The 144,179-nt window shown below is 46.6% G+C and overlaps 2 protein-coding genes, 1 long non-coding RNA gene and 1 pseudogene across 6 annotated transcripts; 3 read left to right on the forward strand and 1 right to left on the reverse strand.

Moving 5' to 3' along the window:
• Positions 1-8,712: 8,712 nt before the first annotated feature.
• On the reverse strand, positions 8,713-57,099 carry Med (Smad/Smad4 homolog Medea). Of its 4 annotated transcripts, XM_077627217.1 has the most exons (13): positions 56,686-57,099; positions 56,426-56,600; positions 56,028-56,057; positions 53,897-54,076; positions 50,182-50,460; positions 36,618-36,686; positions 32,911-33,006; positions 31,852-32,001; positions 30,971-31,033; positions 30,328-30,511; positions 28,871-29,039; positions 27,580-27,718; positions 8,713-8,981 (listed from the first exon to the last, which is right to left on the reverse strand). In XM_077627217.1, exons 1-13 carry the CDS (start codon positions 56,929-56,931, stop codon positions 8,770-8,772), a joined length of 1,992 nt encoding a protein of 663 aa, XP_077483343.1. In that variant the 5' UTR covers positions 56,932-57,099; the 3' UTR covers positions 8,713-8,769. The 4 variants fall into 4 exon arrangements, with proteins under 4 accessions (XP_077483343.1, XP_077483345.1, XP_077483344.1 ...); XM_077627219.1 differs by lacking the exon at positions 31,852-32,001; XM_077627218.1 differs by lacking the exon at positions 36,618-36,686 and having other exon boundaries at positions 56,686-57,096.
• On the forward strand, positions 32,574-41,260 carry LOC144093637 (uncharacterized). Its single transcript, XR_013306304.1, has 3 exons — positions 32,574-32,652; positions 38,668-38,760; positions 41,158-41,260. It is a non-coding gene; the product is annotated as an uncharacterized LOC144093637 (long non-coding RNA).
• An 85-nt stretch (positions 57,100-57,184) lies between the features above and the next one.
• Adar (Adenosine deaminase acting on RNA) lies at positions 57,185-88,480 on the forward strand. Its single transcript, XM_077627221.1, has 5 exons — positions 57,185-57,579; positions 58,881-60,078; positions 60,478-60,645; positions 62,376-62,676; positions 84,541-88,480. The coding sequence occupies exons 1-5, from the start codon at positions 57,504-57,506 to the stop codon at positions 84,871-84,873; spliced, it is 2,076 nt and encodes a 691-aa protein (XP_077483347.1). The 5' UTR covers positions 57,185-57,503; the 3' UTR covers positions 84,874-88,480.
• LOC144094371 (uncharacterized) lies at positions 67,180-68,570 on the forward strand (annotated as a pseudogene).
• Positions 88,481-144,179: the final 55,699 nt, after the last annotated feature.

Here is a 144,179-nt window from a genome sequence, read left to right on the forward strand (position 1 = left end):
GGCCGCCGCGGCCGGATTCGAACCCGGGAAGACCGACTCAGTAGACGAGCCCCTTAACCACTGAGCCACCGCGGCGGGTTACCTCTTTGAGAGCGAAAGAAATCTGACGTGAGATCAACTTGCCGATCCACCGAGCTCTTCAATCTCTTCGGACAGGGGTGTCATGCTGCTTCAGAGGCCCACCCAAGGTGCTGAATAAAAATGTCTGCGGGGCTATGAAGGTACCGCTCTCCCACCACCCACTCAGAAGATCAGCTGAGGACTTGTGAGTGGCAGTGGAGGCAAAATGGAAGCGGCTGTGCACTAGCGACCTCGTACCCAAGCCCAGGAATCTTTGTTGCCCAGTTTGGTGGCGCACAGGCCCCTCTTGATATATCTATGTGGACTGATTGTTAAGAAGAGATTTACCGGAAATTCCTGCACCAGCATTGTACCCGCAATATAAAGCTGAGGCTCCAATTGGATATGTTAACTCGCAGTTAAAAAAAAGCCAGAAATTCGCATTAGTCGTACTTATAAACACCGAAAACATTATTTAGAAGAATAGGTAACCTCCTATACCAACAATGCCAATTTTTAACGGCAGGCAAAAAGTGAGAGATAATAATGACCTTTTAAGACAATAAGCAGCTCTCAGAGATGCTACATTTTACAACTCAGTGCGAGCAGTGAATGCATAATTAGAGCGATATCAACATTCACATGTGTCGGGAATATATAGGATATATTGCGCGTGCTCGACTGCGAATTCGTTTTGAATGAAAGCGGCCGTGCGTGCAAACAGCCAGCAAATTTCCTGACGTCGTCGATTACGTTTTTGTTAGCCCCAAGGCGGCATGAGCGTTTGGGTACATGTTTCGAATTTTCAGCGTACAGTCATGGTGCTGCGATTTTATCCCAGCTCTTTGCGTTACCTCCGCCCTCAACACGATACTCGAGAAAAGTCACTTGCAGTAAAGGCACCTAATAAGTTGCTCAGCTAAATTTGCCAGTTTTTAAAAATTACAACATGAAAATACTGCCGCGAATCTTTGCAGTGTTTGTTCATGCTTCAAATCTGCCGCCACGCCGCTCCATCGCTTTGTTTGCGACGCAAGACGCGACTAGATTTATCTCGGTTGATCGCAGCCAGGCAGAGCTGGTTCTACGTTGTTCCGGAACGTTCTAGTAACTTTGCACGCTTTATCTCGAAAGTTCGCTATCAGTTTTAAATTGAGCACGGCCGACAGCGGCGGGCATTCTGTTCGACGACCGCCGAGCACGCTTGTCGGTTCGCCGCCGCCGAGTGATTTAGTCAATTTTGGGTGCAAGTCAGCCCAATAAACAGTTTTGTTTTACAAGACCTTTTGTCCGTCTTCATCGCTCCTTCGACTGCCGTCACCACTACGTGACAATATTAACGAACATTGAAGTGAAGGCATTAAGCGCTTGCAAACAACAACGCATTTACAATCGGGGCTGGGGTTGTGTACTAAGTTGATTCGCCTCTGCTCGCGCGCCATGGCATGCCTGCATAAAGGCCGTCAACTCATGTCTCTTGGGCTCAAATCGTTTACCGAATATGCACTCTAAACAAAGGGAGTAAAACTGTCCTCTAGCGCACACCCTTTTATAAAAGGGTGTGCGCTAGAGGACAGTTTTACTCCCTTTTTACTCCCATATAGGTGTATTTGTGTTTAGAGTCTGCCCTTCGCGGTGCCTCAGTGGCTTTGGCCATCGGCCGCCGATCCCAACGTCGTGGGTTCGATCTAGCCGGTGGCGTCTGTATTTCAATAGGGGCGAAATACAAATACACCCGCGTTCTGTGCGATGTCAGCGCACGTTAAAGAATGCCAAGTGGTCTAAATTAAACAGCGCCCTCCACTACGGCATCCATCATAGCTCATGCATCACTACAAAACGTTACACTCGCCAATTTTCATTTTTTGACCCGAACCTTCGACGTCACGCCGAAGCATCCGCCGCTCGCACGTTCATTACCGAGATCATTTTGGAGTCGAAGCTCAGTCATCGCACAGAGGGATAACGCGATTGTCGGAAGGAGGCAGAACCACAACGCCATCCCCCTCGCCCACACCGTGGGCATGGCGAGCGTCGGTATAAAGGCAATGCGGGTAGCGCCATGGGGATTGCCAAACCGCTGCAAGTCGAGCGAAGGCTGCATATAGCGCGGCTGGAGAAGAAGCCGCAAACTCAGTACACACGTCAGCAGCTTATCGCAGACGCTGCTACACTGCCTACACACGGCACGCGCTGTACCAAAATTAACCAGAAGCCACGCGATCCCGTGCTCGCGTTTCATTCCAGCCCGATAGTGTACACTCTGCTTCGACTGTAACCCAGAAATTGTTAGTGAACAAAGTGTTGCAGCACCTTGTTCACTAACAACTAACAATTGATGCCGTGGCACCAATGGCTGGCCGGCAGCGCATCTATATCAGCAGAAGTCAGGAACAATCAGTTATTTTTTTCGTTAGGCCTTTAGTTGCTATGACTACACACTTACCTCATTTTTTATCGATGTTGAATGCTTCAATTTCTGCAGTACAGTACGTGATTTTTCCTACAGCTGGTCGAGGCTATAGTCTGCCAACAGTGACGGCGTTGCGAGAGGCGAAGACGCTGCTCGGTGTCACGTCGGTAATGAACGTGACTGTCACACGGGAATTAACCTTCGGGCAAAGCAATCTAAATTCACGCAATCTTTGCCATGCCGCCTCGTCTCAATAAGGATACTGCGAGCGTTCCGCAACAAAGTGGAAACAACCTGTTCCCGGCGCTCTTTGTGTCGCTGGTAGCAGACGAAACTTTGGAGCTCTTGTATGTGGTTGGCGTGCAGACATCCATGAAGTGTGCTTCTGAAATTTATTATTGCCACGAAATTCCGACAAGAACGCGTAATAATGCGCCTGGAAACAACTCGTGCAACGGAACAGACAGTGCTGTTCTGTGCGCCCCGATCCTACATGGACTAGTTCGTGGCACTGCTGCAGTGCGGTGTAGACATCGATCGCTAATGCTCTAGAAATAGCATGCACGGTGTTGGATAAAAGTTCCCAGGCCACATAGCTTGCTTGTAAGCCGCATAACGCAGCACGTTCGCAATATCAGAAGGCCAAAATGTTTTGAAAAGGGAGGACAGGATTTCTCACCTTGCAGAGACTCAGAACTTCAGTGGCTCCACAATTGCTCCGCTGGACTCCTCAGAAGGAAACCTGAATACTTCAGGCGTGACCCCACTGGCGAGTCGCGAAGGCGACGCGACCTGCTCTGGCCGACTCGCGATTGGCGCCGAGCGACCGAAGTGTTCACAGGCGAACGAGAATTGGCGAGAGAAGAGAGGCGTCAATAGCGTGCCCTCTCCCCCTTCAGCGACGGTGTAAGCGAAAAAAGCAGTGACCATGCTCAAGCGTAATTATTAGGCTTTGAAGGCCTAGAAAGCTGTAGCGCACCAATGACGAAGCCATCGGTGCCTGCGTATGCGCCCGTGATTGCGGTGGCGGCAAGTAGCCAGCCGCGCATCTCCAGACCGGGCGGCGTGCGCATGACGCTACCGATTTCCTCTTTCTAGCTGCCATGAAGTGTTGGGTTCACCATGTTACACACTGTACTATCGGGCCGGAATGAAACGCGAACACAGGAACGCGTGGCCTTTGGTTAATTTTGGTACAGTGCGCGCCGTCTAGCAGCGTCCGCGATAAGCTGCTGACGTGTGCACTGGGTTTGTGGCTCTGTCCCTAGCCGCCCTGTGAGGAGTCATCGCTCGATTTGACGCTGTTAGGGTGTACCCTTGTATGGCAATCCCCGTCTAGCTCCTGCATTGAGCTAGCCGCGTCGCTTTGATACCGACGCTCACCATGTCCACAGTCAGGGGCGAGCGGGATGGCGTTGCGGTTTCTGTCAATTCGATGACCGCGCTATCTCGCTGTGCGATGACAAAGCTTCGACTGCCGAATGCACTCGGTTATCGGCGTGCAAGGGACGACCGCTTAGGCGTGATGTCTGTCGCTAATTTTGTGCATTACAGATGTCAGGCGGAAAATCGAGCGATGACTCCTCACAGGGCGGCTAGGGACAGAGTCACAAACCCAGTGCACACGTCAGCAGCTTATCGCGGACGCTGCTAGACGGCGCGCACTGTACCAAAATTAACCAGAGGCCACGCGTTCCCGTGTTCGCGTTTCTTTGCGGCCCGATAGTACCTCTACTACCACATGTGGAGAAAAGGCCAGGGACACATACGCGTCACCTAGCGACGCGTAGTGAAAGTAACCTAGTCAAGAAAAAGCATATCGTTAATCGTCAATCAGGGAAAATGCACGCGTGACTTGATGTCTGTATAAATGTTCCAAGACGATTCCGATATCTCTTTCCACGTTTCAGCTTTTTATTTTTTTAGCAGCACATGAAATTGAGGTGCTGCTTAAACGTAAGGATGAAAAAAAAATTTGACGACTCCGTTGACTGCCTCCGCGGAAAATGTCATGACAGAGACACTAACATCTCGTCAAATATGGAAAAGAACGGCATCTGCAGCAGAAGGCGCAATGCGGCATTGAAGCGTGTATGCTTGAACACGGACGCCTAGCTAGAACGAGCGAGCTCGTGGGTGTCTACCAAGAACCCGGATATTAACGTCACGTGACGTGGTGTCGTACCTGCGACGCCGCAAATTGGTTTAGGAGTTCTGCGACTTGATGTCGCATCGGCTCATTAGAAGGTTGCTTATTGGAGCAGTGTCAATGATGATGCTCCTTCCTGTGGACAGTCCTCGGTGGCCCTGATGTTTTCGTGCCTTCCGGCAGCCCACTCCACCGCACGTAGCTGGACCTCTGGGTCCGAGCTGGTTACCGCAGTCTCCCACTGCTTTCGGGTGTTTGGCTGTGCGTGAGCCTGGTCTGCCTTTCTTTCTTTACGCATTGGGCACGAGGGATCGTAGAGACTAGGATACTTAAGAGGCTACGTCTTTGTCTGTACCTGTCTCCAGACGACCTGCTGGTTTTTATCTAAGTTCTTGTGCGGGGCCGGATACTTGAGCCTCCTGTCCCTATAGTGGCTAGTAATCTCCTTGTACTTAACCATGCGCTCGCTCGCTTCCCCTCGGGCCGACGAGGAGCCCACGGCCCGGCTGACGACTAAACCTCGGGTCATTTCGTGAGCCGCCTCGTTTCCCCGGTGGGAGGAGTGCGCGGGAGTCCAGATTAACTCAATCTTTCTGCGTTGCTCATTTGTACCGATTGCTCCGCCGGCGACTGCCGCCGTTAGTATATACGGTGTGCCGGCTCGTGTATTCTAGCCTCGCGCAGTTTCGTACGGAATCCTTGGAGTCGCTCGTTATGAACCCGCACTGGGTATTAGTGACTGCCAGAGCTATGGCTGCCTCCTCCGCGCGACTTGCTCGGAGGATCGTGGAAGCGGATGAGAGCTTGAAGTTTCGGTCCAGGGCCACGCCCGCGAAGACGCTCTCGTTCCGTCGACGCCGTCCTCCTCCGCACTCCGCCGCATTGCATACACTACGTCCTCTCCGTCGCCGTAAAGCGCCTGGAGGGCTTACCCTCGCCAGCCTTCTTGCCTCGTGTCGCTCCAGGTGCATGTTTTTCGGTAGCGGTTTTATCACGAGTTGCGCGTATCTGTGTCTCTGTATCTGCTTCGTCTCCGTTTTCACGAAGGCGTCGCCTATGCCCAACATCCCGAGGAGTGTTCTGCCCGTGTCCATTGTTGTACCAGATTTATACCACATATCATGGGGCTGCCAAAAGAATGAGCCTCCAACTATCCATAGAATGAAAAACCAGAGTGCGGAACAGCGGGATAGTACGCTTTCCAGCGTAAGCTTGAAAGGCCAAAGGGCGAGCTCGCGAGATGGCCATACTCAGTGGAGCCTTGGACTAGGGCACCAACCCAGTGAATGAAGACGGAAGACGCGAATATCTTTCTAGAGCTCAATAAATGTTTTTTCCAGTCCGATCCGATCCCGTTTTGGTTCCCGACAATCTCTCTAGTTGGGCCGTCCTGTGGACCTCGACTAGCTCTTCAAGAGTGTGTAGCGAGTTGTGTAGGACCAAGCCTAGGAGTCTGTCCGTGGGCAAGTGCAGCAAAGTCTTGTACGCCTGACTAATTTCAGGTAGGGCGCCATATACACTATGCGGCTCAAGACGAAGGCATGCATCAACCTCGTCGTGTCCGCGTCCTTCATCCCCTTCTGTTATTGGCTGTCCTTTTGATCAGCCTGCTTCCTCTCGCCCGTGCAAGCGAACATCCTGTGAATGGCCACATTGTTTTGGACGTGTTGCGAGAAATCGGTCAGCGAGCGACTGCCATGAAAGGGTCGCTGGCGGCTTGTTCCGGACTCTCTCCTCCGTGATGAATTAGCTCATGTCCCGCAACCTCCACGACTCCCGCTTTTGTGACCAAGGGTGCACAAGCGATTACCTTAATTGCGACTCGCCTGCTGCCCCAGGCTCACTCGTGTGATACTGTCAAGATTTAAGGAAACCCGTTGCGCAAAAGGCATGGTCAATTTGTATATTTGATGTTTCATGCACCCTCATCACGAAGAATATTAAATCAGATATTCTGCACTGCACTGTGCCGATTCAAGATTCAAAATTAAGCTCAGTTGTCCACATATTCCCTAAGAGTTCAAGAAGGCTGCATCCAAATGTAAAGGACGCTAATGAAACGGTGGTAATAGTTAATGAGACGTCAGGAGCTGCACTGAAAAAAAAAAAAGCTGGTCGCTGGACTTAAAGCAACGAACACCATGTGCTACAGCTGGTGCATCAGAGAAATAAGCATACTCACCGCGCGAAGCGATCGTTTTTTGGCAACTCTGCGCCGCACAGTATCTCGGTTACCATTAGGGCTCAAACAGCCATCACCAATTTAAGCAACGCACAGGTTCTGCCACAACGCGCAACGTCGACGAAATGCGCGCTCACAAAAGTAGCTGCTGTCACTCATATAAGCCTTACGAACAGGCAACTTATAAACAGTGGTCGCGCTGCCTTTTTCTAAACTACTTTCTTTTGTGTACTCTGATGCAGCAGCAAGTGACGTCAGATGACAATGAACGCAACAAAAACACAGGCAATAAGGTCCGTTATTTCGCCTTTATCGTACCGTGACAAAGCATTCTAGCTCGTCTCCCCGTCCGTCAGGGAAACGAAGTTCGTTACTTCGAACTAAAGGTTTGTTTTAGTTTATGGGGGTTTAACGTCCCAAAGCGACTCAGGCTATGAGAGACGCCGTAGTGAAGGGCTCAGGAAATTTCGACCACCGGGGGTTCTTTAACGTGCACTGACATCGCACAGTACACGGGCCTCTAGAATTTCGCCTCCATCAAATTGCGACCGCCGCTGCCATCCCGGGATCGAACCCGCGTATTTCGGGTCAGCAGCCGTGCGCCAAACCAATGAGAAACCGCGGCGGCTTAAAAGTAAGGACGAAGGGCGATTTGAACTCCGGGCTCGCGTTGGCGCAGGCAAGGCCTGTCGCCTCCGCACCCCCCTCATTCAACGCACTAAGAAAACTTTTCTGTCATTTCATGGCGCCCGTACCAACGGATACAATAAAGGCACGCTGCAAGCATGCTGGCTACTCCACGCACGGGCAGCTGTCCTGTCGTTCGCGCATGCCGCATCAGGGACAGAACCACCCCCCCCCCCCCCCCCCCCACCCCAAGCGAGAAATTTATCCTAGGAAAACAATGCTGAGCATAATCTATTTTTTTCAACAAAAGAAATCCAGGAAACACAGGGTTCAAATGGGACCGCCCCTCTTCCAAAATGCTCTACAGCGATCGTCAGGACGTCCAACTTCGGCTAATCCGGCGAGCACAGCTGGCAGCGGCATCCAGCGGAGCCCTGCACTAGGGGCAGACGACCATTGCTGAGAACATGGAAGACACCATCTGACTCCGCCAAATTCCTCACCTACTCTCTAGAGCTCAATAAATGTTTTCCCTCCTTCCAATAGTGACCACAAATCCGTCGCCGAGCGGTACCTGAACGAATACGCCCAAAATCGGCTAACCAGCCCCGGCTGTAACGGGAGAACGATTCGCCCCACAAGAACAACATGCGACCACAATTTGCAATGCATTTCGGTAGAGCCAAATCGTTCGAACATTATCCATTATCAAGCGCGAATAGAGGTGACCATCCCAAACTATTTCAAGAGGAAAACAGCTTCGCAGGAAAGCTTCGAAGGTACCCTTTAGCCCTTTCCAATAAAGGCTCTTTAGACGCCGGCAAATTGCTCGCTGGGCTGTTCGTGATGCGGAACAGGTCTGCAACAGCCCAGAGAGGGGACGTTTCGACATCCTTCTCGCCCGATGGAAAGGTCTATAATTCCAACTAATTTAGCACCTCATGGCTTTAATAAATTAAAGTTTCACTAAATGGCTTGTGGGGGTTTAACGTCCCAAAGCGACTCAGGCTATGAGAGACGCCGTAGTGAGGGGCTCCGGAAATTTCGACCACCTAAATAACAAGGTGGCAGTGCTTCTCTATAAAATAGTTGAAAACTAAACTGACTTCGTTTTTTTTTTTCCTGCGCCCCAAAATAACGGCACGTGGCGCTTCGACCTCACTAAATAGCGTATGCAAACCAAACCAAACAAACCAGCCGAACCAGTGAACCCGTGAGAAGCCGCAGCCGTGAAGCGGCCTCTCCGCGGCGGACGTCCCCTTCGAAGCAGCGGGCCAGCCCTGTTCTGAGGGTCGTTTTTATTTTGATTGAAAACGGACACAACGGAAGGGAGGGGGGCTAGTCGTGCGGTCGCGGGTCGTGGATGGGCATGGAGTGCAGCACTTCGTCCAGCAGCTGCAGCGAGCGGTGCAGGTGCACCTCGATCCAACAGGGGGTCTCCTTGATGCTCTGCCGAGGGTAGTCGGGGCCCCAGCCCTTGACGAAGCTCAGCCGCAGAATGCACAGCCGCCGCAAGTCGTCCACGCCAATGCCCGCCGCCGCCGAGAGACCTGCACGCAAACGGCACCACAAGGAAAGGTGAATGAGCAGCTCGGCAGCTAGCACGGCGGAGCCGCATGGCTTGCGTGACTGCTGCTGCCTTTAAAGGGACACTGAGGAGAAATTGAAGTTGGCTTGTATCCATAGAATAGCAGCTCCTGATCACAAAAAGCCACTCGTACTGAAAACAAAGCCCTTGTAATGTAGAAAATAGCAAGAACCAAAATACAGGTATCACCGCCACAGGCCAATCTCGCAAGTACAAGCGTGATGACTTCCTTGGACAAGAGGCGCCACCTTGGAGGAATTTTCCTTACTTCATGGACGTCACGAATCGCTGAGGCTTGCAAAGGAAGATTGTGCACCGCACCGCTAGCGTTTACGTCACGATTCACGTCACTCCGTTCTGTGACGTCATAAGTGTTGCCGTGGCGTCATAAGAGTTTCCCGAGTTTGAATCAGAGCGGCGGGAAAAACTTTTTCAACTTCGAATCCAAATTTCTTCGAAATAAATGCATCTTTCACGCCCGGACAAGCGGCAACAAAGCCATGAAATGCCGAACTATCAGATTTTTGCTAACAAAAAAAATTGATAGAGTTCTGCTCAGTGTCCCTTTAAGACACTGCAGCGATCACGACATAGCGCGTGCCTGTGCCGGCCTGCGCGCCATCATATTATGCATTCACCGACTATAATGCGTCGTCCAGCCGAGTTTCCAGTTAAAACTCAAGTTATCCCTAAACCCTCTTTTAGATCATCTCAGGAGTCTACCTACATTCGGGTTAAATTCAGAATGCGAGCATTATTCAACCATAACCGTGTACCGCCTATACTGTTCCGGGTCGATCAGTCATTCGTCTTTGCCATGCCGAAAACTCACGGCAATAAGTCATATCGCGGACCGTTCTCGGCCGCCAAACGCAGGCATAAAAGCAGCCCTTCCGCCATTGCGACGGCACAGACCTCGAGGGACGTTCGAGCAGGTAGAAAGCTTTCAGAGGCAACTCCGCGAGATTGCTCGCGGAGTATCGCAGGACGTATTGTTCAGACACGGGCATTTCTTTATTGAGCTATAGCGCACTGCTTACGCTCCCGCGGCGTTACGGATTTAGGAACATCCAATATCAGGTTGTTCTCTACGGCCGTAACCACGGACGCATGCAGCCCACGCTGTCGGGGAATGAAAAAAAAAGCTACTTTCGAAGACCGCGTGTAATCGACATCAAAACAAATGAGCAGAAATGACAAAATGGGGCTGATGTTCAGTGACGGGTTGCAGTGCGAAATATTTACAGAGACATCAATCTACGCTGCACAAAATGAACAGGAGATATTACCAGGCGAAAGGAGAAGCTGAATCGCAATGAGATTGGAGAAGCTGAATCGCAGATGAGATTAGTCTCCGCGGGCCTTTTGCTTTCCCGCATACACACTCTAACGTTACACCGTCGAACACCGGTAGAAACCAAACAAAAATGCATAACTGCGAAGCGCACAACGAATGAAACGATATACAGTCCCGAATATCAAACAATAAGGCTACGTGAAAGCGCTTTTTTAACGGTCGAACTGTTAGGCTCAGTTACTGGCATACGAAGCAGCTTGGAGCTCCGATAGGCCTCGAGGAGCACAGTTTCAAACGGTTTGTCTGAGTTGCTGCAAGCACCACAGCCTTCTGCCGATGTCGCCGCGGGTGAAATGCGTGCAGTACCTTTTTTTTTTTTGTGTGCACTAGCCCTTACAGTGGCCATTCCCCGCGTGTGGGCGTTGTGTGTTTGTCTGTCTATCTGTTCGTCGAAGCCGGTTTTGTGGCAGGTTGCCCACCACCCGGTGGGTTGCCCACAGTGTCAGGCGGCAGCCCACTTAATCGTGAGAGGCTGCTCGGGAAGCGCAACATGGGTCGCAAGCCAACCCAAGTCCCACCGATGGCAACACCTGCCACAGCACCTGCCTTGTGCCACTGCTCACCCGCCCACCGGGTGGCTTACTTGCCAAGAAGTAGCCGGTGGTAACCAGCAGAGAACCTGGGCCGCTAATTAGGCGGCACCGCACCTAAGCGCACAGAACTAAGCGGAATGATCAGCAGTGGTTAGGGTGAGAACGTGATTCGAATGATGCTTTCACAGTAGCTAAACGGAAGAAGAAATTGGGGTGGTAATTAGGTGGTAGCCTGGTACTACCGAGTAGGTCGTGGCTCCAACCGACAATTGACGTCATGCTAGCGCACATATCTGCATTTTCCCCAATTACCCAAATCAACTGAGATTTTTTTCTCGTTAAGTTCTCCATACATATATATGGCATTTTCTTTCAATGCCCGGCAACAAAACGCAGTTTCGTTCCGAGCAAATACAGTACGAGCAAGCACGAGCGCAATTAGTACAGTAGACTGCTGCGCCTTGTATATGAGTGGTCTCAATTGCTTATATCGCTAAGCGGGCCGTACTGCCCAGCTTTGACTGTCATGGGCCAGCAGCCGGATAAAGGTGAAGGACGGAGGGGTTGATGGCAAAAAAAGAAAAAAAAAGTCACGTGATTAAAGTAGGTAAAAACAAATTCTTGCATTTAAATGTCGAAACGAATAAGTCAGAAGCTCTGGCGAACAGAGCAACTCGCAGTAAACATTTTTGCACTGCGACAGCATTTTAGTTGGTTGCTTTTTTTTTGGGGGGGGGGGAGGGGAGGAAATGGCGCAATATCTATCTCACATCTCGGCGGACACCTGAACGGCGCCATAAGGGAAGGGATAAAGGAGGAAGTGAAAGAAGAAAGCGGTGGCCGTAGTGGAGGTCTCCGAAACAATTTAGACCACCTGGAGATCCTTAACGCATGCACTGACATCGCACAGCACACGGGCGCTTTTGCGTGTCGCCTCCATTGAAACGCGGCCGCCGGGGTCGGGTTCTAAACCGGGCACTCCGGTTCAGTAGCTGAGCGCCATAACCACTGAGCCACCGCGACAGCAGTTAACGGCACGCTTCTCCAGAATTTCATCCTCATTTATTGTCCCTTAAAGGCCCCTACGTGGGGCACCGTCGGCAAGTTTTTAGTGCGAAAGAATGCTTCACTAGCAAAGCTGAAAAGCCTGAGGTGTGAGTGAAGCCTCAACATTTGCCCTCTGACGGAGCGCCAGCGGCGGCCTTGCGCAGCTGCTCCGTCAACTTGCGGAACCGGTGTCATAAAAAACTTTTTTGTTATTAAAACTTTCACGTCGTGTGCGCTACCATCCTCGAGCACAGACGCGAGCAGACTTGTCTACAGAGCTGGTGTGGCGTGCTGTGCAGAACGCCGAATAAAGTGACATCTATGCGCATCAGTTAAGTTAGGGGCCCGGCGCTCGCAGCCTTGTCGTTCTCATAGGTACGCGGAAGCAGTTTTTTCTCCCTGAAAGTCATTGCCCGCTTTACAAATTCGCAACCTTTCCTATGCAGAGCACCACGAGAGCGCTATCTACAAGCCTGCTCACGTCGGTACAACACTTGCGCGCCTTTGCTATACTTGCCTGCCTTTCAACATTGCGAACACGTTCAACATCACAGCGGGAATTTGAAACGGCCAACAGCCTTGGATCAGGGCGTCGTTAGTGTTGAGTAGAGCTTGCCGTGAAACGTCCTGTTAGTGCCTGTATTCTGGCTTCTCGCTTCTAACACGTATTTTGCGAACTTGACACAAGATTTTCTAGGTATTGGGTTTAAAAAAAAAAATGGGTTTAACTCGATTACAAAGAGATCTGCTAGGGGTGTAAGAATCGATTGAAACCGGGTTTCAGTCGAAAACAAACGTCCCAAAATATAATACAACATTACAACCCTTCCTAAAAAAAAAAAACGAGAAGGCCAGCTGAGTCCGCAGGCAACCGAGAAGGCGAGAGCGATTCAGGCGCAATCACTGAAAAATAATCGTTGACGCAGTGGGCGATTGATTACAGGAGGGTCGCAGTAACTCCACCCTGGCGCACAAATTTCGGCGGGGAAAAGAACAAGAACAGCAAAAAATATCACGTGCACACACAGACAATTCAGGTGACGATGTCCGGAAATGCAGCACGTGGCCATTCGCGGCCAGTCGCACGTCGTGCTTCCAACGAACCGCACGGCGGCACAGCGCCTCGCGCGCCATAAATCCCGTCCGAAAAACGCTGCACTCGTTAAAGAGGGGCCCTCAATCATGGCACACAGCGAGCCGGTGCTCCACGGCTCGTTTATCAGTGCAAACATCGTTAACAGTAAACCCTAGCCGGCACGCTACGGAAGCAGGCTTCCATCGCGGACGGCGTGACGCGCGCACAGGCGCCAAGTGCCTGCGCAAAGCCGTCGCTCGGATGGCGCCCAGGCACGGAATAACGCCTGCCTGCCTCGAGTCAACATGAGCCCGTAGGCGGCGCGTGGTTACAGCAAACCGAAGCTCGCTAAAGTACAGCCGTTTCCGCGTCACAGGCAAACCAACAGAACTGCACACAACGCCAGTAAATGACGATAGGCGAAAAGGAAGGCTGCCTCGCGGCTAAGCCTAACGAGTTTGCCGGTTACGTAGCTCAGAGTTGCGTGCAACGTCTGCCCAAGCCAACAAAATCAGAGTTCATGTCGACAAAGCCTAGGCGATAACTTCCGCTGTGATAAACAAGAGGCTTCTGTAGTCATCGTTTCGGTATAGTGCGTTTTACTAATCTTCGTGCGTCTCAAGAATACGGCACCTCTACTTGTCTCCGTCACCAACCCAAAACCATGACGCCTTAACATCACCTGACATCATTTCAACCTACATACAACAGGTACCTTCCCAACCAGCCCTTGTTCTGCCCTTGTAATTATATCAGCGTATGACCACCACCAAGCTGTGCTTCTCTAGAAATGCATGGCAACTGAGGGCATGAGTTTCGAAAAAAGGCTCAGGAAAATGTGCATATGCATGAAACGCGCGTGTTCACACAAATGGATATATGAAGCCGAAAGTAGCAGACATCAACCTACCCCTTCCATGTGCTCATCAGAAACTGCCGGTAAGACACCACATACTTCAGCGCCGATGGAAACAACACAGGAAAAACAAGCTTAGCAGCTTACGCCTGCACAGCTCATAACCCACAACACCACAACTAAATGCAACTCATCTTGTTTGCAGCATTTGTGAACTTTCATCAACACTCAGCTCCCGGAGGCATTGCAGTTCCTGGTGTTACAACACCGTCAACAATCGAGAAATTTGTTGAAAAATTGTTTAGGTGCATGCAAATAGTCACGTCCAAGGCAGCCGCATATAGACGTTTGTGAATATACTTCTACTCACACAAGGGAGCTGCCAGCAGCAGATAAGTGTTATGTTCAAAAAATTCCCCCTTTTTTTTTACTGAGCTGATTCAGGCTATGGAAGTCACCCTACACATCCTGGGCGTATGAAGAGAACATGCATATTAACGCGATAGCGTTAAAGGCCTCATTGTCCAGACAATCCGGCGTCTGCGTTGAGCGAAAAATCCCGAGCATGACTCTGGCAGGTGGTGCCCAGAGAGCAACCTAGGAGGCAGGTAGGCCACCTAGGTCGCATGACCTTGCGAACTCATCACAACCTGCCCTTCGGATAGTGAGCAAACTGCTCACCGTAGCAGGCGGCAGTTAAATTAATGATTGGTCATTCAGGAAGAGCAACCTCGGCCACACAAGGCCCACCGCTGGGAACACCTGCCATTGGCCCATCGCAGAACAGTGGCGTATCACTTAACCGCAGCACCACCGCACCAGGATGGGTATGAGGACTCCCAGGTACCTATGAATGTGAAGTAGAGAATAACATTCTGCTTAATGGGAATTAACCCACTATGCTATCGCGTCATGCCCTTAAGACGAAGGTAAAGTGTTCCCTCCAATTTTTGTCCTTTAAAAAAAAAACAAATGACAACTGTGGTGCTGTCAGATGAAGTAACAGGTGAAACTGCAGCCAAAGAAGTTAAAAAATTTTCTTACAGGCTCTCGTTATAAAGAATTCTCAGGTAAGAACAAAGTTGGAAAAATTGGTTTCTCGTAAACTTAAACTGATAAAGATAGCACAAACCCTTAGGACGAACTGTTTCACATGTCCCTCGGTTAAGACAGACCTTCACAACGACGGCGAATCAGGGCGACTCCTGTACTGTACTGCGAGTACTGTAAACAGTACTCACAGAGTGCCTAATCCTCGAACAAGCAAGAAAAAAAAATAAAAACGCGTTCGCGCAAGCAAGTTCCCCACATTCGGTCAAAATTAAATACACGGGACGCTCTTGTGGGGAGCGTCCTTGTGGATGCAGGAAAGGCAGGACCCCATCACGCTTGCCTGAGCATGACACGGGGATCTGACACGCCAGATCTATGTGTCGCGCGCTTCAAGAACCGCGCGTGCTCAGTTTCTCAATTGACACAGAACAGCACACGTATTTTCGCAGTGCAGAAATGTGACATGGATAAATATCTGCACCGCCTGCTCATGCAGTTGGTAACAGCTGCGTTATAGCGGCCATCAATGCAATAGATGCGGAAATGTATTAGCGCAGTGGTTAAAGGGTCAGTAATAGTGAAGTACACCTATTACTAACTATAACTATTACTATCACTGCCACTATTGAAAACTATCACTATTACTATTACCATCTATTACAACTACTAATTACTCACTACTACTACTACTAACCACTAATTATCATTAGTATTACCATACTACTACTACTTCTCTTGGCATGACTACTACTACTATTACTACTGCTACTACTATTACTGCTACAGCTATGATATTTATCTCTCAGACAACTGTGCTCGATCGAGGCTTCAGACGGACAGATGGTTCTGACATGGGTGTTCTAATGATTACGCAATAAAAAACATCGTGCGATTTCGGAGCCTGTGCTGCTCGTTTAGGTAGCTGGACACATTCGAAACACTCGAAGCCGAAGGGAGGGAAAAAATGAAAATAAAAGAGGTTGCGGCCGCAAAGAAAAAAGAAACAGCAAAAGAAAAAAAGGCAGACCAATGCTGCTTTCAACTGGGATGACCTGAGCTTATTTCATGCAAAGTTTATGGACACAGCTTGCATGCTCACACAGCCTTTTTGGGGGCACTTCTGATATGATGAACAAATTCTTGTGGTCCCTTCAAGCACAGCTTAAAAAGGGTCTGCCATATAAGCATCTATAGTGGCTAATGGAGAAGGCAAAATCATAACCCTAATCCGAGATTTTATGCAACTTCTTATTTCTAGTGTGAATGCTTGCATGTCTATTAGTAAGCTTTTAAATTAGAAATTTCAGTCAGTTAGATATTGACATTTAGAGTAATAAACATCACACACATGCACAAAAAAATAAACAGCATCAAAAGAACAAGGAAGCATAATAAAAATGAGCATAAATCATCAAGACAACTTGGCTTCACAGATGGGCATCCACCCCACTGAAAACAACTACGAGTTCCAGGTGTGGAATGTGTCTGGAACGAGAGTTGTATAGTCAAGGGAAGGAGAGTTTTGCCACTGCAGGCTGGAAAACTGACACGGTGAGCGAAGCCCTTCACAAAATCAACACTGAGTAAAGAGAGAAAAAAAAACAAACAGGCTGACAGTTACCAAGCCTGCGTAACGCGACATTCCGCGACAACTGTTTGCAAGATCCTCTCCGCTGCGAATTAGCTATCGCAGGACGGAAGCGGGATCTTCTCAATTTCTCCATTTTGCTGCAACATTTTACGTGCTACTGCGCACAGATGGTTTGCACCGTCCACCTATGCTTCTGTCAGTCCTTGTCCGCTGCCAGAACCAACAATGCCTTTTCTGAACAAATGGTGTGACAAGATAAACAATGTAGGGCGAGAAAGCGGGTGAAGGCTCTTAAATCTCTGCACTCAGCTAATTCGGCGGTGCACCGCCACTCACATTTTCCTTCGCTCCTTTCTCGCACTCCTTCATTTTTCTACACCAACGCTGCAGAACCAGGAAATGTGCTCTTAAGTGTTGTCCCACTGAAACGCACTCCGGCTGAAAATCTGAAAGCAGTAGTGTTCAAAATCCAGCACTGCATTCTAGAGGCTCGTCTTGTGGGAGGCTGGAACTGCTAGGCTGCTGTGAAACAATAACCAAGCATGTTAGAAATGAAAGCACTGCAGATAACACCTTTTGATGTGGTGTGTGGACACTGATACCGTCTAGCTAGCCCGATGAGAGAAGACGCATTCTCAACAACATAAACAAGCAGCGTTGCTTTAGAACCTTGAAAGGAAACCTCCTATGATAAACAACACTGAACAGGAATAGATCATGCAAGAAAGCAGTACTCAAAAAACTTGCCTCAACAAGACAGAGGCACACGACACACAGTAAGCCAAGAAGGGTGAGGTAACATAGCCCGCTTGAATGTCTATGCGGATGCAAGAACGTGAAGGCCCCTGAAGAGGCAGAATGTCAATGGCTTCATTATCGGATGGGTCATCAAGCTCTGTCTGGTGGACAGCCACCTGTGAATATTTCTAGCTGCAAACCTTCTGAAGGTGCCCCACACAGCTACAAAATGAACAATGCTCCCTTCTGCTGAGTAACATGGTGTAGTGTTGACGAAAACAACAAAAGAAGCGAAGAGGTGAAGGCGACAGATTTAGTGAAGGCAAAGAGTGACTCAAGAGCCAAAAGGCCGTTCTCGTGCAATGCTTGTAATGCAGTTCTATTGAACGGAACACATACTTTCAAATGTGGTACTTAAAAAGGTGTGAGCTCAGCAGCTGCGCAGGTGTGCCGAAGTGTGTGCCAGGATGCAAACTGAACCTGGAGTGTGCAACAAAACCGTAGTAGAAAATAAAAAAGAGGACTTAACCACCAGGAGAAGTTCTTGAATGCAGTGCAGAGAAATGGCAGTAACGAACTGAACTCGCAGGTTCCGTTGCAACACGAAAGTGCTAAGCATCACGAGCTTTTGCAGAACGGAACCAATATCCCGGAACAACTTGCTTAAACTTTGCAAACATTAGTAGAAGGAATGCTGCATGACACACTGCGCAATTATGGCTGCATATCACTGCTGAAAGAAGTTTCAAGAACTCTCTCATTGTAGTGTTGAGGCATGAATCAACAGGCACTGGGGCAGCCGATGAAGAGAACCCCCATCACAAGACGTGGAATTAGAGTGTGCTAAAAGCTAGATTATCGGGTAGTGTACTCCCCGCATATCTTTGACAGAGTTCAGCTTGAGCTCACTGACGCTGATGATGAAGTTGGAGGTCGCTAAGGTCACTGCTAACAAATTTCTTTTGAAGAAAAGCTAATACAGTAAAATCACGTTGCTACGAACATCAGATTAACAAAATTTTAAGATTTACGAATTTTTTAAAATCCTCGCCAAAATGCCTATATTTTTAATATAAAAAACTTTCAGTACCATGAATTTCAGATTACCGAATATTTCAGAATAATGTATGTAATTTAATCTCGCAATCGTCGCAAGACGCTTCGTTATTACGAAGTTCCGTCGAAGTTTCGTACCTAATCCCTGAAGCTGATGCCTATCATCATCATCCGAAGCAGCAGCTATGTGCTGGGGAACCCGTTGCAATGGATACAGCCCCAGCAGCATCGGCATCAACGCGAGTGTCGCCTTGAATGAATATAGGCTAGGCGGCGCAAGCTGCCGCCCGATACAAAGGGTAAGGCAATTATCATCCATCCATCATCCAGCGTGTGGTCGCATACTGCGCCGTAGTCGTAAGCCTATTCAGCGCAGTGTCACCACGTTGACAGCGAACGGTAGTATCTGCAACATTATCGGCGCTGTGATTGTGTTGTACATTAGCTTTGCTGACAATGAGTTCTCCTGGCCCCCGCGTTGAAAAGAAGCGACGCCAGTTTTCGTTTAAAGAAAAAGTAGACATTCTGTCGCAGCTGAATGCTGGAAAAAAACAAGTGGACTTGCGCAGGGAGCTTGACATCACACAGTCAACAATGGCAACGATGCTCAAAGATCGGGACAAGATCATAAAACTACATCGAGAGTCGCAGCTGGCTCCCTCAAGAAAACGTCTGCGGCTGGGCAACTACCGTGTACAGCGACTTATGTGGACAGCAACTTTCGAATTATGTGGACAGCGACAGCGCGGCGGCTACATCCGCGGAGCTCACCACCGAAGACATCGTGAATCAAGTGCATGAGCAAGAAGAATGTAGTAGTGACAAATACGATGCCGACACTGGATCAGCGCACGAAGAGGAAGAGATTGTTTCCGGCTCGGATGTCCTAGTCTTTCTACAGAAGACCCGATCATTCCTTGGGCGCTGCAAAGATGTCCCCGATGACGTGCACAGGAAGGTCGAGAACGTGGAGGCGTTCGTCCTGCAGCGCTTGTCGTCTACTCGCCAGAAGAAGATAACAGACTTCTTCAAGCAATAAATTGTAGTTGAACTGTGCCGAGCGTTATCGTTTATTATTTACTTACCAACACGTAAATCTGCTGCAAAGGTATGCAATTTTAGTTCTTGTGATGCATTACTGACATTAAAATAATGGTTTTTCAGTACTAAGATATTTCAAAATAACGAATTAAATTCGGCAGTCCCGTGAAGTTCGTTGTAACGAGATTCTACTGTAGGAAAGAAAAAAAAAGTTGCAGGCAACATGAAACATACGGCTCTGAACGGATGCAATAAATATGAAGCGATTACCAAGCTCTGGAAAGGCATAGTAGGGTAGGCTCGATGTTTGAAAACGCTATTGTGAGCTTGGGATCTAGCAGAACTGTACACTTGAAATAAAGCTGATGGCAGTTGGCAGGCTTGCTTCAGGCCTCCATGGTAGCGTGGCCAATAAAGCAATCCAAGAAGATAGAGACTGGCCATTGCTTGAAGCATGGGGCGCCAAAAGCAATGTTCGAAATGAACAGTAGAAGCAAACAGGGATAAGCCATAGGCAGTGAAGGCTTTCATGTAGTTATATTGGCAATCACATATCCTAGAAGGCTCATATAACTGCATAATATAAGCCTACCACCGCCGGAATCTGCCGCTGTAATCATAATTGAACAGTACTTCCTCTTAACGTGAACACCAAACATGCACTGGCACTGATTCTTGTAGTGTGCACTGCAAGAGATAGTTCACTTTTGCCCATCATAGTAAAAAGCCACATCCTCCTTGGCTCCTTGGAATGTGCAAAGCATCAGTGCAGGACACCCGCGTGCTATGATAAAGAGGAAAATTTAAAAGGAAGATTTCCTCATTGCACTGCCTTTTGGCAATGACATGAAGGCCCTCATATGGAGAGTCACCTGTACAGTACTGTAGCACTGCCTTGCTGCCAAATCACGCGATACTGATACTAGAAGATAAAGTGTGTGTGCCCTTTGTAGTTGCAAAGCATTTCAGGTGAATGGCTTGCAGGATGGTGTTGAAATAAATTGTTTTTTTTTGTACATCGTTATCCCATAAACTTTTGCTCTGGACTGCACATACTGAAAATATGGTTGCAAACATGGTGCAAGGTAAGACGTAGCAACACTAAAAAGTTCTGTTGTCAGCAGGAACAAAATTTAACCGATGCGCAATGCCTTATGAATTGAAGATCTATCAAGCAGAGCTTTAAACTTTGTGCTCTATAATTTCAGGTAAGACACTTAAAATGAAATACATCACATAGTGTTTACTTCAACAGCATATATGTATTTTATGTATATTCACACAGTGGCTAAAATGTGTTTGTATGGCTCTGCAACTATTTTTACATGTGCCAAAAATTTTATTAAAACTTCTCCAGTACCGCATTTATGTCAGCCAGTTGCCACATTTCCTAGATTTCTGTTCGTCTCAGTCAGCGGCTGCTCAACACTTAGCAGCCTACATATCCTTGTGAGCCAGACTAACCTTCAACATTCCTGGGGCTGGCTGAAGCATCGTCTTTGATGATTCCTCCTCAGATTCGCACGCCTGCGCTAACCCTGCATGACGTATAGTGTTTTTACCTTTTTGTCAACGAATGGTGTAGCACTGGGGCTGCCATGCCACACCACCAAAAAAATAGCAAAGTGCAAACACAGACACTCCAGATGTGTCTGCTTATAATAAACACTTGCCTAGTATGGATAAAGGCTCACTTCTTAAGGCCACAGTGTTCAGCTGCTGTGAAATGAATGTTCCTAGAATGCTCCATGTAGTGGATCATACAAAACACAAGTCAAGCAGGAAGCTTCTAGCATTTTCTTGTGTTATTCTGCTAGCATTTACTTGTGTTCTGTTGTGTTTTTGCTTGTGTTCTACTAGCATTTTCAAAGTTATTCGGTCTTTAATAATGCCATAATGGCTCTGTTAAGCCTGTGGCCTTAAGACTTTTGATCAAGACTGCAAATTACAGCTATGGCACTGAGTTCCGAATAGAACGAACTGCCACAAACAACGTACCCGGATGCACCTAAGATGCAAGAGCCAAAATCCCGAGGTTGGTAATGCGCGCTAAGCAACTGCAGACTTAACCAGAGATGCAACAAGAATGAAAAATTTCCCATACATAAGATGTGAAAAAAATTGGCTTTAGAAGAATGCAACAGAAAGCAGAAAAAAAATCATCCATGCGAGCTCAGCATCACCATGTCTAGCGAATTCATTGAGCTCACTACGAGGCTAGCCAGCTTAGGCAGTACCAAACGTTTCCAGGATATGTGAGCTGCAGCTGAAGCTAATATCTTATTAACAGTGGCTTGAGACCGTACTTGAGGAGGTGAAAGTCACACTCACGTGCTGTAAAGTGTAAAGGCGACCTATGCGCCAAGATTATTCCTTTTATTTCCTGGTTACTCCAGTCCCTGAAAATATGTATGGTCTCGTGGGACAGATAAAGAGAGGAGTAAGACAAATGCTTTGTCAATTGGTCTTGTCTTTCCTTTCCACTTCACCAGAACTATGCGTTCTCTTTTACAATGAGTCATGAAAGAAAGGATCTCATCATGCAGCAACCAAATCATAAGAAGTGACGCAATCTCGTCCTGCGCTGGAGACTGTTCATCAGTCGATGTGCTCATCGCCCGAGCACCACCTATCGATCACCAATTCTTTCACAGCCAGATGAAAGCATACACTGTGATTAGACAACACATGCTGCACGATAACCCTAACTCCTCGTTCTCTTAATTTAATCACGTGCCTGGCATCGATCGTTGCATGCGTCCCATCCTGCGAGGTACTGCATCATGGACTGGCCATGTACCCTGTCACACCTTTCAATGTTTGGGTTGGCCGGTTGATTGGATTCGTGCATAGGCAGCATAGCTGCAGAGACCTTTTTTCCCATTCCATCAAGCAAAACTGGTCTTGCCCCACAGAAGAAGGCGTATTTTTGTAAAACTACAGGTAGTGGTATCAACAGCATTGTTAAGCTGGCTTTGCTGAATATGGACGCAGCTTCTCAGAAATGCCGACTCGCATCTGAGTTCACCTTCGCACTGCCAATGATTGCGCAGATCATCATCTGCGCGTGGTCAGTTCAATCCTACACCATTCAAACTGTCCTGCAAAGTGGCCTTTGTTCCGTACGCTAAAGGTGTTGTAGGCAGTGGCAGTGTGTCGGGCAAAGCCCCCGCACATGTTTTGATTACGGAGCTTTAGTCGCCACTAATTTGTTATGAAGACACCTACTGAAATTGGAAAAATTCTTAATCATTAATCGAGGGAACAAGTGAACCTTATTAACGAGGTGACTGTCACAGGCGTAAATGTTGTGGGCAGCAATGATAGTGCTGACCAACAAAAACCTGCGCACTCAGTGCAGCATTAGGAGGCCTCGGAAATGATACATACATTAGCAACTACCTCCAGCTCTGCTATCTGGTTAACTGATTACAGATTGTTTAGCATTAAAAAAAAATTAGTGTAAACCACCTTCTAGTACATCATTAAATGCAATGACATTCTTCAAGTTTCTTTACTTCTGCACTACCCTGCTATACCGTACTTACTCGCGTAATCCTCGCACTTTTTTTCCCTGAAAATCAACGCGAAGTTTGGGGGTGCGATAATTATGCGGGGAAAATTTTCAAGCAAATGTTTCGGAGTGTTAAATGCAAAGATGAATGGGTGCAAGATCAGGATTGTCAGGTCCGCAATTGTAAATATAACAAAAAGATTACTTTCAAGCGTAACTTACCTTCATTATGAAAGTACAGGCTGAACGTAAGCTCAAGCTGCTAAAGCACTTTATTTGCCGCGCGCAACCTCCCCGTCACTACTCGCGTTGCGTACGTCCTGCAGGCAATTCTACTCTTCATCAGAGCCTGTGTCGACACTGGAATCGATGGTTTCTTCATCTTCCGAGCAAGAAGTTTTTCTCCTGCCGGATCCTGATAACAAATCGATGGAAGTCCACTATTTTCTCTTCATAGGCTGCGGGCAGGCGCTGGCAAAGCGTCGTTTGCCTCTTGAGCGAGAATCCATTGCGCCGCATAAATCGTGTGGCCCACCCGTTAATAGCGCGGAAGTCTTGCACCGGTATGCTTTCCTCTCTTGCGATTAGGAGCGCCTGGTTCTGGAGCACACCCATCCGCTCGTCGAGCCTTGATATATTCCAGTAAAGAGGATTCGACGGCAGGAAATTTCCCAGTCTTCGGTCCACGGAAGGCCCGGCGCATCTTACCAGTCGTCTTGAGTTCGTCGTGTTGCCGTCTCCAATACCGGACGCAAAACTCGTTGACGCCGAACTGTCTGCTGGCGGCGCGGTTGCCATGTTCCAACGCATACTCAATAGCTTTTAGCTTAAAAGCAGCTGTGTAGCTTGCGTAGCGTCCCATGGCGAAGCGGCACAAAGAGCACGGTGCAACACGCAAACAAGGCAAACGAGGCCTACGAGACACCGGAGAGCTGGAGACACCTTTGCAAAATGGCGTAGCGGTGGTGAGTGGATGAGCGGTAGCGGCGGTGGCAGCAGATGATAGCACAGTACCGCCGCCTAGTAGCACGCGCGCCCAACCATGGCAGTTAGTTGTGGCCGCAGTCAATAGATGGCGATCGCTACGACAAGCAGACGGCTCGCGGCAGTAATTTTGGGGGTGCGATGATTATGTGGGGGAAAAAAAATTTTCCAATTTTTGATAGCCAATGTGAGGGGTGCGAGCATTATGCGAGTAAATACGGTATTACAATCATCGATCACATAAACAATAACACCCTCTATTGGCACTTCAATATTATTTAAAGGGGGCTCAACTGCACAGCATTATCTTTACAGGAAGCGTGTTTATTGCTGAAAGCTTGCAGTCAGCATACGCAGGAAAAAAAAAAAACAGGCACTTGGCAGCAGTTAGGTTCTTGGGCCTAACAAACTAGAGATGCATTTCCTCTATTATCCAGGCCTGACCCAGAAGACAGATGGTTATGTAAAGACAGTGCACTGCTCACCTACATCAGGAGTCTCGCTGGCCTCAGACACACAAGAGACTGAAATTAATCTAGTGTTACCTGCGGTATAAATTGTTAGACTGGAATGTCTACAAAATAACTGTGGTCTAAAATAGTCCAGCCTAACAATACTGACATTTCTAACGTAGAGCAAGAAACCTCATGCGAATTATGCACATCAGTCACTCCTCCCGCCTTCTTCAGCCCCACTCATGAAGTAAAATTACACAGTAACATAGTGCACGGACACAAAATGGAGCACCTTTCCTTCAGCTCGTCCCTGAATGAAAATCTGTTCATCTTATCAGAAGTTAACCTTAACACAAGTGTCCCAATATACGAAAGATATGCAAGCATGCTATGTGTGCCAAAATATATGTTACATGAAAACAATGACCAACACAGCCTTTCAGCGAGAGGAGTATGGCAAACAATGTTCATCGCACTATCCATGAAGTGAGCTGAAGACTAAGGGAATAAATCCTACCTATCCTGCCTGAAAACGGCGCTGGTCTAGTTTTCTGTTTTAACCACCTTTTTCTTCCTCTTCCACAGTGACTGCTATTTGCGCTCGTTTCCTGATTTTTTGCTTTCCCTCTGGCTCCGAGCACTCCCAAGGTGCCCAGTTAGGTAGCCATCATTCCTTTTACAGTGTGGCTGTTGCCAATTCTTTGACCAGATGCACCACGTGCCTTTCCGTCAATGCACACATGGCGCCAATATCTGGCTACCTTTGCGTCCCAATAATGTGTGATGTGATGTCGTGTCAGTTGAAAATGCAGTTTCCGCCCCGAGTCAACCAGCGGGTGCAATCTGCACTCAAGTGCCTTTCAGTCTGCCAAAGGCGATAGTACATGAAGCACGTGATGCTCAAATCTGGCAGCATTAGATCTTGTAGGTAGCCGCTAAAGTGCCCTGCCTTTCTGCACTAACAAGAAAGCAGAAAGCATCCCCACAAAATGTGCGACTCACAAGACAGCTTCCCTACAATTTTGAGCGCAGGTGCTTCTTATTCTTTTATTTTTTCCGTGATAGAACTATATGGGACTCCGCGAGTACCGTTGTGCGGTGCCATCAGTGTTCGCGGTCAGTGTGCAAGTTTGGTTTGGTTCATGGGGTAACATCCCTAAGCGAGCCAGGCTACGAGGGACGCCGCGGTGGAGCCCTGTGGATAATTTCAACAACCTGGTATTTTTGTAACGTGCACTGACACTGCACAGCTAGACTAGAGTGCACCTTAGCCAGCATTACACTTCTTGCAACGACGTGCTGCTCACCGGCATGCCAGGTGAGAGTGGATAGTTGCTTGCTTGGTGTTGCTAGGCCTAATGTGCTCCCGCAATGGAGCCTCAGAGGAAGCACTTTAGAACAAGCCACTGCTTATCATAAAACGTTCAACGTTCTTACCAGTTTCTGTCAAAACGATAGCTTCACACTGAAATGAACGCAGACTAATTTCCGTTTTGCCTTCATCAGAGAAGAGAGCGAAAAAGCCGAAAGTGGCCAACTTGCACCAACGACCGCAATTCACAAGCGCGGAGTCCGAGCCATCGGCAACACCGCCACAGGCAGTCGAGCGCTGCATCATATCTTTATGTCTGCACATTAATTCCGATTCCGCATAGAATGTCACCTGCGATATTGAAAGTGCAAACTGTTTTCGGCAGCCGTTTTTTGTGAAACCTAGAAGATACAGGCATACCCGGATGTGCAAGAAAAGAAAAATCGCCCATTTACTCGGAAAAATTTCGTTGAAGCAGAACCTTGCTTCGAAAATTGTTCGTTGTGGGGGGAAATAATTGCATTGCCTTGTATAGTTTACCAACGGGGAATCGGAAACACTTCGCAGTGGCAGAAATTTCGCTGTCACGGCATTCATGTAGCGGGGGTTCGACTAATTGTTTCCAGTATCGGTGAGACCGAGGAGCCGCCACCAAATGATGTCTCATGTTGAAAATGTGATTCTGCAAAAATCGCAATCTTCTGCAAATGGGTGTACATTTCTCGCCAATAAATCAATAAATTATTCATGCAAAAGCATTACTAGTCTCATCACAAGAAAAGCCGGTGCATGTGCATGCGTCCGTGTACCCACAGATGGTACAGAAAATCCCAGCGATGGCAAGAAAAATAAGGCGACGTCACCAAGCAGCCGTATGATGCAAATGGCAAGTCGAGCAACGCCACTTCGAAAAATTTTATACATGTTGTTAGTCTGTATATGCTTGCCACTGGCCAACCTCCATGTGGAAGTAACACGGTGGTTTGGGCTAGTTGGTTGCTATTCATAATGGAGACAAGTTTTGCAGCATGAATAAAACGCACACAACGCACAGTCCTGTCTTGCTTGTTCCTTGTCTTCTGTGCGAGTTTTATTCATGCTGCGAAACTTGTCTCCATGTGGAGCCAGTTTTCCCAATGACATTCATACCAACGCTATGGCAACTGTTTGTCATGCAGCATTCCGGGTGGTGTCGTACCATTTACCACTGCATATAGCTTACACGTGCCAGTTGGAGGCTAGCTTGCAACAAGAGTTTGAACTGACGAATAAGCACCTTCCATTATATGCCTTCCCATACTTTCGTATTAGAATTTTGATGCAAACATTCATCGTACAGCATTCCGGGTTGTGTCATACACGCATGTGACACTACCGGTATTGTATGAAGCAAAATGTAAGGTGTAGAGAATTTGTAGAAAGTATGCAGAGTCATGCATCGCAGTCACAGTCATGAATTTTGCAACACAGCATTGAATACTCCGCACTTTAATGCTTTCACGTTCTTATATGTAAGCAGAATTAAGTGTATCTGCTGAATTTTTTCTGGACTAGATTATTCATGGTGAGTGGCATCGTTTTCCTTCCATCAGCGCATTTTCGCTCCACTGTTCACACCCTCATGTAAAACGAATTTGGTACTGAAGTTTATTGAAGTTCAATATATGTAATAATTCGATATACCTGAACCCACTTATATCAAACAAACCACGTTGAACCACACAGTTCGTTACTGCTAAGTTTGACTGTGCTCACACTAAAGAAAGAGAAAAAATTACTATAAATAAATACGAAAAGCCTGCGGTTGCCACTGTGATTGGTTGGTGGAAAGATCATGCCATTTCTATCGGCGTAGTGCTATCAGAGCTCAAGTGCATTTGCCAAGGTGCACCCTACCACAGCGAGACGACAAATACTGCCGACATAAACGACCGGCTGGCAGACTCACTTATGGCTGGAGCGATCCCACCCACTGATGCAGGTCCAGGGATGTGGCCAGCCACAGCTGCAGCCTGGGCTGCCGCTGCTGCCTGTGCCGTTTGTGCCTGCTGCTGCATCTGGCCATGGCACTGCCGCAGGTCGAAAACCTGCGCACAGGATTGTATCCCAGTGGTCAACCCCAGCAAGGACGTATTCCATGCCTCGTGAACCACACATTAACGTTTTGACACGCTATGTACACAATTGTGTACAAAGTGAACTCACAACTTTCTCCAAGAATGGGCTGCACCTAGCAGCGATGCCTTTGTTTCAGTTGAATTTTGCATCCTTCATCATGCAAATAAGCTGTTTTTTATCCTTTGTAGCGAACCCAGTAAATAATATTTCTCTAAACACTGCGTGGCTTTGCACGTCAACCCGCCATTCTGTGCAGACATTTTACCATCAGTAGTAAACCACTTCTTTTGTTTCCTAAAATTTAAAGCATAATGGTTTCCTAAAATTTAAAGCATAATGTACAGCTTCAAAAAAGAAGTTATCTCTACGATCCTTTGGGTGTTTACTTGATAACTTGCGGCACTTTGATGTTACTATTTTCATCAACTACGATATTTTGTACAAAATTTTGCACATTTCTGCAAAAAATCAACTACTAGCATTTTGTGCTAGAAAACTAGAAAATATACTACCTACTTAGGCAGAAAAATATTTAATTTCAAAGAAAACAAAACAGTAGCGTGTCAAAAGGTTAATGTGTGCAAAAAACATCTACACCCATCTACATTTCTATACACATCATGTTATGAGCAACTGACATCAAAAGACAAGTTACCTGAAAGGTCGCCCCAAATGAATTTTAATACCACAAGTTTCGGCATGGTATGTGGGGTTCAATGTCCCCAAGTTGCACATGAACTATGAGAGCCACCAGAGTGGAGGGCACTGGCCCAGGGTTCTTTAACATGCACTGACATCGCACAGTGTACAGGCGTGGCATGGATTTCGCCTCAATCAAAATGCGATCATCGTGGCTGGGATTGGATCCTGCAACATAGGGCTCAGTAGCCTAACATGACCACCAAGCTGCAGTGGCAAGTGCCGATAATAGCATTAGTTTCGTGGGTCTTCCCAAAATGTTTCGGGAGTTCTGGCGTATTGGAGACTTCTGCAGGCTTCACTGAATGGGTGGTGTCCTCTCTGTTGCGAGTTATTTAGTACATCCACAAATGGTATGCACTCTCCTATGGTTTACGGTTTATGGGGGGTTTAAGGGCAAGCGACCAGAATGAGCAACACACCTTGATGTAGGCACTTGGGTAGATCTTGTGCACAGCATCCCCAGGGGCCCTGCCAGCCTCCCGGTCCAGGTAGTAGCTTTGCACGAAGACACTGTGGTCACTCAGGCAGCGCAGCCACACGTCACCTTCACCACGAAGGTCCAGCTGCACCCCTTTGCCTATGTGGAGCCTGGGTGGGGAGCAGAGAGGAAATAACACTGTTAAGACAAAGTGAGCCAGTGCAGCACACCTCTTGAACAGTACATAAAGTGCTAACCACATGAGGCAACCATTCACGACGATGCGATGTGTGTGGCTCGCGAGACCATCCAAAATTAAAGCGGACAAAGGACAGGGTTAATTGGAGATACATGGGAGAGGCCTTTGTCCTGCAGTGGGCGTAGTCAGGCTGCTGCTGCTGCTGCTGCTGCTGCTGACGGTGACGACGATAGCGTAATGGGTTAATTCCCATGTATGCAGAAGGTCATTCCCCACGAGGTCTTTAACCCTACCATGTTAATAACAGAAGGCATTGCGGGTACAACACTTCTAATCTGTCTTGCAAGTGGAGTTTGTTTCTAGCATGGTTTCAGTGAAGAAGCTGCTGACTCAATTCACCATCTCCAATGCATCGAAACAGTTCAGTGAAAGCTTGTTAGGAGTTGTTGATAATGCCAACTGAAGTGGCCGCAGCTCAGCAATACTGTTGAAACAAGCCACTCTCACCAAGTCACGTCACTTTGTGCAGGTGTACCTGCGGGAGTAATCTAGCGTGTACAGTGAAAGCACAACTTTGGCGCAAATACAGGCGCAAATCTTCGCCAGCAAGAGAAATTTTCCGCAAGGTAAAATCAGTGGTTTTTTTAAAGCCGATTTCATCTCAATAAAGTGATTTTTTTTTGTACTTCAAAAGTTTTTCGGACTATTCGATTATTCGAACCATTTTTCGAGTCTCTTCGTGTCCGAAAAATCGGTCGGAAACTGTATTGAAGTCAAGTTTAAAAGCTCTGCGTGGACCGTACAATTTACAAATTAATTTTGCAAATCACTGCTCGCAGTAGATCAACAGATTAGGGTGACACATCACTGCACATCCCCTACCTCGATGACGTCAGCGCGCAGTCTGGGTGAGGTTTCTCATTAACGTGCCCAGGTAGCATAGGTGTGATGGGGCCAGACGGGGTGAGGAGGGGTGCAGTCACGACCTGCTTTATTTTTTTTCTGGCGTGTCAGCATGTGAGTTGAGGGGGGCGGGGGGCAATATCTCTGGTGTTAATGAATCCAGCTTAAAAATTTTTGTAGTGTGGTTAGGAGTGATGGAATACCGCTTGCTGGTGTGTTTTTCCTGACCTCGGTATATACCAATTCATGGTCTCTTTAAAGCCAGAATAGACACTTCCACAAACAAAAAAGCAAATATTAAACACATGACAACACAACTACAAAGAAGGTGCTGGAAGCCTTGCACTAGAGGGTACCTTGCTTTCTCGCTCTTTTCTGTTCGATGAACATTGGAGAGGGCACCAAGGCAGAAGCGGTTTCCACCCGATGGGTCAACATAGCCATCAATGATGACTCCCGAGAACGACGATGGCACCTTGAATGTTTCGCCAACTTGCTGGTCGAGCTCAAAGTAGGCGATTGAGCACCAATACTCGGGGGCTGCAGCAAAGCAAATGCAACAAAGAAAATGGGAGAACAAGCCGGCTAGATACTTGCACTTCAGTCCAGTCAATATGCGGCTATATTTCCAGCTTTCCTCGAATATTAGTCGCATGCACCAACAAACATATCGTCAAGCCTCTCCTGTTGGATGATTCCACGCAACCCAGGCCTTAAGAGAGCAGTCTCCCAAGATTCAATTGACCGGAGAGAAAAATAGGTCAAATAGAAAACTACACACTAATGAAATATCACTGAGGCTATTTTTTTTCTTTTCTCTTTTCGGCAAAATGGGAGTGCAAACGGATTGATTCTGTTGCACACATTAAAGCAGCTGTCCTCCAAATATTCTGGTGCAGAGCATGCAGAAAGCAGCACTGCAAGAGCCATTAATTCTGTGCACTCCACTAAAACGCATGGACAAAGATGGAACTTTTGGGGTGTACAAGAGGTTCTCACCAGGCTGGTTTGAAAGTGTGCCCTGCACAGGCAAGTCCTGCTGCATCATGGTGTGATGTTGCCCTAAATAAAAAATGGAGAAAATGACGGGATGAAAATTATTTTAAAAAAAAACATTTGTGCAAGTAAACTAGCTGGTCTCATTATAGTCATTATATACCAGCTTCCATTACCTCCCTCCCACATTAAAAAAAGGCAGCTTTTTGCACTATGAGGTTCATATTATAACACAAGTTTTTGTAGCTGAAAAACACAATCATGTAAAAGTCGGCTTCGAATTGTAAATGTTGAGGAACACTGACTTGCGTTCTCGGCAATGTCTAGTGAACTTTGATAGCAGAAATAATGTTATAAGAAGCAATTTGACGCAGGGTTATACGATGCAGTTTTCGCACAAATAATTTTTCCCAGCAGCTCTGCTAGGCTTTTTTTCAGCATCAAAAGAAGAACGGCTTACTTGCATTATTCTCCAGCTAAGGAAAAAAAAAAAAAAACCAGCAACTGTTTAAACGCGGACAATAATAATGCTTCGAGAGGATTACGACTAGAGCAAGCTAAAAATAAAAGGTAGCGCCTCCACATATTCACACTCCAAGTTTTTTTCCTCAGATTGCAAAGATCAAGAACGACGCACAACAAGAAAAAACAACAACAAATAAGCTGCCAAAGCAACCTCCGAACACCTGCCCCATCAAGAACAAGAGGGCAGGTGCATGCGTGTTTGGTATGTGTGTGTGTGTGTGTGTGTGTGGGGGGGGGGGGGGGGGAGAAAAACCAGTCAGGCAAGATTTCCACCGTTTGCATGATGGATCAATCAATTAGGCAGCCAATACAGCCTAAAACAAAAGCGAGAAAATGAGACCACAGGGGTTGCAACGTACAGAAAGCCGGATGCTGCTGCTGCTGCTGTTGTTGCTGCTGTTGCTGCTGCTGCTGCTGCTGTTGCCGTAACGAGCTGCTGTCTGCGCCTGCAGGGGGAACCATCGTCTGCGTGTACGACAGTGTGCTGTGCCCCGTCCACGTGCCTCCACCTGGCAAAGTGAGAATAGTGTCTACAACTGTGCCTGGCAGAGGCCAGACGCGCTATCAACTCCCTCCCCCTCAACCTAACTAGTACAGCTAGGAAGCAGAATGCACCAGACAGACGTGACGCATCATCGAGAGCGCGGTCAGACAGGCATTGTTGTCTGGCCGATCCAGAGCAATGCATCAAATCCGAAGACAGACAGACACAATATGCCACCTCCCTTCTTCCCCCTACACCGCCACGTATGGCTTGTTAAGGTTACAGTTATACACCATAAGCCCAAAGCAGACACGGTCAGTCACCTTGTATTTCCACTCAGATATTTACTTGCAAAAACATTACTTTGATGATACTAGACGACCCGATTATTGATAAAACCGCACAAAAAAAAAACAAGAAATAGAGAAAGAAAAGCCAAATCTACATGATGTCAAGGTTGCCAAGATATGTTTCTGGGCGCTGCAAAAAAAAAAGAAAGGCTTCCCAAACCACCCGAGAGCATGTTCATATCAACATATTGCTGCTTACGTTTCTAAAAAAGTTGAAACAACGTGACTACCGATTTGTTACCCAAGGCGCATGCAGGCTAGCAGCAGAACAATTGTTTTCTGTCCGCACTGCTTTCTTGCGCACTAGACCAATGGCTGCCCGTTCGGTAAGCGCAGTTTGCTTCTTTCTCACACATGTTCTTACGCGACTCATATCCCAGTCAGCTTCAAGACTCACGCCACAAGAATAGCTTCAAAGGAAAATGTTTTGTGCTGAAGGTGAAGCGAAACCGCACATTTTTTTTTTTGTGCCTGAAGGGCTCCGGCATGAATTTGTAAGTGTGAGCAGATTGCGATTAGGAACTGCCATGCATTCACAGACACGACGTCAGAGGACAAGTAAAAAGAGAACATAAGTTGTCAACCTGTGCTTGAGAATGGCTGCAGTGACTGCTGCTGGTTCATTCCATTCATTCCATTTTGAGGTATGTGTGGGGAAAGAGGAGGAACAGTTGTGTCCACTGAAAAAAATAAAAATAAAAAATCAGCCGGCTGCCACAGACTCGAGCACATGCAACTATCAATGATGACCACAATGAGATTGAAGACGCAAAAGACAAAGGATGCAAAAGATCCCTGCTTCTTTAGTTGCACACAAAATCTAGACTAAGCTCAGATACAGCCTGCTCTCACAATCCATTATAATTGTGTATTAATTATCAGTATAAAAAGCTGTCACAGAATCAAAAGTGGCAGAAAAAAAGGCTGGCAAGCTTTTGCCCATCCACTAGACAAAATTAGTTAAAACTGAGACAAAAATTAATGTACCACTCCAACTGACATTAGTCCTGACTGAACAAAGAGGTCACAGATCTATATTCATGACATCAACGACTCCAGTGAGAATATTATACAAATGTATAATGCTTACCACACAGCTCCAGCTAAATGTTAGAAACGTAATGCAACTAAAATTATCCAGAAAGATGCAATAACACCAATAAAAATAAATGCTGCACAATGAAAATGCAGTACTGTTTGTAGAAAAAAAATAATGCTGCTCCGAATTCAAACTTCATTTCACAATTCATGCTCATGCCTACATAACGAAACAAAATCAAGTGTATACAACAATAGCAGCCTAAAATATTCAAGGACTAGGAAACGCAAATTCAAAAACACAGCGGTATTTTGTGGTGGTATGCTTCTTGGAACTTGCAGTGTAGCATATTTTGGTAGGCTTTTCCTTTTTTTTCCATCCTCATCAGCAAATGCTAAAAAACTCTTTTTGCCCCACCCTGGAGTGAAGCAACAATGGTAACAAACCATAATACCCCCAATGCACCACAGTGGCTCTCGCTCCTTGGCAGGTGCCATTATGTTTCATTTTAAACAGCTCTAGGCTTGCCATTGGTACGGTACAAGCGACAGTATCCCATATGACGTAAATTGCAAACATCCTATACACAAATTGCAGACGTGGTAATTACAGCCCAGTGCGCCTGAATTCTAAAAGATGCAACAGCAGTACAGTGGCAACTGGGGTAGGCAGGGCTATAAAAGAATGAAACAGCCTTACTCGCACAGAAAGAAGATTTCGCTACTGAAAGTTACAGTGAATAATAAACTGGTCGCAATATGGCACGGTAAATGTGACAGGTGCTTGGCCAAGCTTTGGACACCTCCACACAAACACAACGTGAAGCAACAAAATGGTGCTGCTTTTCATCTATTTGTTGGAGAATAGTAAGCATTTTGGTTTCGTTTATGGGGATTTAACATCCCAAAGCGACTCAGGCTATGAGGGACGCCGTAGTGAAGGGCTCCGGAATTTCGACCACCTGGTGTTCTTTAACGTGCAATGACATCGCACAGTACACTGGCTTCTTGAATTTCGCCTCCATCAAAATATGACAGCCACGGCTAGGATCGAGCCCGCATCTTTCGGGTCAGCAGCCAAGCGCCATAACCATACAGCCACTGCAGTGGCTTCGGAGTACTTTGGTGCTGCATTACAACTCCATACTTGAAAACTATTCAAAGGAATGGGAATGCTGCTATGTGAATACCTGAAATCTTGAATTAAGTGTTCAATTTGATCCACCACCAAACCGTATTTACTTGAATCTAGGCCAGCCTCGATTCTAGTCTGGCCCCCGAAATTCATAAAGTCAGAAAATAGAAAAAAGTTTACTCGAATGCAAGCTGAATGAAAAAAGGCAGTGACTAGGACTAGAGCATGCATTTTATTAAGCTTGCGATGCTTGTCATAGCACGTCGAATGCTCACTCGTCGTCTTCGTCAACATCGCTGTCCTCTTTGTCGCTGGTTTCCTCCCACAGCGCACTGTCTTCGCTTCCGTCCAGCGCGTTCGAGATGCTCACTTGCGGAAGGCCCGCACAATCAGTTCGGCTGGAATTTCCTCCCATGCCGCGGCACTTGGCTAAGCAAAGCACGCTTGATGCGCCCAGTCGGTGTGAGCTGGTGGTCCTGAAGCATCAGCCAGCCGTCATAGTGCTTCCGCAGCCTATCCTTAAAGGGCTTGTTGATCGCAACGTCGAGCGGTTGTAGCTGGCTCATCATTCCTGCAGGTATCACTGCAATGTCCGTACCGCCTTTTCGAAAGCACCGACTTTACGGCATCTGTCAAGCGGCCGCGGTAGGAGTTGAGAACCAGGAGTGACTCTTTGAGCAACAGGGCCTCGGCACGACGTTGCCATAGAGTCTTCACCCACTCTTCGAATAGGCCACCACTCATCTATCCATTCTTTTGTGCGCACACAACAAAGTTTTTAGGGAAAACCTCTCCGGATGAAAGCGTTTTCCACTTAAAAATGAGGTAGGGCAGCAGTTTTCGCCCATCGGCCATGCAAGATAACATCACGGTAAGATGTTGCTTCTCGTACATAGCAGTTCTTACTTTCACCTGTTTTGCACCCTTCTCATTGACTGTGTACGCCACAGGCATGTCAAAATACACTGGGGTCTGATCAGCGTTACGTATTTAGCCCAAACTGTACTGCTTCTCCAGCCGCTTCTTGATGCAAAGCGCTGAAATGCCACCAGCTTCTCAAAATCAGGTGGTAGGTTTTGGCATACGTAAGTCCACCGTCGCAAGCTGAACCCGAAACGCTTCATGAAATGCGTGACCCAGCCCTTGCTGGCTTTAAATTGGGTTCATGGGATGCCTCAAACTTTAGCAACCTCCCTCGCCTTTGCTAGTATTATCTCCGTCATCACGGGCATCGCACCTTCTCTTTGCTTCTTGATAAAGTTGGCAACATCCTTTTCCACCTTGTGGTGTCACCCGCTCTTGGGTCTAGTGAAGGCCATTCACTTTGCAGCGCAGTTGAAGAGCACGTTCCGCTGCTTCCGCCACCAGCGCACGTTCTTCTTGTCCACGCCAAAGTTGCGCTGGGCTTGTAGGTTTGAAGTGCTTTTCATCGCCAAAACTACTTTAAGTTTAAAAGTTGCGATGTAATGACATCGCTTGGTGGGCCGCAAACACGGGCGTTTCTCGAAGTCACGTGGCGACGAACACAAGCAAGTACGGGGCAGCGAGACCTTTGTTCACAACGTTCGAACAAGCGAGCACCAAAATGCAAAATGGAGCCTGCAAACCTGCAAGCTGCAAGCAGTGGCCGCGAGATGGCACTACTAGTCTAGCAGTTGCGGGCAAACCGCATCCTCAAATCTAAGCCCCAACCCCGACTTTCGTAAACGATTAAAAAAAAAGCAGCAGCCTAGATTTGAGTAAATAAAGTAGGCTGCCATTTGCTATTCAAAATTTTCAAATTCATATACTTCTACTTACTGCACATTACACTGACAACAGATAGTTACCTGTCCACAAAACAAGGAAAGCGACACGAGATACCAACAATTCTAATACAAATATGACATTTCTAATACGAATGTTTTATGTAAGCAAATATTAACACCAATAATGAAGTAATGAGAAAGCAAATCTTGGAATGCTGGAACAGCATGAACCACTTGCAGCAGATTATGGAAAACTAAAAGCACACTGAACGCAGGAAAAAGAAAAAAGCATGCAAAAAAATGCAACAGTGACCATGCTGCACGAGACAGAGGGACAATGACAACAACACACTACACCGTGCAGACGTACCTGAGGACGTGGACGGTGCATCACGAGAACTAAACGTATCTATGCTCGTGGAGCTCGCAGGTGCTTGGACTGTCAGGGAAGAGAAGAGACACAAAGACACACATACACACTATGCTGCTGACCACACAGACACAAACACACAGTACATCACACACGACTAAAGCACAACAAATGCACGTAGACAAAACATTGTTGTTGCTGCTCCTTCCACCAGACCTTGCAACAAGAGCAAAAAAACATGCTCTCTTTATATTTTCTTTTAAAGAGGTCAGCCAATGGTAGGATTTATTTTCAGTGCCCAAAGAATGGCAAGCGACGCACTAATACCAATGTCATATGACACGGTGCAGACAGAGCCCTATTTTTCTTATTTATTTTATAGTTTGTCCTAAATAACGTCATATGCAAGCCAGCGATGTAGGCAGGGGCTTATTTTTCAATCTTTTCAGGCAGCCCCAAACTATCAAATGTCATACGAGCAGTTTCCCGATCAACTCAATCAGGTCAATTAAGGTCAAACTCAATGTAGATTCGGCCCAGCTGCATGGTTACTCTCAAAATGTGATCAAGCTCAATCGTGCTCAACACTAAGCCGCTTCCCGAAACACAATCAAAATTTTCAGTCTAGATAAAAGCGCTGTTGCTGCTACTGCCCCTCATGCTCAGGAAGCATTCAAATGCGAAATAATAAATGGTCAAACTACTTGTCTGAGCGCAATACAAAAATAAGACTGCAATATATTGAACACCAGGGTTTTTGTTCACTTCTGCCTCAATACAAGCTCATTTGTCGGCTCTAACCCCACTGCAATTTTTATTACTATAACTGCACACGGCACCATTTGGTATAGAGCAGGTTAATCGATGTATCAGGATACGGAGGAACAGGATACAGGGGGAAACGAGCAGCGGCACTGCATGTTCAGCATGCTGAAAGCTTCAATCAAAATCAGAGTCAATCACGATTGGAAGCGCTCATGAGACAGCAGTACAAGGAGACGGAAGCAGAGGCCAATAAAAATGTTTCAGGGACTCTCAAAGCTTTTAAGGCAACACAAAATGACACAGCTCCCAACAGTCAGGCAGAACCTAAGGCATGAAATAAAGAGAATGTGAGGGTGGACCCCTGTCCCATTAGTGGTTTAGGAATGCTAGGAAGCCACACATTCCATCCTGTCCAGCTGTATGCAAGAGCTTGAAAAAGGATCAAATGGGGTGAAATGGCTTGCCCAGACCACAAGTAGTTTCAAAACACACCATTTAACACATGGCAAGGCAGCACCAGCAACAAATAAGATTGGAGAAATTGGTGAAGCAAATTTATTATGCAAATTTATTAGAGCTGAACCATAAAGGACACGTTGCCCTTGACAGCTGTTACCCAGCAGCGCCAGGTACCTGTATGCATTTGTGAATGCTCCTCATCAACCAAAGCCCAGCAGCACCACTAGTCCATAAACCACAGCAGGTGAGACACAGGGACAGAGCGTGAAGTTGGGCATGTTGGTACAGGTTCATCTTGATTTACAGCACAGAAAGAGACGAAGACACCTGAGACACTAAGCACTCGTCGTGTGTTCCTTCAAGTGTCTCGTATTTTTCTGCGCTGTCAATCAAGATGACACAGGGACCCCAAGTGGCATTGTTAAAAAGATCGAAGACTAGGACAAGCATTATGAGAGCGCTGATTTTTCAAGACAATGCCATACACAGCTCAGATACACATGAAGAGAAGGTGTTGCACAACTCATAAGTGCACGTGCATCCTTGTTCAGTAAACTGTGTGTTAATTCCATCACTTCACATTCTGTAAGCAGACATGCTGCATCATCAATTTTTCGCATAAAAACCGCTTCTAGTCGCTATTGAATTGAAGCACTGTATGTTTAACAAGCACAGTTTACGTCTATAGTTCATTCTTTTCTCAAGTTCGTCTTTTTTTTTTTCAAGTGTACTGCCCTGGCTCAATTTGAGATTGGTTGGCACAAGTGCACTTCTACAAGGATGACACACCACACACACCAAGTGCTAGATCACCTTTCTCTTTCAGCTGCAGATGGGGTGTTTCAACATTACCATTAAGAGAGCCAGCCGAAGCACTGCACTGAACGACACTGGTGGAAAGTACGAATCAACAGCTCATGTGAGAGATGCTTGCATTTCATGTGCAGATTGTTTTGCATGGGCCTTTCATTTTCATTTATAAAATTTTAGATGGGAATTCGCTGGCAATAAGCAATCACCATATTTTTTAGCTCAAAACTGGGTGCAAGTTGTGCATTTCAAGAAATTCACGATTTGGGTATTTTCAGGCTATTAAAATAAACATTTACATCAATTTTGTTCCAGCAGATAACAGGCTGAATATTTAAAATTATTTTCACAAACACATAAAAAGCAGGCTGCAGCAAAAATTCATTATCAAATCAGATATTTTTTTCTACTTTATTACAGCATTATGCACAATTACTTGATCAGTAGAGTACCATCACCATCTACTACATTTCTGCATCTGCGCTAGACCTGCTTGACATTGCTCGTATGAGAGCATTCTTTCGACTACCAACTGCAATGTAAAACAGCATTTCAGTGGAGTGCTATTAGCATGTGTAATGAGTGACAAGTTTTCCGCCAGCTTTCAAACTTGCCCTGAGGTAGAAAGCCACATCATGGACACAACACGCATAGGTTTGTAAGCTATAATTTATAGCTAATGCCCCTTTAAATTTCTTCAATATACTTGCTAGTTTTTATAAGGCATCGCCAACATTTTTCACCTGCAAGCTCCACATCTTTAGAAGTGCTCTCTTGTGTACAAGCTAGGTTTAACCTGATATTTAAAAAATATGCGCAAAGTTCAAAACTCAAGTAAAATCGGGCTTTGCTCGAACATAAATAACACTATTTATGCATTGCTAATAAGAAGACCATTTCACCGTGCTGTGACTTCAATAACTTCAAACATTTCAGAGCATTGCCTTTTACGGCAGTACGCAGCCTTTTACAGCAGTACGCAGACTTGCAATAATGGCTTTGTAAAGCTTGCTTAAGCTCAAATACAGAGGAACCCCACTATTATGTTTCCGTGTACTTCATTTACTCGGCTGCTATGTTTTCGTGACACAGTCCTGCTCTAGCTCTCATATAGACTCATGCAATACAAACTCAGCGCTTACATCTCAACTGTGCCAGCTTTCCTGCATGGTATGTCGGACTGTCACTTCACAATAGTGTGTTAGACCATGCCGACATTTTGAGAGGCTATGTTGATCGCTCGCGGCACGGTGACAGCGACAGCATTTCGGCCAAAGCGGGACTCAACACTATCCGTGCCTGACCAACATTATGTTCAGTAGATTCCAACGCAGTGTATCCACTACCAACGCCCCAGACACTTATAGGCGGTACGAATTTTGTCACAGGTGTTGTGCAGTTCCATCACTGCTGTGATGCCAGCGCAAACATGTGAAGACGCAAAAATAAAATTATACTGGCAGATCTGTACGAGATGTCCAAGGCTTATGTTTCTGTTATCCACCTTTTTTCATGTCACCTGCAGCTTAAAACGAGATTAAAACAGAAGAGTTGTGTAGGAGTAAAGTGGCCACCACGTAAACGCACACGTGCCACAACTTTGTCAGCTCTGCATGCTCCTTCTTTGTTGCTGCCTCTATTGCACTGAGAGCTGCCCAGGCTGGTGGACAGCTATCGCAGGACATTTCGGATGTTTGGCGCATGCAGAGTGGTCAGCACAAAAGCCTTGCAAATTCCACAGAAGCAAGTTACACTTAGAAGAAATGTAAAAAAAAAAAAAAGCGACAGCTGACTATGGACAATATTTTCGTGTGCTGTGTTTGGCCATAACACTTCGTCCAACACTATTTTTTTCCGTGGTCCCATGAAAAACGCAACAGGCTTTTACTACATTCAGTAAACAGCAATCTGAGCCCCATGCATTGCATGTGTTGAACTAGCTCTAGGTATATTGTTACGATTCACCACGAAAGAGAGCAAGAACCTTTGCGGCAGCTTGACATGCAATGGCATATAACTTCACCTGGGTTAGACGCACAGAATGGGATTCCAAAAAATCATTGTGCTGTAACTTGCAACTTTCTCACATGGTTGTATTTTTTCTATTTTTTTCCAAATCACTGCAAACTTTGCCCATCAGTTATATTAAAACCTCGTTGATACGTTTTTCTTTAACTGCAGGGAAAACGTATTAACCGGGAAAACGTGATTTGGAGAAATGTAACTGTTGAATGAGGTAAAAAGACATTTATTGACAATTTCACTCTATAAAAATGTCGATCGGCATTTCTTAGAATAAGAGCTAAACAGATCGTATTCCAGTGCTCACTGAATTCAGTCCGCGTTCGCGCTGTCTTTAGCGCGGAAGGAAATTCGTAACGCATCCGGTCTGTCGATGGCAGTGACGAAAGTAACCAAAATCTCTTCCTTGTCATTTTCGAATGCTTCGCCCCTTTGAACGCATCACTGTGGGAAAGCCACTGTCACAGTGTTTCTTCTTTTTCAGGTGCGTTTCCCAGACCCAGCCCGTTCGTATATACGCGCATCGCTGTGGTTCGTAGAAGCTTCACCTCATTTCCCTTATGCACCGTGAAAAAATCTCAGCGTTTCTCCTCTTCATATCGCGCCCTCGCAGAAACGGGCGTTGCGAATGCTAGCGCGCAGTTTTTATTTTTTTGTTCTTGATAGTGCTTCGCCTCGTTGCATCGAGGCACTGCAGAGAGATCACTATGGCGGGTGACTGCCGCAAAAAGCATGTCGCGTGCCCATTCGTTCGGCCCACTTGTAGGTTTGCACATGTGCGGTTGGTCAATAAACGTATTATAGAACCACAATTTGTCGAAAATTTAAACGTAGTGGTCGGGAAATCGTGTTTTCCGGGAACGCATTAACCGGGAAAAATAGTGTAACTCTATAGGGCATTTTTGTGATTTTGAGCGTATGAACATGGAAATGGTATGAACCAGGAACACATCAACGAGGTTTTACTGTAATTGCCTATTATCACCATAGATAGGAATTGGAGATTTATACAACTGGAGCCCCTGTTTAATGGTGCAAGCGACTTGAAAACATTCCTGTAGCTGAGGCGCTCATGTACATTAAAGTGCACACTGCTGTGTGGTGCGCAGACTTTAATCGCTGGAGCAGTAAAACACCAAAGAAAAGTCATAGATCTCGGACCTGTCATATTTTGAGAAAGCAGGCCTAAAAGCCAATCAAAAGATGTTGTGACACAATAACAAATGGTCATATGTGTCCCTTGTTTTTAAAGAAGAAAAAGATATAAAAGAACGAAAGGTGTGCCAACTGTCAAGTGAAGCGCAAACGGTGCTCTCAAGCTCGGTTGCACTAGCACTGCAAACAAGGAGGAGCTTATTAGAAGAGCAAGGACTCAGTATCTATTAACATGGCAGCATTAAGGGTCCCGTTCAGTGCCCTCAGCATCGCCGGTGTGCCCAGAAAAGCAGGTGGTCCATGCCACCTTGGTCACGTGACCTTGTGACGTCATCACAGCCTGCCCGCTGCACTGTGGACAAACTGCCCACCATGGCAGGTGGCAGTTAAAGTAATGAATGGTCCCGGAACGTTGCTCGCTCTTATAACCTGTGTCTCACAAACCCCACCAGTGGCTATGTTTGAAACAGCCACCTGCAGGAGCAGTGGCGCATCTCTTAACCGCTGCGCCACTATGTCAGAAGTGGTACGAGGACTCCCCGTGATCTATAAATGCAAAGTAGAGGATGACCAATTCCGTGACAATATATGGGCATGTAGGCAGAACCCAGGTGACAGATAAGCAGCACTTGCACGGGAGGGATGTCTAATATTTGCATTGTACTCTAAGGGCAGGTTAAGCGTTATGTGATGGTGAAAAGACCCATTAATGCAATCACATCGTATCCTGAACTCAGAACTTAGAATTTATACCAGGGTAAGGGCACCCGCCGCAGTGGCTCAGTGGTTAGGGCGCTCGGCTACTGATCCGGAGTACCCGGGTTCGAACCTGACCGCGGCGGCTGCGTTTTTATGGAGGAAAAACGCTAAGGTGCCAGTGTGCTTTGCGATGTCAGTGCAGGTTAAAGATCCCGAAGTGGTCGAAATTATTCCGGAGCCCTCCACTACGGCACCTCATTCTTCCTTTCTTCTTTCACTCCCTCCTTTATCCCTTCCCTTACAGCGCAGTTCTTAGCCTAAAATATGACCTGTTGTTTTCATGATGCAGTGAGCCCCCAAACGGCAGCAAAGGGTCGCAGTCAAAGAGTAAGTCGAAGGTAGAACAAGGAAACATTTCATACTGAGTTCAGGTGTCCAATGATATATGAGACAGATACTGCGCCATTTCCTTTTCCCCAAAACCGATTATTATTATTAAGAACCCCGCTATAGTAAACTCGGTTATAGTAAAAACAGTAAACAGTTATAGCAAAAACAGTACAGTAAAGTGAAGCTGCGGTCCCATTTAATCTTTAATAGATGACTACAATTTTTTTCTTTTGCAGTAAAGTTTTTTTTTTCGAACAAACAGTTATAGTGACGAGCGCCTGGCCGCGGAATTATGACATCGCGAGGCATAAATACACAGAATACGATAAACGGCGCTCTTTGAGGTGGCTTTACCACCAAGCTGGAAGGCAACGAGGAGAAGCCAACTTTTCGAAGCCCATGAGGCCGTGCGGCAAAGCGCGCGGAGAAAGTAAAGCTGGCTTTGAAAGTTGAAAGAAGGCGGCGGGAGTCACTGAGAAAGGAAAGCCAGTAAAAGTGCAGTGAGGACTAGAAAAGGGAAGAAAGGGGCGTGCGTTCGTAGCACGGCAGCGCGAAGCACAGGGAACCGGCGGCAAGAAGCGGAGGCACTGCATAGGCGGTTCTGCCGCGCTAGACTTTGTCGCGCATGTTTCATTATTACCTCTAAAATGACGCTCTAAATGACACCGTGATCATGCAAAGCTTCAGTTTTCACAAAGAGTCAAACTTGCTTTATATTTGTAGCCGTGTTGTATCTGTGTAAATGCAGTACTTCCGCAAGACGTAAATAAAATCGAAAAAGTGATAACATGTGACAACTGAAAATAAATAATTATTGCACAAAGGGACATTAAGAGCAGGAGATAAGAGTATTTCTAAGTGTTTCTTTTGTAAAGCAACACTTCGTGCTTTGTAAGCCGCCAGAGAGCATAGTCAAGAGCCATGCCATCACCAACAACTGATATAGTAAAGCCCCTGATATAGTAAATATTTTTACTGGTCCAAGCTACTTTACTATAGAGGGGGGTTCTACTTACTGTGGTCAGCCCTTTACCCCGCCAATCCCTCAGTCACATGAAGATACAGTCGAACCCAGATATATTAAATTCTAAGGGGATCCGAAAATAGTTCGATATAGCGAAAATTCAATATACAGATAGTGGCTTAATCCGCACTCGAGATCATGAAAAATTGTGGCTTACCGGTCGCAAGAGTCATGAACCACAATGTCCGGGCACGCAACATGAAAGCACTTTATTTCATGGGAAAAAAATCACTAATTTTCGACTGCTTTTTGGTGTGATTTATGAAGTTGAAAACACTAGTCTCGATCTTCTCAAGAATGTCCAGGTGCGACAGCCCGGTACCTTCCATTTCACCAAAACAACGCCGAAAGAGGCTGAACGCTGATGCCAGTTCAACGGCTGTGAACGGGCGCATCTCTTAAGGAACACAGTTGTCCATGTCACCGTTGGAATCGCCTTCTTGGGCGCCACCTACTCCGGTCACAACGTCCTCATCAGCGAGGTCAGCTACAGCCTGAACTTTGCTGTCAGCATTGATGAAGTCCTCAATGGTAAGGTCAGACGGGACGACACTGGGAAAATGGGACAAGTCACGAAACTCGTCCTCTATGTATTCATCATCGTCATCCAAAGCTTCAGGAAATTCATCTCCAGCCACTTCAAGGCCTGCCTTACCGAAACAGTTAGCTACCGTGGCCTGTTTTACGTCATTCCAAGCGCCGGTAATCATCTGGATGGCGCCGAGCAGGTCAATCTTGAGATCAGTTCCCACGCGGAGGTTTATAAAGAGCCGCTGAACAAGTCGCCTTCTGTAGCCTACCTCGAAAGCCTTTGTGATACCCTGGTCCATGGGCCGCAGTCTCGCTGTGGTGTTCGGCGGCAGAAACTTGAGTTCAATGTTCTGCAGCTTGCAAGTTGTTTGATGGGCCGAGGAGTTGTCCAACAGAAGGCATACTCGGCAGCCCTACCTGCTACCTGCAGCGATCTTCGGCCACTCCTCTGAAAGCCACTGCTGCGTCTCCTGGCTGCTGACAGCCCCATTTTCACCTGAAAAGACTTTTCCCACAATGCCGTGGAGGTTTTTAAAACCGTTGCAGCCACCCAGTGCCATATCTTCGCCAAGAGCTGTGGCAAACCATTTGGCCTTCTCCATTAACATGGGGCCATCCACAGGGATGTTTATAGGTCGGACTTCAAAAAACGACGCATACAGCACCTTCTAAACTTTGTCGAAAGCAGCAGGGCACTCACGACATGCTCCCGAGCGACTTTGCTCAGCTGCTTTGAGCGTGATGTCCTGCTTGTTTTTTAACAGCGTACTTACAGTGCTCTGCGGAATGCCAAATGCATGTGCCACAGAGAACTACTTTTCGGCATTCTCGACGCGCCGCATCACCTCAAGCTTTGTTGCAAAGTAAGTCCACATTCTTTCTCTTTTTTACGTCCGTAGGTGTCATAGCTCACTATGTGACCGCAGTCAAGCACGGTACAATTGGCGCGTTGAAACAGAGACACAAGAAAAATGTGACAGGCCCCGCACTGCCCGATGGAGTTGACTGGCGTCGGTCGAGGAGGCACAAAAGAAAATGAAGGAAAGAGAGAAAGAAAACTCAGCGGAAATGCGCCGTTGGTTCTAGTTGTGCCCGTCGTGGGGTGCTGCGGGCGCAACCACCACCTGGCTCTTTCCAGTTCTCTCTTCTCCCTCACCAGTGAGGAGGCGCGGCTTGTAAACGTCGCCGCTCGCCTCCGTGTCGCGCATTGTGCGATTGGAGACATGAGTGTCTTTGGGGAAAGCACGCCTCCCAGGAGCCCAGCGCGGCATTTGAAATATCGAACGGCCGGCGAACCTGGAGTTCGATACACTACGCAACTGTCCTATAATTTTACATGGTATTTTCAAGGGAATAATCTTTGCGTTTGATATAGCCAATAATTCGAAATATGCGGGTTCGATATATCCGGGTCTGACTATAGCAACCTAAATTTGTTGTGTGATTTGTGGTGTTAAGCATCCCAAAGCAACTCAGGCCATGAGGGAGGCCGTAGTGAAGGGCTCCGGATAATTTCAACCACTTGGGGTTTTTTAATGCGCACTGATGTCGCACATTACACGGGCCTCTAGCATTTCACCTCCATTGAAACGCGACCACCACGGCCGCAATCAAACCCACATATAACTTAAGTTGCTAGCGGTCATGCTCACATTCCCGTACACGAATTGTGTTCAATGCGAACAGTAGCAGGCTCAGCGCATGGATGCCGAAGACGAACCTCTGGTGATTTAAAGCATGTATTTTGCCTGGACAACCTTCAGTGTGCAGCTAGCCAATCTTGTTAAATCTTGCACATCACTACACCATCCAGTGAAATCAAAAAATCTACATGCTGATGCATAAAACTCATCACTGGTGGCAGCGCACGTAAAAGACAGCAAGAAACGACACTCCAACAGAAAAATCTGCGTGTAAATCTTTAACCAGCAGCAATGCATGTCAGATACCTGCAGTTTCGGTCTGGAAGAGGGAAAATTTGAGTCGTGAAGCCCAGCACACACCCACGAACATTGGGTGACGGAGTGCATCAATGATGGAAGCAAAAAACACATCCACATAAACACACGTTCTACACGCGGCATCTGTACGACCCGCAGTCCACTAGGCCGCACGCGCTGACAGATGGCGCCTGGTGTCGTAGGAGCGCGCCCAGAGCCTGTGAGGGAGGGTAAAAAAATCTGGTCTGTACGTTGTTTGAACTTGATTTTGACCCATATAATCCTGGCATCCAACATACATTAGGACGCCAGGAACATGTAGGACACCGCTTTTTGCACAGTAACAACTTGTTGTGTAAAAGCTTGCGCCTGCTACTGTAGGTTCAAGAGGATCTAAGCTTTCCCTGTGCAAGGGTTGTGTAGTGCGCGTTCAGTTTGTGTTGTGTGCGTTCAGGAAGATCAGTCAGTATTCAATGGATGCCATTTTTTAAATTTGACCTCATCGATTATATACATTGTAATTCTGCAAGAAAAACAAATAATGTTTTTGTACTGTCATGAGGAAATGATTTTAAAGTCGATTTTATAGTGCGAATGTGATCTTAGAGTCGATGTTAAATGCCCGAATGTTTACCAACGTAACAGGTAGCGAATTAAGCGAAGTTTGAATTATCGAATGGGCGCTAGAATGAGCCATCATAGCACCCCGCCTCACAGGCAGAACCCAAAGCAGTCATGCCTAGATTCGTTATCGCGAGCTAGGCGCTACTGCACGTTTGTGGCGGGCATATTCTGAGAATTTAATTCATCCGGTCCTAATGGCAAATGAACTAAATTGATCGGTCAGTTATGCGCCAGAAACAAGTACTGGAATGCATTCGCGTGAGCAGCGAACTTTAGTGCTGAAATATACGACGCTATTTATGCTCCAAAACATGTTTACTTACGAGGAAGGGTTGTCAAAATAAATGTAATCGGTGAAGTGCATTTGCTTGCGTTTCTTCTGCCGAGACTTCATCAGCATCATCTGCAGCTTGCCCAAAGCTCCTGCGCAACGCCAGAGTTCTCAGTGACAGAGAAGTGGCGTGCTGCAACATCGTGGGCCGACGCTACTCCATGTGCACTTGGCGATGGCATAGTGTTATCGCTGCCGTCAGACTCATCACTGTAGGCTGTGTTCACCGCACGTGAACACCGCACGTGAGTCATGCGACGTCTGCAGGGAGCATGCAGCCTCAATTATATTGGCGTCACTCAAGGGCTCCAGTGTCTCCATGCTGCTGTCCACGTAGCTCGCACTCGCGGCACCAACTAAAGCCATCATCGCCCGAGCCGCCGTACTACGTTTTTACACCATGTGATCGCGACCCAGCGGCCATGGCACAACGAAAACCTGGAACGGCTCGCGCCAAACCATCAGCGGCGTGGGTGAGTGCTCCGGCAGCGAAAACCTGCTACGGCATGCACCGGAACGTGGGCTCCATGAGCCTCGTGCACTCGGCTTTTTTTTCTTTTCTATTGTTTTACATCTCTGGTATATTTGGAGCATGTTTTACTCATTATGGGTCAACTTCTATCTACAAGGAGCGGTGACAGCCAGTTGCTCCTAGTTCAAATTAACCATAGCGGATGCCGACTTGTTCGAATTATCGAGAGTTTTCACCCATTGAAATATGCAGGGCTGTGCAAGGACCCGGGCGTCAGTTAGAATTAACCGTAAGTTCAAATTAACCGAGTTCGAATTAACAAGCTTATACTATTATGTAAGTAAAAATAAATAAATAACGACCTAGTGCTTACAATGAGCAAATTCATTAAATTTGTAAATTCTTCCATTGCCCCTATGTAAATATACATCATATATAACGATGAAATTATCGGCGAAATAACGGATACAATGACAGGATCTGGCCGCCTGGAAGGTGTTTACCCCCAAAAATTGCCTGGAAGTTTGATAAAAATAAAATACTTTGAAGCGAATGTTGAGTTAAGTCCGCAAACAGAATGGAGTGGCGAAATCCGTGTTGGGGCGTTGCATACGGCCTTTCGCAATCACTGGAGAAAGGAGGGAAGAGCTTGCTTGGCCCAACTTGGCCACCCCCTCGCAACCCTTTCTCATACAAACAGTTTTCACCATTTCCGCCCATTGGTGCATCTGTGAACTGGGTAAAACTGATGACGAATAAGCGCAAGACGATATCTTTGAACCTCCCCCCACCCCCTTTAGTTGCTGAGAATCTACTTTTTTTTCTAAGGGTGAGCTTTTCTTAGCACATTCCTCTGTTTCCCACTGTCCTCAGCATAGACTTTGGCAGCACGTCAAGATGCTGTGCACCGATAACAGCACAACACATTTTATCTTTACGGGAGCTACAGCAGGGGTGGCTCGTCCGACGAACTTGGCAGAGCGCCGAAACGCTCTGTGCCCTTGACATGACCGCCGGTGGCAGCGGCTACATGCATGGGAGAATACATGGGTATGTTCTTTTTGCTTTTTGCTGGTCCAAATATAACTATGATCAGTTATAATGATCACATTTTCCGGTTCACTCAATATTGTTATAAGTGGACTGCATTGTATGAGTTAAAGTGCTTGCCACATGCCTTTTACAAAGCAATCCATTCTTTATTCATGAGTTTATTAGGTTCTTAAATTAGTGTATAAACACACCAGCAGCTTCGGTTACCCATCAAATTGGTAACAATCAATGACAGTATCTAGTGGCTTTCACTTCAAGCCAGTGTGCTTCAGCTACCTTGATGACGGGGACATGTATAATGGCTGCAATTTCACACAACATGACTGGCTGCGAAGACAGTGTGGCTTCAGAACAGTTCAAAACAGCGCCTGTCACTATGACCCCTGGCAGCCGGCGCAAGACAGCTCCTGCCAGGCCTGCTTGTTCGCTGTTGAAGGTGTTGGAGGAGTCCTCTGCACTTTCCTTTTAATGCACTCAAAACACTGCCTACCGAAGCTTCAGTATGAACCAAGCCATGCTGAGGAACACCCTGCAAGTGACACACTACCAGTCTGCCTCCGCCCAGCATGCCAACAGACAATACAACAAAGCAGGAAGAGCTCTGCTAGCCTGTGTGTAATCAATTACGCTCTCATGCACCAGGCAAGCATGTGATGATGTCTGTGTAGTCTTTCCTGCCCTTTCCAGTCAAAGACGGTTTGGCTACCAGCTAAGAATGGTCCCTGTACAGGCAACCTACTGCGACCGGTGTGAGGCAACTCTCACCTGGTGAAGCTTCTATGCACAGTGGCTCTAGCAGAGCCTGGCCAGAATAACTTGTTATTAGCAGGGTCACACCATCAGTCATAAAATGTCTGATGCCTCGGAGAAGCCATATTTCTGGTGCATTGCCCAAAAACTGATGGTTTCAATGTCCACGTGCCCACTGCTGAATTTACAACTCAAGTCAATGCCGAATGCTTCCTGGTGAATGCTCACAGGACAATGGAGCTGTATTCATTACGAGACAGGAAAAAAAAAAGTGTTCTGACAACCATAATAATGGGTACTTCAATGACACTTCTGTTGGGCCTAGTTGGTGCATGGTGATACAGATGAACGATTTGCCCAAAACATTCGACGAAACACATACACGGGAGATACACAATGACTGGCGCAACTAATGGGTGCCATCATTCTGCGAGTGCATCTATAATACCTAGTATGGTAGATGCTGCAACAAATATCAATACCCAAACACACTGTGGAAGAGAGTTCCATCAGTAAGGGGTGCAAATCGAAATGCTTACTCAGAGACTGGCTGCTGTCCAAAACAGAGCCAAAGTAGCCGGCCTGGCTGGTGGCAGCCCCCTGTGCTGTACTGGACGGTGGCTGTGCAACAGTATTGGGGGCTCCACCGGCCTGCGGAGGTGGCTGCTGCTGGGAAGGTGAGGCTGCCACCACCCCTGGAACCGGCTGCTGCGGAAGCACGGCCGAAGGTGTGGCTTGCGGCACAGGCCCGGCTGGATTGACTGAGGACTGGCTTGACTGGCTAGCAAGACTGCCATTGGGGGACGCGACTCCAGGTCCTGCATGAAGCAGGCACAGATAGACAATCAGTGTGCGAGCTCAATATCTCTATTTTCCCTTAAACCGCCTGGGTACATTGTACACAGATAGCTGCAGGTTTGGTTGCTTTTACAGAGAGGACAAACAACTTTAACGATGTCCATTCCTTGACCTTCACCTGGCAAACTCAACCAGATTCAGCCTTGCATCTTTTGTATTAATGAAAATAATCCATGTAAAGCAAGCTATAGAAGAGCTGCTGAGAGTGGCAAATGATTAAAAAATTTTAATCCAACATGTATTTTAAAACAAAAATGGCTGTGGTTTAGCCCTAATTAAACCTGGAGTGACGCGATAGCTACATCTGGCTGAGTGGAACTCGCTCAGTCGAATTGCAAAGTCGGTCTTCCGCCGCTCCATTTCACTGGGACCGCAGTCGTGGCCTAGTGGTCTGGGCGTCCGCTTCGGCTGCCGGAGGTGGTTGGTTCGAAACCCACCGCCGGACACCCCCAGTAAAAATGGGTACAAGCCACCCCCAGCCCGGCGCCCGGCTTCTTCAGTATGGTGCAACTGTGCGGTATTTTTCCGGGATTTTCAAAGGGGATAATCTGTGTGTTCGATATAGCCAATAATTTGAAATATATGGGTTCAATATATCTGGGCTCGGCCGTAATGTTTAAATATGTAGGTGTTTTTCAACACCAGCAATGACAAACATGGCTCATGAAAGCGAAGGCACAGCAACAAAGAAGACAGAACTGATGCAAAGTAAATATGCAGCTTTGGCTTCAGACTATTACTTACTCATTTGGTACTTAATGCAATTCTCAATGAAGTTGACAATGTACACCACAAACGTACATCTTGCAAAGTTTGCCCAGTGGCAAACGTACAACCCTGGCAATTCTTGCCGTGTTGCAAGGGTGCAATAAAACCTCATCTTCTCATCGCCAATGCAAAGTACACAAAAGGAACAATTTCAATATCCACAAAGTAATAGGCAACCACAGAATACGAGATATTCTGATATGCACAATTAGGTACAAAGCACCCAGCAGAAGGATTGAAAAGCATGAAAACATGAGCCTTTGGATTTGAATTACCTTCCCGATTTCTAGGCTGATCCTTGCTCACCCTAAGGATATCCAAGAACAAGCAGGAAGGTTTTTAGAGTGCATGGAGGATGATATGTCGAACATCCACAAAAACAATCAAAAAGATGTCACTTTCATCACCACCTCCACATTAGCCTCGCATTATTGCATCTTCGCTCCTTTTTTGTTAAAACAGCCAGGAACTGGAGTGATCTATTAAAAGTGGAGAGTTATTCCAGTGATATTCTTCTGGCCTAAGAGAATGTACATCTGTGCTGCCAATAAACAGTTGAAAGTGGTGCCTGTGATCCCCTTTTCGCCTCATGTCTTGCCTCTATTGTGCACTAGTCTAATGATGCAGTGCCGGCTAGCCGGCGGCATTGTAAAATACTATGTAGAATGCGTAAGTTTTACATGTGACAACTCCTGTCCTTTGTCCTCGTCTTTCTGGAAAGCTGAAATATCAACCCATTTAAAATCAATCCATTAAGCATAAGTTTTGCCAGAAATTTAGGTACTTCACTGATCTTAGAAATCCACTTGCCTTGAAATGTTTTTACCGTTTTAACACTTACAACAGTTTACCACACTCAATGTGAGAGTTGCAAGCGGCACAAGACAGACAGATGATAGCACACAATTGCGCAAAATGTTACGAGCAGTGTGTTCAACCATACAGCAGTAAGATTCTCACAACTTATAAGAATCACTGCTGCAGTGAACTGCCTCCAGCCTGGAGTACCTTTTTTCTTTTGATCACACTGTCATCTCACAAGTTCTGTACAGCGATGCAGACACTACGAGCCTGCACCAGCAGCTTCCGTAAGTCCAGTCTCCTGACAGGCAAACGAGTCCACAACGCAGATTTGGAAGCATAAATGCATAACCTTCTACCATTCGAATGGAAAAGTATGAGTTGCCATTACAAGTTATTGTAATTGAAAAACAATGCAAAAGCAAATGACTATGGCTAAAGACTAATACAATTTGAGGCTGTGGCATGGGCAGTGTTAGCACCTGATTTCTCAGAAAAACAACTCACTTGCAGAACCTCCTTCAGAAAGAGGCAAACTTTCTGAACGTCATGCAAGAAATGAAATTTTCTTAACCTTTCACCTAATAATCCATTGAATGACACAGATCTTCCTATTTTGCCCAGTATTCACATGAGTAATGGCAGTAGACTGTACGCTTTAGCAGACCACCCAAAAGTCCCCAATAGCCCCCAACAAAATTCAAACTTTTGCGTTTCAGCTTCAGTTCAGTGCTCACAAGAGCAGGGAGCTGTGTTAGCAAGTCATAGATACATTATTCACAAGTGCACAGCAGTGGAGTAAGTCAAGTAGGCCAGTGATGCTCACAGACCAGTGAGCATACTCTGTCACCTCTTAGCTCCATGTATGGCAAGGGTGAGATCACACTAAAGCGTGCACTATTTCACACTCATGAATGACATAACAATATCAAATCTAAAACTCTGGCAGGCTCAGATGGCTTTTTCCAGAACAATAGACAATGAATATGGATTAACTTCTAGTTAATATACGAGCTTGAAACAATGCTCGAAAGGTAATGGAATAGTATGCGAGGTCCAAAATATCAAAACAGCACATGAGGCTATGAGAGACAGTAAAGTGGAGGGCTCCAGTTAATTTCAATCACCCAGGGTTCTTTGACGTGCAACGACATGGCCTAGTACAAATACTGTTGCATTTAGCCTCTACTAAAATGTGGAGATACGAAGATTAGGGATTCCACTCCCTAAAACGGAGAGAGGCACCCAATTTTTTGTTCCGTGTTTTCTTCCTTGTAATGATATTGAAGACATAAGCATACAAGGATCATCACATGCTACTCGCCTGCGACTGCTAAATATTTTTTTTCTCACTTGTTTAGGTTTCAGTTTCAACAGCCGAGCAATGGCTATGATGTCGTCAAAGGTTTGTAGAGGTCACAAGAAGCATGAGAAAAACTGATATAATCGATGTTTCTTCATTCGTTGTGTTCCGGCTCTTCGGGCAGGCTGACTTCAGCATTGTAGTGAATTAAAATGACAAAGCAAATTTAATATCACAGTTTTCTCATGCTTCATGCCAACGTATACGGACCTTTAATATCATAGCCATAGCTCAGCTGTTTAAAATAAACAGGTCAGAGAAGAAATTCGATTTAGTGGTTGTGAGCGAATACCACACATCAATCCATGTATAGTAATGTCTTACGCATCACTACAAAGAAGAAAATATGTGCGAGAAATTCGGTGTCTATACTGCTTCAACAGTGTAAAAGAGAAGTGAACACTGACAAGTTACGGCAATGAACATGACATGGCACATAAGGTGTGAATTTCCCATTTTTCTACCTGTGCTTGAGGGAGACAGCAGCATTTGCCGGCCATAGGGGTCCGCTGATGATGCCTGTGACGACGTCTGTGCGGGATGATGCTGAATGGTCTGAGACACATGCTGCAAGCCACTTGGACCACATTCGAGCTCACCATACTCATTTTTGACATAGTGGCCATCACCACCCCCGAAAACATCTGTAAATAAAAAAAAAAGAATGATTGCATAAAAAAGGGCATTCAGAGTTCCCTAACACTGAACATCTACACCACAAGTCTCAAGGTTTCTGTTGTCACCTATCCCAAAAGCAGTTGTAGAGTAAATGACCCGAATCAATGATGGTTCTCCAGGTGCCTCACAAAAATTTTCAATAACCATTAAACCCAATGGGCATCAAATGAATAGTAGTTCCCGGATGACCACTAGAATCTCAGCAGTCACTGGCTGTAGGCAGCTTCATGGCCAATTAACAAGGTCGTGAAAATAGAAGTTTTGATGTCAGAATGAAGAGCTATCAAGGATAAGATGGCTGTGATGACAATTCTCCCAAGAAGATTACGATACTCGACATAAAACTGCAAACAGCAACTTCAGATCGTGTTTACGCCTTGTGGAGGTATTCACTGAGGCCACGCTACCAGACGGCATAAGAGTAGTCGCGGCAAGCGCACCATGTTGGTGATCATTTCATGCCAGCTCGTGCAGTGTGACAGTACGTCGTGAGGTACCTGGGCTAAACTGTTAGTGATCCGTGACATCTTTGCACATTGTTAAATATGTCAACATCCACTTTTCTTTGTGGAACGCTTATTGTGCATGAAGTTTGCAGCATAATTCTTCTGTGCCATGATATGACCAAGCTGCCTGTTGCAACTCAGCAGCAAAACTGGCCGGCTGCACCGTACACAAGAATGTACAGGACTTGCAGTTTTTAATATCAGTTGATAACTGACAGCTACCCACGCAGCACACATCGTGGATAAACAGCACACGATTAATAACCCGAATTCCAAAACTCATTTCCATCAGCTGTGGTCCATGAACTGCTGAAGCTGCACAGACAGTGTTCCAGCAGAAAAGCAAAGCATCATAACTTCCTTATTTACGCGACAGAACAGTCGAGCAAATACTGTCATGTGCTTGCCACACGAAAGGCAATCCTAGCAAGAATGTTTTGAAGTTTTGATCGTAGCAACGTAGCACTGCTTCGAATGCACAAGACATGGAATCTAGGCCAGTTCGCAACAACACGATGTGCAGCTATTCCGCTACATTCACTAGTAACACGCAACTTTCAGCAGATAGGGATGACAAGTTATGCTAGCTAAACGAACAGACACATTTAATTATTCACCTCTAAAAAAACAGCACTTCGGCTGTCGGCACCCTCAGCACGACTCTCGGGCTTGCCCGCTTGTCAAGCAATTGCCCCCTCATAGATTTGTATGCTTTAATTCTTTGGCCTGTCGGCAAACTTAAGCCGTGCACAAAACGGGCCTCGGTATCGGTGAGTTCAATGCGCGGCAGCAGTCCTGTCTGTATGTCGCACACCAATACCGTGCCAGCGCCTCCACATTCCTACAGGTCTAGCGTACCCTCAGCAATCCTATAGGTGTAGCGTACCCGCTCTTTTCTGTTTTGTGCAGTTCATGGCGTATCCACTCAGTCACATGGTGTTACGGGTCAAACAAATTATCTGCGACAGGACGCGAAATACAGTCACCTTTCACACATCTCCAGCAATTTAAAGGCTGTGACAGCCGTGCATGCGACCACCAAAAACACGGTGAATGCCGCGCCGGCCACTAGTGCCCCTTGCAGATGACGTCATGTGAATACCTCCCATACCCGGCTATATAGGCAAATGGTCACCTATATGTAAGGTCAGCCATTAAGTTGCGCACCTCTTTTACAAAACAGTTTGCAGCAGGTACTTTTACTTTACAAGCCTGACTCCTATGAACACATTTCAAATTCAGCATGATCATACTGTCGTTTCAATGCCAATGTTCCAACAATATCACAGAAAAATAAAAGTTTTTTGCATGCCCACAAGTTGGCTCGAAGCATGCATGCATATGTTAAGTTGCAAACAGAGGAAGGATAAGTGCACAATTGCATAGGTAGAATATCCAAAGCATCTCTTACCTGAATGTTGGAGAGTCAGACCAGAGAGATCTGGAATTGTGAAAGATGACAAATTGTTAAAGATAAGGATCCAAACACTTAGTAATGGCACGACCATTTGAACGCGGCTACCAAAAACAAAAGATATTTTAAAAGTGTTTTGGGGAGAGAAGATATCCCCCAAAAGAAGGGATCCTGCTTTGAGTCGCACTGCTCTAAAGTTCACTAAAGAAGCAGTGGACAAACGACATCTGAGACAATATGAGCCTCATGACATGAGCGACGCATATGTCACGGCACAACTGAGACTACCGTTACATCTACGGACATGCTCAGCGAGCTGACAAACACAGCGGCTCGCACTCAGTTTGTCATTCTTCTTTCAGTGAGTCACAAAGTGAGCAGAAAGTCAGCCATACCGATGCCAGGAGATACCACCCGCTCGTAATGGTAGGGGTTGACGCAAACACTGTCACACTTCAAGTCGAATGCGTACTGACAGTATTTCACATGCTTCAGCTCGTTCTTGTGGAGGTCCGGCCACCTCCAAATGCGAGCATAAATAACGTGCGGAAATCCTTTCCTTCCTGCGACCTGCGTGGAATACGTGACAACTCATTCACGATGCGCGCAATAGTTCGAGGATGGGAAGAGCACGCTGGATGCCCGAGTACCTTACCTGAAGCCTACCATCTAAAGTTCGCTGTATGGTCACACACTTGCTCGGATGAGCACCATTAGTAGTGATTGCTGTGATGAGGCTGTCAAGTTCGTCTCTTTTCTCCTTTAGCTTTTTAACCAAGCTTTCGATGGCGCGTTTGGCGAAGCTTTCAGATTCACCACCCTGCCTGTGACACATTAAGCTGTGCACGATGCTCAGGCAGGCGTCCGCAGACGTCGGTGCGGCCGTGGGTATCGTTGCCATCGCCGTGAAGCGCACAAGCTGGGTCTGTCGGGTGTCTAGCGAGGGCCCTTAGTCCTGGCTAACACATGAATAAAACACACAAGCAATGCATTGGGTCTAATGCCATTGATGAACAATAACACCGTAGCGACCGCTTCCCTCAGCTTAGCGACACCACGACACTCTGGCCCTCTGGCGGCGAGATCCCCCGAGACTGATGGCGACGGAAGAGCGCACTTCTGCCGATCAAGGGGGTGAGAGGTGTTCATCTGTCAACTTGATGGTAGCGAATGCCACTGAACCCAAAGCGAGATTGTTTTTCACACTAAGCTTTTACACACAACTTGCTCCACATTTGTAACAAATTATTAAGTTCTTGTTTTTTTTAAATATACTAAACTGCAGTTTATTCGAATAACACAATTGATTGCCTTTGGCGTGTAAATTAGGCAAGTCTGGCAACGCTGTTAGATGCTTTGCCAGCTTCAGTTTTCCTTGGCATTTACCCTGCTGATTTTAAGTATCGAGTAATTTGGGATACCGTGTCGAGATCAGGACCTAGCGACGCAGTTTACTTCGCGTATTTGCTCTAAATGTCGACGGTAACAGCAAGCTCAAGAGAAGACGTAACAATGGTTCAGACGCCTCAGAAGACAAAAGATGGGCACGGTACGGTGGCTATGCGCTTTTGAATTTTCGCACTTCTTTGAATTACTGATCAGTTGAAGTTGAACTAAGAAATTACTAAATTACTACATGAAGCACGCTCGGTTATTTCACTTTAATCATGAACTTTAACCCTTCGAAAGATAGCCTAACCAGTACCTTACCGGCTTTAGGCCTAGCGTCTTGATGCTCTTAGGAAATTGCCAGCGTGCGTCCCCTTTCGTGCAGCTGTAAACAAATCATTTATGCCCGCGCTCGTTCGGCACACGGTTGTTCTCGAGCAGCTGCGAATGTGTGCACTTAATGAAAACGCATCCGGGTTAGCTTTTCTGCGGATTGCATAGTGCAGGACGACTTATCAGATGTGAACGGAGTTAAAGAGCATGGGGCAGTGTGTACTGCAGTTTTCTTCTCTGCTGCTTGGAAATATAAGATACCAGGAAAATATGCGTGTAACATGCATGAAATATTTAGTTCAATGACCGGCAGGGTCATTGTGTCAGAGCTGATTCAATGAACTGGGATCGTAGCTTCTTGAAAAGTTGTACGAGTAGCGGTGTCGGCTGCGGAGGCGCAACCGCGTTGCGGTTCGTGAATGTGCAGGACGGCAACCAGGAAAATCGGGGTTTCGTAAAATCTTGCGCTTTGTTTGCAGTTGAAAGGATTTTTTTGGTTTACTAGTTCTGCCGTTTCTGCGTCAATGCGCCGCATTAAATGGCAAGAGAAACCTGTTTCACCCAGAGTTCTTTTCATCGTTCCATTTGTGGACCAGCGTCTTCATTCCGTAATTACTTAATTTGATGATCCCAGCAACAGCTGTAGTATATTTGTTATTGTGGAACTAGTGCTTTTGAAGTTTAGGCTTTTCCCAATTATCTTACTGCATCGGTGTCTGCTTTATGTGCGTTATGCCGGGGAGTTCTCTTTCGACTCGTTATGCGTCTTTTATGCGTCGTTGTGCGGCTTTTTGGCCTTTTAATGAAAAGCAGCATGAGCAGCTAGTCATCAACACGCTTGGAGGTTGGTCGTACCAACTAGGCACAGGTTTATGATGAGACTGCTGATCACTCAGCAACTGCAGCCAAATGCCGTGGTATCTGTAAATAATTGTGTGAGGAATCTGTTTGCATTCTTCAAATTTCTCACAGCCTATGTGCATGTGTATTTTTGTCTGTTGCAAATATTTCTGTTCAAATGTTGAAAATGCATTGCTACACTGAAGTTAAAGCAAGTGCTCCATGCATGACGGACCATCTTACAGTTTGTGGTTATTGTCTGAGAACTTGCAGCTTTTATGCTTTCAGGGCAAGAAGCCAATGGCAAAGTTGAAGAAGCGGATGAAGGTGTCACAACTCCCGGAACAAAGCGCAAGTCCGGGAGCTCCCAGGGCAGCGCTCGCAAAAAGCAAAAAAAGAATAGCATTTCGCCGAAGATGGTGCAACCAAAGAATGCACTTATGCAGCTGAACGAGCTGAAGCCCGGCCTGAAGTATTCTGTCGAATCTCAGGAAGGGCCAGCCCACCAACCTAGCTTCGTCGTCTCCGTGGAAGTCGATGGGCAGCGCTTCACAGGTCGCGGCCAGTCCAAGCAGTTGGCAAAGCACGCCGCCGCGCAGGCCGCTCTGAAGTCGTTCGTCCAGTTTCGCAATGTGCCTGAAGCTTTTTGGGCTATGAGCCGCACAATTGTACGGAGTGGGGACTTCACCAGTGACGAAGTTGAACAGGACGAAGGCATTGGTATTTTCAGCGGGTTCTCTTCAGATGGCAACACCATTGAGGAATTCCACAGGGATCAGCTGAAGCGGTTCTCGGGCGGCAAGGATGGGGACGCAGAGAAAAAGGCAACAAAAGCTGCAGAGGAGGCAGACAAGAAGAACCCCGTGATGCTGCTGAACGAGCTTCAGCCAGGCCTGGAGTACACACTTGTGTCTGAGAATGCGGCAGTGCCTACACAGCGCTTCACCATGGCAGTGACAACAAGCAACGGTGATGTGTATGAAGGGTGCGGCTCCAACAAGAGGTTGGCCAAGGCAGCGGCAGCACGAGCGGCGCTGCTCAAGCTGTACAACATCATGGCCAACCCATCTGGAGTTGTTCAGTGTGGCGAAACTGGTGCTAAGGTGGGCACCCTTCCGCAAGCATTGGCTGATCGACTGGGCAACACTGTCAACGAGACTTTGCAGAAGGTGATGGCTGACCGTGCAGAGAGTGCCAAGTGGAAGGTACTGGCAGGCATCATCATGACCATGCCTGCGTCTGAGGAGGACAAAGAGGAGGACATCAAGGTCCTAACCGTGGCCACAGGCACAAAGTGCATCAATGGCGAGTACATCAGCATGAACGGCGCTGTGCTGCAGGACTGCCATGCTGAGGTTGTGTCCCGGCGTTGTTTCAAAGACTTCCTTTTTGGGCAACTTGAGCTCTGGAAGAACGGCAAGGGAGAGGAATCCATCCTCGAACAAAGGCCAGACAAGCAAGGATTTCGAGTCAAGCCAGACATCAAGTAAGTCAACAACAGGCTGTTCTTTATTGTAGATACGCAGCGGAAGCATGAGCTGTTGTGTTCATGATGATGTGTTTACACGATTACCTTTACACTACATTTACATGTTTGATGCACCTGTCACAGCAGCTTTGCTACATACAGCTTTCATTCCCTTTTATTTATTTTTTTTACTGGCGTTCCAAATGTACTCTTAGGATAATAAGCGTTTCATTTGGCAGAACATTCAAAGATTGCTGAGAGCATTTTCAGTGCTTCATAAAACTTTTAGGATAATAAGCGTTTCATTTGGCAGAACATTCAAAGATTGCTGAGAGCATTTTCAGTGCTTCATAAAACTTTGTTAACGTAGGTCATACAGATGTGAACTTAATTCACTTCTCTGACTCTTTCCTCCAGGTTCCACTTGTACATTAGTACGTCTCCGTGTGGAGATGGTCGCATTTTCTCTCCACATGAGCTGCTGGGCACCTCCGAGCCTCTTCCTGCTGACAGACACCCTAACCGCCGTGTGCGAGGGCTGCTCAGAACAAAGATTGAAGCTGGGGAAGGCACCATTCCGCTCAGGTTTGTCACTTGCTTCTAACTCCTAGCGAGAAGTTTTTGTCTTACTTGTGTGTATGAAAAATTTGATTTTTTTTTTCTTGGCTATCGAAATTGTCACTACAGCAGGCATAGATGGGTTAAAAGTAGGAGAACTTAAATTCGTTCTTCTCGCTTGCCTGTTCAGCGGGAAAAACATTGCTAATTATGCAAAACCCTGTAGTTGTAAAAAATGTTTGTGGCTGTATTAACATGTTGCTTCTACTGAGCAGTTTTGCTTCAACTGCTACAACTCCAGTGTGGAAGTAGTGCTGAAGCGGGGAGTTGAACAGTGCATGTGAAAATGTTTTTATACTAATGTCATATTCCTTCAAGACAAAGCTCACTGGTATTGCTTGGTATGCGTGCGCTTTCGTTGTGCTGCTGCTTTGTTCAATGCGAAGGCTCTGAAATCATCTCCGAGGGAGAGCAAGTTATAAAAAATGTGGAGGGAACTTGAGACTAAATACATACTTGATTGCGAAAACATTATCTGTAATATTTTTATTTTTTAGTTGAACCTTTTTTTTTACTTCCTCTCTAATGACACACCTACTCATTAGCATAAAGTCATAATTCAACACATGTACTAGGTTCACCTTTATTCTCCCAGAAACAATGCGGTTTTGCAGCCTGTCAATTGCGTGCTCACCTCGCAGTCAAAGTCCTGGGTTCAATTCTGTGCACCTTCAGAAGAAATTTTATTTTTCTTTGCCGGGTCAGGAGGTTTGGGATGCCACATTTTCTGGACACCGTGTTTCATTGCCAATGGACCATATCATGCTATCGCATTAATGAAAAGTTTCAAAACAGCTGATTTGCATGTATGTGATTTTGGTCATGTGTGAAGACTTGTTTAATGCAGTGTTTGGCATTTCTGATTCAGAAAGTAGTACCCCTTTTTACTGGTAGGCGTTGCTTTGGATTCAGTCGCCATGAGATTTCACCACTCATAATTTCACCGTGCACTGTAGTCAATTTTTCATTCGTCTTCTATGCATTTAGGTGCCAGTTGCCATTTCTAGTCACAAAAAATTCTTTTTCTGCCTAAATTAGTCCATGTGGGCTTAAAGAAATGCATGTAGTGCTTTGAAATGTAAAGCACCGCCAAGTTTCTACAGGTTTTTAACATACTTTGCCAAGTAAATGAAATAGGAACTTGAGAGACTATTTCATAGCAGCAGATGACAGAAAGACAAAATATAATGATAAGTCAACCTGCATTGCTATGTTTAAAAAATCTGCCAAGCTAACTGCTTTGAGAAATATTTACTGTTTGCTAGCTAACAGCAAAACACGATTTACAATATTAATGTAATACTGATTTCGTCTGAAACAAGGAAGTCACCACTAGGCATGGCATGCCTTTGTGGGAAGTCTCTAGTTCATGTACAACCTTTGCCAAAAGCCTGTGCCATACTGTGGGGCTAGTTATGGATTGCCAGCATTTCATATCTCTTGAAGGTGAGAGGAATGCTCATCATCAACCCTATGGAATTTGGGACGTCTATCGCCACTGCAAGACTTGAAAGCAAACCCTCCCTTGGGTGTCTTTCCTTTTGGCAATAACTGTACAGAGTTGTGTATACAGGCATCTGAAAGGGTACAGAGCCCTATGTAAAGTGCGGTGTTGTGACCTGCCCAGCATTGGGCTTTGCCAGACTTATGCTGCACGCTTTCTGTTTTGCTGAAAGGTGAGGGGATGCTGCGTGCAGAATGGGCCCCGTGCTGCAGACGTGGGATGGAGTGCTGCATGGCCAGCAGCGGCTGCTGACCATGTCGTGCTCAGACAAGCTAGCCCGATGGAATGTGCTGGGCCTACAAGGCTCACTCCTCTCGCTCTTCATTGAGCCCGTGTACCTGGAGAGCGTGGTGCTTGGCTCCTTGTACCACCCAGGACACATGCAGCGCGCCATGTGGGGGCGTCTCGAGGCCCAGCTCTGCCTGGAATCGCAGAGCCCCTTCCAGCTGCACCGGCCACTGCTGGGCGCCATATCGAGCCCCGAGTCTCGACAGGTGTGTGTCGTCAGTTGTGCTATCAGCGAGTTAGCCCTGCTGGGCTGTCGTTGCTTGAAGCGCACTCTAGGGAACCTTGCATGCGTCTCCGGTGCCAGATCAATTCGCTTGTGGGCTAGTGCTTGCAGCAGGCGAGCGTTATCAGGTTTGTGAATGTGCCACTGCTCAATTTCTGCGTGTCTTCAGTTTTCCGGCTGCTGCTCGGCTAGGTGTCTGCAAAAGTCATTCTTCTCATCATTGTCTGAAGAAAAGTGTATATATTTACAAAGGTCGACAGTAATGATGATTGACATGCCCCGGCTGTTTGATGAAATCAGGTCTTCTTCTCCTTTGCCTCTTTCTGCGTAGTTCTGCTAGTACTGCAGACGTTTAATTCGTTGCGGTCTTGTGAAGATGTTCTTGCATTTAGGATCATCATGCTGCTCTAGCTGCAGAGAGATCAAGGTGTAGCCTAAGAACCTGTGTTTACATTGTATGTTTGGCTGATGAGCAAAAAAGTATCTCACTTTATGCCATCATGAACCAAAGTAATCATTGCATCAGTCAATTTAATTGATCAGTGCTTTCCAACCTTTCGATATTCTACTTGACATGAGCTGAAAGCTCCCCTGCACACCTTGTTGTCAGTGGCAACACTGAGGCAGGCTAGAAACGTTTTTTTCGACATGTATTGAATTTCGCTTTTTTATGAGTGTGGTGGTGTCACAAGATAGCACGGCTTATTGAAAAGCGTTGCACGTACATCCACTGTCGTAAGTGTATGGAATGCCACTTTAGCAAATCATCCACGGTGTACAGCTTGAGCTTTGTTTTTATGGTGTAGTTTTTTACATGCGCGCTCAGTTACTCTCGTTGTATATATTCCATGCTGCATGCTAAGACAGATGAAAAAGAAGATGAAAGTTCTTTTGCTAATGCAGTACAGCCGAACCTCGATATAACAAAGTCATACTTGCAGCCAAAAAATTTGTCACGGATTTTGTTAAGATTCCTATGCTGCAGCAGTCCTAATAAAGTTATATTCTTGAATACTCCTGGTAGATGGCACGTTGTGATACAATTACGATTTATGATAATTTTGCAGTACAAATTTTAAAAATGTCCCGGCCAGAGAGTGGTTATGGTTCGGGATGATGCAAACAGTTGCTCAGCACGCAGCACATGGCACGAACATGCGAACCGCCAGGCACCTGCCAGCAGCCGCCCAGCAGTGATGATGCTGTTCAAACAGGACTTTTTGGCGACATATCGAGAGAAAAAAAAAGGTTCAAACGAGCGTTTTGTTTTTTTCCGGCCGGAAATAATTGAGCGAAAAGCGGAGGGGTGGTATATTGAGTCCCCAGTACCAAGTGGTGCCCACGCCGATGACAGGTGGCACGCTTCGCCGCACTACAGAAATGGCCCACCACACGTTTCACAGTGGTAGTATGTGCTGCTCTACTGGCTGAAGCCCACTGGCAACATTTGTGCATAAAAGGGTGCCTGCAAATCGTGGTCTGCCTCGGCTAAACTTTTTGTTTTCGTCTTTTAGTAAATGAGGCTCCTGGTACATGCATGCATTGCGCGAGAACTTTGTTAAATCAAAAGTGGGGTAATAAATTACTTTGTTAAATCACGGAAAAAAAATGCATGGCTTTCAATAGAGCAAAGACTGGGGAATTAAAAAAATGCATTACTTTGAAAGTTTTTTTTAAATTGAGGTTTGTTATATCGAGGTTCTACTGTATGGAGTTCCAGGAACTTTTGGCTGCAAGTGTACAGGCATCTAGCTGGATCTGCATTATAGCATAATAGAAAGAACCATGTTTATGGGATTTTTCATATTCTTCAACAGGTAGTGACTTAGGGCAGGCAACTAAGATGTTCAAGTTGAGAGCTTTGTCATGTGATTAGTTTGTCAAGTTGAGCTCCAGCAGTGCCAAGTATCGCTCTTGGGGATAGACATTTTGGAAGCACGAAGCCATGCAGATATTTCTGATGTGCTTTTAGTGCTGCCAACAGCGTCTAACTGTTAAACTACATGAATGGATATTGGTCTTTACAGGGCAATTATGCTCGTTACAGGGTAAGTACAAATACCCAACGATGAATGCATCATTGTCGTAACCTTTATTTTTGCACTCGTGTGTTGTGGGTGACATATTTTGCTTTCGGGTGGGCCAGCGTTGTGTGTTCCAAAAAGAGGGAAAAAGTGCTTGCTTCATCACTCAAAAACTATAGCCATGCAATTGGCAATGACTACTTTTTTTTTTTTGTGCCAAGCAAAAGCAAAGAAAGTGCATGCTGCTGTAAAACAGTGTAGACAGCGTAGACAGTTAGAATTGGGTGACATAAGCCTTACAACACATCACCAGTGGACATTGCATTTGCACTGATCTTCCTGCAGACCTAATGCTCTTTATTCCGTTAGTAAAGAGCACCAGATTTTTCTCGTGGTGCAGTGCTTTGAAGGGGCTATGGAACGCTATTTACCAAGACTAAGTCATGCAGATGAGTGATAGGTGTTTTATCTCTCATCACCCCACTAAAAATTTTTGGGCTAGCTTCATAAACACCGAAGATATTGGTGATTAAAAAGGACACTCCTCTCCCCTCTATACTCGTACACACCCAGACACCAGCTAAGAAAACTGGCGACTGCGTAGTGGCCGTAAATACATCGGTTGACATTTATTTGGTTTGCAGACTTCCGGTTGTCGCACATACGTCAGTCACCGCCTTATTCTTCCTTCTCGTCTGTCGTTGTCGACGATAATGAGCTGGTTGGCGTTACCAATCCAGAACTACCGATATAAAGGTGTGGAAGTGGCAAATCAGGACCATATGCATAAAGGCATTCACCTAGCCCACACACGCCTGAGGGGCTTGCACAGCAAAACAACCAGATGGTTCTCGTGGCTACTGCAAGTGTGCCTATGATGTCATGGATGTCATGGCTACAGCCAATGGCAGCATCTGGTGGCCTATCACTCACCATGACATCACCGTAGTTGTGATGCATATAGTTTAGAAAAATAGTTTGAAACACTAAGTACGTAGGGATCAACCGGCCCACAGACTTAAAGAGACGCCGGTTTTAAAAATTTTAAATAACCATCTCCATTTCAATGATTTGAACTTAGTGTGATCTAAAGCATTCATTCTACATACTGAACAGCAATTTTCAAAACCATATTCCTAGTCTCTTTAGGGGGGACGCTGCAATTAAAACTATTTTCGTTACTTAGGCATGAAATGTGACCATATTTGACACATAGATAACTTTCTATGCTTATTTTAAAGCTGTACTTTACTTTAAGCTATTGAGGTTGGACTTCTTGGGGTTTATTTTTTGAATATTCGCCACTTTTTTTTTTCATTTATTTATTTTTTTTTTTGTGATGTAACCTGGCATTCCTATGTGCTCAGAATTCATTTAAGGGGGACACGGCTCTTTCGGGCCGAAAATACGCGAAAAAAATCGGTTTTTCAGTTTTGCCATATTCGGATTCACGAGGTCATTTTGCATCTGTCATCGAATTTTTAGAAAGGAAGAATCAGTATTTGCTTCGTAATATCCGAAGGCGCACACGTGGCCCTTTAAATTGAGGTCAAATCGTGCCCCACCGTTCTCGGCTTCTATGCGCTCCCGCGACACTGTTTTGGTCTCGTTTCAAAGCTCGCGCCTTCAGCTTTTTTTTTTTAATTGGTAAGCAACATGGTGGTTCTTCCGTTCGAGGACAAAACAGCCACAAAAAAACGTGCGCGCCGCGTTGTAATTGGTTAGAGAATCCATGTGATCAAAATGGCGCTCTGCGATTGGGTAGGCGTCGGGTTAGGCCTGTCTGTTCCCGAAACGCGGCGTCATTTTGAGAGTCTTAGCCGCGCGACGTTTACGATGCTGGAAGGCTGGACAAAGCAGCACTCGCTCAATCGGTTCGGCGCCCGAAAACGGAGGAAAAAGAAAAGCCACAATGGCCCTGGACCAGCACAACCTCCACCGGGCGGTGGTGAAAGTGCGGTTGCCGCGTTGCCACCACCAGACACCCGCACCGTCAATGACTGCGCATCGCCGGAGCCGTTGCCAGCTTCGCTCCCTGGCGGCGGGAGCGACGACGCATCGCCGGGGCCGTCGTCAGCTACGCTCTTGATCAAGAACGACGAAAGGTCAGTTCGAGTTGACACCAACCGCATACGCATCGACACTCGAACTGTCACCGTTAGTGATGTTGTCGTAGCTAATGCCTGTGAAGAGCGACACTTCATCGTCTTGAATTGATGCCAGCGACAACGCGGAAGACGGAGCCTTTCGTTGAGTCTGTTTCCGTGGCGTCGTCAGCGGATCCAACGGCACCAGCACACGGGTCGGCAGCGGATCCTGCGGCGGCGTACATGATTGCACACCTCCATGCACTGAACTCACTGTGCAGTGCAAGATTTGTTGTGGCCCCGTGCATTTGCGCCGTGGTGATCGCAGTTATGGGCTCTCAACAAAGTTGACCATCGTGTGCAATACGTGGAGATATGTGGAGCTCGCGGAGATTGAATGGCTACAAGAAATGCAACCCGTTCGAAATCAACATATTAGCATGTCACGCGATGCTCTCGACCGGCAACGGTCAGACTGCATTCAATGACATATTTGCGGGAATGGGACTTTCACATCGAGGAATGCATAACAAAACATTTCAACGCCACCTGAAGAATACAGTGAAGCCTGCAGCTTCACGGGCGGCCGAAGCTGCCTTGAGCCAGTGTGCGCAAAAAGTGGAGGATCTGTATGATGACTTGTGCTTCAGGCACAAGGGCAACATTGCTGTTTGCTATGACGGCTCATGGATGACTAGAGGTCATTCCTCCCACATAGGCATTGGGGCTGTCGTGGAGCTTTTTACAGGCTATGTGCTTGATTATGTTGTACTGTCAAACTTCTGTTTGGGCTGTAAAACTGGCCCAAAGCCTGACAGTGCAGGTTATGCTGAATGGAAAAAAAGCCATCAGTGCCAGAAAAACACTGAGAGTAAAGCCGGGCAGATGGAGGTTGAAGCCGGTCTAATTCTTTCTGAAAGGTCGCTTCAAAAGCACAACATGCGCTACACAACGATGCTGTGTGATGGAGACAGCAGGACATTCCATGCTATACAGGATGCAAAAGTGTATGGCCTTGTTGAAGTCGTGAAAGAGGACTGCATTAACCACATTCAGAAAAGAATGGGGACTGCACTCCGCAACTTGCTACAAAAGCACAAAGCAGACGGCAAACAAAGCCTTGGCGGAAAAGGCAAGTTAACTGCAGAACTCATCACCAGACTCAGCATATACTATGGCCGCGCCCTGAAGTCACACAGTGGTGATGTAGACTCTATGCAGCGGGCAGTTATGGCGACTTACTACCATATCACCTCAACTGATGGCTGCCCAAACCACAGCCTCTGCCCGACTGGTGAGGGCTCTTGGTGCCGCCGCAATGCTGCTGAGGCAAAAGGTGAATCTCAGCCCAAGCATCAATACAACTTACCAAGGCATGTTGCAGAAGCTCTTTTGCGTGTGTACAAACAGACGCCTGGCTGAGAAGAGCCTACTTGAGAGGTGCCAACGGTGCAAGACACAAAACTCGAATGAGAGCAAAAACATTCATCACTGTTCGCAGCAAACAGCCATTGCTGAAGCAGTACTCCGCTTCAACACTGGCAGTGAATATACCACAACTGCAATCTTGAACGAGCTGGACATGAACGCCAGCAGCACCGCCTCCAGGAGAGCAAAAGAGAAAGACTTGTGCCGCAGCTCCACCAAGAAGCAGGAGTCAGCTATGGGCATCAGGAAGATGGCAGAAAGGCGACACAGAGATGTCATGCATCCAGATTATGCCCCTGGTGCATTTGTATGAATTTTAACTTATTACTTTTACATAAACATAGTTGGAAACGTTTTTTCCTCATTTTCTCAAAACTACAATTTTGACACATTTCCAATAGTGCAGGGATGATATTTCTGGTTCTAGGCGGGCTAGCTTCATAATTCTTTTTTTTTTTTTGTTGGAAAGATAAACTCATAGAGAGTGAAATAAGACTAAAACCAGACCAAATGCCAATTAGTATAATATTAAAACAATACAATTTGTCTGAGCCACCATATTGAATTTTCCCAGGGTAGTTTAATATGCCATATCTTTTGTCCAAATGGGTCTCAAACATTCATATTACCTTATTTCACTCGGTGGACATTCTAGAGCATGCCTGTATGCTAAACTTCATTGTGGCCTTTACTGTTACACAATTAAATTACCTGCAAGTTTGTAACAAAGATTACATAATGTTTTTGAACAACTTGTTTCACAGGAAAACTGGGTGCATATTTGAAATCAGCATACTGAAATACATAAACTAGGCAAGTTTTATGAATATCCAACTAGAAATAAGAAAAATAGTTTTAAGAGGGGTGCCCCCCCTTAAAGTCTTGTCTCAGCATGAGCAGTTTATTTGCCAGTATAATCAACTTCCAGATCGGAGCTATGCGTGTTTAAGGAATTGATGATGATGGATTTTTATGGCGCAAGGGCATCTATGGCCAAAGAGCGCCATGGCACAAGGTATTTTTTCAAATTCTCAAGGTGGGGTCGAAGACCCATTTCCCAAGCATTTCACCCTAAATAAGCCGAGCACCAGACCAGGGGAAAGCTTGTACCCATTGTATCACCGGTGGGTACCCGGCGGCACTGGGGATCGAACCCCGCACCTCCCGCATGCGAGGCGGATGCTCAACCACTTGGCCACCGCTGCGGTTTTAAGGAATTGCTGTCTCCATTAAAAAAGTAAGGCAAGCCAAATGAGATAGCCAGCAGACAAAAACGCAAGTGGAAGTTTACTTTTAAGAACTAGGTTGACATGTTATCATTGGGCTCTTGTACTCGGTAGAGTGAGAGGACGGGGCATCACCTACTCTGCGTGCTGATGGCAGCAATGGAACTGCTGTTCATTTGTCGCAGTAGCCAGGACATACTTTTTCACGATGCCCATGCATGGTTTCGTGTCTCTGTCCTACATGCAGTTAAATTTACTTAACCAATTAGCTGCTCTTAGTGGGGGATGATAGGGAACAAACAATGCTTGACTAGCAAGCGACGAGGAAGCTGTGCTTCCCTCTCTGCAGAAGCCTGTAAGCTAGTGGAGCAACACCTTAAATCACACAACTGCAGCGCTGCTTATCCGGCAATGTCATTGTCGCACCATGCCCCTGACTTCCCTACTTAATCTTCAACTTTGACGGAGTGTAACGCATACTCAACAGCCATGCCTTGCTCAACAGCTATGCCTTGCATGCCAAGAATACTGACCTTATTGTGTTAGAAGTGAATTTTGAAAACGTAGTTTAACCTACTTTTATTGGCTTTTTTTTTTCTTTTAAATTGGAAAGTTCAGCCCCTAGTTGTATAGTTGCTGAGTAATAGCAATTAGCACCCTCGTAAAGTCATCCCCACGGCGTTTAATAATTAAGGGAGGACACAGGGATCAAATCGCAAAACTCTCAAAAAAGATTGGATCTTAGAGAACATCAGATTTTGTACAGTCAAGCCCGCATACATCAAACCCGGATATTTTGAATTATTGGCTGTATTGAACACAAAGGTTAGGTATGGTATAAAGTATGGTATATGGGGGTTTAACGTTCTGAAGCAACTCAGACTATGAGGGACGCCGTAGTGAAAGGCTCCGAAAATTTCGACCTCCTGGGGTTCTTTAACGTGGACTGACATCGCACAGTACACAGGCCCCTAGCATTTTGCCTCCATCGAAATGCGACCAGCACAGATTATCTCCTTGAAAATCCTCTTTAAAAGCATAGGAAGGGCATGCAGTTTACTGAACTCAAATTTCGCCTGTCGTTCGGTATATCTAGCTGCACACCGCGTCGCTACAAGTGGCGTTTCTCCTAACGGCGCTCTTGGATCACTTTTCGCGCATGGAGACTGGTCGGCTGCGCGTCCTTGGACACTAGTTGGCAGGGCTAGCACTGTGACACCATGTTACACGGTAAACATGGGGTGTGCTTGAGGGTGCTCATCGATCTCTTGTAGTACTCATTTTCCATGCCATGTCACTGTCGTGCAGTAAGGCCAACCTAACTGAAGCCTTGGCCGGGGCCACTCACCTGGTGTGCTTAGTTGCCAAAGGTGTTGTAGGAAACTAGCTGTCCCTTAATCCCAATGAGTGATTATTTTATATCTAGTGTACTGGTAACAGTATTAGACATTCTGTAATAGGCAGTGGCTAGTTGCAAAGGTCCGTCCACTGCCGCTGTGATGCGAAGCCAGTTATACGTAACTCCTAGCGATTTGTGCACTGCCAGCATGCCAGTGGGTGGCACGTCCTTGCGAGAACAGCGGCACTAGCTTGGGTTCTATGTATTCTTGCTTCTAATTTACAGATAAGCTTATGTACTGCCATTTTTTGTACATCGAGTTATCAATCCCTTTCGAGTTTGATGTATCCGTGTTGGACTATATTTATAATCATATCCCAAAAATTTTCCCAGGAAACAGCCCAGAAGTTACTTTTCAAAATGCTTTTGTGACAGTAGGCACTAGAGAACTGGCTGAAATCTCTGCGAAAGTGGCAGATTTTTCAAGCACGATAGCTCCGATTCTGCACTGCAGCTCACGGCAAGAGTGGTATCACCCAGCAGTTTCGTTGCAATTGTAGTCACTTGTCTACTATCAAAAAAAAACTCTTGAAAAGTAAAAATGCGATGGCCTCCGGAAAGCCGCTGCTTAGCTTTTATTGATCTGGCCTGCCACGTGACACTCGGCGCACTTTGTGTGTGGCTGCTGATAGACACTATTTCTTGTGTAGTCCGCTTCTGCAACATGCGTACATGCTTTTGCTGACTTATCGGAAACTCGCAAGTCTGCTGCTGCTATTGTGTGTGTTAGCACTCCTTTGTTGTGCGAGGTTCTTCTGTGCACCAGTGATGGATCGTCGCACATTTGAGACAAAGCATGCATGCGGAAAATGGAGGCACAAGCCTGTCATCCCAAGAAGGAGGAAACTATCGTTGGCAAATTGGTGGGACGAAGCTAGGATCGGGCCGCCATCAGCGATGAAATGGATCAGATTGCTGTGCAATTCATCGCAAACACAAAGAAATCAGACTGGCAGTGAAAGTGACATGGATCCCGTGCATTATTTTGGGCCTGTGAATTGGCTATAGCACAGGGCACTTTACGCCAACTAATGCGATCACGCAGCAGCATGGACACATAGGTTCATCCAGCGGTGGTCACGCCGATGTGCCGCCGGTGGCCCAGAGTCGGCACTCGGTAGCAAACGCAAAGACCTTGGCGACACACTAACAACTAGCCAAGGTGCTCCAGCACAGTCCTGCTGTGGGCTAAGTTCTGTTTTCACGGGAGCGTGGGGTGCACTGCCGTCTTATCAGGATGAGTTTCGAACATTTGTTCAGCTGGCACTGCACTATACAGGGACACTTGTAACTATTGCTTTGTCACCTTAGAAATCATTTAGAACGAAGCGTCCAGTAGCCACAATTATGTTCGCGCGGCGCTGGCAATGGAGCGAGAGTTTGCGCTCACGCACTTTAAGCAGAAACGGGCGACGAGAGAAAAAATTGCTTGCAGGGCTGAATAAACTAAAAGGTGAAGATATACGAAGGCCCGCACAGCCAGAGACACTAAACATCACAGTCCTGGGGCATTTATACCCCTGTCACACGGGCACTAGTAAGGCCTTAGAAATTAAGGTCCTCTGCCCCAAAGGCGCGTGACGCGCACCTACACGGCAAAGCGTCGAGACCTTTGCGATAAAGTTCCGTAGCAATAAAGGCGGCCGTCAGCGGCCTTAAAGTTGCTTAAAGGAGCAACCCAGACGGCAGCGGCAGCTAGCAAGCTCAAAGAATAAAAAATTGACGCAATTTTTAGTTTTGAAACCGTAAGAAATATCTAATTTATCTTATTCAATGGTTAATTTTGCGTTACAGTGCACTTAACCGTAGAGGAGGCTATGACTAAAGACATCCACACTGCTAAGAAAGGACTTGAACGCTTTTCAGCAGCCGCATCGACACACGTGCTTGCGCATCTCGCTTTGCTGTTTTTTCTTCGTTTGCTCTTTGTTGTATGCGTGTTTTGAGTATGCTTGTGTGCACAAAGACACAAGCAACAAAGCACGCTTCTCGAACACAATGAGGAGCCGAACGGAAAAGTGCGCCTACCGTGGTCGGACCGAGAACGATGAAAAAAAAAGAAACTTTGTTTCAAAATATCCGTTTCTCACCGTCAGAACGCTCGTTTATTATCGTGATAGCTACTTTTTCCAACATAAACGAATGCACTCTTAGCTGAATTGCTACCGTCTGCTTTAATTTCATAATGTTACTAGCGCCGCTTCATACACAGCGGTGACTTTTGGCATTCACGGAGGCCGCGTTCTAGCTCCTTTGGATTTGCCGTGTAGCAGCGTCGCTGCTCCTTTTCGGTTTACCTCCTTTAGTGCAATAAGACAACTTTACGGCAAAGGCCGAGAAGAAGTCCCGTGTGACAGCGGTATTAGAGGACAAGAACTGCTTGTGCAATTTCACTGCCTTTAAGGTGTTTTGTAGCGAAAGCGACACTAGGCTAATCAGCAGCACATTTCCAGTAAGCATCCCTAGTCACTACTGTGTATGTGCCACTAGTTGCACACAGGTGTACCACTGAACAAAATTTTACAAAATTAAGTTTTAACAAACTATTGCATGTGCACTTAGGTACAGGGCTTTGTTGCATTCCTAAAACTCCAGGATTCATGCACAAAAAAGTTTGTGGAACTCATCTGTGCTTAGTTCTTTCGTCCCGAATATGTAAAGCTGCAGCAGCGAAGCACATTTTAGGTGTGCGGAGATGGCGAGCGAAAGAAAATGGTGGCGCTTTGCATGTGACAAGCTCGTACCAACAAGAAAACTCGCTGTAGTCCCAACTGTTCAGTCGTAACTCTGCCAAGACTTATGTTTTGATAACTGGAAAAGTTCCACCGCAGAGGGCATACAAAAGGTACCGGCGATTTCGAGATTTGTTTTCAGCTGTAATCGATAGGTCTAAATACGAGGGCCAGTGTCGGCGGAGCTGTTGGTTTTTTTTTGTTGTTGTTGTTATCTCTATCATCATCCTTGCCTTTTCGTTTCACACCCTCTGTATGTTGAGCACAGCGCAGTTCCTGCCACAACAGGTTTGCTTTCGGGTCTCGACTTGGTCCCAGCCCACACATTTGCCCGCGACACACTTATGGCAGTACAGCTGAATGCCGAGCTCATGAATTTGGTTGGTGCAAGCTAAGCCACAATGTAAGGTGAGTGTGTCAACTTGAGACACAAACCAGAACACCCTTTGTGTGGCCCAGAGCCGGAGCATGAAACTGGCGAGCGACCAGTGGATGTTCGAATGTGAGCCTGAGAGTGTGCGTGAGCTGTGCATTAAGCGAAAGAAGGTTGCTAAGTTGTGTGTAATCAGGGCATTGTACATTGTGTGTATATTAAACTTCATGTACCTTGTAGTCCGTCTTATTATCTATGTATACATCCATTTCTCTATTACCGTATTTACTCGCGTAATCCTCGCACTTTTTTCCCCTGAAAATCAACGCGAAGTTTGGGGGTGCAGTAATTATGCGGGTAAAATTTTCAAGCAAATGTTTCGGAGTTTTAAATGCAAAGATGAATGGGTGCAAGATCAGGATTGTCAGGTCCGCAATTGTAAATATAACGAAAACATTACTTTCAAGCGTAACTTACCTTCGTTATGAAAGTACTGGGTGAACGTAAGCTCAAGCTGCTAAAGCACTTTATTTGCCGCACGCAACCTCCCGGTCACTACTCGCGTTGCGTACGTCCTGCAGGCAATTCTACTCTTCATCAGAGTCCGTGTCGACACTGGAATCGATGGTTTCTTCATCTTCCGATGCTTCTTCGTCGTCCCACACCAGGTGGTCCTCGGTCGCATCCAGGGCGTTCGAAATTCCTGTTTTCTTGAAGCTTCTCGCCACCATGTTTACATCAATCATCCCCCATGCCTCTGATACCGAGCTGCACAGCAGCTCCACGGACGGTCTTTTGATCTTGCCGCCCGGCGTCAGAGCATGTTCACCTTCGGCCACCCATTCTGCGTACAGCCTCCGGACGTTATCCTTAAATGGCTTGTTCAAAGATACGTCAAGAGGCTGTAGCATTGATGTGAGGCCGCCGGGTATAACAGCCACGTCCGTGCGCAGTTCCTTGAACTTCGCCCGAACAGACTCTTGAAGGTGGCCCCGAAAGCTATCAAGCACGAGGAGCGACGGAAAAAGAAGCACGGTCGCCGCCTCCACACAGTCTTCACCCAGTCCACCATAAGGTCCGCGGTCATCCATCCCTTTTCTTGGACGCGCACGTGTATACCGGGGGGGAGCTTTCCTTTCGGGAGGGTCTTCCGCTTGAAAATGACGTACGGTGGGAGCTTCCGCCCGTCCGCCGTCACGCCTAGCATGACCGTGCACCTCTGTTTTTCGGCACCTGTAGTCCTGACATGCACAGTCCGAGCGCCTGTCTGTTCGACTGTCCTGCTGCTGGGCATATCGAAATTCAGCGGAGTTTGGTCCGCGTTCCCTATCTGGGAGAGCAAGAAGTTTTTCCCCTGCCGGATCCTGATAACGAATCGATGGAAGTCCACTATTTTCTCTTCATAGGCTGCGGGCAGACGCTGGCAAAGCGTCATTCCCCTCCTGAGCGAGAGTCCATTGCGCCGCATAAATCGTGTGGCCCACCCGTTACTAGCGCGGAAGTCTTGCACCGGGATGCCCTCCTTTCTTGCGATTACGAGCGCCTGGTTCCGTATCAAATCAATCGACACAGCACACCCATCCGCTCGTCGAGCCTTGATATAATACAGTAAAGAGGATTCGACGGCAGGAAATTTCCCAGTCTTCGGTCCACGGAAGGCCCGGCGCGTCTTACCAGTCGTCTTGAGTTCGTCGTGCTGCCGTCTCCAATATTGGACGCAAAACTTGTTGACGCCGAAGTGTCTGCTGGCGGCGCGGTTGCCATGTTCCAACGCGTACTCAATAGCTTTTAGCTTAAAAGCAGCTGTGTAGCTTGCGTAGCGTCCCGTGGCGAAGCGGCACAAAGAGCACGGTGCAACACGCAAACAAGGCAAACGAGGCCTACGAGACACCGGAGAGCTGGAGACACCTTCGCAAAATGGCGTAGCGGTGGTGAGTGGATGAGCGGTAGCGGCGGTGGCAGCGGATGATAGCACAGTACCGCCGCCTAGTAGCACGCGCGCCCAACCATGGCAGTTAGTTGTGGCCGCAGTCAATAGATGGCGATCGCTACGACAAGCAGACGGCTCGCGGCAGTAATTTTGAGGGTGCGATGATTATGCAAGAAAAAAAAAATCCCAATTTTTGATAGCCAATGCTGGGGTTGCGAGCATTACGCGAGTGCGAGCATTATGCGAGTAAATACGGTACTGCCCTTCAGATGCAGTCTTGTTTGGCAGCATTTGCCTAATCGGTGCAGTTCTATCTGCATTGAATATTATCCACGGCAGAAAGTTATTGCAGATATGTGGCTACTCTTTCCAGACAGCCACTTGTGTTTCTGTTGGTAGTCTGCCCACTTTATGCTTCTTCAACATTGTCACATGTCGGAACATGCACACAACAAGCTCCCAAACAGCGGAGTTGGGCTGCCTTCACCTTTAAGTCAGCCTTTTTCTACAGGATCGGGCTTAATGTGCTTGCTGCAATGAATTCCGAACAGCTCGACGACAAATGACTTCTTTTCACTAGCCTTCACTCACCGAAGGATGTCCCAAGTTCATTGCTAAATCCAAATCCCCCGATTTTTTGGCATCCATGGCTGTGGAACACGTGGCCCGTCATGCAGGTTGCAAGCATAAGCTGGGTAGACGGTCTTGCTGTGCCAGCCAACCAGCATGCAGATACTAGGAGGCTTCCCCTCTACCTTTATTGTCTTTCACACCCAGTCGCACCCTGCATTCTGCTTGTCACTTGGCTTTTACCTGCGCTAGCACTGCAAAGTGTTCTAGGCCACGGCATCTTTTCGGAAAGCGCGGCACCATGCACAGGACGCAATTGCTGGAACCCTATTAGGAGCAGGGGCACGGTGCAAAGTGGTATTCGATGTATCAAATGTGCTGGTGAGCTGGAGTATGATACATGCGTTATACTTTTTTGTGGGATTTCCAAGGCGATGTTCTGACTGTTCAATATATTCAAAATAGACATATATGGGTTTGATGTATCCAAGATTGACTGTGCTCAGAGCCTGAGAAATAAAATGCTGGGAATATGCAACAAGTAGCACCATAAACTGTCATTAGACTAGTTGCCTAGAGACCATTGCTTAGCATAAAATATTTGAAATGTGTAAGCACAGTTTATCATGTGTAACGATAACACATCTACGCTGAGGTGCATTTACAACCAATTGTGGAGGAGCCACTCCCATATGTTTCTAGTTCCACATATCTCCTTATTGCGAGATAAAATGTGCCATAGATGGCTCTACTATGTTACTGCAAGCTCTGTCATAAACGTAGAGGCCACCACAGTTGCACATGTACTATATAAAAGTGGTGTTCTTGTAACACCCCCGGTAAAGGTAGTAGTCTTTCTCACCCATGAGAGATTTGGGGCACTGGCAATACAAAAACTAGGCGTATTGCATGCAGGGGCTGATTTATGTGTTGCTCTTGATATTTTGATATAAGGCTGTGTAATTTATATTTACATTACAGTAGAACCTTGTTGATGCTTATTTTTATGCTGGAGAGAAGCGTATTCAAGGAACAGTGCGATTCAAAACCAATAATTAGATTTTGAGAAATTGGACTTGAGAATAAGAACAGCGCAATTGACAATTAAACTCTTATCGACACTTTCACTTATTATAAAGGGCAGTCAACACTCGGCGCAAGATCTGAAAATTTTTACTGGTGCTGATTGACTTCCATTCCACATTTGCATGGTCCTTAGCATGAAAGAAACTTAGCAGTGTATAGAGTCTGGCGATGGAATGCAGCCGGAATATCTTCGTTGTTATCGTTGCCTTTTTCTAATGCTTATCCCTTTGAACGCATAAAGAAGTCTTCTCAATACAATTTGGAGCAACATAAAGGGTTGAAAACACAGCAAGGCATACAGGGCGAGGATGGTAGATGACACAGGAGGGCCAGGATGCTGGAAATCTGAACAAGAGGAAAGCAGAACAGAGGCAAAGGAAGCCAAGAACAGTGGGAATATGGCTAGGGTGAACTCCAAGGTAAATGCATTGGCTGGTAAACAATGTTAATGCAGATATGCGGTACAGTGAAAAGAAGAAAGATGAAAGGAAGCAGAACAGACAAGCTGTCAACAAAGGACACATGTCAATGCTGCAGGTAGGCAAGATGGGGGAAAAAGAAAAGGGAACAAAAATAAAGCAACAGAGGCCTGAGGGGCAAAGGTTAAGGTGTTCGAATACAGGAGGGAATGGGTAGAATGAAAGAATGCTAAGAGAAAAAGCAAAAATGCAGATCACACTGTGGCACTACAAAGTGAAAGACTAAATGAGGTGCAAAAATGACTGGAAGTGAGGAACTGTGTACAAGCGCCACTGCACTTCTGCTGTTTGTTTTGCATGTCTCCAGGCTTGGCCTGCATGTGTGTTCGTGTCCCGTTGCGTTTTTTTTCTTCTCTGCTTTGCTTCATTCCCTTGATTCACTGCAGTGGCTTACTGCGTCTGGGCTTCTGTTGATCTCTCATACCCTGTGGCTTGATTCGATCGAATCTTGAGCCGCACCTATGGTTAATTGCTTTACAAAGCATACAACCAGAATTTGGCAATCTTTGTGAAATTATTAGCGTACTCACTGGGAAATTGCAATATTGGGGAATGTATCAACTGCAAAAAGAGACATTGTAACTAGATGGACAATTTTTATTTATGAGTGACGAACATGGGAAATTGCATAAGTCAGGGGCATATCAACAAGGTGCTTGTGTGTACTCCATGCAAGGATTATGGAGGCTGTGCACTACAGAAAAAAAAGTAAAGCAAAAATGCAAGGTAGTTCAGTGAAACCTCATTCATTTGAACTTGCTTAAACCTGTCAGGCACAATTTATCATATGGATTTAAGAACATTTTTTTTTTATCTCTGTGGTATTTCCAGGTCTCAAGAAAGCAAGTTCTTTATGTTTCCAGTGAAAAACACCAATGGTTAATTTTTTACATGCATGCACGAAATTTTATAAACATCAATGTTCAGATACCGGGATTTATGATTTTTTTTTTTTTGAAAACCTTCGAGAAGAAAACTGATTTTAGTATTGTTGTCGATATCAGTCGATAATGAAATGTCGGAGGACATGGTAGGAAGCTCACTGTTTTGGGAAATATTATTTCCTGTGTTGACTTGTTGACGCAGAAAAGCATCTGTTTGTGAGATGGATTCTAGATTCACCTGAAATTATTAGCGTACTCACTGGGAAATTGCAATATTGGGGAATGTATCAACTGCAAAAAGAGACATTGTAACTAGATGGACAATTTTTATTTATGAGTGACGAACTGGGAAATTGCATAAGTCAGGGGCATATCAACAAGGTGCTTGTGTGTACTCCATGCAAGGATTATGGAGGCTGTGCACTACAGAAAAAAAAGTAAAGCAAAAATGCAAGGTAGTTCAGTGAAACCTCATTCATTTGAACTTGCTTAAACCTGTCAGGCACAATTTATCATATGGATTTAAGAACATTTTTTTTTTTTTATCTCTGTGGTATTTCCAGGTCTCAAGAAAGCAAGTTCTTTATGTTTCCAGTGAAAAACACCAATGGTTAATTTTTTACATGCATGCACGAAATTTTATAAACATCAATGTTCAGATACCGGGATTTATGATTTGTTTTTTTTTTTTTTTGAAAACCTTCGAGAAGAAAACTGATTTTAGTATTGTTGTCGATATCAGTCGATAATGAAATGTCGGAGGACATGGTAGGAAGCTCACTGTTTTGGGAAATATTATTTCCTGTGTTGACTTGTTGACGCAGAAAAGCATCTGTTTGTGAGATGGATTCTAGATTCACCTGAAACGAAGGATTCAGGGCTAGCTGGAGCAAACTGACAGAAAGCAGTAAGTTTGCAATTTACACAGTTGTGTGCAACATGCCTTAAAGCGTTAAAGGGATGTTTTTACTGAACAAAAGTCAGATGATGTGGCTTTTTGTGGTTATGTTGGTTATACATTTATTGCTGAAAAAAATTGGATTCCTGCTACTCGATTCAAACTTATGACATCAAGAGACATCATTCCAGTGCACAAAAACACACGGACGAAGAGAGTAGACGCCACGGACGCCGGGTGGTTGTCCAACTAGCCCAGCTCTCCATGCTTATGACGTCAACACCAAAAAGGGCTCCATAATCACCTTTTAGAGAGTTTCAGTATAGTCTAGCTTTAAAGGTCCAAATGCAGAAAATGTTCTCAGCATAACAGTTTGCTTGTGAAAACGGTCAGTGGCAACGATGCCTATATTTCAGTTTGTAATGTTTTCTAGCTCATAAAAACTCCCTTTTGAGTGAAAGTAGCCTTTGATAAGAATGCGGTAATTTGTTGATACAGGCCAACTTCACTTTATCCTGAAGGTCCCTTTAATTTGAACTCCCAGTTGATTCGAATTGACTCTGCAGTTCCTTGAAAATGTTCTTCGATGGAATAACACCCATTTGTACGAACATGCGGTAGATTCAAGCAGTTCATTTGAATGAGCCATGCAGCCTTGGCTGGCAAAGGGCAATGTGCAGCAGCTCACTTCTCACCCAGAAGCAGGTGACTGCACACCAGTAACCATGGCAACCCATCACATAATTCCTTTGCGCAGCTTGGTATTATCACCATTATTGCCATCAACACATGCCACTCGCTACCAGGTACATTCTCACGGCATAACATGTGCTGTGCACATCTTTTCATCATCATAATGATTGTCATTCCATTTCCTTTCCCCTATCCTTTCTTTTCCGGCATAGTGGTAGACTACTTTTTTCTGGCAGCAGAGTGGTATCGATGCAGCGCCAGCATGTGTTGGAGGCCACTGCAGATCCACCACTTGACACATGTGCACGCAGATGTTTCTCCAGCATAGTTATACACCCTTGAAATACAATGCATGGCCCATTTGTCTAGTCAGACTTCCTTTAGTCCATGCGCTGCGTAGTGCAAACAAATTTTCATCCCAATTATGTTTTAGTTATTGAGATTCAACTTTACTTTCAAGCACAACTCCCCATCGAGGAGGCATCTTTGTGGAGGATACGTCTGGTGGTAGCGGGAGATGCATCATAGCCCAATTACCAGTAACTGGGATTTGCTTCAAGGTCTGCATGTCATCTTTTACGGGACAGCATATACAGCTCGTTCGGTCGAAAAGTGGTTGGGGTCCTCATAGTAGTAGTTGTAGTAGTTGTCAGCATATTCCTTCCCTTAGAGTGCCATTGGTTCAAGATATGTGAGGCAGGCATCACTTCCTTTCCTTAAAACGAATTTTCATTTCATTTTCCTTCTTTTATGACGGTTCAGGTGTCCACTGAGATATGTGAGACAGGCGTCATTTCCTTTCCTTAAATTATCCAAGGGATTGCCGCCCAATGGGGGATGGGGATGGGGTTCCGTTCCTTGGGCTCCTTGTTGTCCCACTCTTAAAGAGGAAGCTTAAGTGTCCAATTTTTTTAAAGTGTTATGTTGCGATTCTTGTATCTACATGTGGTGCTTGTTATGACCAGTTTACCTAACCGAGTGATTTATCATTTGAGGTTAACCTTGATGTTGCTTGTGTTTAGCATGTATATTGCACTGAGAAAGTTTATATTAACATGAGTTGTCTGTGCATAAGTAACCAAAAAGTGCCTTCAGACTGAAGCCACTTAGATGCGCTGCAAGGTGCACCTTTATGGAACTAAGGCTAATAAGCTGTTTTACATCTTAAATAGCTTTTGCCTGTAACGTTACAACAAAAAAATGCCCAAATTTTTGTATTTTGCAAGGAAAACCCATGACAGTCTGGTGATTTGCATTAAGATTTCATGTGCTGCATTCTCTCAAGGGGTGGATAGCGGTTTTGTTTGTGGCTCCCCATATATGTCCAGTGGTGGTGCTGTCATATTCGAGTTGGCTTTATGAACAGTAAGGGTGGAATCGAAAAGCAAGCAGAATGGACAACAAAACACTCGCCATGATGGCTGTCATTCAGGTGCTTCTCCACAATCTTCACGAGCAGGAGAAGCAGCACCGGGGGGTTAGCAGAAATCGAGCATTGATTGCTGAGAGGGAGCAGTATATAGTACACAAGGGGCAGAGTACAATGCGGGCTCCAAACCAAGGACTTTTCCCACGCGAGCATGAGCCATTGTATGTACAGAGTAGATCACACTTGTGTAGAGTATTCGAGCAAGCGGTGCTGTCCGGTGGAAATAAAGCGAAATTCTAAAGTAGGTATTGTTTTCACTGATAATGCTTGCAATGGAGAGTAGTACACAGGCCGCAGTGCATTATCCCCACAAAGCATCTGCGATAAGATTTAACTTAATTTGCTCCACAGCACACTGCTCAAGCGTTCTAGACAAGTGTGGTCGATTCTGTACTGGCCTGTTATTTACTTATCAGGGGTTGTAAGATGGACTGCACTGGCTGCCCCATAAATTTTCAAGTCTCGTTGCTGTGCACACATAAGCCAAGGAGTTTTTCCCTTGAAACAGTTGCTCCCTAGAAGCAGGCATCAGTCGGCTATGAGAGAGATTAAGTTGGGCAGGAAAAATAAAGTGCCCAGCCCGCACCGCCAGAAGGCACAACAGGCCAATCGGCTGTGTCAGTAGAAACAGCAGTGCTAGTTCGGTTGCAGTGTTCAGCAGGAACATCATCTACTCATTTCCCCCTCCAGTAGAAAGCTGCACAACTCGGCACTTTCATAATCCTTTTCATTTATGTATTTTGTAGATGAGGCAAAAGCACCATAAATGCAGAAAAAATATCTTAACAGAAGGACAGGCCATTGATACTGTACAAAAATAAGCCATCTTGCAGTCTCTGTTTTTGGTTGTATGTGCTGGTGTTGGAGTACCTTGGTCATTAATTTTACTCATTCACATAAGCCTGCACTTTTTTTTTTTAAGAGAGATTGTAGTGCAATTGGATATTGTGTTACTGTACTAGAACCTAAAGGGAAGACTAGTGAGTTAGAGTGTCATTGTAGTGTCGAGAACATTTCAGTAGCAGGGCTCGCGTCGCTTTGTTGGCAGCTAGAATTATGGTTGGGTACAACTCAAGAATGAAGCGGCAGGCACCCTAATGGCCAGTGGCGTCGGCAGTTTGTCATGACGTCGCGGTTGATCCCCTAGCGTGACATCATGGTAGGCACCATTGGCTGGAGGGCCTTCTTTTAGGGGTGTTTGCCACTTTGTTCTGGAGGTTTATGCGACTACAAAATATTATCCGAAGTCAAAACACATTGCAGTGGCTGCAATAAGAGCATTTTAGGTTAGGGACTAACTACCACAAGAGAAATTGGATTGTCTGAAAAGGTGCTGCATTCATTTGGATAGAATCAGGCAGTTGGTGCCAAATAAAAGCTGCTATACAATCCCTGCAAGCCATCAATGGAATAGAACTAAGATGTACTCCATTGATGGAAAATGGGAAGTGCTTAAGCTTTTGTAGCAATAGCTACATTACGCTAGCATTTCAAGCCTTCAGCGTGGCCACCCCGTGGCCTGGCCACCGTGGCTGGTCACGTGCTGCGGAGCAGCTGCTGGTGAAACCGAACAGGAGTGTGGAAGGGGGAGGGGGGGGGGGGGTGAATCCACATATAGGGATGCGAAGATGAGCCCATCGAAACGGGAGCGGCGAAAGACCGACTTTGCAATTCGACTGGGCGAGTTCCACTCAGCCAGCTGTAGCTATCGCATCACTCTGGGTTTAACCAGAGCTAAACCAGAGCCATTTTGTAGCGATAGCTACATTACAGTAGAATTTCGAGCCTTCAGTGTGGCTGCGCCGCCACTCTGTCACGTGGTTGGTCACGTGGTGCGGAGCAGCTGCTGCTGGCGGCGGCGTGCCGCGCCGACAAAACCGAGCTGCAACAGCTGTGCACATGCAGCGTGTCAAGTGGGACAAAGATGAAGAAGGAACGCCCAAAGAAATGGAGCGGCGAAAGACTGACTTTGCAATTCAACTGAGCAAGTTCCACTCGGTCAGCTGTAGCTATCGCATCACTCCAGGTTTAACCAGAGCTAAACCACCGCCAATTTTTTTTCTATTTTGTTTACTGTTACTTCTTGCTAATATCTGTGGTATTGTAAAGTTATAATTTGGATCTTGATGCTGATCCTAATCTGTAATGCTAACGAATGCTCTGCCGCTTAAATTTCATTGATAGTTTCAAGTGCAGCTACCATTTGGTTTGACAGGCTGTGTGACATTGCACTTTATCTAAAGACGCAAGATTATAATTAAAAATATATAGAACGCAACTTAAAACAGACAAACACAAAGACGAGAGCAGACACACAAGCGCTTTTGTGTGTCTTGTGTGTTGAGCGCTCATGTATCTGCTCACGTCTTTGTATTTGTCTGTTTTAAGTTGCGCTCTATATAATTTTATTCATGGATTACCAACTAGCCCGCACACTTACCCTACTAAAGACGCAGACAACCCAAACTTTGTTAAACAGGAATTCGAAGCCAGCTTGGTTACGGGGAAGACTCGCTGTCAATCACTAGCAGTCTAGTTTCTGGCACAGTGGAATGTGTGTAGCTGGCTACAGGTCTAAATGTCACTCTTGCTTCTCTGCATGTGCACAGGTGAACAAGTCTCCAAACTTCAGCATCAACTGGACGGCTGGCTGCGAGGGTCCTGAGGTGGTGAATGCCAGCACAGGCAAGACCGAGGAGGGCCAGGTGTCGCGGCTCTCCAAGCGGTCACTATTTGCCCGCTTCTGCCACCTGTGGGGCAGCGTACCCTCTATCGAGCCGCAGGACCCTGCCCAGCCGCCCCGGCTCTACGCTGAGGCCAAGAAGTCTGCCGGCTTGTACCAGGAGGCCAAGCAACGTGTCAGCGAGGCCTTCAGCGCCTCGGGCCTCGGGACATGGGTCTCCAAGCCCATTGAGGCGGACGAGTTTGAGCTCGTGTTTTGAGCTTCTACAGGAAAAAGTTTTTGTTTGCCGGTACTACCCTCTGATGCGGCAGGACACAGTGTCTAATTGCGACAAAACGCTGAGCGTTTTTTTCCACTCCTGCTCATTTGATGATTGCAATCCCCATTTCATTTTTTGACAATTCTACACAGCTTGCTACTGTTTTTCTTTTCTTTTTCCTATGTAGGAGTTGAGTCTGTAGTTGTCTGTCTTCCTGTTTCTGGTCTTTCTTGTTCACGTGTTTTTGTTTTCATACACAGGCCGCATGTTAAAGACTTGCATTCTCGTCATGGAGTGAGGTGCTGCAAGAATCGTGTTGCAATTTTAGCTTTTGAAATTATCACAAGCAGCACTTCCAGTTGGAATTTCATTGTCCATTTATTGCAGCAAATGTTTTAAGAGACAGATGTTTGCAAGTTGCTTTGCACTCTTGCAAAAGGACAATGACAGAATGAAATCTTGCAGGAGACTGGCTCTCAGCATGCTCGTGGAATAAAGTGACATTATGTTTTCCTGAATTACATTTGCTTTTCTTTGTGTGTGTGCCAAATGGCATGTGTGTTGCTTTGCACATTGTGGACAACTGGTTACGTTTGTGTTTTATTCACTTCGCAAGGCTCCATCATTTATCATCATCCTGTTGTTATTGCCAAGTATTGTTAAGAATCAGGTCATGACAGCTTTGGCTATTCATTGCCCCATATAGTTATGCAACAGTAGCTGCCAAGACAACTTATTCAGTAAATACTGTACTGAAGATCGCAGCCGAATGGAGTTTATAAGTCCCTTTCGCCCACAAGGTTTTGTTTGGGTATGTGTTGCTGGCTGTAGAGTTTGAGGCATGTTTATTTTTCTCATAACTCTTGGCTTGAGATCACGCTTCTGCAAAATTCATGTAGTGGTACGATCAACTTACTAATTGTCAACAGTAACTAAAAGGTGTGTCACCCCCTTGTTTCGTGTATTAGTAAATGCAGTACGCTGTCTCTAAGATGTTTGTCCTGGGACCGTGCATATCTGTTCAGTTTAACTGAAATGGTTAAAATGTCGTTTATGGCAGCATATGGCTGAATGGTCAGAAAAACACGTATGTGAAGTGTTTGCTAGGAGGCACAGATTAGGCCCAGGAAGTATTTTCAAAAAATCCCGTTTGTGGCATTTTTCATTCAGCCATTAATTTGTGGTTTTAGCCTTTTTATGACAAGTGCCCCTTTGTCACACATATGCTATTGTTGGGTTCTAAGTGCAGAAAGAATACTTAGCTGCACTGGTTTCACATGCAAGGCTTACTGCAGTTCACCATTGCTGTTCCTTGATGGGAATGACTGCACGCACTTGCAGCGGTCTTGTGTTTTATTTCAGTGTTTTCCCATTTGCATACCTTTGCACAATGCAGCGCATTCGTAAAAACCTATTTGCCGCTTGTTGCTATCGGGTGCTAGTCATTGTGGTACTACTAGGGTTCATGTTAACAAAATTTTTGTTTTGCATCTTTGGGAAATTAAAGTTGCCTAACTGTTGGCTTAAAGGGACACTGAGGACAGACTAATTGAAGTCTGCCTGTATCGATAGATTACTGCATTCTAATTACTAAGACACTATTTTCACTGAAAAGAGCTTTTATTAGCCAAAAAAGGCCAGAAAGAGAATACAGGTGTCGTCACCACTGTCCGATTTCACACACTGTGGTGCATCGGCACACTTTTCTAGGCATGGATCCTAAAGGCTACGATACACAGCCATTCACTTTAAGGTGATCATGGAATCCTTTTTGGTGTAGACTTCACAAGTTTGAGCCGAGCAGTGAGTAAATTTTTAAACGCAACTTTCTTGGCAGTAAAGGTGCATTTTGTTGCCGGACAGACATCATCATGCCCCAGAGAGCACATAACATCAATTTTTACTATGAACAAAAACTGGATGAAACTTGGTTTGGTCTGTGGGTGTGGGGGGGTTTTAACGTCCCAAAGCGACTCAGGCTATGAGGGCTGCTGGAGTGAAGGGCTCCGGAAATTTCAACCACCTGGGGTTCTTTAACGTGCATTGACATTGCGCAGTACGCGGGTGTCTCGAATTTTGCCTCTATCGAAATTCAACTGCTGCGGCCGGGATTGAGCCCGCGTCTTTCAAGTCTGCAGCCGAGCGCCGTAACCACTGAGCCACCACAGCAGCCTAAACTGGATGAAACTGACCTCAGTGTTTTTTTAACAGTTTGCCTTTGGTTTTTTTTTTTTCAATGATGTGCTCAGTTCTTATTAGGAGATCACACGGTCCCAAAGATATCAGGAGGCCATTGCATCTATGTCATTTGACCTCACACATGACCCAAGTCATTTTTTATGTGGTATTTTAACGTTAAAAATATACTGCAGTTTTGTAACGGTAATGCAAAGCTTTACACACAGCATGCCATTTATGAAACAAAAAAAAAGTCGTGTTCTCTACTCTGAAGCATCCTGTATCATTCATTTGTGCTTACCGTGTACCGTACCTGGCCAGTATCAAACTTGGGCTCAAATTCTATCATTTTCAAGACTTGCAGTTGAGCTCGCTTTCATCGTCACTTACTGCCAAGTCTAGTTGTGTACCACTGGGTATCCCCATACTTGCAACGCACTGCGATGAGAGATTGGTTCCTTTTGCTTTATTTTGCAACTGTTGTCCGCTTGTGCTACATTGAGCAAGCCAGAGGCTGTAATTGTGTGCAAGCTAGAGCTCTGACAAACTTATTCTTGCTGTGCAAAGAGAACACTAGCTGCGAAGTTTTTTTTAGAGAAATGTATGCAAAGATACAATGACCACCACTAGTGACAGCATTTGTGCTGCCTTTCTCCAATGCTTGTACTCGCAATCTCTTCATATTTGTAACCCATCTTGACACATACATACCCTTGGATAGTGTAGACCTCTCTCTTCCTTCTCTAAAAATTCTACTCATTATGACGGACGCCGGTACAACCACATGCTTTTTTTTGCATTTTTGTTACTAGTATGGATTTTTTTGTGCCGTTGCATTTTCTTACTACCTTCACATTGATTTTTCAGCACGATACACCTACATTTCTTTTCCTCTCTTCACTGTTGTCATCTGCATGACGCAGCGTGTGAAATGCTGTACACTGCTGTTTTTGTAGTGTTTATTGGGCATGAATTGGGGGTGTGCCTTTTTTTCGAGTGTGCTTTGTCCAGTCACGTTCACTGTACAGTGACTGAGCCGACACTTTGTATATAGGGTGGGTTCAACATGTCTTTTCCTCATTTTCCCTCCTTCCCCTCCATCAAGTCCTTGCATTCACTCTGTACATATCTGCTGCCAAAAAGGCCTGTAAAATTCGTTGTAGCATTCTTGTCTGTGTCACAATTGGTTGCGCTGCTTTAATGTTTTACCGGCTGTTGCACAGGTCGACGAAATGTGCAGTTGCTGCAGTAAGCGGTCGAAACATACCTCCAGACACGAAATGCAAGCTGCATCACAAGTGCCAGACACGCATGCATGTTAATTTCCAGGTTCGTCCCTCTTAAACAAGAATTCTAGGCTGTATTCATTGCTGTATGATCCACTTGATCACACTAGCCCTGAAGATAAAAGTTTCTTCAAGCCATCTGAGCATTTGTCATCTCTCACCAGCATTGCATGCAATGCACACAGCAGACCTTAATAAAAGAAATATTGCGGTTGATGTATTTTCAGTTTCGAGTGCTTTGGGGACAAGTGCAAGTCCATTCAATACTAAAGGGAACGCTTTGTACAGTGTAGTCTGTGATTAGTCCTCAGGTGTGTGTGAGAATAACATTGAGAAGTACTTATAGCTGGGCTTGTTGGTGCTTATTTAGGAAAGGCGTAGGAACACAAAAAAATAACACCAACGCAGTTTAAAAACACCGACAGCTCTCACTATGTCCATGTTTGTATTTATTTGCACTCCTGCATCTTTTGTAGAGAATAATTCTTTTTGCCATTTTCTAAGTAGTTTTCCTCTGGGCCCATCATCCCCTCAAAGCCTTTAAGGTCAATTTAGAAGAAAGTTTTGTTCTTAAATATGAATGACAGGGCTGCTTCAATATTACTCATGTACAATCTGCGTCGCCCTTGTGAAGAGCACTCGAGTGGCGAATTGTGTTGTGAGTAAAGCGACACCTAGCCACAGCTGCTGGTTTCTACAGGCAACGCTTGCGCGGAACTAGAGCCACATATATCTGCAAACCGAAAGGGTTCAAGCATTTTACCCAAAAGTAATGGACCTCTGTCCAATTTCAGTTTTTATTGCGTGGTACACATTGCTCGAGCACACAAGGGCAGAGCAGATGGTACTTTTTGCAGTGAAAACATGTGAGTGCACCCTCTGCAGTAGCTAAGTGGCTGCAGTATCCTGCTACCCATTTGCCGTGAGGTCATCGGTTCAATACTTAGGCGCATTACAATGGAGAGATCCGCCAGTTGTCAGTCAGTGCTTGTTCTGCCTCTTTCTTTTGTCCAGTCTTTCATGCAGTTTTAAGTATGAACCCAAATGCACCCGCATACTGGTGGGCGAAATCGTTGTGTAGTTTTTCACTACACAATGCCTCTGCCCAGGTACAGCTTTTGCTCGCAGAGATTCATTTATCAAATTACATTTAAGGGGTAGCCAAGGAGACGCTAGTCTTCAGAGGTATCAAGCATGGTTAAGTGCATTTATAACGGGAATTATTCGAGTTGGCATTCATCCAAAATTGCGAGTGGAAACCTATGCAACTGAGAAACCACCTTGGTGCAGAGCTGAAAGCCCAGACCACTGGCACTAGGGCTGCTGTTCTATCAGCTGTAGTAATCTTGGTAACTAGCAAAAGAGCACTGAAGAAAAAATAATCAAAACTGGACTGAATCTGAATATTTCTGATTGCTATGCCTATTCCAGTGGCCTATTTTCTGTGGCACTTTATGTCGCCTACTTGTAGGCTGTGAAATATGCGATTTCATTTGGTTATAAGGATGCTCTTGGTCTGCTATCTGAACATGGCGACTGCACTCTGGCGGTTTTTCTAGGAGAGCACTACAGGCCATTCATGGGCCCAGGCTTGAGGCTGAACCTAAGTTGTGTTCGTATGCAGCCTGGCCTGACTCATGTGCATGCAGACACGTACTAATAAGTGGCAGGCGTAATGAACCAAGGAGGTTATATATAGAATAACCTTATAATGACAGCTGTTAAGGCATCTATTCTTTACGATATGCTGTAGAGGATATGAGAGCAACCTAACATCTGTACAGTTACAGGGTGCACCTTTTAGCTTTCCGCATATAGTTTTTCGTGTAGGCCTGCTCTCCATTACGTTGCTCTAGAAGCCTAGCGCCGCCGCTAAACACCTCCTCGGGCGGCGCGTTTTGCAGCAGCTGTCGCAGATGGACTGTGTTAAATTCCTCTGCTCTGGCCATTCCCTCCCTCCTCCTATGGTAACTGCGTTCCGGATAGTTACCGTGGTACGCCCTCCTACACACTCGCCATAACCTCTAGCCCTACCCTTCCACGGCAACCCTCCTCCTCCTTCAAAGGCAACTACTGTCCTGTTAGTTCCCATTGCAACCACGTACCAGTTGGGCCTTACGCTTTCGCCATACCCTCCTCATTCAAGGTAACGATCCTCCGCTCTCCCGATACCCTCCTTCCACGGTAGCCACCCTTCGGTTACGCATTTTCTGCTCACGGGATATCTTCCTCCCTGGAGGTAACCACCCTCTGAGTGGTTCCCATGGCAACGCACCCACCGGTTACGCCGAAGACTACAATAGACAACAACAAGGATAAACAATGCCCAATCAGCTAAATGTAGTTTCCAACGCCGCGGTTTTGTCAGAATAACTCTTCGCGAGGATGACAGACCTATTATAACAGGGAGATGATCGCTTCCGTATAGATCGTCGAAAACACTCCGGTTAAAATCGCTAAAAACAGACAGTGAACGAAAATACAAATCTAAAACACTCATTTTCCCCAACTTCGTTGTGGGTTTACCCGAGTTCAGCAAACAGACAGTAGTGGATAGAATAAAATTATCTAAGCTGCTCTCTAGCGTCAGTTTTCTCGCTTCCCCAAAAACAAGAATGTGCATTAAAGTCTCCAACTACCATGTGTGGCTATGGTAGCTGCTTTAAAAGAACCTCTATGTAAGGGATTGTTACCTTCAACTGTGACTCAGAATTCGTTGGAGGCACTTAGATATCTCTTAACTGCTTTTGCGACTCATTGCACTGACTTGAATTTTCCGCGCTTGAATTCATTTCATGACAGAGGAGAAGAGCAGCTGGCGCGAGCGTGGCAGAGATATCACGTGACCTAAAATGTAACGGACGGACGCGAGTGTGAGCCAGTAAAGGCTATCGCCTTAATATATACAGAGCACACTGTATTATTTATTTATTCAGGTACCTACAGCGCCCGTTGAGGGCATTTTTGTAGGGGGGATACAGTTGCAAAACATCGTCATGCAGATGACACTGTGTAAATAACAAAGATAACAAAAGTACAACACATTCCAATACTGAGCAAACTGATAACAAAAAATCATGAAAGCAACAATGACGTAAATGGCATATTGTAATATGAACGGTCGAGCGTATACAAAAATTCGAAAATGCACAGCAACACGCACACACACGGTATCACGGTTTTATGTGCAAGCAGAGCGGCTGCGGCAGCCTCGAGACTTGTTTTCAGTCTAGCTCACTAGCCGGGACACCGTTTTTCACTATGGTGGCTACACCTCCTGACAGCCTGCTTGCCTGTTTAGGACCTAAATTTGTCTCTTGTAGACATAAAGCAACAGGAGCGTGTGCTCCTAGGATATATTTTATGTCACTGTAGTTGTTTAGAAGTCCTTTACCGGTCCATTTAATTATGAAAGTCATCTTGTGTTTACATGTAGTTTTCATGAAAAACAAGATCAAGTTGTTTACGGCCCCGTGACTTGGGGCCTGTCCTTTTTTTTGACCAATCCAGAGAGCTCCGCCGACCGTCCGACGTGGACGGCACGGGGCTGCCCTGGGTCGTGTACATCGCCTCTGCAGAGGCGCTGGAAGACGGTGAAGGGGGCACGTGGACGTTAGAGTTAGACCTCGACCTCAACCTGTGGGAGGAGGTCTTGAGAGCCACCGACCCGGGGGTCTGTGAGGCCTCCATTTGGGCTGGCGGAGTAATGTTAACTACTCCAACTGGGAGCGTTGATGGCCCCGCCACAGGCTCACTGCGAGTGGCCTGGGCAGGTGCCGAAAACTGGATTGGTATGCCGCTCCCACGCACCACATCGGCGAAGTTTGTTTTTGCGGTGAAGGAGAATGTGTTTGTTCGAGCGCATCGCCTTCTTGCTTCTTTGCAAGAAATGTTTTTAGCACTTTTTCAGTGTGATTATTTTTCTTCCTTCCAGGACGGACACGCCCTGGAGTATGCAGCATGGTCTCCTTCACAGTTTGCGCAACGTAGGGCGCCGTCGCATACATCAGAAGAGTGATCTTTCGAAGCGCATTCCGCGCAAGCTTTGCGACCGCTCTGAACTCTGAACCATGGCCGAACCTCTGGCAGTTAAAGTATTGTCGAGGGTTAGGAATGTAGGGTCTCACATTTATTTTCAAATAACCCACTTCAATTGAGTCTGGGAGAGTACTATGCCGAAATGGTCAGGACTCTTTGTTTTGTCTGGATTTCTTTGCCCTCTTCTCATATTTTGATCCCGTGAACATCAACGACGTTTTGTTCAGCAAGCACTTCTTTGATTTCTTGTTCGGTGGGGTGGAGGAAACCATTTTCTGAAATTACACCACGTACTGTGGTGAGGGATCGATGGCAGTGATGGAGACAAGTATATCACCCATGGACGCAACGTTGGAAAGTTTTGAGTGTTGGACGTTATCTCGGAGTTCGAGCAAGAGGTCTCCACTGGCCATTTTTGTAACCTTGTAGCCTAATTCCAAGGCACTTTCAGGCATTTTTCGACACAGCGCTGGATTAAGGGGTGGGGGGGGTGCTAAGGGGGCTTCAGCCCAAGGCCTCACCTCGGACAGTAGGAGAAGGGGGCCCATTTATTCTAACCTGCTTAGTATATAGAACCATAGGCAACGTAACTTCGAGCGACACGTATGAAGCGAGAAAACCAGAACGAGCATACGGGGCCCCCCGCTTAATGTAACATCATCATTTGGGGAGAGCTTGTCGAGCTGCAAAAACAGGAATCCCCCGCCACCCCGGCGGGGCCCTCTTTCTTACGATGCGAGGTGAGTTTGCTTGGAAGAGTTTTCGTGGTTTCCTGTCAGTCCGTCTGTCCAGTGCTGTCTGGAGAGGAGGGGCAAGGGGGATACACCTAAAACGTAATGTGGGCTGAAGACCTAAATCTCCCTTGCCCCTCGTCACCACCCCGCCACCCTCCACCTTCAAATAGTTCTGCCGCTGTCCTTCTCATAGAAAGGATGTGCTGCAGTACCCAACAGTGCCTCTCATTCGACTTTTCTTTACCGTGATGGTAATTTGGGCGGGGGAGGATGAGTCCGATAGCAGATGAGTCTGATGACAGAGTCAAGGCAGGAAATGAAAGAAGACGTCACACGTGCTTTTGTCCGCGTGCCGTGGGGCATGGAATGTTCACTGTTCGGGCTAGGGTTGTGAAAGAGTGAAGGGGGAAGTTGGAGAGCTGCACACTAAGGCCTGTCTCCAGGGTCCATTCCTGCCTAGCGGCTGCGCACCCTCGCGCGCGCTCGACGGAAAAAGTAGTCCAGACTGGGCGCCGAACTTTCCAGGAAGTAGTAGAAAAAGATGACTCAGAGGCGACGGAGGGCGCGTAACTTCGCCCGCGCTAGGAGTCGCCCTCTCCCATTCGTTCTCGCGCTCGGCGTCGACGGGGCGAAAGAAAAATCGAGAACCTCCCAGAACAGACGATTGCTCCTAGCCAATAGGAACGGGAGAAGGAGTGAGTTTATACGAAGAAGGAGGGAATTTGTACAAGGAACTCTATGCGTATGTGAACGCCTGCTTTGGCGCTAGTAACAAACAGACGCGGCGCGCGTCTTTGAAAGGAAGTTGATCGCGGGCTGCGATCCAGCCCCGAGCCGCCGGTTAAGCTTGCATAAGCCCGCCCGCTGAGGAGCTCCGGGTGACGCATCATTCTCGGCCAGCCACGGACCATCCAGGCAGCGTGCGCCAGTCATCGGGACGGCCACCGTTGGACACCTGCGGTCGCATCGGACTGACGAAGTGCCCGGTGCGGTGAACAATTAGCATTCATTCATGCGAAAATGCACGGTCGGAAGCATCAAAGTGGTGCGTCTAAACGAAAGACCAAGTTAGAAAGAGAAGAGCGTGAAAAGAAGCTACCAAAGATGACAAAGTACCTACTGAATGCACCTTCCGCGGAGCACTATGATCGCTCTACCTAGAGTCCGTGTCAAACTGCCAATAGTACCGACTGTGCTTTTGTGGAGGACTTGCTAACTCCATCACCACGTTTTCCTGGCAAGAAGCAACGTTTGACTCATCTTGGTTGTCTGGATCCTGTGAAAACGGTGCCAACCTCGGTCGTCCATATTTCTGAGCAAAAGACGCTAACCGAGCCCTGTCCTGTTCCCGAGTCAGCAACGTCTATGCTACTCAGCCGGGCCCCTGCCACAGAGCTCCAGGTGTCCGGTCCGCCACGCCCGATTTCTACTACTGCTGATCAACAGGTGCCAAATTTCCCCGATGAGCCTCCTTCTACTGACGAGCGCCAGGAAACAACCCTCCAAGAACAGACTCACTTGTTTACTGTTAGTTTGGCTTCAAATAATCATGTTGCCACCCACAAAATGTGCTTCGAGAGGACGAATGAGACGGCTTCTCGTTGCGGCAACAGAGAAGTACAGACACCCCCGCAGCAAGAGGTACGTTGCGAGATTCTCCGAAGTGACTCTGCTAAGTGGCCGGACGTTATTACTGACAGCTTTCGTAGTGTAGGCCTTGAGAAAGGGCCATTGTATTTTCAAAATCGGGCAGAAAATTTTCCGTCTTCCGAAAGGCAGTACAAAACTCAGAAACACTATATGTCACCTCATTTTTTCGCGCAGAAGGCTGTAAATGGAGAGGCGTACGAGCGACGCTGGTTAATGTACTCGGAGTCCAAACGTTCCGTTTACTGTTTCATGTGCAAACTATTTTCGATTTCAAGCAACCGCAGTCCTTTCACCACGCACGGCTTTTCTGATTGAAAAAGAGCAGAAGAAAAGGTTTGCGCACATGAAAATAGCGTCGAGCACCGGAACTGCGTGGCAGCATGGCTCGCCCGCTCTAACTCGAACAGCACAATTGACAAGGAGCTGGTTAAGCATCTTGTCACTGAGACCGCTTACTGTACAGAGGTGTTGAAGCGCGTAGTCGTTGTTTAAGCTTCTAGTTGAGCGCAACGTAGCGTTTAGGGGCAGTGGGGAGATTTTTGGCTCACCGAGAAATGGCAATTATATGGGAATGCTTGAGGCCATTGCCAAGTTTGATCCCTTTCTGGGGGAGCACATCAAACGCTACGGGAACAAAGGAAAAGTTCACCCATCGTATCTGTCAAAAACCATTAGTGATGAATTTATCGAGCATATGGCAAAGGCTGTCAAGGAACGTCTCGTTGACGAAGTGAAACACGCAAAATATTTCTGTTTAACTTTTGATTCGACTCCAGACCTTACGTTGATCAGCTGTCAGTTGTTTTACGATATTATTTAAATGGGAAAGTGTACGAACGCTTTCTTGGATATGTTCCAATCGAATCGCATACCGTCTTGTATCTTTTCGATACCGTGATGTCCCTCTTGACGACTAATGGCATATATCTCAATTGATTGTAGGGGTCAAGCTTTTATTATAATGCGAGTAATATGTCAGGAAAATACAAAGGACTGCAAGCCCAAATCAAACACCTGAACGAATTGGCAGTCTACGTCCCGTGTGCTGGTCATTCACTGAACTTAGTTGGCGCGTGGAGCGTTGACAGTTGCATTGAGGCAGTCAAATTTTTCACTAATTCAGAGACTGTATGTGTTCTTTACTGCCTCACCTAAGCGATGAAGGTATCTTTTGGTCACAGCATGGGCGGAGCTGGCCAGCGGCTTGTTTTGAAAAGTCTATCTTGAGACCAGGTGGCCAAGACACGCTGAATCATGTAAGGCCATTCTGAAAAATTTCAATGCAGTCTTGTGTTGCCTTGAAGCTATATCAAAGAACGAGGAAGAAAACGGTGACACTAGGAACGAAGCGCACTCTCTCTTCAAGAAAATGACAGAACTAGAGACTGCATTCATGGCGATTTTCTGGAGTGAAATCGTGGAGCGCTTTGACAAAACGAGCGTAGCACTTCAGAAACCAGGCCTGCACATTTCTACTGCTGTAGACCTGCTGAGCTCTCTAGAAAGATTTGTTAATTCTTTGCGAACTCTCTTTTATACCTTCGAAGAGAGAACACGCACGCTAAGTACCAATCAATGTTATCAGGATGAGGGCAAACGCATCGTTTTGAGTAAGCACCCGGACGGAAAAAGCGATAGTGCGCTACAAGGTAGAAAAAAGTTTACCGTAGAGACCTACAATGTTGTACTCTACAGTCCAGGCTCTACTTTGCGAGTGCGAAAGGCTGCATGCACTTAACTCTGCGAAAGGTTCGGATTCTTAAAATTGCTGACAGAACTTGGGAGCGAGACCTCTCTGGCACAGCAGGCTGAGAAGTTGGTGAAAACCTACAAAAATGATTTGCAGCCAGCATTTTCCGCTGAAATCGTTCAGTTTGCGAACTTTCTGCACAACTCTGTGTGCCAGGACACGAGTCCCCTGGGAATAATGAAGTTGCTGCACGAAAGAAAGCTTATTGGTGACGTTTCCGAACCTTTCTATTGCTTTGCGAATGTACTTAAGCATACCCGTGGCAAACTGTGAGACCGAACGGTCGTTTTCCAAGTTGTCGCTGATAAAAAATCGCCTTCGTTCCAGCCTCCTTGACGACAAGGCGATCTCGCTTGCTATCATGTCCATTGAAAGTGACCTCCTCCGCGATCTATCCTTCGAACAGACTACATCTGATTTCGCCAAAGCGAAGGCGCGAAAGATGCCATTTTAAAAGAGGACTGTTTGCGCTATACATGAATAGTCTAATAAGTTCGTTGTGTTGCCTCCCAGCCTCCACGTTGCCAATGAAACGCTGAGCAGTGTAATTCAAGATATGCAAATCTTCGTTATTCGTCTCTTGTTTGTTCTTCTTGTGATATTTAGCGCGCTTATAAAGAAGTGTATTTTTGTTGTTTTTGATAGTGCCACTTTTATTTGGTGTGGTCCTTGTTTGTCGTACCTTTAACGAAAATATTTTCATATAATGTTTTGTAGTTACAGTTGGTAACTTTCATCTGTATTCTTGTGCATTTTTATGGTGCTTGTATTGCCTTAAGTATTGTATATATCTATTGTATATTTATAGAGTAATGTGTATAACGATTACTGCAGTCTGATGCTTGAATTTTAATAAAGAATGTTTTGGATACAACCATGCGTCTCCTCACGAGATTAAACTTAGTGATGCAAACAAAGCCAAGCTTCAGAAGGATCGACATCTGAGCTGTGTTGTCTTTTCTACATTCTTGTTCGTCTTGTGTGCACTAAACTTTTCCTTAAAGCCTAGCTTTTGCTGAAAACAGAATGCAGATTAATCACAAAGTGAACATATGTGTTGGTGTTTACAACAGCACGCGTTTCAAGCAATTTTTGTTGTTTTCCTTATAATAATAACAATAATAATAATCCCGTTGATCGCACTTTGTTCTTTTTAATTTGGTGGAATTAAAATGAAACATGGCATATTTCCAGTAGTGTAGCAGGCGACAGGGGTGGGGGGGGGGGGGGGGAATCAGTATAGGGAAAGGGGGCCTGCATGCGCATTAGCCCAGGGCCCCCATTTTTCTTAATCCGGCCCTGTTTCGACAATGAACGGGGAGATTATTTTAGCTGATTTCTCTGTTCGCCATGCATTACAGGAAATTTTGGGAAACGTTGCTTTTTGAGTTACATCGGTCTGCCCTCTCTTGAGAGGGCGATCAGTTGATGAGAGAGAGTTAGCCATATAATATGTGTGTTTTTCGGCTACGATGCCAGCCACCCACCATGGAGCCCAACTATGGGACGGGACAGGAACTTGCAAGCAAGTTCTGCCCACGCCAGCTGTACACCCCAACTATAACCAATATGACGCAACTCAGGGAGGTTGGCCACACAGAGTTAACCCTCGGCGCCCGGAAAAAAGAAGGGAGTAGGAGATAGGAGAGTTGTGAGAAAGATAGGAAAGTGAAAGATGGAGGGGAGGACAGAAAAAGGCGACTGCCGATTTCCCCCGTTCGGGTCAGGCCGGAGGTGCCGTCTACAGAAAGCTGGGGCCAAAGTGGTGTACGTGTTGCCTCCGCCGAGGGGCCTTAAAGGTCCAAACTCTCGGCATCGGCTCAACCACAAGGATCCCCTTCTCCCCGGACAAGGCGATGCCACGCACGGCTAATAGCGGGTGCTTGGGCCTATGGTGACGCACTGTTCACCATCATCCTTCTGCGGGGATGTCCCTGCGTATGCTCAGGGACCCGTGGTGTCGTCACTCACCAACCTCTGCATGAAGCAGATGCCTCCCTGCGTGGCCTCTGTAGCGTGCACCGACATCGCACATCATGGGCGATTTTTTGCGTTTCGCCTCCATCGAAACGCGGCGGCCGCGCGCTGTAACTACACAACCACCCGCTCGACGCCGCATGGAAGCTGGGTTGCACAAGAACGTACAGCCATGAAGCATCTGAGAGGGAAGTGGCTTGGTATATCGGAACTTTAAAAGCAGCGTAGAAGGCCTATATTTGGCAATCAGTGTGCACGGAACAACGGCAGGGCAGCCATAGCTCTGCGCTGTTTGCCAAGATGTGTCATCACTAAAAATCGCAGATGTGTTTTGATTCAGTGCGAAGGATAGCTTTATACGGCGTCTGGGGTGACCACCAAGGAGCATAGGCTGTGCAGATACAAATACATCGATCCTCGAAACAGCATGCGGGCTGATACCGGCATGCAGTACAGTCTAGCGCGATTTGAAGGCTATCGCGCGAGCCTCGACACCGAGAGCAGGAACAGCGCCACGGCGCAGAATCTTCTTCCGTGGCGAGGGAGGTGTCAGCTAGGCCACTCCCATCTGAGCAAGTCGCTCTTTTTTTTTATGCTTCATGATCGAACGACGCGCGACATATTCTTCGGTATTATCTGGGATCGGAGGTCCCGAAGCAGTGTCTGGCGCGTGCAGTGCCATCACTGCCGAGGCACAGGAGATGAGTCGCCCAGAACCTTGCTCGGAAGAACTTGGCGAATATCGCCGAGAACGCAGTGCCAAATGACTTCCAAAAGATCCGCAGTTGCACGCCCGTTAAGCGGAGCGAAAGCGTCAGCGACGAGAGGAAGGTGAAGTGCGAGCTATATACGCAGGTGATGCGAAATGTTGCTGAAACGTTATCTGAATGGCCTCAAATGTCAGAGTGAAACGCTGCCTGACTGCTGCTAATGTCATTCTTTTTGATCACCAGGTAACATTACACACTAAAGTTAGTACACATTTTGGTAACATTGATATGACATTATCATGACGTTCGACTGACAAAAAGTGCACAAAATAACACTGCCGCTTAATGTGTCTCAGCAGTTGAACAAAACATACGCGCATATCCTGCGTGAAAAAGAAACAATGACCCTGTGCATACTCTGCAAAGGTGAAGCGCAGAGAACCTTTCAAAGTAACTGATCGCAACGTGCTAATTTTTTTTACAGTGCACTGACTGACAAACGTAATTTACAGAGCAAGCACTTCCGCTGCGATCATCAATAATGCACGAAACATTACAAACCAGGAAATGCCACCGCGCTGCGTACACACAGACGAGTGACTTTCACCAAGCTTATATACAGGGTGTCCAGGCTAACTTTAACCAAGGGTTAAAAAATAAGATATTTGAGGTTAGCCAGGGAAACAACTTACATACCTACCAACGGGCTTGCGCATCATAGACATTTTTTTGTTATGCAATTAACTAATATCATGAAAATTTTTCTAAATGCGTAAATATTGACTTTAGACAGCCGATGTGAACAGCAAAGTTGGAGAGCACCTTCAGAAATCCCCATTTTTTATTTATGATAAAGAAAGACCCACGTGTACCGTTTTTCCGAGCTCCAAAGAAAACACGCGAAATAAAAAAAATCACGTGACTAGCGCATTCGCGCGCTACGATTGTGCTGCTCTCAATCCTGGCTTGAGTGAACGAAATCAGGTGCTGGCAAGGCGCGACGGCCCCATTGCTCCGGCAGGCCGGTATGTCGACGGTGGTTGCGACGACCGCGCGAACCAGTCTGCAAGCGTGACGCTGCAACTTGCAGCGTGATGCTGCACAATCGTGGCTCGCGAATGCGGTAGTCACGTGATTTTTTTTGTATTTCGCGGGCTTTCTTTGGAGCTCGTTAAAACGATACACGTGGGGCTTTCTTTATCGCAAATAAATGGAATGGGGGTTTTTCATAATTTTTCATAATTGCTAGTTAATTACAAAACAAAAAATGGCCTATGATGCGCAAACCGGTTGGTAGGTGTATGTAAGTGGTTTCCCTGGCCCACCTGAAATATTTTATCTCTTAACCCTTGACTAAAGTTTGCCTGGACACCCTGTATATCCCCCACATGGGGCACTCGTTTTATAGCCAGTGATGCTCACCAGTCAAACGAAGTTATGAGCATTTTTAAACTTCTGGTTGCAGAAATTGGAAATACAAGTGAGCACGATCATGTGGCTAATACCTTTTATTAAAAAAAACATATATTAGTACGCGTTGCTCTCTTTGTGCGAGAATTATCGAACTGCATTCTATAAAAACGCAAATGCTAATTCTCATGAAAACGCCTTTCCTAGCTCTACTCATATGTTGCTTTATTATCCTCCAGTTACTCTGCATTCATTTGGTTCACGAGACGCAGCAGAATCCAATAAATACATTCCCAGTGCATCATTGGCCTTGTCAGTATTATATGCTGCAAGTAACCCTGTTCAAAAATGCATATTGCTGGTCGCTGGCCAAAGACAAAAGATGAAAAGACGTTTCGGGAGCACTACGGCTCCCTTGTTCACAACAAGGGAGCCGTAGTGCTCCTGAAACGTCTTTTACAACAAGGGAGCCGTAGTGCTCCCGAAACGTCTTTTCATCTTTTGACTTTGGCCAGTGACCAGCAATCTGCATCAACATGATTCCTGACCAGACGGTATGCCGTCAAACCCTCGACTACACCTGTTCAAAAATGTTGAATAAACAAACTCAAACGTTGGTTAGATCTTTCTACCCAATGTTGGTTATGTATGCCCATAAACGTTGTTTTGATTTAATTCTCGAACATGACAACACACTTCAGGCAACGTTAGAGTTAACGTCAGATTTTGTTGCCCAACATTGCTACTTAGAGACTACATTGTAGCAACAGTCTGCGTTACTTGGGTAGTTGCGCGTAGATGAGATAACGCCGCCAAGATCAGGTTATGGTGTTATTTTTTTTACAGCTCAGCAGCTTTTTGAAACGAAGCAGTGCCCAACACGGTGGTTACCAGGTCAGCGTGTTTACGAGCCACGACGATCGCGACGAATGGAAAGCGGAAAACAGGAGGGAGGGTGGTGATTTTGGCGCCGGGATGCTGGTTGTAGCACGGAACAGCCAACGAGGGAGAGAACAATGCGCAATCTCGATTTTCATTGCTCCGAAATCGGCCCCTATGGGGAACTTGCGCTGAAGTTTGCGGTGCCGATTGCAGCGCCATAACACACTGCCTAGCGAGAAGAGCAAGCAGTTTTGGGTAGTACTGTATGCACTTTTCCGCGCCACCTTCAGGCGCTTATTGGCGTGAGCCTCCGCGCTCTGTCGAAGGCGCACGTGCCGTGTGTCGGCTATCTGGGCTACGCCGATAGAAGCTAGGCAATGAATGCTGTCAGTCAAACGCGGGTATCTAATCGCGCAGAATGTGTTCTCGCGTTTGCAGCGGCCCAAGCGGCTGACAAAAGCAGTTTTGAGTCACCGAATGGAACGACTGCAGTGCCACCTTGGCAGCGCAGGTTCCCTATAGGTGTCTCGGAACGCCGGCCGGTCGACGCTCGCACAATGACCTTCAAATCGCGCTATAGGATTCTACAAAAATGGCCGCCAGAATTCACAGACGTCTTTATGCAGCTAAACATGAAGCAGATGGAGCAATGTTATAGAACAAGTGGTACTATCAAGGAGGAAAATGAGAAAGCTTCATGAAAACCTCACATACATCAATTTCTGAAATACATTTCAAGCAAATGGAGTCGAAATGAGCTCGTCGAGTACTGTCATAACGGTACAAAGCCCGTCGGCTTCAAAACAACTAAAAAGCGTTTTTTTTTTTCAAATTTAATTTCATGTTTCCTTAGGCACTTCTTCGTGGCCCTAAAATATTAATTCGACAAGAACACGCTCCATACGACGATTCTAACAAAGAAAACGTCATCTGTGTATTTCTTGTATATGCCGTTTTCGACGCACACGTCATAAGGCTCATTTCCGGACTTCTTTCCTGTCCAAGGTTTTGGACAGAAGATTTGCACTTCGTAAAACACTGCCCGCATTATTTGCAACTCGTTTCACAAGTGCCACTTATGCAAGTACTTGGAATTCATTGTCTTGATAGTTGACTGCACCTACAGCGTACAAAATGGCGTTTGAAAGCCGGACAGCATCTCTGCCAACGCGCTGAGAAAGCGAAAATACACACATAACATATTCGAACACGTTTGCCAAATAAAGGCGTACTTACCGATAGCTACGTCCTCTATTTCTGGCGCCTTTGTTTTCATGTTCTTCTCGGTGCTGCTTCGTACTCGGTCTGTTGCACAATTCAAAGCTGAAACCTTAATTGTTCCACCTGACCAAAACTGTATGAGCACTGCCAACGCGGTCACTGAAGCAGGAATAGCGCAGTTGTGCGCGTTGCTACGGGATATTGCCGTGAACTTCGCTTCGTCTGGGGGCCCTTGTTCGCAGCGGGTAACTATCGCGGTCGAAGAGAGCAAACCTTCCGAGCTGGCAAGGCGTTAAAAATGCTTCTTGAGCTCGAGACCCTGGCATGCCAGCGCGCGAAGCGCCTGCATGACGTTGCAGATTGTGCGTCGTCATTCGATAACTCCTGCCGATCGAGGATGCGTTTTATCGCAGCTACGCAGCGGAAAGAAATGCACTGATTGCAAGTCACGAAAAGACGTACGGTACGCTCTTTCCGGAAGATTTGCCGGAGTGTAACTATGAAAGTGAGTCGAGCGTATCTGCGTTCGTACGATAGCATGTGTAGACGCGATGGTTAGCAAGCTGTATTCCTATAGCACGGTTGTGACACGGTTGGGACAGTAGGTGCAAAAGAAGCCAACCAATGAATGACAAGTGAAACAAATAGCTTAGGAATGTAAACATAGCGCAGCTAAACTAAACTATACCGGGTGTTTCACCTAAGATGCTCAGCAATTTTTTAAAATAGGCTGTTTGACTTGGAAGAGCGCTCTTTTCGGGATAGCATTGTTAGCGGTGTAGCGCATCATAATACAGCTAACACGCGCGAATTAGCAGGCTGGTAGCAGGCACGTAATTCACCGTAGGGAGTATTCATGTCAGATTTTAGATTTTGGGAAACGCAGTTATCATCGGCGCTGTGGCATAAATTTGGGCTATTTGGACCAGTTACGTGCACTGAAGGGGTTGCTTTGCCTGCAAGCTTTTCGAAAGCGCATGTATTATGGCGCAATGTAGGCAAACTTTGTTGGGCCACAACACCTATGGTAACCGAATTTTCGAAATTCTAAAAACCGATATGTATATTACCTACGGTGGTCTGCACGCTTCTCAATAAATGAAGAGACGAAAGGTGTAATAATTAAAAAGTTAACTACTCAATATTAGTTAACCAGCCTACTAGTTTAGCCCTTCTTAGCTGTATTCTGATGCGCTACACCGCTGAAAATACTATGCCGAAAAAAGTGCTCCTCTAAACTCAAAAAAGCTATTTTTTATTACTGCAGAAAATCTCCGGTGAAACGGCCGTTATAGAGCCAGTAAAGGGCATGAGCTGCACGTAAAAGAACCCCAGGTGGTCGAAATTTCCGGAGCCCTTCACTACGGCGTCCCTCATAGCCTGAGTTGCTTTGGGACGTTAAACCCCTATAAACCAAACCAAACCAAAGGGCATGAGCGCGAGCACGTTCTACTCTCTTTAGCTGGAACGGAAGCGAAGCCTAACATCAGCTCATAGTTCCGACGTGCTCAAAAGTGACGTATTATTAGCCATCACTTCGGCTATCGTATGTTTCAGGTGATAGGACGTCGCGAATGCCAATACCAAGGGCACTGACTGGCCAGGGATGAATATAAAGGGCGCAGACACAATTTTCCGCGCAGAAGCCGCTTTGGCCGCCATATTTCTTGACAGAAATAAGTGCAAACAAGTTCGCCCACAAAACCGCCCCTTCCAGGAGTTTCATACGTGTCTGATATCCAGTGGCGAGTTTTCTTTCAGCTTCGGCAAATCGGACAAAATGCGGCATCAGTTGGTGGCCATCAAGCTTGTGCTTCTGCAGTCTGCACCAAGCTGTCAATGCGGAATGGTCAAGGAAGACAACAAAAAAGAGAGGAAAAACCCCCACCGTCTACGAAGAATACTTCGGGGCTTCGCTAATTCCGAAATTATTACGAAAACATCGTGACAGTCATGCGCGTAAGCATGTGCGTAACGTTCCGTGTGCTCACTTTATGCGTTTTTGAGATAGGTGCGCCATGTAGTGAAAATAAGCTTTAAAGAATACTTCTCACGTTAGGGCGTACTGTGTTAAGCGTCGGTTCTATCTATAGTGAAAGAACAGGAAATATGGAACAAGCATCGTATATAAGAAAAACATGATAGGCATTTTTTTATTTTTATTTCTTTTTATTGTAATATTAGACGATTCCTTGGTCTCGATAGCGCGCCCAGCTGGTCCGCTGCTTCACTTGCTCGCTCGAAATGTCCTCGTAGAACCACCTTGTCCTGTACTTATCGTCGTACCAGGCGACCACAATCCAGAGTATCAGTATGATCATGCCTGATGGCAAAGCGTACTCGATGCCCATGTTTGTGAAGAGAAGAATGATCGCTAGCACGGAGAGAAACGCTACGGCCAGACAGGCGGCTACAACACCGCAGCGATGAACCGGACTGGTGTAGTATTCTACTGTATTCGGCGTCGTGTCCATGTTTGAACAGGAGTCTTCTGTGGCTGGAACAATCAAAGCCTGTTCGCTGAGGTGGGCAGGACGAACGAGGCCGCTCCAGGAGGCTTGGGTGTAGCTTTGGATGGGCATCTGCGGTACAGAGGGAGATACATTAGCTCTCACGTTTAGTAAGGCAAAATCGGCAGCCATGACTTTTAATGATGAGGGCGGCGAGCATAGGATGTAGGAGGTCATGCTAGAGGTAGTGGACAAGTACAAGTATCTTGGGGTCTGGGTAACGATAACGGAGCTAAGTGTCTAACGGAGCATGAAAAATATGTAACGGCTATGCAACTCACGTGGGACGGTTACCGCTGTGTAACGCGATATTCAGCGACAGCTGTTGAGGTGAATTTGAGAGCGACAGGCATATACTTAGTTATAGAGCACTCTTTTTAGTTTTCCACATATAGTCGTTCTTCGACTGCACTTCTTTCCAGTCCGCCGCTCGAAGTGCGCGGCGCCACCACCGTTGAGCCTGTCCTCGGGTTGCGCGTTTCGCAGCAGCAACACACTCCTGAGCAACCTTCCATGTTACGTAACCACCTTCAGTTGCGCATTCAGCTGATCTTGCAGCAATCTCCTCCTTCCAGGGTAACCACGCCTCCGCTCTCACCATAGCCTACTCTTCCTACTGTAACCATCCTTCTGCTGCGTTGTTACCACCCTCCGGTTACGCTGACTACTGCTATTGCGATGCTGAACCATGTGAACGGGCCTTTAACACTGTTGCTATAAAAGAGGAATATGAAGAGAGAAGGATGCAGTGTGGGGTGCCCAGAAGACTTTTCGCATTCGCTTTCTCCGGTGCTTGAGCGTTTTTGTTTGTTTTAATATGATCCGCAAATACCGCGTATACCATGCAGGCCACTGCCGTTTTTTCGTATAGTATTCTTTCTTATCACTCGTAACGAAAACGCACGCAGTGAATTGCATGACTTTCTAGCCGCCTAACTTAATGATTCCAGAAACCTGACCACCGCCTTTCTTTGATTTTGCTTCAGAAACAATTTTATTTAACAAAAACAAAATCAGAGGTTTAGATGCTTCTGCGCCACTAAACCTAACACAGCATAACACAACAACGCACTAAAGACCTGTGCTGTGCTGTGACAGTCTTTTCCGGTAAATGTTTTAAAAAATTCAAAATTTCAAGAACTTCACTGGCTGCATCTAATTCAATTTTCTGAGCTGAGCTTCACATGCAACCGTTTTGATCGTAGAGGCACAAGGTATAGAAAGCTAGCTTGCTTCTTACTGTATGACCTGTGAAGTAAACAGTTTGCACCGAGTGATCTTTTCTTCTTAATTTTTACAGATTTTTGTTTTCAAAACTCTGAGAGAACGTTGGTGCGGTCAGTTGAGCTGGATAGTACAGCAAGGACAATCAGCCCATATGGATCATTTATCGGATGCTATCATAAATTAACTAAACTTCTTTATTTTTGATTTTAGGGGCAAGGTTATATTGCGAAACTGATGGTCGACAACACCGAAGGTGAACCATGTTTACAAATGTTCTTAATCAGCAATGTGGTTAGAAATATCGAACGTCAAAAATACGCATTTGAAAGTTGGCTGAGTTTTCTTACCCGCATTACCTATTTATGAAATGGCGTCGCCGCGCGTAGCATTGTTGTCAGAATCAAGTTAACTTCTTCTATGTCACCAAATAAACCAATTGCGCCTGTATTTGATGCATAAGAAGTGGGAGAGACGCCATTTTATAAATATGGAATGCGAGAAAGCCAACTCAACGAGCTTTCAAATGCGTATTTTTGACTTTTGATATTTCGAACCACATTGCAGATTAAGAAAATTTAAAGCCAGGGCTCACCTTCGGTGTTATCGACCATCAATTTCACATTATAACCTTGCCACTTAAAATCAAATATCAAAAGTTTTTAGTTCATACGAGTTAATCAATCTTTTAATAATTGACCCATATGAGGTACATAACGTCCGCCTTGCTGTACAATCCAGCTCAACACACAGAACCGAAATATCTCTTACAGTTCTTAAAATAAAAGTCTGTAAAGTTTAAAAAAAATCACCCTGTACCTAGATGATTCACAATAAGCATGAGGGTTCTTCAGCTATTCTGAAAACAAGTGACCAATTTAAGACGCAAATATGTGAAATCTCACAATTGTCCCCCAACATGAACTAGTAGTTACACTTTTTAAATTTACTTCTTTTTAAACAAACAAAACAAGGAAATAAGCTTAAACTTCGTCCTAACGCAGTGACTCTAGACAGGGCCTTCACATTTGAAGTTGATGAATTCTACCAGGCTAACAACTGCACTTTGAGCCAGCCCACCACCCCCTTTCCCCTTGCTCCATACTAAGTAGGCACTTAGCAGTGTTCTCCTCATGGAAAGCAATACTGCTGTCTACCCGCGTCTACTCGTGCCAATCCCCCCTCCCCTTAACACAACCAGTTCTCCGTTTTCGCGCGAAATTAAAGTAATCCTAAGGGCTCACAGCTGCAGAAGATGCAAAGAAGTAAATTGTAAGTGCAGCTTCAAAACTGCATTTCTTGAAGTTAGCTAAATAACAGTAAGTCGCGACCGAGCGTTAATGACGAAAAAAAAAACGTTTAAGCATTAAGTGTGCGGTATGGCGGTCACATACTATTCCTGTGGCGCTCTAAATATTAGTTCAGCACTTACCATTCTGGGACGAAGCACAGCGTTGTGGTCAACCACTGTGCACCAACGCGTCGCCCGGCCAGTGTCCAGTAGAAGTGTACACTGCGAGCGGCTGATTTATCACCAGCCAGAGTGACCAAAACTATCGGCGGACACCCTTAACTTCATTGGTGGAAGGTCTAAACAGCAGCCTATCTCGTGTTTTACAGAGACAAAGTTGGGCCCTTGAACCCGAGCGCGATAAGTGACGGACGATGACACCGATGTGGGTTGCTTGAAAAATGTCTTTCTCGTTTAGAGCAAAACTGTTGTTCTCTGAAGGGAATACTTCTATCGTATGCAGCGATGCGTGGAATTAAAGCTCCCACGCCGACACGGCTACCTTGTAGTCAATTCCCGTCGTTTTCTCGCCTCACGTAATTTCTCTCTCCCAGAAAGCAGTAAAATCGATGCTACTTGTCGAAGTGAAATCAGACTACAACAGCCTTCGGTATGATTATGAATTTCTTAACTGTCCTCCGTTTGTGTGTATCTTCTGTCCCCGCTGGTCGTGTTGTATTCCTATTACTTTCACCATGAACCAACTAGCCCAAAAAAGAGTTCAACTGTCATCACCGGAAAGCCACCAGTGCGATGTTTTAAGGCAGGATTGGTGCACCCCAAGTCTTGTTGGACGCAATTTTAGTGATGCCCTTAGTTAAAAAAAATCCAAAGCTAGAAAGGAAATTAATATCTGGAGAAAGATAGTGGCGTGGCATCAATATACCCCAAAAAGAAAATTACAAACTTTCAATTACCGGCTTCACACCACCGACTGTTGCAGGTGATAGGTATACCGGAATAATTAGACAATTAACTAAGCTTAACAAGCCATTTTTATTTTTGGTTTTAGAAATAAAGAGTGTATTGCGAAATTGACGGCCATCAAAATCGAAGCCAAGCCCAATTTTTAGATTTCCTTAATCGGCAATGTGGTTTCGAACTATCGAACCTCAAAATGCGCATTTGAAAGCTCGTTGAGTATTCTTTCCCGCGTTGCACATTTATAAAATGCTGCTGATGTGCGTAGTGCCACCATTTAAATACATAAAATACACAGACGGCGTCTGTATTCGCTGCATTAGAAATGCGGGCGACACCATTTTATAAATATGCAACGCGGCAAAGCCAACTCAACGAGCTTTCAAGTGCTTATTTTTGACATTCGATATTTCGAACCACATTGCCGATTTAAAAAAAAAAACTAAAAATTGGGCTCACCTTCGATGTTGACGGCCTTCAAGTCTAAAGTCAAATTTTCACCATAAATTCAAAAGTAAAGAAGTTGTTTAGTTAAGTTTACTCAATTAATCGCCTAATTATTCTGGTGCATCACGTATACAACGTCCACCTTGCTGTACAGTCTACCTGCATAGACTGCACTGACTTATTTCCCGCAGTTTCTAAAATAAACACCTATAAACGTTAAAAAAATCACCCTATATATATTCATAAGATGCTATTTCTGCCTTCTAGATGTTCAAGTCGTCAAAGACAAAGTGATGTATACCCAAACAAATACGATCGGGATTGATGCCGTCTATTGTAAACAGTAGCAGACGTGGGTATCATGTAATCTTACCTGCTCTCTCTTGATTATTTTTATCTCTGCCGTCTTATTTTATCCCCATATTTCTGACTAAATTACTAAAGCAGTCATCTTAGCTGTACGTAAATTGCTTTCGAATCTATCGGCAGCAGCTGCGCTGTATTGTCACAGGCCATCTATTCGTTTACTCCTGTCATGTAGTGCAGAATATTATTGATTCGTTTTTCAGAAATATCGACATCTGGTCCGAGTCACTTCTTCAGCATAATATAAGCGCCTCGTCAGGGGCAGTTTTGTTGGCTGAAGCGTCCCTCGAAGGTCCTTGGTTCTTTTTTCTGCTAATGTTAATGCATGTCAACAGCAGTGTGTATAGTATCTTGGCTTTTTTTGTTACTCACTAAACTGTCACTTAAATTTTTGTTTCATTTTGAGCATCACTGTATTAAAAAAAATATGCCAACAGTCTTGTATACCGAAATCTGAAAGTTCTTTCGCAAAAATCTGTGTTCATGTACGTCATTAAATTTCTGATTTCGTATACTGCTCTGCTGCGTTCTCCTCTATATGCAAATACTGCAGTAAACACGAATTTAGCCTTTCTTCCCTGAGTCGTTGATTTTTATCTAAAAAGAAATAATATTGGGAGCTACAGTTAAACAGTTTGGGCTGCGTCTACGTGTTCCATTTATCATTTCCTTGAGCCCTCAGGTCTTAGCTTCACCCACAACTAGGAGCCTGTGACGTATGGCTTTGTATTTTCTGACAGGCCGTCCGGCTACATTCTTCAGTGCCCATTTCTTCTCTCGCCATTGTATCATTTTTGTCTGTTCTTTATTGGGATGATAGTTACAGATAAAAACCGCACACGGGGCTGCCAGTTTTCTTTTAGCATATAATTTTAAGGCGAAAGCCTTTAATGGTTCATACTTGCAGCCACGAGTCTGTCCGTCCGATGCCATGCTCTTCAGGAACTCGATGAGAAAAAACTGGCGGAGGTTTAGCTCTGGTTAAACCTGGAGTGGCGCGATAGCTACATCTGGCCGAGTGTAACTTGCTCAGTTGAATGGCAAAGCGAGTCTTTCGCCGCTGCGTTTCGCTGGGCGTTTCTTCTTCATCTTCGTCCCACTTGACACGGCGCATGAGCACAGCTGTAGCAGCTCGGTTTCGCCGGCGCACCGCGCAGCCAGTAGCAGCAGTTATATATAATTATAATTGGTTTTGGGGGGAAAGGAAATGGCGCAGTATCTGTCTCATATATCGTTGGACACCTGAACCGCGCCGTAAGGGAAGGGTAAAGGAAGGAGTGAAAGAAGAAAGGAAGAGAGAGGTGCCGTAGTGGAGGGCTCCGGAATAATTTCGACCACCTGGGGATCTTTAACGTGCACTGACATCGCACAGCACACGGGCACCTTAGCGTTTTTCCTCCATAAAAACGCAGCCGCCGCGGTCGGGTTCGAACCCGGGAACTCTGGAGCGCCCTAACCACTGAGCCACCGCGGCGGGGACCAGCAGCAGCAGTTGCTCCGCAAGAAGTGGCTGGTCACGTGACCAACCACGTGGCGGTGGCATACCACCGCCACGCCGTGGCTGCGCCGCCCCCATCGCGTGCCGTCACCATGGTCACGTGCCGCCGCCACGCTGAAGGCTCGAAATGCTACCGTTGTGTAGCTATCGCTACAAAAAGACTCTGTGCACGATGGTATTCGAACCACCATCCTCCCGTTCAGCAGCCGAGCGTGCTACTTCCTATGCTACTACGCTACGCTACTTCCTACGCTACTTCCTACAAACACATTTGTAGTTTTCCGTGTCTAGGACGCTGGAGAGTGTTTTCGGAAAAGCGTCGAATCCACGGTGTAAGAATAGTCGAATCAGACGGCTGCCTCCCAGACGCCCTCCAGTGTCTCCAGCATTTAATATTCACAAACAATTGTGTACTTCATTAACATTTTAATCACACATCAGTGACACAAGCAGCAACACCGCGCTAAAGGTTTTCGCCTCACCGCACTTGAGGTCAACAGCGTGCCCTCCTGAATTTCTTGACTGACTTTTGGTTCTTTCCAGCAAACGATCTTTAGCCCATATCTGCTGATGGGTATATGCATCATTTTGATTGAGCCAACAAATCAACACTTCCAACGTGACCGACAACATATACAGGTCACCATGAATCAGCCAGGCTTCAGGCTTTAAAACGCTTGATTGCCGAAGTTTTTTAAGCCTAGCGCTCCTACATTACAGTTCAGCTTCATGTTGACACGCAAGCTGTTCTCCGCTGCGCTTTCTATGATAAGCGTTCATCCTTCTGTTGTGAGTTAAACGATTAGTTAGGCGTTCGTTACTATTCATGAGCTCGTAGTGCGTCGTCATCACTGTTCGCGAGCAGGACGGAGCACAGTATTGTGCGGCTGATAAACCTATTAAGCAGAGCCATGCACGTTTCAAGAGAGAGACACATACAGCACAGTGGCTGCTGGCGATGAGCACGTTTATTACTCCAAACGCTGTACATGGCAAACTGCAACAGGTATACAGATGCACTACAAAAATATTGTGGCTTTTAAACTAAAAGCTTCTCAGCCAAAACTGGAATAACACGTGCGAAAAAAAAACTTTCTTAAAAAAAAATGTAGTTTTGCTGAGCCACAGCCTGTATAATAGAACGATTCTTTCGAATGAATGAATTTCATTTATTTTTTTTATGCTTATTACGAGCCGTGCCTAGTGGCTGATCCCGGCGAAAAAACTAGATGACAGCGATTGAGCCCGCGCCGTAACGTGGACCAAATCAGAAGGAATATAATTAGAACAGAATCGTTATATTATCATGACCTTGGAGGCGTTTCGTTTATAAAGCGCAGCTTTCTGAAGTAACTGCTCTTTACGCAGCTGGACAAACACAGGCAAGAAAAACAGCTCACAAAGTGTCAATATAAATAAGAGCCAAGAAGAGCGTACGTACATGTTATAAACAACGACAATATAGAAAAAAAATCGCGCAAATCAATTCATGCGAGGCAATTTTGCCGCGAAAAGCATTTCGATTATTTCCAAAACAAAACCTCTGCTTGTATAGTTTGGGATGAAACCAACGTCAGCACAGAGACGGTGGCTGTCGACTCAGTACTGCAAGTTCTGCTCTGCTGCCTGTTACGTACAAAGGGCCGGGTGATTAGTGACCATGGAGATCTGTTACTTTCTTTTTTAATAAAACGGCACGCAGCAGACAGTTATAATGTCGTTCTCTTGCAGTGTACCTAAACTGCTTTAGCTTATTTTGTAATTATTAGTTCATCATTATGTAGTATTGAGATAGTTTCTTTGTGTGTGTGCACATGAAAAAAAGCGATAAAAACAAACTTAGCTTACAAAATGACCCTAACGAGCACGTAAGCCGAATATAGTATATACAAAGCTAATGTGACTGCATACAATATTTGGTCACAAAACCGCGAGTAATCTACAACAGCTTGAGTGTTCGCGCAAGAGAATTTCGCATAAATATGTTTACACCGAACTATTTTCTCTCGTTAACATTCTGACTAGTTTCTGGTTAAGTAAAAAGCTCCAAACCCGAGCACACTAAGTACGTTTCATCATGCGAAATGCTCCACTTCAAGCTTAATCTTGTTAATGGTCTGCACTGATTATTAAAAAAAAATCAGAATCCAACGTAACGTCCTTACCTCGCCATTAATCTTCTATGTTCTTTCATATGCGGTGATATAGCTAGAACATTTTAATCTTAAACAGAGCCAATTAAACTGTCTTTATGATGCGCGTGTAGGTGTACAGCCAGTTAAAATCCCGATATAACTGCTCGGATATAGGAGTGTTGTGGCAGGTCACAGCTTTGCTTAACACTGAGTCTTGTATACACTGTGCATAAATGCTCTGTAGGCTACCTTTGAGATGCCTCGCAAGCAATTCTGACAAACCTAACTACCGCAAAACTGAAGATATACACCAGCAAAATCTATAGCCGTGTGCGTCTTCTGTTGACATCCACGTCTAAACGGCAGAGTTCTAAATTTACCTACCTACTCAAACTTTTGTTTTCCAACACATGTACTCTACTGGCACCCACAAGTTTACCTCACGTAGCGCGCAATTACTGCTATGCTAAAAAAATCTGTTCACTTTGAGGCGGTTGGATAAGCACGGCTACTGAAGGAACGCTTCCCAAGTTGTGCACTAAACCTATTTCAGCAATATTGCGATTACCACTCGTAAAGATTACTAGCCCTGCAGGAACATTTCAGTTAAGGGCACTTGTTTTACAACCCCATGCCTGTGTGAAATCCATGTCATATCTCTCTGAGTCACTTGGTGTGGGGAAAAAAAAGCAAAGCGTTGCAGTTATCTACAGTACATAGCCACAAAAGATATACTGTCCGCATCTCCGAGGAGAAAACTTCCGAGATAAGCGGATAAGCGCGCAGAGAACTGCGTGCTTCATAACTTCCAAGTGTTTATCCCTCGCCGCACTGAAGATACGCATTTTTTTATTCGCACCGATAAGCTTGCTGCTTCAGTGAGGTGTTTAAGGCGTTGAGAACAACTATTCCTGTGATTTTAGTGAGAATATCGTCATGTACCTAGATGTGATGTTTGCGTAAAAAGCCACTTAGCAACCCGAATATATTAATCGCAAACGTAAAGGGACGGCTTCGGTAAGACTAGCATTTTCCTTCATAAAACAAGGAGACAAACACACTCACCACACACAACTATACAAGAGGCTTGAAAGCTATACATGCGAGAGCTCTTACAGGTTTGTGACCACGGACGTTTGTGTGCTAGTCCTGACTTTACTTTCTGGCGCTGGTGTTTTTTTTTATTATTCACACGAAATACGTCAGTAACAAAGATGGTGCGAAACTTCGAATTCGTAAATGAATGGTTGCAAACTTTCCATTAGCATGAGTTCGGTGTTTTAAATATTGTTACAAATGAAATACAGGGCAAAGGTGACATATAGCAGTGAGTTGCTCTGTGCAAGAAAATCATTAAATATATTATACAAGTCGTAAAAGTTGAAGAAGAAAAACAACTAAAGAACAGGGTGCGGTGACCTAAGCCTTAACACAACAGTGCAATGCACCTTGCAGTGCAAGATTTAATGTAAGTAGCTTGAATAAGTAAAACAGTCACGCGCACTGTTTTTATCCACTGCGACTTCTCTTGCCAAGCGCCTGCGTGCACCTTCTCAAAGATATCTTAGAGCTCGAGGCTGAGTCTGAATCTGACAGTCGTGACCCACTAAGTGACTCTGCAGTACTGGGGTATCCCTCAAAACCCGTTGTATGCTTTACTACGCGTTGCCATAACCAATCGATGCTTCGCAAATAGCCCGAAAAGCAAGCGCGACAAAAGAAAAGTTTCAGGACACGTAGTATTACACTCTACGCTTGGTTACACACTGTACAAGTCTGGCATTGGACGCCTCTTTGGTCTCCGCTGTGAGAAATACTAGTCACCCGAATTTTCGGTTTCGAGAATCGTGACTTCAGGTAGCTTTTTAAAAAAGGGTGACGGGTCTGAGACGAGCAGCGATCAGCAGTGTCAAATGAGAAAGGAAGGCACGTCTTGAAGATATCTTGCGACGTTCCCTTGGCGGTGAGTGAGGGGGCTCGAAGGTCGTTCCTTTTGCTGAAGACTCTTCTGGACTTGTTCGCTGGACGAAAGCGGTGACTATGCTGTGTTAAAATAGAAAGAAAGAGAAAAAACAGGCCGCTACATGTTAACAACTGTTCCATCGTCGTGCGGACTGAACTACAGAAGAAAAAAATTAACAGAAAACCCATAAAATAAGCGTGGAAAGCTGTACAGTGCTGACGGCCGTGGTGAACCTGTAAGTAATCTAGTCGTGACTGGGAAGGTAAGCTGCTTTTCTGCCTAGCGTTCAAGGTCTCCGCTTGAAATTATTCGTCAGCAGGCGACGAACTTAATTACTTTTCGGAAAACGGAGAAATACAGGAATGCGTGATCGCGTGCCCCATATACTTGCTTAAGCCTTGATGTTTTAGTCTTTGATATCTCTTAGACTGAACGAAGCGAGCCTACCAGCATGACACTTAGACATCTTTTAGACGTGTGAGTTGACCGTCTTATTTTTATCAATAGAAGTGAAGGCGACTTGGCAGAGGGCAAATGGATTCGTGACAAACAAGCGCTATTTTCGAAGAACTGAAAAAAATGTCAGAGTAAATTTGACGAGACAGTGCTACAGATATAGGACCATGTCTCAATCGCTTATGATTATTCACAAAGGGAACTTTAATATTAAGTTCACAGTTTATGGAATACCAGTGGGTACTGTTCCAGCAGGGATATGCCAATTGAAATTTGAACCTTACCCTTTGTCCTGAAAAAAAAAAGTGTCAAGCTGCTGTTCTCAATCTCCTCATGCATATGAGTTCGAAACATTGCAAAACAACCACCTGCATCACGCAAATATTGTAATTACCGCAAGTTAGAAGTTACAAAATCCCCCTGTCGTGCGGAAAAGTGTACATAGGCCAGAGTGGTCGATGTTTGAATGTGCGGCTGATGGAGCATGCCGGAGATATGGAAAAAGGTGACACTTCAAACAATATGGTTTTTCGTAGTTGTAACTGCAGCAAGCGCAAGAAGAAATGTTCTCCCCTCTTTTCCAAAACGTGTGTTCTTTTTCATCACCGATATCGTGTAACGAGGGAGATAGTTGAAACCTATCGTATCGCGGAAACGGGGCATACACGTGTTAGTGACCCTTCAGTTGGCTTGTCTGGTGGAGAGATAAGTTTTTTGAAAGAGCGATTGAAAATCGCGTGTCAATTTTTTCCTGCACATCGGTCGGCATGTGGCGTGCGATTACTCTCGGTTTGTTTTGGTTTTCGTTGTATATATATAGAAGCCTCTGAATAAAAATTCTTGTAGTTGCGAGTAAGCGCTGTGTCCCCTCTGTGTCGTTGTTTGTTAGCGCCTGGACTTTTCATAACGAACGTATACCAACTAGCTTAGTTTTCTGCCCTGTTGCAAGTTATAAGTATGCTATACAGTTTAGGCCTGCCGTGGTGCCTTAGTGGCTGTGCCACTCGGCAGCTGAGTCCAAGGACGCGGGATCGAATCCCAACCACCGCGGCCACAATTCGATGCAGGTGAAATGCAAAAACGCCAATGAGCAATGCGATGCCAGAAACCCCAGGTGATAGAAATTAGTCCGACGCTCTTCACTGCAGTGTCTCTCATAAGCCGTGACGTTAGACTACACATGCAATACAATGATGCATAACTTAAGAGGGGTGTGGCTCTTCAACCTGCACAACATACGGGCTGCACCCCAAATGCACAGACATTAGTGTACAGGTGTAGTACATTTGTCAAAGTATTCACTTCTCAGGTCAGGGGTGCATCAAGGAGGCCAGATGCAAGGCAGCAGCCCTCTACCTTAGAAAAATATGGCTGACGAAAAAAAAAGTTTTTCCCGCGCTTTGCGCTCTTATTCAAGAGTAGTCGGAACCCGACAGATCGGCTCCGTATGGCAACGCAATAAAGCAAACAGTACGCTTTTTCTTTGTGTATTTCTGAGATTTGGGATTTCGGGATCCGATTCCGGGCTCACTGCAGAGTATTAAATGCTCACACTGATTCGTCCGACTAATAAATATTTGAGGGAAAAAAAGGGGTCTGGCTAATCTTCACCTGGCTCAGAGTTCCTCCTTAGTCCGCTACCGTTTTACTCCGTGCAAGAGTGGGAGAGAGATTACCCTGTTACGGGGAACGTACACGGGCTGCCCGCGACCGCGTGGCTTCAACACCCCCTACCTCCCTACCCTGCTCTACCCTGCCCTGCCCTGCCCTTCCCTACTCTATTCTATCCTACAGTACACTACCCCACTCTGTTCTACTCTGCGTTAATTAAATGGCAGAAAAGGAGGCGAAAGAGGCACGATTGAAATAACTATATAATAAAACCATCTCGTCGTCCTCATAAATATACGGTCAACGTTCCGAACTTTCTTCCTTCCGAGAAGCATCTTTCACAAGACCCAAGAAGTTCTGGTGTAAAGTTTGCGCGTTTCGAGTCGCAGTGCGGGGTACAGGAGCAAGAAACGCAATTTATCAATCTGCCCTGGCCGCGCCAACGCCACAGCACTTCCAAGAAGCACAAGAACTTCAGCTCTGGCGAGCGTACCTCAATAACAAGGCAGCACGCGGCTAGGAGAGCCCAAGGATCAGGCACAGAAGCAGAGTCAGCAAAAGTGGCGTCAGACAGCTGGTCGAGTTGATGATGTCTGCAAGAACCAGAACGGGATTAATTATAAGTAATCAATTTATAGCTTCGCTCTTCTCGGTCGATCGTGCTTTGTTACTGGTTTTTACAGCAAACAGATTGGAAACGTTCACGGATATAAAAAAAAATTCAGAGGCTGTCGTTGCTGCCTCATTATTTTAGCAAGAAAGCAATACCTTAGCAAAGAAGAGCTAAATATATTAATCGTAAAGTGCATGCTCACATGCGCGCACTCATGTACGAACATACAAAAAACCTGTCAATGACAAGGGCTGAATTTCTATTAATAACTGAAATGATTAGAGCGGGGTCACAGATCCCCTCTGCAACCAGCGGTATTGTGAAAACCTCAGCCTGGCTACTTTGAGATCACAATTCGTAACTTTTTCAATGTGCACTCATCTTGAACTGAAGCTTTATCAGGTGTGCCCCAAAGCTCTGTACTGGGTCCGCTTCTTTTTATTGCCTATATTAATGACATAACCAGGGTTACTGATAACACTTCAGTTAAATTTTGCTCTGCCAAGCATAGCTGGGGCTTCGGTGGATGATAATTAATAAATACTGCCTTATTGCATACCCACTCCATCTTGGAAGGATTCCCCTAAGCATTGAATCAACACCGTTCCCACTTCGAGTTGTTGATCAATTCGCTCTCACCCTACCATATGCTAGCCATCCTGGTTAGCTCAGGTGGTAGAGCGACTACCACGGTAAGGCGATGGTCTTGGGTTCGAACCCCGTGCCAAGTTGAATTTTCTGTTTCTGTGGAAGCTGTATAGCTTTCTTTTGTAGCCGTATCACTACGCTTGGGAGGATGCTGATGAGTAACTACTCCATTATTTCAAATCTACTCCATTATAGGGGATGAATGGAACGACGGCATATAGTCGGATACAACTTAAGCCTGCAGTGAAGCTCCGCCCACATTCCGGACCGGCGCACAGAATTCTTCCACGACAAAAAAGTAGTCCGTTGTTAAAACTTCTCTTGTCACCTAAACAAGAAGCTAATCACGAGAAAAAAGTTATAAGCTCAAGAATTTTGATACCTGGCTTGTTTAATAAAGTAAAACATTAAACAGCTGATTTCGTTTACTTTTGGGACTGGCTAGCGGAGTATTACAGTTTGCCGCGGATCGTGGCCCAGATTAACAACTGCTGTTTTTTTTTTCTAAGTTGCATCCTACTATAGCAGGCTTTGAAAGATGGGCTGAATTTAAGAAATTGCAGCGATTATGGCTACTCACTTTCGTCCGTTTCAGGCGGTGCACCTGCGTCAAGAAAGAAAAGAATTTTAGCACTAGACAAAATGAAGAATGCGCAAGGTACAATAAACCCCACTACAATACGAGAAAAAAATATTTTTAATGGTATGAAGAAAGAGTAAATAAGAAGAATCTGTTCTCGCACACCAGCAGTTGTAGCATATGCTAGTAGACAGCGTAATAACTTAGCTTGTTGAATTATTATTAACCCTGCCGCTTAGATCCTCGGCCCCTTACTGAAGCCAAGATTATAGGTCCTTGGAGTAAACCTTCATCGCAGAGGACAGCTGTGAAGGCACTTTTCAAGTTCTTGAATGACTCAGGACTGAGTGCAAGGTTGTGAACTGATAGTGTGTGCCCTGTGTACCCTGCATGGAATGGCCAACGGACACGTGGAAAAGTGATCTCCCTGTCCCCTCTCCCGTTTCTGTCTCTCCCTCTGTTCCCTTCCCACGTGTAGGGTCGCCTAGTTAACCTCCCTGCCTTTCCATTAATTTTTCTCTCTCTCTCTCTCTGGCCAAGCATGACGTTCTATTTTTGCCATTACTAGTTTTAAACAAGATGAAAGCAATTTTCAATAACGATACCAATAACCGCTTCACGTCCCGCAACATCTGCTTTTTAACTCCTTTTTCACCAGCAGCAGGCACTACGCACCCCCCCCCCCCCCCCCAAAAAAAAAATGAAGATGCGGTCATTAACGGGAACAACGGGTCACATTAACGAACGATAAAGACGTCACCGTCGATGACAACGCTTGCAAGAGGCATCGCAGGCATGTCGCGAATTCTTCCTCGGATGCGCGTTCCTCTATAGAGTAACGAAATTGACGCGAAAGCCACTGAACCTTGCCTGTCCGCACTTATTTTACTGCAGTACGCTCCATAACAAATTTAGCGCTAGCACTACGGAGTGTACCAACAAATCAAGTGTACCTGCAATATTGGTGCGTACGTGCTCGGGTAGTTTCTGTTGGGCGTGCAACCAACTAGCCCAGCAGCGCATCGCCAGATTTTCCTTCGCACGAGAGGCACGCGCTTGTGTCATTTGAAGCGTAGTCTATAACACTTCCGAAAAGCAAATACTATGAATCGAGCCGCAGCATTTCAGGACGTCAAACTCGGCGAGCTTCAGCGCGGAACGCAAAGCATTGCCCTTTCGAACCAAAGCCACGCAGAGACAGCGGGCGAGGCTGAGCGCGCGTGCGCGTGAAAGTTTCTCGAACTACATACCGTTCGAGACAACGAGACCGCGTTCAGTTGACGAACAGCTTTAGGCCGCGCACGGCTAATTTTGAATGCACGCGACGAACGGCGGCGACGAGCCCCGGCTCGCGAATCCTGCCGTGCCTGTGTATACGTATACGATACACGGGGGCGCGGAAAACGCGCGTTGCTGCCCCAAAAGAGAGGGAGCCCTTAATCCGGGCATCACGCCGACGACGACGCCCCTTTTGTTCGCGCCTTTCATTTTCGAGCGCGACCCCGAGCCGCCAGGATTTCGCCAGGTCGCTTCCCTCTCTCTTTCGGATAGGGAAGAGGAGGAGGAGGAGGGGAGGAGGATTGATTGCGTTTCAGAGGCGCCTTTGCAGTAAGGAATGGGCGAGACAAAGGGAGACAGAGAGGGAAGTTGGGGGCGAGGGAAGGGCGGTGCGCAGATAGAGGTGGTTCCGCCTTTGTGTTTGCTAACACGGAGGGGCGAAGGAGGCATCGCGCGCTTTCCGCAAGGTGGTATTAACGCGGATGTCGGCGGGCCAAAAGACGAGTCGGTGTCACTAGTAAACAATGGAGGCCGGTGGCGGCGTCTTTGCGTCTGTCCCGCACGCAGAGGGGAAGCGGGAGCTGCGTTTGACCCCTGACGGGCGAGCTCTCCCGAGGTCTGGCAAAGCTCTTGTCGTGCCAAGGGCTCGGAAGACCGCTGCTGCATCGGTTTGTTTGTGCACCGCGACTGAGCATGCAAGGTTCGGCCTAGCAACCCGTTGTTGCTGGTCCCCGACCTCCCACAGCCGCCTCGCTGATCCGCTGCTTCTGCCAAGCTGGCAGCTAGCTGCGGGATAGTTGCGCGTCGAGCCAGGCTAACGTCGTAGCTACCCGCGTCTCCAGGAAGCAACGGTTCTTGCGTGTGTGTTCGCTGCATGCTGAACCGGCGCCTTTGATATTTTCTGCTGATCAGGCCAACGCGATTACCGAAATCCGATTGACGCCTCGTCTTGACGAAACCGGATTCTCCGGCCGCATTGGAATGTACGCCCTTTAGCTTACGCCGTTTATTGACTTTTTTTTTTCTATTTACTTTTCGTCCAACATCCTGCACCCTGTCTCCCTTTGTCTGCCTGTTTTGCTGTCCTGTACAGCCGCTCCCCCCCCCCCCCCCCCCCCCGTTGTTCAGGGCCATACAGTGTTTCGCTTCTAATTCGCTTTTCTCTTACGCACGCACACATCTACGCTTTTAGTGCGAGCTTCTCCCACGTGACAGGCAGCGTGTACTGTCGAATGTTCGTGGCACCGTCAATTTGGTACGGCAGTGTTACTCGAGAGAAAATTTTCTACGTCTTTTTGCTGAGTTTCTTCAGTAGCGTTCGCCTGTCACTTCTCTCCTTGCGTGGGTTTTCCGGAGCGCACTGCACCATTTGAAAGTTTTCTTAAGGCGTTAGGAACTTTAGCGTGGTTTGCTAAAGACTGGTTGTGCAAGAAAGCTCTGGCACGGTTTAGGCTTAGGAAACTGGGTGCAACGAAGGACGCTCTAACGTCAGATTCGTGTTATGGACGATGCGCAACACCGAAGGTGAAATTCCTCTGAGAGACCTGTTTGGTTAGTTCGAAGATGTTATCGGCAACGTGAAGTGATTTAACATTGTAGATATATGTACACGTAAACAGAAAAAAAAACAACGGTCATTTTTTATGCCGGTAGTGCAGAATTCTTTCGATATCTTTCTGTACATATAAAACATAAGGGCTCTGATGAAGCACAATACAGCATTCGAATACTCCTCTGTTTCTATTCGTGTTGGCGTGTTCAAAAGGCGTAGAGTCATTGATGCGCCCTTCCGGAAGTTATCGAACTTTAAACCAATCTTTTTCACGTTCGGCTTTACACGGTGTCCGTGCGTTATACGAAGAACGGTTTATGTTTTATGTGGTCGCTGTACATTGAAGACGTGCCAAATGTGTACTTTTTTTTTTTGCGTGGATAACTGCCAGTGGTGCAGCAGTAACGAGTAGCCTTTCTCTCGGGTTTGATTCGTGGCCTGCGAATAACTTTTCTGCAATCACTGCAGCTACGGGATTTGAGAAAACGGTAGAACTTCCAGGTGAATGTCGATCGTAATAATTTTATATTTAGAAATATTCTTGGGAGGGTAGCCTAAGCTCATTAATATGGCGTGCTTCTCGCGTCGATGCACAGAGTTCACTGAATTATCAAACACTCTTCGTTGAGGGAGTCTTCAGGAAGGTATGTCAGGACGCTTCCGGATGTCACCAGCCAAGGTTTGCGTAGTAGTGTATATATGGGATCGGACATCGCCAAATACGGCTCTGGGCTGTCATTTGTTGGCACTCACAGTTAGCTCGGTTTTTCAGCGACTGATCTATAGCCTGACGATGGTTTCGAAATCTATCCAAAGTACCATGGGGAAAGTTTCATGAACTGCAAAGATTTTAGACAACCGTTTTTTTTCTTTACCGAAAGATTTCGTGTCGGTGAATGTTAGCAACAGACAGGCTCTCGATCATTAACTGTATGGTGTCTGTTCCGTTAAGGCAGTGGTTATGGCGCTCAGCTACTGTCCCGTAAGACGAGGGTTCGATCCCGACCGCAGAGGTCGAATTTCGATGGAGGCGAAATTCTTGAGGTCAGTGCACTGTGCGATGTCATTGCACGTTAAAGAACCCCGAGTGGTCGAAATTTTTGGAGCCCTTCACTACGGTGTCCCCTCATAACTTGAGTCGCTTTGACACGTTAAACCCTTTAACGTATAAGTTAAGGTGACTATTGACCACTGCAAAGAGCTACTAATCTGACTGAACTATTATGCTAACGCTTTCGTGTAATAAGCGCGACCACAAAACGCGTGATTGTGGTTATGACATGGGCGCCGAGAACGAATACTAGACTTCTGTCCCAACTTTGTCACTGTGGTGTTGAGGGAAAGGGGAAGAGGGGGGGGGGTGTTACGTCTCGCCTACAACGCGCGGTATAGCCGGCGCGGATGCAACGGACGCCGCGGCTTCGTTCATCGCGGCCGCAACGCCTCCCGCCAAGCGCGTCCAGGCAGGTTTCAGTGCCACGTGTCGTCGTGCGTGCGTGTGTGTGTGTGTGTGCATGTTTTGCCCACGCTTGTCAAAGCGCGGCAGCCGGGGAGAGGAGCTCCCCAACTGGGAGGCGAGGAGGTCTGACCGGCGCCGGCCTGGCGGACGCGCCCGTCACGTCTGGACATGTCGAAGCGACGCCGTATCGGATGACTCTTCCCAAGCCGTTCCCTCTTGCCCTCGACTCCGATGGTATAAAACGCCGCTGCCCCGGACGCCGAGAGAGCCTACCTATCCTTCTCTCTATCTGCACGCCGGCAGTGGTTGTGGTGTTTTAACACCAGTCACAGGCCCGTGCATTTTCCTTTCCTCTTCCCCTTTCATCCACTTACTACTACGCCGAGAGAGACTTCGATTTCTTCCTGCGAGTAACGTGGTCGCCCTGACCGGCTGCTCTTTTGCGATGCCAGAATAAACAAGTTGTTCTGTTGCCAGTCGACTCATCCTTTGCCGGGACCTTCGGATGTTTCCAGCTTTGCCCCAGGCCGCCAGGCCAACGCTACCCTTGGGGCTTGCAACCCAAATGCAACAACTGGTTGCCAGCGGTGGGATCCCGACAACGGAGGCCAGCAGCGAAGATATGCGTTCAACTGTATGCTGAGCAGCACAACGACCATCCGGGAGCAGTGCAACGAGCCCTGTGTGATGACTGGTTGCCTGCAGCGGAACGACTGCGCTGAATTCTTGGCTGCGAGGTTTGGTGAGTGCGGGACTTTCTTCTTCTGAGTTTTGCCAGGCTTTTGTTAGTGTCAGAAACAGAGCTGGTAATTGTGTTGTCGTTGCTGCCGGGTTAGTTTGCGGCAAGACAATAGTAGGCAGTAGAGAAAGCAGCATTCGGAGCAGCCATGGATTTGAAGTCGTTGCGCAAACCGAAATTGCTGGAGCTTGCAAGAGAGTTGGGTCTGGATGTCTCAGACAAACTCAGAAAACCAGAACTGCTAAGGGCTATTCTTGAGTTGGAGGCTGAGGATGACGAGCTGTCGGAATGCCTTGAGACGATTGAGGAGAGGGAACAAAAAGAAAAAGAGAAAAACGAGCGCGAACGTAAAGAACAAAAAGAGAAAGAGGAGCGCGAACGTAAAGAGCAAAAAGATAAAGAGAAAGAAGAGCGCGACCGTCAACACGCTTTGGAAATGAAGCGTCTCGAGGTAGAGATGGAACGCGCTCGTAATGGAAGTCAGGCACACGGTGCAGGAGAACGGGTATCGTTCAAAATGACTGACCTGATGCGGCCGTTTAAGCTTGGAGAGGACATTGGTTTGTTCCTGGTTAACTTTGAGCGAACGTGCGAGAAGCAGGGGTTCTCTCGGGAAACGTGGCCACAGCGCTTGCTCACTTTGTTACCCGGCGAGGCGGCCGACGTAGTCGCTCGCTTGAAGAGAGAGGAGGCAGAGGATTTCGACCAAGTGAAATCGAGTCTGCTAAAAAAGTACAGGCTGTCAGCGGAGGCGTTCCGTCGGAAGTTTCGGGAAAATGAAAAAGGCAGAAATGAGTCATATACAGAGTTTGCCTACAGGCTTATGTCAAACATGCAGGAGTGGCTCAAAGAAGAGAAAGCGTTTGGTGACCACGAGAAAATTCTGCAATGTTTCGGGCTGGAACAGTTTTATAGTCGGTTACCTGAGAACGTGCGGTACTGGGTCTTGGATAGGCCGGACGTTAGTACAGTGGCTAAAGCCGCCGAGCTAGCCGAGGAGTTTGTGACGCGTCGGGCTCGCGGAGCTAAGGACGGTCAAAAGGGTGAATTTGGCTCCAAGTCTGAGAGGCCGAAGTTCACACCCATGAGAGCAAGGGGGGACACGCGTAGTGCGGATGCGAGTGAAAGCAGTCCGACCGAACGTAAGGAGACGGCGGCAGCCGAAGCCGAACGCAGAAAGCGGTTCGAGGCGAGGCAAGCGCGCGTGTGTTATACGTGCCAGAAGCCGGGTCACTTTTCGGCGCAGTGTCCAGAAACAAAAAGAGAAGTCGTGTGTTTGTCATTATGTAGCACTGACGAGAACATGAAGCTTCTCGAGCCTTACATGCGAGACTTCCTCGTGAACGGGAAAGAGTGCCGAGTGCTTCGTGATTCCGCAGCTACAATGGATGTAGTTCACCCCTCTTACGTAGAACCCGATATGTTCACGGGCGAGTGCGCATGGATCAAGCAAGCCTTGGAAGCTCATAGCGTGTGTCTGCCCGTAGCAAAAGTGCTTATTGAAGGACCTTTCGGAGCACTTGAGACGGAGGCCGTAGTGTCATCTAGGCTGCCCCCCCAGTACCCGTACCTATTTTCGAACAGGTCCGATCACCTCCTGCGCGAGAAGGGGCTTTTGTTTGGTGAGGCTAGCGTTCAGGCCTTAACCAGACCGAGAGTTCGGGAGCTCGCTGCAAAGGCGGTAGTTGCGGGGCCGACGTTGTCGAACAATGAGAAAGGGTCGGAGGCGCAGCAAGCTGATATTCTGAGCACGTCAGAACTGGATAAAATTGAGCCTGTAGCGTTGAAGGCACCAGGTACTGGAGAGGAAATGCCCGACAAGGGAAAGTTAGAAGAGCTTCCGGTCGAGCTTCTGGGACTAGGCTCAGTGACGAACAGGGAAGACACTGATCAGGTCATTAGTGACTTACTCAGTAAAGCACCGCTGTCGCCTGAGCAGAAAACCGAACTACACCAACTCTTACAAGAGTTTCAAGGTCAGTTCTCTGAGAGGCCTGGTAGGACTTCTGTCCTTACGCATGATATAGAACTTACCTCCCCAGAGCCAGTACGATCCAAGGCGTACCGGGTGTCACCCCGCCAGCGAGATATTATGGAGGCTGAGGTAAAGAAAATGCTACAGCTCGGTGTTATTGAGGCGGGTGAGAGTGATTATACCTCCCCTTTGATTTTAGTTGAGGTACCGGGCAAGGAACCTCGTCCTTGCGTCGACTACCGCAGGCTTAATTCCATCACTAAGGATCAAATTTATCCGATCCCTAACATCGAGGAGCGCCTTGAGAAAGTTAGTAGCGCTCAGTTTATTTCCACCCTAGATCTTGTCAGGGGTTATTGGCAGGTTCCACTTACAGAAGAGGCTAGTAGGTATGCGGCGTTCATTTCACCAATGGGAACATTCCGTCCTAAAGTTTTGAGTTTTGGTTTGAAGAACGCGCCATACTGCTTTTCAAGCCTCATGGACAAAGTGTTGCGAGGACAGGAAGAATTCGCTTTACCGTATTTAGACGACGTAGCGATATTCTCCGCATCCTGGTCTGAGCATATGGCACACTTGCGGGCAGTGCTAACCCGCCTGCGCGAAGCGGGCTTGACAGTCAAAGCTCCCAAGTGCCAATTAGCACAGGCCGAGGTTGTATACCTCGGTCACGTGATTGGACAGGGTCGTCGCCGCCCCTCTGAAATAAAGGTGGCCGCTGTGCGAGACTTCCCGCAACCGCGCACGAAGACCGATATTCGGTCGTTCTTAGGTGTCGCCGGCTACTATCAGAGGTACATCCCCAGGTACTCCGATATCGCGGCTCCCCTGACGGATGCTCTAAGAAAAACAGAGCCCCAAACAGTCGTCTGGAGCGAGACAAAGGAAAGAGCTTTTAGCGCCCTAAAGAGCGCCCTAACAAGCCAGCCTGTGCTACGATCGCCAGACTACACAAAAGGGTTCGTTGTTCAGTGCGATGCTAGTGAGCGAGGCATGGGCGTTGTACTGTGCCAAAGGGACAATGGAGAAGTGGAACACCCCGTCCTGTATGCTAGTCGTAAGCTGACCTGTCGTGAGCAGGCGTACAGCGCCACCGAGAAAGAGTGTGCGTGTCTCGTGTGGGCCGTTCAGAAATTGTCATGCTACCTAGCCGGCTCGAGGTTTATCATTGAGACGGATCACTGCCCTCTCCAATGGCTGCAGACCATATCTCCCAAAAATGGCCGCCTCCTGCGCTGGAGCCTCGCTTTGCAACAATATTCCTTTGAGGTGCGTTACAAAAAGGGGTCTCAACGGTAACGCCGATGGCTTAAGTCGAAGCCCCTAACGTAGGAATCCGCCTCAAAGTTGTTGGTTACTGATGTTTTCTTCCTGAGGCAGGATTTTTAACATATTGCTTTTGTTTAGTGTTTCAAAGTGATTATGTGCTTTCTAGTGCAATTTTCCAATTTGTGGACGCGTTCTGAGTGCTGCTTGACTACTGTAAGGAACTAGGCAGTAGTATAAAAGGGGAAAGAGCCTGGCAGAGCTTAGTGAGGGTTGTCTCGTGCTTGCTGACTGAGCGGTTGCGTTTCGGCGTAGTTCTAACGCTTGCTGGGAACGAGCACAAAAATGGCAACTCTCCCGAAGTGACTTTGCAGTGTCCTATGTGATCCTGAACCCGAGAACGAGGCCTTCTCTGTGCGCTGCGCTCAAGCAACGTCGAGGGACGATCGGTTTCGATTACGAGCATCATCGAGCGACATCCCTCTGGACAGCGGATGCAGTCCCCTGACCATCGGGATCTCCTTCTCCCGGCGGGGCGGTCTGTTACGTCTCGCCTACAACGCGCGGTATAGCCGGCGCGGATGCAACGGACGCCGCGGCTTCGTTCATCGCGGCCGCAACGCCTCCCGCCAAGCGCGTCCAGGCAGGTTTCAGTGCCACGTGTCGTCGTGCGTGCGTGTGTGTGTGTGTGCATGTTTTGCCCACGCTTGTCAAAGCGCGGCAGCCGGGGAGAGGAGCTCCCCAACTGGGAGGCGAGGAGGTCTGACCGGCGCCGGCCTGGCGGACGCGCCCGTCACGTCTGGACATGTCGAAGCGACGCCGTATCGGATGACTCTTCCCAAGCCGTTCCCTCTTGCCCTCGACTCCGATGGTATAAAACGCCGCTGCCCCGGACGCCGAGAGAGACTTCGATTTCTTCCTGCGAGTAACGTGGTCGCCCTGACCGGCTGCTCTTTTGCGATGCCAGAATAAACAAGTTGTTCTGTTGCCAGTCGACTCATCCTTTGCCGGGACCTTCGGATGTTTCCAGCTTTGCCCCAGGCCGCCAGGCCAACGCTACCCTTGGGGCTTGCAACACAAATGCAACAGGGGGGATAGAGAAGCAGTACTCCCCGAGCAACACATTTTTAGGCGAAGAATTCAGTTAGGAGCAAAAAGAGAGTGCAACAACGCAGGGCGAAATCGCCAAGCGATGAGACGTGATGCATGCGACGTGCAGGCTTACCGTGCGGGTCCCTGTTCATAGACCGGGCACTGTGGCTTCCAGCCCTGATTGGTCGCCCTATGAGGGAGAAGGGGTGCGCAAAAAAGACGTGCAAGCCACTCTGTTAGGCACACCAGCTGTCAGCGATGTTACGAGAAAGCAGCACCAAAGCATAAACGCAGTTACTCAACAGGAGGCGCTTGGCGCCAGTGGGCGAGGTCTGAAGGGCACATGCAGTGCAAGAAACACCGACACTCATGCACGAACAGCGCTTTCAGAAATGCACGCCCAATGACTACAGTACACGGAATTCCAAACTTCAGCATTTCGACCCAGAACTAATGTCGAATCACTGCAGTTCGAGCGTGGGTTCGGTGAAGTGATCGAGCGCTGGTGCTAACTGAATGTCCATTGCATAAAATGGTTTCTCTTTCTACTCAGAAGAAGGCAAGACGCAAAGCAACGAACGCTCTTTAGGCCCGTCAGTATAATTTACAGCACATACAGTTTCCGACTCGCGCGATGATGTACGTTGACCACCACTAGGTTTTTAAAACACTACGTTGAAGTGTCAAAAAAAAAAAGCAGCTCGGCTGCAGGACAACATAAATTAAAAAGCTCGTCTCGTAATTTGTAGAGTGGGCCTGGTTCAACTAGCAACAAACACACACGCAGGAATGCGTTGGTGTAATTTCCTTTCTGGAGGCAATGCTACTGTTGGCACGGTCCTTTGAGATTTTGATGTCCGTTTGCACATTCAAATTACTACAGAAATGTGCTCGCATGGGAGCACAAACACAGGATTTTACTAGACAGTACATGTCTAAGCATAATCTGACCTTGTACTGGATAGCAGGAAAATAAAACTGCGCGCAGGGAGCAAAGGCAACAACGCAGTCCACAGCTGTCTTCCGCATCTTCTCGTCAAAGAAATGCGTCGAAAGATCGCGAGCAAAAAGCAACCTTTATTCTACTTTCATTTTTTGCACATCGCGGTAGTGAAAGCAGTACATCAACGGCGGGCTCCGTATAGGCAGGTGCGCACGGAAGTGGAGGCCCACTCGTCATTCCATACGGCACCTACTCCGCGAGGCAGCAGAACGCCCGGACGGAGTCAGCACATCCATCCATTCAGTGAAAACGGCTCGCCCTGCCAGCACCTTCACCGATGCGGCGAAAAGGCACATCATCTCTCCAGGGCAAAGACAGACAATGCAGCTAGGGGTCGTTTCACGCCTCCAGCGAGAAATGAGCGCTGCAGCGTGCGTCGCCCTCTCCCTCTCTTCACACATAGGGGGCGCGCGATAAGCGAGAGTGAGCTGCACGCCCACGGCGCACACACAATGGGAGGGCGCCCCCTCCGGACAGAGAGCCCTGACTTTGAACTGCTTGCTGCTCGACCGAACGCCATAGTGGCAGTCGACGACGCGATGACGTGAAAATTGACGTCTCGACGCTGCGGTACGATGCTGATCTGCTTGCGGCCCGCCCTCTGAGCCAGAAAGGTGTGGGCGGTGTTGGGGGCGTGATGCGTACGTGTGAAATTTTGTTTTCGCGCTTTTCTTTCCCTTTCGACTCGACCGCTCCGGCACCTACAGCTCAGATCGGCGCATTTGCTTTTCTTCCCGCCTTTGCAGGAGAGGGGGTAGGGAGGGGGGGGCAGCCAACTCTCCCCGATGTCTTCGGTGGTGCGATAAGAAACGTCCTTTCTTACTTGTCTTTTGGAGGACCCGCTTTGATGCGACCTTTGCTTTCGCCTCGCCCGCATCTCATACGCGTTCGCGATTAGAAAGGAACGGACAAAGATGCGAGATTGTGGCCCGTGTCTGCCATTTCTTCCGATGGCTCCGAGGAGAGGCGCTTTCAAAAAGGCCGCCGCTCACCGGAACAGGGTGGCTCCTCGCTAGATGGCGATAGAAGACCGCGATAACGGCGGCGGCTCCAGACAGCCGCAGCTGCTTGGCTGCGCGGGTCAAAATCGTACGAGAAAGCGGCGCGATATTTCGTCGTATTGTGTCGCGGCGCGAAATTATAGTGCGACGACGGCGCGGCACTTCTCACGACACTTTGCGCTGACGATCAAAAACTTTCCCGCTGTCTTTTTCATTTTTTCATCTTCTCGAACGACTGAATAACCGGCTAGCATTCGCCTTCTGGTTATTCTTTTTCTCTATTTCGTGGAAATTGCATACAGGTGGCGGCACGCCTGCATATTTTGATCAGTCGACGGTGCGTTGCTAGTTCTGTCAGCTCTAGTGGAAGTGAAAAAGCAAAGGGGGAATGACAGTAATATTAGTGTTAGAATTTTACTTCCCGAAGGAGACGGCAGTATTTGTTTTTCGCGGTTGTGCGAAAGAATGAGATGATGATCGGATTTGGTTTGGTTTATGGGGGTTTAACGTCCCAAAGCGACTCAGACTATGAGGGACGCCGTAGTGGAGGGCTCCGGAAATTTCGACCTCCTGGGGTTCTTTCACGTGCACGGACATCGCAAAGCACACCGGCCTCTAGAATTTCGCCTCCATCGAAATTCGACCGCCACCGATCGGATTTTCCGCTGAGTTCTTGAATAGGCGGCAAAAAGCCTGAGACCGTTGTGTTGCCCGAATGGTCAGGTTTTAAACACGGGAGAAAATTATATGGCGAATTTACTTTTGGAACTATGAGCGCATTAAGAGCGACATCTTGCTTACAATAATATCTTGTGTTACCTACGGTGACGTTTCCCTTGGATGACACAGTGAGGGAAGAGAGGAAGGCCCGCAGGCATTAAATCATGCCATCAACGTCCGTCATGTCGTTCTGTGATCAACAGCCTGCCATCACCTAATAATACCTTCTTATTTGTTGCGCACTTACATTGCCCTATACCATTAAAGGAATATAGACACATAACTTTTCGGTGCGAGTTTTCGTCTTTGTAATGAGGCGTACGGCATTATCATACATGGATTACCACGTGGTATTCTCCTATGACCACTAAATAATTTACAATCGAATTTCTTTCTCGCGCTGTTTCAGTTTCAATAGCCGAGCAAGGACTCTGACGTCACAGACGCTGTGACGTCATAGGTCGCATGAAAAATGAAAAACTGCAATATAATCGGTGCTTCTACATTTGTTGTCATTCTGGCTCTTGAGGAAGGCTGGCTTCAGCACTGTAGTGAATTAAAACGATCGAGCAGCAATTATGTCGCAGTTTTTCCATGCCTCACGTGACATACACCCTTTCTTTGACGTCACAATCCTCGTTCGGCTGTTGATGCCGAAACAGCATGACAGAAAAATTCGACTATAAATTATTTAGCGGTCGCAGGCGAATACCACATGATGATTCATGCATAGCAGCGTCTTCGGAATCACTCTAAAGAAAACATGCCACCAAAATTAAGCGTCTGTACTCCTTTAATTTCCCAATAGAAATGCGCTTCATCCTGAACGCAAAGCTGCTCTGTGCTATTTTTTCTTGCTTCTAAACGATTAATAAGATTTCAAAGGTGACAAGGAAGTACGCACTCTATAATAACAGCAATTTAACTTTGTTTTTCTGCTTATTAAACGAGAAGCCGATTGAGCGGCAGCACCGGTGATGTTATGCGATTAGCGAGAAGCGCCTCGGGGCTATAGCTCTTGCATGCCTGCGACTTATCCGCTTACAGCCCGGTCGCATCCCAGTGCTGTTTAGTAGCTCAACATTCAATACCACGCAGAAATTCCCCGAACTGTAACAATTCTGGCGGCTGCTGTTTTCGCAAAACCATTTCTTTTTCTTTCGTAGTCGCGAAATTCCGGGTATCAAAATTCAATGAAACTCTCTGTATAAAGATTAGAATAAAAAATTAAACAAAGCCGGGATGTTAGCTTAAAGCAACGAATATTTAATGTTTTCATGCGGCAGAGAGAGAATGTGTGTGTGCGCGCGTTATAGCGGGGGGGGGGGGGGGGGGAGCTAGAAGAGGGGGGGGGGGGACATCTTTGCGCCCTTTACCTCTCTCTTTAAAATGTGCGATGGAAGACCGGCAGGCGCTCAGCTTGCAACGTGTTTGACTTCGTGAAGTAATCTACAGACCCAAGAAAGTCTCCGGCGTCGAGATACTGGAGAGCGTCCCAGCAAAGTTTTCGTGGAGAACGCCAGAAAACTTTTATGTAGGGGTATGCGAATATCGAAATTTTCGAATACGAATCGAATACGAATATGAAGAGAAAAATGGCTTCGATTATCGAAGTTCAGTACAAAAAAAATTCAGAAAATGATAAACAAGCAAATGCTGTTGCCCTTATTTTTCCCAAACCAGTGTATGGTTTTGTTTTGGTTTATAGGGGTTTAACGTCCCAAAGCGACTCAGGCTATGAGAGACGCCGTAGTGAAGGGCTCCAGAAATTTCGACCACCTGGGGTTCTTTAACGTGCACTGACACCGCACAGTCCACACGGGACTCTAGAATTTCGCCTCCATCGAAATTCGACCGCCGCGGCCGGTATCGAACCCGTGTCTTTCGGGCCGGCAGCCGAGCGCCGTAACCACTCAGCCACCGCAGCGGTTCCAAACCAGTGTATGGTCTTTGCAACTAAAATAAAAAAAACTAGACTGTCTCAATACCGCATAAAAAAAAACATGATGTGCACAGAAATGTATATTACTTGATTAGACAGCATAACAGTATCCAAACTGTAATGAAGTCATGCAAAACAAAATCCATAAAATGACAAGACTTGCTACAAAAAATAACACGATGACTAGTAAGACCTGATTCATTCGGAGTAAAAACGCGATTTTCGACATTTCAGAAATAAACACTGCTTGCTGGTGATACGAACTTCAGCCATTGATGCGAAATCTGCCGGAAATTAATATTTTAACCCTTTAAGACCTATCAACAGACTAAACGGGAAGTTCTGATTTCTTTTTTTTAATTGCTGATATTTAAGGTCATCTGACGCAAAGTCTAGCTCTAAAACACGAAAAAAATATTAAATCATTCATTGAAACAATGAACCCACGCAATTGTGTGGGTTAGTTTGTTGTTAAAGCAGCCACTATAGCAGATATCAAAGATGCGTGAAGCCAGAACAAACCTATGCTTTGGCATAAAAAAAAAATGTCAAGCTTATTTATTCTGATAATCGGACACAATTAAGTGAACGTCACACATCTTGCAGCGTGGAGAAAGGGGTCCTCTAACGCCATCCAGGAAGTCTTCAAATATGCGCCCTTTTGATGAAGCGGTGAGAGGTCCATTTTTGGGTGTTTTTCCCGAACTAGCTAGACAGGTTCATTTCCTGAACTCTCACAAACATATGGGCTGGGCCAGAACATGTACATTTTTTGCCTATGATCCAAAATAATTTTTATGCAGCCACATATTTGTAGAATTGCGACGCAAAGGTTAAAGTACGACAAGCGAGCACTCTATCAGTGATGACATTTTAAACTTCGAGAATGTATTATTCAATAAAAATTTGCTCACAAGCATAACAAAATTCTGGAGCAAAGTAGCGGAAAGTGCATAACTGACAATCAGGCAGCGTAATATACGTAGCAGGAGATAGTGGACGGTAACCTTGTCCTATACATACACCCCAGCGTACGTCGATACACAGTTATATCGAAGTAAAACGCTCTGTGTGTATCGTCTACCCCCGTCTCTGCAATGTTTTTTTTACATTTTTTTTCTATTCACCAACCAGCCCAAGTCAAGACCATTATCATGCAGCATGAAATTCACTTCTTCAGCGCCACAAACTAGTTTTTTTCTTAGATCGCGTTTTGTTAATAATTAGGAGCTCCATGAGGCCAAAATGCGCTGTCGGTCATAAAATTCGCCCATTAGCTAGATGGAAGTGACTTCACTCGACTTCACCATTGGCTGGAGTGAAGTAACGTCACTAGACCGGAAGTGATGTCAGTCCCGTTAAAGGCATCAACAGATGCTAATGCTATCGGACTGCAAGCACGTAATGGAATTAGTTGCCTCTGTGAGTTTTTTTTTTTTTATATATCGAACACACAATGCATGCTCCAAGCAAGTTTGCAATATGCAGCTCACCACCGTATTTGTAAGGTTCGCCTAAGCCTGCGAGTAGCCGACGCTACAGCCACAACTACCTTTAATCGGCGCTGCAGTAAAGATAGGAAGGGCCAAATAAACGGTTGTAAATTGCGACAAACGGCTACGGTTGCACTGCCACGCACCATGCGAAGCCGGGCGTATATCCCAGCTTGGTGTTCTTATCCTGTCATGCAATAGATGGCGCCACTTTCACAAGATGCGGAACCCTAGGGAAATCGGTCTGTAGTACCTCGAACTGAGATTACGCTGCAATCCTGGCTGCATCCAAAGAGCGAGCTCATTTGCACTTACTGTCGTCCGAGAACTGAGTGCAATCAAGACCGGTGGATTTTTTTGTTGTTGTTTCGCTTTGCTTTCTTAATTCGGGCGAAGAGGTTGTATACAACGCGTGCAAACTCAGACTCTACACTACTGAACTCAACGCGGGAACCCCCCCAAAAAATAAAATGTAAAGAAAAAATTATCTGAGCGAAGTATAAACCTCCCGTTCTATATGTCCCAACAAAGTGCACCACTTCGTCCTCAGCATTTGGCTTTCCTCGAAGGGCGGTCGATTCCATTTTCCACTGAGGCTCAAAACGAAATAACCGAAGGGTGGAAGACGACGGCCCAGGCACGACAGCTATCGCGCGCTTTTCGGCGGATCTGCCTCAAATTCTTCTTTTCTCTTCCTCGGTTATCGGCGAAAAACGAATCCAAGAATACGCAAGAGCGAATAGTTTAATATGTTTCGTAAAAAATGGCAGCGAAGGGATAGAATGGGGGGGGGGGGCGGGGGGGGGGGGGAAGGCTTCGACAAGGCTGGGACGACGAGCCTACAAATACACCTTGAAGGGCGGAGCCGCGCCCAAAATGGGATTTAGTTGCCGGCGGCGGCGGAGGAGGCCCAGTAATGGGAAAGAAATAGATGTACATCGAAAGAAGCCCGAGCGCCCGTCTTTGTGTGTTTGTCGCCCTCTCTCGGCGCTAGCTGCCTCTTCCGGGCGGGCCATATTCGCCGCCGCCGCTGTAAGCGGAGCTTCAGCAATAATCCGTAAAGCTTTCGGGACTCCACGTGAGCTGCTTTTGATGCATGCGCGTCCCATTGAGCTGCCAGCGCTGCGCCCATGCCGCTATCGATCTCCAGCCTCTGTAGTGGCCCAGCCCCCATAGTGGGACGAACGGACAGGGCCTTTCGAAGCCGGTGGAAGAGAGAAACAAAGTGTAAGGCAAGGAAATAGAAAGAGAGAAAAAAAAGAATCAAAGAAATTGGTGCTTTGATGTCGAAAGACGCGGTCAAGAATGCGCGGCGCGAGCCCGCCGTTTTGCTGTTTGAAAATAATAATAATGATAATTGGTTTTTGGGGAGAGGAAATGGCGTAGTATCTGTCTCATATATCGTTGGACACCTGAACCGCGCCGTAAGGGAAGGGATAAAGGAGGGAGTGAAAGAAGAAAGGAAGAAGCGGTGCCGTAGTGGAGGGCTCCGGAATAATTTCGACCACCTGGGGATCTTTAACGTGCACTGACATCGCACAGCACACGGGCGCCTTAGCGTTTTTCCTCCATAAAAACGCAGCCGCCGCGGTCGGGTTCGAACCCGGGAACTCCGGATCAGTAGTCGAGCGCCCTAACCACTGAGCCACCGCGGGGGGGGGGGGGGGGGGGGGGGCATTTGAAAAGACGGGGATTTTCGAAAATTTACTCGCCAGCGTTTTGTTGGGGGCAAAAGCAGAGCGTGAGATGAAGCGATTAAAGACGTACTGGATTTTCGCGCGGTAAATCTCATTTCTGCGCGTGATAGCCGCTTTCCCGCTTGACCGCTCGCCTCTATAAGCTGTGTGTTAAAATGGCATGTTCTTTAGCATTGAATACATACGGTATTTTTTAATCATGAGGACTGAATTGTTGCGTCCGAGTCAGGCCCGCGCATTCGTCTGGTCGCTATAAGTCCATCTGCTTCACCGCCGTACCGAAAGGCCATGACGCTATGCAAAGAGGTACTAAAGAGTACTGAACACTGCGGCTATTTTTCGCAGCAGTTAACTGCTGCGACGACCGCTTGACCGCCGTCAACGAGGGAGCTTTTCTTTTCACCGCGTCAGGTCCTAGGTGAGCATTCATAGGTTGTTATTCAACCTATGAATGCCGCCTATGAACAAACATCCCGATATGAATGTGCACAGCTTTAAACTTCGATGTGGTTGGTTTAGTCGCATGCGTCGAATTTATTCCCTATAGGCGCAGAAGATCGCTCTCTACCAGTCATCGAAGCTCGAGCATACACGTAAAAATATTTTTCAGGTAAATAAACGCTTTTGGACGCATACTGATGCCAGTGTTGGCGGACGTCAGAAAACGGGCGAATCAAGTTAAATAGTAAAGCGATCAACTAAATTCTAATAATTGGATTTCTAACTGTTCACGATAGGCGCCTGACTGAAAATTCGTTTTTGAAAATTGGTTTTTGAGGAAAGGAAACGACGCAGTAACGGTCTCACATATATCGGTGGACACCCGAACCGCGCCGAAAGGGAAGGTTTGGTTTGGTTTATGGGTGTTTAACGTCCCAAAGCGACCCAGGCTATGAGGGACGACGCGTAGTGAAAGGCTCCGGAAATTTCGATCACCTGGGGTTCTTTAAACGTGCACTGACATCGCACAGTACACGGGCCTATCTAGAGGCGATATTCGGCTGCTGACTCGAAAGACCCGGGTGCGATCCCAGCCGTGGCGGTCGAATTTCGATGGAGGCGATATTCTAATATTCTAATATCGCCTCCATCGAAATTCGACCGCCACGGCCGGGATCGCACCCGGGTCTTTCGAGTCAGCAGCCGAGTGCCATAACCACGCGGCGGCCTGACGTAAGGGAAGGGATAAAGCTCTACGGTTTATGGGTGTTTAGCGTCCCGAAGTGACTCAGGCTATGAGGGACGCCGTAGTGAAAGGCTCCGGAAATTTCGACCACCTGGTGTTATTTAAGGGATAAAGGAGGGAGTGAAAGAAGAAAGGAAGAAAGATGTGCTGTACTTCGAGGTGCCGAATTTCTAACCCCAATTTGTAGCCGGCCGTTAATAATAGCCATATTGCTTTTTTTAGAATTTCGAAAACAAGATTAGCTTCAGCGCTGTGTCTCAACGAATTTGGGACATTACTCGCGCCATTCGAAAACCGCGTGCCTACGGATAGTGAAAAGCGATGTCCATCGAATCGTTCCACTCTGTGCAGCCCGTACCACATGACAATCTCTGCACCGCCCGCGCTGGAGCAGCAGCACTACCTCTTTCAGCGCCCAGTAGCCCTCCAAACTTCTTTTTTCCCCTGGAGTACCTGACTGGCGTGGGACCAACTGGACGACTAGCGTGCTCTGGAGCTGCATGCCCAGGATGTTTTGAGCGCTTAATGTGTCGCTCTTTAATAAAGTGCTTTTCTCTCACTCACTCTCTCTCTCTCTCTCGTACAAATTTCCCACAGTCCCTAGTTGTAGCGGCGGATGCAGTGTTATCATTGTTACCTAAACAACGTATTCGCCTCTGTAGTGTTGCTTGAGAAGCAGCATTTAATCCGCGCGACTAAGCGAAAAAAAAAAAAAACCTCTGTATTCCAGAGATAGAAGAAGCAACAAACTTTAGTCAAGGACGGTTCAAGTTTGACGACAATGACAACGAAGGCGGGTCTCGGGTCCAGAATGGCGGAAGAGACAAGAAAGAAGAGAATTCAAACGACACGACCTGCGATTAGTGACAATTCTGTAACCTTTACGGGGTGAAAGTCGAAAGGCAAGAGCAGATGAGTGGTAATGAAAAGGACTGAGAACAATGACCCTAACGGGTAGGAGCCCTGTTGCATACCAAGAAGATCTAGCAGGCTGCAACATTCCGCAGCTGCGTACTTATAAGTTATCCCGCGGATTATACAGGTTGGGGCGCGTTTCTTGTACTTGCTGGGCCAAGCAAAATAAAACAGGAGAAAACGTGCGGCGGCGGAAAGGTCGTCGACTGCCTCGCATTTACATCTCGGGTCGGGCAAATGGCGGATCCTTGTCGACATGTTATGCCTTGACCTGGGCCTCACGTCACGTATATCGGGCGAGCGCCGCTAATGCAGTCGCAACTCGGCGAGAGGGGGCGCGCGTGTGTGTGCTGCGTCGTCGACGGAGCACGGAAACGCGACGAGAAAAATAGCGTTTGTGTATACCGCCGCGCACCTCGGCCAAACAGATATCGAAGCGAAAACTTTATGCGGGGAAAGAGGAGGAAGAGGAGGAGGGGGGAGGCGCTGAAACAGAACTCGCGTGTGTCGTGGCGCCTCCGACTCGAGACAAGGCCTTTCTGCCTTAATCATCCCTCGATGAAACGGTGCCGCTGTCACGTCACGGCGAGGGACGGAAGTACAGACTCCGTTCGTGATATTATGTACACTCGCACGGTGTACACAATGGCGGAAGATGTTAGAATTGTGGCTTCATCCGCAAGATTGGAGCCTTCCTTTCAGTACTGTTTTAAAAGTTTTCCGCCTAGCTCTATCCCGTTGGTAGTTTGTATAAATGAAAAGTAGTAAACAGAAGAAAAAACCCTCTCTTGTCCCTCCTTTAGACTACCTTCGGTGTATGTACAGATAAGATTTTCTCTAGCATTCTACAGAGAAGGGAAGCAGTTCTCTAGGCGCCCAGAATTGTTTGCCTGTAGTTTCCGCAGTGACGAAGATGGGACGCCACCGATGGATGGATGGATGGATGGATGGATGGATGGATGGATGGATGGATGGATGGATGGATGGATGGATGGATGGATGGATGGATGGATGGATGGATGGATGGATGGATGGATGGATGGATGGATGGATGGATGGATGGATGGATGGATGGATGGATGGATGGATGGATGGATGGATGGATGGATGGATGGATGGATGGATGGATGGATGGATGGATGGATGGATGGATGGATGGATGGATGGATGGATGGATGGATGGATGGATGGATGGATGGATGGATGGATGGATGGATGGATGGATGGATGGATGGATGGATGGATGGATGGATGGATGGATGGATGGATGGATGGATGGATGGATGGATGGATGGATGGATGGATGGATGGATGGATGGATGGATGGATGGATGGATGGATGGATGGATGGATGGATGGATGGATGGATGGATGGATGGATGGATGGATGGATGGATGGATGGATGGATGGATGGATGGATGGATGGATGGATGGATGGATGGATGGATGGATGGATGGATGGATGGATGGATGGATGGATGGATGGATGGATGGATGGATGGATGGATGGATGGATGGATGGATGGATGGATGGATGGATGGATGGATGGATGGATGGATGGATGGATGGATGGATGGATGGATGGATGGATGGATGGATGGATGGATGGATGGATGGATGGATGGATGGATGGATGGATGGATGGATGGATGGATGGATGGATGGATGGATGGATGGATGGATGGATGGATGGATGGATGGATGGATGGATGGATGGATGGATGGATGGATGGATGGATGGATGGATGGATGGATGGATGGATGGATGGATGGATGGATGGATGGATGGATGGATGGATGGATGGATGGATGGATGGATGGATGGATGGATGGATGGATGGATGGATGGATGGATGGATGGATGGATGGATGGATGGATGGATGGATGGATGGATGGATGGATGGATGGATGGATGGATGGATGGATGGATGGATGGATGGATGGATGGATGGATGGATGGATGGATGGATGGATGGATGGATGGATGGATGGATGGATGGATGGATGGATGGATGGATGGATGGATGGATGGATGGATGGATGGATGGATGGATGGATGGATGGATGGATGGATGGATGGATGGATGGATGGATGGATGGATGGATGGATGGATGGATGGATGGATGGATGGATGGATGGATGGATGGATGGATGGATGGATGGATGGATGGATGGATGGATGGATGGATGGATGGATGGATGGATGGATGGATGGATGGATGGATGGATGGATGGATGGATGGATGGATGGATGGATGGATGGATGGATGGATGGATGGATGGATGGATGGATGGATGGATGGATGGATGGATGGATGGATGGATGGATGGATGGATGGATGGATGGATATGAGCATGGATGGATGGAGCGATTGAGACATTGGATGGTATGGGATGAGAGATGCGGCGAGGCGGATGGAAAGGCATGTGGATGGATTGGATGATGAATGATGGATGGAATGGATGGATGAGATGAGATGGATGGATGGATATGGATGGATGGATGGATATGGATGGATGATGGAGATGGATGGGATGAGATGGATGGATGGATGATGGATGGATGGATGGATGGATGGATGGATGGATGGATGGATGGATGGATGGATGGATGGATGGATGGATGGATGGATGGATGGATGGATGGATGGATGGATGGATGGATGGATGGATGGATGGATGGATGGATGGATGGATGGATGGATGGATGGATGGATGGATGGATGGATGGATGGATGGATGGATGGATGGATGGATGGATGGATGGATGGATGGATGGATGGATGGATGGATGGATGGATGGATGGATGGATGGATGGATGGATGGATGGATGGATGGATGGATGGATGGATGGATGGATGGATGGATGGATGGATGGATGGATGGATGGATGGATGGATGGATGGATGGATGGATGGATGGATGGATGGATGGATGGATGGATGGATGGATGGATGGATGGATGGATGGATGGATGGATGGATGGATGGATGGATGGATGGATGGATGGATGGATGGATGGATGGATGGATGGATGGATGGATGGATGGATGGATGGATGGATGGATGGATGGATGGATGGATGGATGGATGGATGGATGGATGGATGGATGGATGGATGGATGGATGGATGGATGGATGGATGGATGGATGGATGGATGGATGGATGGATGGATGGATGGATGGATGGATGGATGGATGGATGGATGGATGGATGGATGGATGGATGGATGGATGGATGGATGGATGGATGGATGGATGGATGGATGGATGGATGGATGGATGGATGGATGGATGGATGGATGGATGGATGGATGGATGGATGGATGGATGGATGGATGGATGGATGGATACGGCTGAACCCTTTACATCGGGCGGTGGCTCAAGCCACCTAGCCATGTCTTGTGAAATTTTACTCCTGTCTTGCTTTTAGCCACCAATCAGATAACCTTCGCTTGGTTACTTCTAACCTCTTAAAATCCACTTTCCCTTCACTATCCCTAAACCCCAATGCCTTGGGTAAGTCAGCCCCGCTGCCTTCCACTGTAGGGTGAAGCCCTTTACAGAAAAGTATCAAGTGTTCAGCCGTTTCCTCCTCCTCTCCGCATCGCCGCCTTGCGGATTGAGGCGTCTTTTTTCCGAAGAGTTGGGAGGGAATGTAAGAGAACCCCGTTGACGATAACGTATCGCAGTCTGGAGACGTCCGTGCCCGTGTGCGTTCGTGTGTGCGTGTGCGCGTATGCGTATACGTATGTACGTATAAAAAACTTTTATACGGGTTTATCCTTCCGAGTGCCGCTCAAAGGCGCCATCGATGAAAGGCCGAAGGACGGCGGTGCGTGGAGCGGACGGGAAGATATATGGAGCCTCGGGGTCAGATATTGTGTCCCGCGCGGCGGACGACAGGTTGAAGGTTCCTCGGGACATTTTGCGCTCTTCTGCTGAGAAGGTATGCTGCAACGACTGCAGAAAGCAGCTCTGTGACTCCGCCAGATATACCTTAGCCTTTACTTTAGTGAAGGAAAAAAAACAAGAGAGCATTTCTGCCTTATACTCTGTGTCGATAGGAACCTGCCTCTTGTCTTCTATGCTATATGTCTGTAATCGCAAATGTGAAGGTTCTCGGTGGAAGAAGGACTAGAAAGCATTATTCCTGGCGCTGTCGTTATTGCTAATGTATTTTCCCTGTCCACTCGCGTCATGATAGCGGCTCGCACGCGACTCCAGCGCTAATGCACGCGAGGTATGACCTGGGGGAATGCGAGCCATTCTATGAAAACAAACGTTTCCGCACCTGAGTGCCCATGGAGCTGCCCAGTCTTGTCAGAGCTGCCCAGTTTCAGTCACAATGCGACGCCGCCCCGTTAGACGAGACTTTTCTGGGCACGTGAAATTTATTCTCTGTCACAACTAACAGACGGGTACACTGGTTAACGACTAAGGGTGTGCGAATAATACTTTTTTTCCAGACCCAATCGAATGCAAACAGTGTAGCTTCGCTTCCGAATCAAGGAGGAATCGAATAGTGGTGGAACCGAACCGAACCGAATCTAATACGAATCGAATATTTGTACTAATATTTCGCTCCTTTTGCGAATATTCGTACAAAACGAGCAATTCTGCAAAATATTACAGCGCAAGAGGCGGCGTTACGGTAAGGTGCCTTAACTTATATATTTAAAGCTATAGCTGCTAAAACATGGAACAGTAATCTCTACCAAGGGGCTGCAACACGATGTCACTAGATTAACGCTTTGACCGTCAGGTCATACGCAGAGGAAAACTGCTTTTTTCTGCTGATGATGAACGAGAATAAACTAGAGCCGCACCTCAGGTCATCAGACGGGTGACAACTACGTATGAGGCATAGTCTCCGAGATTGGGCACCAAGGCAAGGTCCGCTGAACTTGCCTGAGCCCTGCCGCGTCGTTTAGTTTTATAGCCTATGGGCCATGTACTGGCATTATGAACACCGCCACACGAATGGACCAAGTCGCGCATCTGAACCATTTATTTCGCGAGAAGTGATCGCGGCATGGTTGTACGCGGCGTCGGTGAGAGTAGTGGTTTTGGAACATCTGTCGAAAAATATACGGTGAGCCTTATTCGGAAACTCTTGCCAGTTATACGAAATGTAATCACAAATTTATGAACATATTCTACTCGCTTCGAACAATTTGGAACATACACTGTTTGGTTCGTTCGAATGAATGAATAGAAGGATATTCGATTCGCTATTCGAAATTTTCGAATATTCGCACGCCCCAATTAGCGACTCAAACAGATAACAACATCAGTGCCCACAAGAGAATTAAGAACGGCAAGACAAATCTACCGGAAGCTGGGCAGAAAAGGAGAAATTATAAAATTTATACAGCGAGGTCTGCGTGAAAGAAGGCCCTACCCAGCGACATAGTTTCTACCTCGCTTCTCGCAGCATCATCAGCACATCGGAGTGCGCGTGTTACCTTATGCAGTGCTGGAAAGCTAACTGTGTGGATGTTGCGCCTAGACTGCCCTCAGACATAAAGAATGAGAGCAGATGGAGCGTCCTTGGAATTTTGTGAGCTTGACGCGCTCTCGGCATTTCTTTCGCAAATAACACATAATCAACCAAATTTAACAAAACAAAGACTATATTTTTCCCCTGTAGATATTAGTGGCTTTCATATAAAATCTGCGAAACAATAATGTGGTTGGTCTTAGTTCTCTCGCCCCTCAATCGACGTTTCTGATCAGGAGTGTTTATTTATAAGATGTTTATGTAAAACTACTGCGCCGAAGGCACTTTTGCATGGGGAAGATATGAATACTGTACACAAGAAGAACATAGCACACAACAAAGAATAATTAACCAAGGTTAAGGACTTCAACTATTATAACG

Source organism: Amblyomma americanum, chromosome 6 (assembly GCF_052857255.1).
Source record: "Amblyomma americanum isolate KBUSLIRL-KWMA chromosome 6, ASM5285725v1, whole genome shotgun sequence".
Lineage (NCBI taxonomy): Eukaryota > Metazoa > Arthropoda > Arachnida > Ixodida > Ixodidae > Amblyomma > Amblyomma americanum.

Bases quoted from the DNA above. Each gene is read 5' to 3' on its own strand.
- Med (XM_077627217.1), bottom strand. From the start codon at position 56,931: ATGGCAACGATACCCACGGCCGCACCGACGTCTGCGGACGCCTGCCTG. The intron at 56,601-56,685 runs GTAAGGTACTCG...TATTCCACGCAG, and splicing joins CTTTAGATGGTAGGCTTCAG to GTCGCAGGAAGGAAAGGATT. The intron at 56,058-56,425 runs GTATGGCTGACT...TCACAATTCCAG, and splicing joins GGTGGTATCTCCTGGCATCG to ATCTCTCTGGTCTGACTCTC.
- Adar (XM_077627221.1), top strand. From the start codon at position 57,504: ATGTCGACGGTAACAGCAAGCTCAAGAGAAGACGTAACAATGGTTCAG. The intron at 57,580-58,880 runs GTACGGTGGCTA...TTATGCTTTCAG, and splicing joins GAAGACAAAAGATGGGCACG to GGCAAGAAGCCAATGGCAAA. The intron at 60,646-62,375 runs GTTTGTCACTTG...TGCTGCGTGCAG, and splicing joins GAAGGCACCATTCCGCTCAG to AATGGGCCCCGTGCTGCAGA.